The sequence below is a fragment of the Hyperolius riggenbachi genome, chromosome 3, assembly GCF_040937935.1.
Source record: "Hyperolius riggenbachi isolate aHypRig1 chromosome 3, aHypRig1.pri, whole genome shotgun sequence".
NCBI lineage: Eukaryota > Metazoa > Chordata > Amphibia > Anura > Hyperoliidae > Hyperolius > Hyperolius riggenbachi.
Window position 1 is genome coordinate 9,156,441 of NC_090648.1, and position 144,179 is coordinate 9,300,619.

The following is a 144,179-nucleotide window of genomic DNA, read 5'->3' on the forward strand; positions in this document are numbered from 1 at the left end:
TTTGTGCGCGCAAAAGTCCGCTAACGGCACTTCACGTGCTAACTGTTTAGCACAACCGTGCTAAACAGTTTGCACCGCTTTGTGAATCAGGCTCATAGGCTTGCTTGACTTACCAAGAGTGAAAAGGAATAGTTTGCATATTTAGTAGCGGTGCATTGTGGGTAACCACAAATGTTCACTTATAGCTGAATTATTGCAGATTTCCTTCTGTTTTAAGAAGCCAAATTACACCAAGCTTTGATTTTTTTTAGTAGAAGGTCTTTTTGGTTCCTTTTATCCCCCTATACATTCCGAGTGGTTTGGGTCACCCTGAGCTGCTTGGTTACTCTGTTGTACTGGTCCAAGCCCCATCTCATACTGCCATATCAATCTCTGCTATGTACTGATGAGGACCAAAAGTCTGAAACAGGCTGTCACATGTGGGTTTGATATAGCTGTGTAAAATTTAAAGCTATAAGCTTGCTATACATCAGTGGTTCTGGATGCTTGCTTGGATTACTAAGGTTGAAAAGGGATAATTTGCATATTTAAAAATGTTCACTTATAGCTGAATTATTGCAGATTTCCTTCTGTTTTAAAAAGGCAAATTACACCAATACAGTGTGTGGCATTGCAGGAAGTGACAACAGTGGATCGCCCGCTGGAACACGGAAGAGGTGAGGCATCCCCGCCCGCTGCCTCTTACTAATAGTGGCGGCTGCTACTGTGCTTAAGCAGGAGGGGAGCGCACATGGGGGACACAGGTGAGGCAGGGGGGGTTCCTGCTGAGCTTAAGCTGCAGGGAGAATGCACATGGGGGACCCAGGTGTGGGAGGGGGGTCCTGCTGAGCTTAAGCAGGAGGGGGAGCGCACATGGGGGACCCAGGTGAGGGAGCGTGGTCCTGCTGAGCTTAAGCAGGAGGGGGAGCGCACATGGGGGACCCAGGTGAGGGAGGGGGGGTTCCTGCTGAGCTTAAGCTGGAGGGGGAGCACACATGGGGGACCCAGTTGAGGGGGGGGGGGGTCCGACTCCCCTCCCCACCACTGTGCCCAATACCCCCTTCCTGCCCTCTACCCCCTTATGCGGCGTATGCTACGCTGCGGGTCGGCTAGTTCTATATAATAGAGCAAGTGCCTCAACCTTCAAGCAAGAAGAAGTAGCGTGCCGCCCCCAGGGCCGGTCCAAGCAAGAAGAAGAAGTAGTGTCATATCAAACCAAGGGCAAAGCGGGATAATTTGCATATTGAGTAGCAGTGCATTGTGGGTAACCACAAATGTTCACTTATAGCTGAATTATTGTAGATTTGCTTCTGTTTTAAGAAGGCAAATTACAGCAAGCTTTGCTTTTTTTAGTAGGAGGTCTTTTTGGTCTCTTTTATCCCCCTATACATTCTTAGTAGTTTGGGTCACCCTGAGCTGCTTGGTTACTCTGTTGTACTGGTCCAAGCCCAATCCCACACAGCCGTATCAATCACTGCCATGTGCTGATGAGGACCAAATGGCTGAAATAGGCTGTCACATGTGGGTTTGATATGACTGTGTAAAACTTAAAGCTATAGACTTGCTTAGCTTACCAAGGGTGAAAAGCAATAATTTGCATATTTAGTAGCGGTGCATTGAGGGTAATCACAAATGTTCACTTATAGCTGAATTTTTGCATATTTTCTTCTGTTTTACAAAGGCAAATTACACCAAGCTTTGATTTTTTTTTAGTAGAAGGTCTTTTTGGTCCTTTTCATTCACCTATACATTCCGAGTGGTTTGGGTCACCCTGAGCTGCTTGGTTACTCTGTTGTACTGGTCCAAGCCCTATCTCATACAGCCGTTTCAATCCCTGCCATTTACAGATGAGGACCAAAAGTCTAAAACAGGCTGTCACATGTGGGTTTGATATGGCTGTGTAAAATGTAAAGCTATAGGCTTGCAATACACCAGTGGTTCTGGATGCTTGCTTGGCTTACTAAGAGTGAAAGGGAATTATTTGCATATTTAGTAGCAGTGCATTGTGGGTAACCACAAATGTTCACTTATAGCTGAATTATTGCAGATTTCCTTCTGTTATAGGAAGGCAAATTAAACCAAGCTTTGCTTTTTTTAGTAGGAGGTCTTTTTGGTCCCTTTTATCCCCCTATACATTCCAAGTGGTTTGGGTCACCCTGAGCTGCTTGGTTACTCTGTTGTACTGGTCCAAGCACTATCTCATACAAACATATCAATCCTTGCCATGTACTAATGAGGATCAAAAGTCTGAAACAGGCTGTCTACGTGTGGGTTTGATATGACTGTGTAAAATTAAAGCTATAGGCTTGCTTGGCTTACCAAGGGGAAAAGGGGTAAATTGCATATTTAGTAGCAGTGCATTGTGGGTAACCACAAATGTTCACTTATAGCTGAATTATTGCAGATTTCCTTCTGTTTTAAAAAGGCAAATTACACCAATACAGTGTGCGGCAGTGGTGCTCAAATACCCCTTTTTAAAATTCGAGTTTGGTCGAATTCGAATAGTAAATTATTCGAGGTCATTCGAATATTCGAGTCGAATAATTTTTACTATTCGATTCGACCTCGGACTTCGAGCTCACTATTCGAGTCGGTATTCGAGCTAACTATTCGAGCTGACTATTCGAATTGGCCTTAAATAGCTTCCAACACTTGTTTTGAGGGTGAATGATGCAAGAAACCTCTTTTTTTCCAAGTAACAACAGCAAGTGATTATGTGGGGATGTTCCTTTAAAAAAAAATGTGGAAAGAGAAGTTGTGTCCTTAATTTTGTTCAGTAGTGTTTCTCCTCCTCCTCCTCCTCCTCCTCCTCCTCCTCCTCCTCCTCCTCCTCCTCCTCCTCCTCCTCCTCCTCCTCCTCCTCCTCCTCCTCCTCCTCCTCCTCCTCCTCCTCCTCCTCCTCCTCCTCCTCCTCCTCCTTCCTCCTTCCTCCTTCCTCCTTCCTCCTTCCTCCTTCCTCCTTCCTCCTTCCTCCTTCCTCCTTCCTCCTTCCTCCTTCCTCCTTCCTCCTTCCTCCTCCTTCCTCCTCCTCCTTCTTCCTCCTCCTCCTCCTTTTCAATATAGTCTTATTCTTCTTCACGTATTTCTCTTTTCAATTTTTTTTTAAAGAAATGCATCTATTTTTGAGCGTAACAAATAGCTGGTGGACGCACGCATGTTGGAAGCGCCATTGTATGTGCTCCCTGGCAGTGGAAACACAAAGACAGCAGGAGGTAAATTCAGCAGCAGGAGGAGGAGGATGAGTGTGTGGCAGCAGGCAGTCAATGAGGCAGGCAGCTCGCCGTGACATAATAGCCCTGGTACCTAGCGGTGATACCAGGGCTGTAAATAAACACAACAGGAGGTCCCAGACAGCGGTCGTGCAGCCCACATTGTGTCCAATACACAACTGGGACAACACAGTTTTCAACCCGGGCACCTCAGAAAAATTAAACCTTTTTTTTTTTTTTATGGTTTTTTGGTTTTTGGTTTTGCAACCAATATAGCTATTGTTTGACGTAATAGCTGGTGGCAGAGTGGCAGCAGAAGGTAAATCATCTGTGTACCCTGGCAGTGGGAAACACAGACAGACAGCAGCAGCAGGAGGAGGAATGGAGGAGTAGGCGAGCAGCTATTGTTTGACGTAATAGCTGGTGGCAGAGTGGCAGCAGAAGGTAAATCATCTGTGTACCCTGGCAGTGGGAAACACAGACAGACAGCAGCAGCAGCAGCAGGAGGAGGTATGGAGGAGCAGTGTGAGTGTGGCAGCAGGTAGGCAGCGTGACATAATAGCCCTGGTACCTAGCGGTGATACCAGGGCTGTAAATAAACACAACAGGAGGTCCCAGACAGCGGTCGTGCAGCCCACATTGTGTCCAATACACAACTGGGACAACACAGTTTTCAACCCGGGCACCTCAGAAAAATTAAACCTTTTTTTTTTTTTTATGGTTTTTTGGTTTTTGGTTTTGCAACCAATATAGCTATTGTTTGACGTAATAGCTGGTGGCAGAGTGGCAGCAGAAGGTAAATCATCTGTGTACCCTGGCAGTGGGAAACACAGACAGACAGCAGCAGCAGGAGGAGGAATGGAGGAGTAGGCGAGCAGCTATTGTTTGACGTAATAGCTGGTGGCAGAGTGGCAGCAGAAGGTAAATCATCTGTGTACCCTGGCAGTGGGAAACACAGACAGACAGCAGCAGCAGCAGCAGGAGGAGGTATGGAGGAGCAGTGTGAGTGTGGCAGCAGGTAGGCAGCGTGACATAATAGCCCTGGTACCTAGCGGTGATACCAGGGCTGTAAATAAACACAACAGGAGGTCCCAGACAGCGGTCGTGCAGCCCACATTGTGTCCAATACACAACTGGGACAACACAGTTTTCAACCCGGGCACCTCAGAAAAATTAAACCTTTTTTTTTTTTTATGGTTTTTTGGTTTTTGGTTTTGCAACCAATATAGCTATTGTTTGACGTAATAGCTGGTGGCAGAGTGGCAGCAGAAGGTAAATCATCTGTGTACCCTGGCAGTGGGAAACACAGACAGACAGCAGAAGGGCAGTACACAGCAGCCCACTGTAGGTGTAAAATGTGTGGCTGCAGGCGACGTAATAGTCAAAGTGAACCAGGCTGGCTTAGTGAGCAGGAGCCAGGAGGTGGTAAAGGGTGGTAAGGCACATTAACGATGGTTCCGGCAGCCAGTTCCTGTCCCCCTCTCGCCGACAACAGGGGCCAGGAACTCGCCTTCCACCCACGCCTGGTTCATCTTGAGAAACGTCAGTCTGTCCACAGACTTGTGAGACAGACGTGAGCGTTTCTCGGTGACCACGCCACCAGCTGCACTGAAGCAGCGCTCGGACAGCACGCTGGAAGGGGGGCAGGACAGCACTTCCAGGGCGTACTGCGCCAGCTCGCTCCAGATCTCCATGCGCTTGACCCAATACTCCATGGGATCAACAGGGGCATCGCTGTCAAGCCCGCTGTACGACCCCATGTAGTCAGCCACCATGCGGGTCAGGCGCTGGCTGTGACCGGAGGAGGATGCTGCTGCATGCATCTCCTCTCTAGTCACTGCTGCCGGAGCCTCTACAGTCCTGTAGAGCTCGTGGCTGAGAGACAGCAGGTCTGTGGGGCGCTTGCTGCTGCTGGATGCAGGCACCTGCTGCTGCCTCTGTGCTGGCTGCTGGACAGTGGGGGTGGAAGGCTGGGGGAAGGCTTCCTCCAAGCGCTCAACAAGGGCCTGCTGCAAGCTCCTTATTTGTTGCGCTGGGTCTCCTCCTGCAGGCGGCAGGAACTGGCTCAACTTCCCCTTGAGGCGTGGGTCCAACATCATGCTGATCCAGATGTCCTCCCTCTGCTTCATCTGGATCACCCTGGGGTCCCTGCGCAGGCACGTCAGCATGTGCGCTGCCATTGGGAAGAGGCGGGCCACGTCTGCTGGCACATCGACGTCAGTGCTGTCCTCATCCTCCTCCTCTGCCGCCTCATCCTCTCTCCACCCCCGCACCAACTCAGCTGCGCTGTGCTGATCCCCCTCATCAGCAGCCAGGTCAGGGACCTCCACCAAGTCCTCCTCCTCCTCCCCCTCAGAGGTGGACTGCGCAGCTGGTTGCCGCTCCTGCTGGTCCAAGGCTGCCGCTCCCTGTTCCAGCAAAGCATCGAGGGCCCTGTTCAGCAGAGAAACCAGGGGCACCCACTCGCAGACCATAGCATGGTCCCTGCTCACCATGTTTGTGGCCTGCAGGAAGGGAGCCAGCACTAAGCACACCTGCTGCATGTGCCTCCAGTCATCATCGGGGACGATGGACGGGAAGTTGCTGGTCTTGTCCCTTCTCAGAGCTGCGGAAACAGTGGCCAGGGCAAGGTACTGTTTGACAGCGTGCCTCTGTTCAACCAGACGCTCCAACATCGCCAGGGTGGAGTTCCAGCGAGTCGGAACGTCAAGGATCAGCCGATGGCGTGGCAGATCCAGCTCCTTTTGCACGTCTTCCAGGCTCGCACAGGCTGCAGCCGAGCGCCGGAAGTGACGCACAACATTCCTTGCCGTTTCCAGCAGTTCGCCCATCTCCTGGTAGGTGCGCAGGAACTTCTGCACCACCAGGTTCATCACGTGGGCAAGACAGGGGATGTGGGTCAGGTTTCCCCTGTGTATTGCGGCAACCAGATTGGCCCCATTGTCGGCCACCACCTCTCTGACTCTGAGGCCTCTGGGGGTCAGCCAAATCCTCTCCTGCTCCTGGAGTTTGGCCAACACATGGGTTGCCGTCAGCTTGGTCTTCCCAAGGCTGACCAAGTGCAGCAGCGCTTGGCAGTGGCGGGCCTTCACGCTGCTGCTGAGGCGGGGGGTTTGGCCAGGTGTGCCGGAGGATGGCAGAGGATCGGAGGAACCTGCTGCAGTTCCCCTGAGCCTGCGGGGTGGCACCACCCACTGTGTTGCTGCTGCTGCTGTGCCCGCTGCTGCTCTCCCATCCTCACCCCCTTCCACCAAGCTGACCCAGTGGACAGTGAAGGACAGGTAGCGGCCTGTCCCGAAGCGGCTGCTCCAGGAGTCCATGGTGACGTGGACCCTTTCACCAACCGCGTGCTCCAGCCCTCGCTCCACATTGGCCATCACAAAGCGGTGCAGTGCAGGAATGGCCTTGCGGGAGAAAAAGTGTCTGCTGGGGAGCTGCCAGTCTGGGGCTGCGCAAGCAAGCAGCGCACGAATGTCGCTCCCCTCCTGCACGAGCGTGTACGGCAGGAGTTGGGAGCACATGGCCCGTGCCAGCAAGCCGTTCAGCTGCCGCACGCGACGGCTGCTGGGAGGCAGAGCCCTAACCACCCCCTGGAAGGACTCGCTCCAAAGGTTCTGGCGTGGCCTTTTGCTGACACGGGAATCAGCAGACACAGCGGAGGAGGCCACTGAGGACTGGCTGCCAGAACAGGCCTCAGTGTCGGCGGCAGGAGTTGCAGAGGGGGGAGGAGCTGCTGGTGCTGCTGGAGGAGCAGGAGGGCGGGTGGCTGCTGTTGCTGCTGCTGAAGGCTGTGCAGTGATGGGTGTGGTGCCACTGCCAGCACCAGATGCCTTCAGCCTCTGGAACTCCTCATGCTGGTGGAAATGTTTAGCCGCAAGGTGGTTGATGAGCGAGCTGGTGCAGAACTTTAAGGGGTCTGCACCTCTGCTCAACTTCCGCTGACAGTGGTTGCAAGTGGCGTACTTGCTGTACACAGTGGGCATGGTGAAATATCGCCAGATTGGTGACTTAAACATCCCCCTACGGCATGGAAGTGCTGCTGCCTGTCTCCCTGTGGTGGTTGGGGGGGGGGCTTGGGTGCGGCTGGTGGTGGTACTGGCTGATGCTGCTGCTGCTGAGCCTGAGACACCAGCAGGGTGTGGGACGCTGCCAATGCTTGCAATGATGCGCCTCCTTGCAAGGCCCACAAGCGCATCCTCCTCCTCCTCCTCAGAGCTGCTGAGGACGACATCCCCTGGAGGTGGTGGCACCCAGTCTCTGTCTGTCACCGGGTCATCATCATCCTCCCCCTCCTGAAACATGTCCTGCTGGGATGAGGACCCCCCAAACTCCTCTCCTGATGCATGGATGGGCTGCTTGACTGTCGCCACAGTCTTGCTGTCCAATCCCTCATCCCCCAAAGTGCCCATCAGCATCAGCATCTCCTCCTCAAGATCGCCAACAACAGCAGACAATTTACTCATGATGCCTGGGGTCAAAAGACTGCTGAATGACAGGTCGGCGAGTGACGGTGAACTGGCCTCCTCCCCAGACCCTGCTGGGCGGCTGCTGCGAACAGGGGTGGTGGTGGTGGTGAGGGTGGAGGCCTCGGATGCAGAGCTGATGGCGGGCTGCTCATCCTCCGTCATGAGTTGCACCACAGTGTCTGCATCCTTTTCCTCAATGGGACGTTTCCGACCCGGCTGGAGGAAAATGGGAGCAGGTGCTACACGCTGCTGCTGCTGTGTCTCTGCAGCGTGAGTTGCAGATGCTCCTGCTGGGCGGCGCCCAAGGCGTCCACGGCCAGTGGCTATGGGAGGAATGTTAGCCACTGACGCTGCTGCTGCTGCTGCGGAACTGTGCATGGTGGCGCGCCCGCGGCCGCGGCTTGCCACAATGCTGCTCCCTCTCCTCCTGATTCCCTTGCTGCCCTTCCCCTTGCCCAAACCGCGCTGGCTGCCACTTCCAGACATCTTCAATGTTTTGCGCGTATAGACAAAAGTTTTTTAAAAGGGCGGGTGAAAAGTGGGGTACTTTAATGGAGTGGGTTGGTTGGTGAGGTGACTGAGTGAGTGTCCCCTAGTACAGTAAGTAAGTAGTAACAGTCAGGAAGTACAACTAGCAGTTACAATAATCAGTAGTAATCACAAGTAAATTTAGTGTGTGTACACTCAGACAGTGAGTGCCCGCACGCAGGAGCTAGTAGCCTATGAACACAGTGACTGAGTGTCCTAGACTCCTAGTACAGTAAGAGTAAGTAGTAACAGTAAGTAGAACTAACTAATTACAATAATCAATCAGCGATCAGAAGGAAATGGAGTGTGGGTGGTGTGTGTACACTCAGACAGTGAGTGCCCGCACGCAGGAGCTAGTAGCCTATGAACACAGTGACTGAGTGTCCTAGACTCCTAGTACAGTAAGAGTAAGTAGTAACAGTAAGTAGAACTAACTAATTACAATAATCAATCAGCGATCAGAAGGAAATGGAGTGTGGGTGGTGTGTGTACACTCAGACAGTGAGTGACCGCACGCAGGAGCTAGTAGCCTATGAACACACAGTGACTGAGTGTCCTAGACTCCTAGTACAGTAAGAGTAAGTAGTAACAGTAAGTAGAACTAACTAATTACAATAATCAATCAGCGATCAGAAGGAAATGGAGTGTGGGTGGTGTGTGTACACTCAGACAGTGAGTGCCCGCACGCAGGAGCTAGTAGCCTATGAACACAGTGACTGAGTGTCCTAGACTCCTAGTACAGTAAGAGTAAGTAGTAACAGTAAGTAGAACTAACTAATTACAATAATCAATCAGCGATCAGAAGGAAATGGAGTGTGGGTGGTGTGTGTACACTCAGACAGTAAGTGACCGCACGCAGGAGCTAGTAGCCTATGAACACACAGTGACTGAGTGTCCTAGACTCCTAGTACAGTAAGAGTAAGTAGTAACAGTAAGTAGAACTAACTAATTACAATAATCAATCAGCGATCAGAAGGAAATGGAGTGTGGGTGGTGTGTGTACACTCAGACAGTGAGTGACCGCACGCAGGAGCTAGTAGCCTATGAACACACAGTGACTGAGTGTCCTAGACTCCTAGTACAGTAAGAGTAAGTAGTAACAGTAAGTAGAACTAACTAATTACAATAATCAATCAGCGATCAGAAGGAAATGGAGTGTGGGTGGTGTGTGTACACTCAGACAGTGAGTGACCGCACGCAGGAGCTAGTAGCCTATGAACACACAGTGACTGAGTGTCCTAGACTCCTAGTACAGTAAGAGTAAGTAGTAACAGTAAGTAGAACTAACTAATTACAATAATCAATCAGCGATCAGAAGGAAATGGAGTGTGGGTGGTGTGTGTACACTCAGACAGTGAGTGCCCGCACGCAGGAGCTAGTAGCCTATGAACACAGTGACTGAGTGTCCTAGACTCCTAGTACAGTAAGAGTAAGTAGTAACAGTAAGTAGAACTAACTAATTACAATAATCAATCAGCGATCAGAAGGAAATGGAGTGTGGGTGGTGTGTGTACACTCAGACAGTGAGTGACCGCACGCAGGAGCTAGTAGCCTATGAACACAGTGACTGAGTGTCCTAGACTCCTAGTACAGTAAGAGTAAGTAGTAACAGTAAGTAGAACTAACTAATTACAATAATCAATCAGCGATCAGAAGGAAATGGAGTGTGGGTGGTGTGTGTACACTCAGACAGTGAGTGACCGCACGCAGGAGCTAGTAGCCTATGAACACACAGTGACTGAGTGTCCTAGACTCCTAGTACAGTAAGAGTAAGTAGTAACAGTAAGTAGAACTAACTAATTACAATAATCAATCAGCGATCAGAAGGAAATGGAGTGTGGGTGGTGTGTGTACACTCAGACAGTGAGTGCCCGCACGCAGGAGCTAGTAGCCTATGAACACAGTGACTGAGTGTCCTAGACTCCTAGTACAGTAAGAGTAAGTAGTAACAGTAAGTAGAACTAACTAATTACAATAATCAATCAGCGATCAGAAGGAAATGGAGTGTGGGTGGTGTGTGTACACTCAGACAGTGAGTGACCGCACGCAGGAGCTAGTAGCCTATGAACACAGTGACTGAGTGTCCTAGACTCCTAGTACAGTAAGAGTAAGTAGTAACAGTAAGTAGAACTAACTAATTACAATAATCAATCAGCGATCAGAAGGAAATGGAGTGTGGGTGGTGTGTGTACACTCAGACAGTGAGTGACCGCACGCAGGAGCTAGTAGCCTATGAACACACAGTGACTGAGTGTCCTAGACTCCTAGTACAGTAAGAGTAAGTAGTAACAGTAAGTAGAACTAACTAATTACAATAATCAATCAGCGATCAGAAGGAAATGGAGTGTGGGTGGTGTGTGTACACTCAGACAGTGAGTGCCCGCACGCAGGAGCTAGTAGCCTATGAACACAGTGACTGAGTGTCCTAGACTCCTAGTACAGTAAGAGTAAGTAGTAACAGTAAGTAGAACTAACTAATTACAATAATCAATCAGCGATCAGAAGGAAATGGAGTGTGGGTGGTGTGTGTACACTCAGACAGTGAGTGACCGCACGCAGGAGCTAGTAGCCTATGAACACACAGTGACTGAGTGTCCTAGACTCCTAGTACAGTAAGAGTAAGTAGTAACAGTAAGTAGAACTAACTAATTACAATAATCAATCAGCGATCAGAAGGAAATGGAGTGTGGGTGGTGTGTGTACACTCAGACAGTGAGTGACCGCACGCAGGAGCTAGTAGCCTATGAACACAGTGACTGTCTGACTGAGTGTCCTAGACTCCTAGTACAGTAAGAGTAAGTAGTAACAGTAAGTACAACTAACTAACAATAATCTATCAGTAATCAGAAGGAAATAGAGTGTGTGTACACACAGACAGTGAGTGAGTGCACACACGCAGGAGCTAGCTAGTAGCCTATAAACAGTGACAGTCAGTGAGTGTCCTACTCCTAGTACAGTATAACTACAATACTATTAGTAAAGGACAGCAGAAATACTGGTATAGATGAGAGAAATAAACAGAGGACAGCTGCCCACAGAGGCAAGGCCCCCCTGAGGCCTAAACCTGTAAGCTTGCAGCAGCTGCCTGTCTCTAATGTAACACACAAGCTACTAACTAAAATACAATGTCTATCTAACTAACAACAATATAGGTGTATATGGCAGGTGTAGGTGAGCAAAAACGCTAGGTAAATGATCACAATAGAGCACTTGCTAAGCCAAAGCACAAAGGAGCAACTCTCTCTCTGTACAAGTCTCAGGCAAGCATGGAGAAACGGAACATGGCGGCCGCTATTTATAGGGTAGGGGCTGGCCAGGGTCCCCCTCTGTGATTGGCTGCCGTCAGAGGGCCTGGGAGCCCTCTGATTGGCTCTAAGGACATCAATCTGGGCTATGACGCTATTCGAGCTCGGTACCGAGCTCGAATAGCGCTGTTTGCTCGAATAGCTCGAATAGTGATTGGGCTATTCGAGTGTACTCGGATAGCCCATTCGAATAGCTACAGCTATTCGGAGCTCGAATACCGAGCTCGGATAGCTGAAAAAGAGCTCGAATATTCGAGCTACTCGAATATTCGAGCTCTGCTGAGCACCACTAGTGTGCGGCATTGCAGGAAGTGACGACAGTGGAACGCACGATGGAACACGGAAGAGGTGAGTCATCCCCGCCTGCTGCCTCTTACTAATAGTGGTGGCTGCTACTGTGCTTAAGCAGGAGGGGGAGCGCACATGGGGACCAAGGGGGGGGGGGGGGTGTCCAACCCCCCTCCCAGCTGCTGTGCCCTCTACCCTCTTATGTGGCGTATGCTACGCCACGGGTCGGCTAGTAATAATAATAATAATAATAATAGGCTTGAGTACCCCAGGGAAGGGATTACACTTGTTTCTGTGGGATATGTACATTTGTCTACAATTGAATGTAGGCATATATATATACTTGCATGTGTTGGGTGGAAAAATAGTGTGGGTTGTATCTTTTTTGAATAGAAGATGTCTCCTGGGATTGCATTACTTGCATTTTAGCTTCAGCTTTAGATCACATTAGGCATGATTCACAGAGCTTTTTCACCTGTTTTCCTCTGTTTTAACCCTATCTATGTTACATTTTAAGGATCCCAAAAAACAAAAATATAATATAATTAACCTGCCTTTAGCCACGTCACGTTGATAGGCGTGATCCCGGCTGCAGCCCCAGGACCACCAAATGCCAATTGTCGACAAGTCCTGGGCCGAGTTTTTGCAGGAGATTGCGTGTGCCCATACACGTGCATCTCCGCCTGAATGATGGAGAGATCACCGCTAGGAGACTGCTAGATGGCAAAACCGATGTCTATTTACTGTGTACAGCACTGCAATCTATGGCAGCGCTGTACTGGGGACAGCCGTGTGACACAGCAGTTTCCTCTGGAGGCTGGGAAGCAATCCGCTGTTATAGGCTGAACCCTATGACAGCCAATCACGCTGATCGGCTCGTGGGGGGAGGGAGGGTTAGAAAAAAAATATTGTAAAAAAATATAAATATATTTATTAAAAAATAAATAAACATCCTGGGAGCAATCACAGCTCACCAACAGAAAGCTCTGTTGATGGGCGGAAAGGGGGGGGCACTTGTGTGCTGCAATGTGCATCCCTGCATTGAGGCCTTAAAGCTGCAGTGGCCTAATTAGTAAATAAATGGCCTGGTCACTAGGGGGGTTTAAGCCCGTGGTCCTTAAGTGGTTAACCTATTTTGGTTCCTGGACGTAGAAACTACGTCCAGGAACCATGCGCGCTACCGCGCACTCCCGCGGCCGATCGCACGCGTGCACACTCGTTAGCCAGGCAATCAGTGAATCGGGCTATGGTGCCCGATCACTGATTCCTCTCCCCCGCTGAAAAAGCGACAGCTTCTCTCGGAAGCTGCGCCTTTTCTGGCTGTTACCTCCCCCATGCGTCGCTCTAAGCGTGTGTTACGCTTAGAGTGATGTCATGTAAACAAACTCATGGCCGCCATCTTGTGGCCAAAAAGTAATACTACAACTAAAAGTAAAAAAAAATGAAAATCAACACACATTTACACTATAAACCTATTGTTTACCTCCCCCCCTCCCAAAACTACCCAAATAAAATGTTAAATACAAAAAAAAAAACATTACAATAAAAAAAAAAAAACAACATGTAAATATTTACCTAAGGGTCTAAACTTTTTAAATATCAATGTAAAGATGAAATATTTCTATATTTTTTTTATTTTAAACTTGTAAATAGTGATGGATGCAAACGGAAAAAATGCACCTTTATTTCCAAATAAAATATTGTCGCCATACATTGTGATAGGGACATAATTTTAACGGTGTAATAACCGGGACATATGGGCAAATACAATACGTGAGTTTTCATTATGGAGGCATGTATTATTTTAACACTATAATGGCTGAAAACTGAGAAATAATGCATTTTTTTCCGTTTTTTTCTTATTCTTCCTGTTAAAATGCATTTACAGTAAAGTGGCTCTTAGCAAAATGTACCCCCCAAAGAAAGCCTAATTGGTGGTGGAAAAAACAAGATATAAATCAGTTCATTGTGATAAGTAGTGATAAAGTTATAGGCTAATGAATGGGAGGTGAACATTTCTCAAGTGAAAACGACGGAACGCGAATGGGTTAAAGGGACACTTAAGTCAAACAAAAAAAATTAGTTTTACTCACCTAGGGCTTCCAATAGCCCCCTGCAGCTGTCCGGTACCCTCGCCGTCTCCCTCCGATCCTCCTGGCCCTGCCGGCAGCCACTTCCTGTTTCGGTGACAGGAGCTGACAGGCTGGGGACGCGAGTGATTCTTCGCGTTCCCAGACACATTAACACCCTCTATGCTGCTATATGATATATGCTATAGCAGCATAGATGGCGCTATTGTGGCCAGGAACGCGAAGAATCACTCGCGTCCCCAGCCTGTCAGCTCCTGTCACCGAAACAGGAAGTGGCTGCCGGCGGGGCCAGGTGGATCGGAGGGAGACGGCGAGGGCACTGGACAGCTGCAGGGGGCTATTGGAAGCCCTAGGTGAGTAAAACTCATTTTTTTTGTTTGACTTAAGTGTCCCTTTAAGGTAAGAAAAGTAATATTGAAATGAAGTTCATCAGGAACAACTTACTTTGATAATCACACAGACAAACAAGTGACATCGCTCAAGGATGCACCTGAAATGTAAGCCTACAGAGGCAATGCAGAGCCCCTCTGGAACTAAATACATGCCTTGAATACAAAACAGATGCAAATTATGTGCTAATTCTAATCTAAAATTTTGAAAGTGGATGTGAAGCAGTGAATGCAGCTAGCCACAAGTATACTTACATTCAATTTGCACAGTGGGAGACATGGCAGCACTTTCAAACAAAACTTATACCTAAATGATTTATCTGCATTGATGTGCAGAGCTCCAATAACTGGACTACAATACACAACTAGCACTCACTACAGGAAAAGGGGGGTGTTAGTTTCAGTGATAATGTGTGCACAAATTATTACCTAATAGACTTCTCCACGGCGGTGACGTTCCTCCTCGGGAAAAACCTAACACTAATCTAACGATAAACACATAATAATCCTTGTGCTGCTTATCAAATAAATGGCATACACATTTCATAAACTCACAGAAAAACAAGTGACAGCGCTCAAGGATGCACCTGAAATGTAAGCCTACATTGAGTTATTGTTTTATTTGTAAATGTGCTGAAAGATAATGTTTATTAATTAGGTGATAAATAAGTCATTCATGAGAAGTTTTGTGAATAGAGCCCATTACGGCAAAACGCCTGCAATTTTAAAAAGCGTGACCTCCTGCCTAAAGCGGGCCACACACCATACAATACATACTTTGATTTTCCCTTTTTTGAAAAAAAATTATATATTTTTGTAAAAAAAAATATATTTTTTTTTTCAGAGGATTGAGAAATGTAATTAAATTTCCAATTTTTTTTCCAGCTGTGGTAGAAAATTCTGATCACTTTTCAGAACACTGAATGATGTAGGATAGATTGTACATTTCAGGATTTACTGTCCATCAAATGTACAATGTACAGTGTGATGCGAAAGTTTGGGCAGGTAAGTTCAATATATCATATAGGAGACACACACAGTGATATTTAAGAACTGAAATGAAGTTTATTGGATTTACAGAACGTGTGCAATAATTGCTTAAACAAAATTAGGCAGGTGCATAAAGGGACTCCGAGCTCTGTTTAAAAATAAAATTTGAACTTACCTGGGGCTTTCTCCATCCCAGCCCTGGTCGGGACGTCCCACGCCGGCCTCCTGGCTCTTCTCCCGGCGGCTGTCCGCATAGCGCGGACAGGCCGGGCCCCCGGGCGACACTGGCGAGTGTCGGGGCTTCTTCTTCCTTATACGTCACGAATGACGTCACACGCCGGCCGCCGCGCGTCATGACGGCGGCCGGCGTGACAGCACGGCGCATGCGCGGTTTAATCGCGCATGCGCCGTGCTGTCACGCCGGCCGCCGTCATGACGCGCGGCGGCCGGCGTGTGACGTCATTCGTGACGTATAAGGAAGAAGAAGCCCCGACACTCGCCAGTGTCGCCCGGGGGCCCGGCCTGTCCGCGCTATGCGGACAGCCGCCGGAAGAAGAGCCAGGAGGCCGGCGTGGGACGTCCCGACCAGGGCTGGGATGGAGAAAGCCCCAGGTAAGTTCAAATTTTATTTTTAAACAGAGCTCGGAGTCCCTATAAATTTGGGCACCACAAAAAAGAAATGAAATCAATATTTAGTAGATCCTCCTTTTGCAGAAATTACAGCCTCTAAATGCTTTCTGTAGGTTCCAATGAAACAAAAACGACAACACCATTGTGCATACAATTATACGCAATCCAGGTGGGCACAAGCACTGGTCAATTAACAACTACAAGAAAACACCATACTACCAGTATCTGCTGTTCAACCACCTGTTATTTATTTAGAAATATCTCTTTTTTCACAATTAAACATTGCATTTCAAGTTTGCTCAATCATTGAGTATACATATCTGCACAATAATTATTCCTCTTAAAGGGATACTGTAGGGGGGTCGGGGGAAAATGAGCTGAACTTACCCGGGACTTCTAATGGTCCCCCGCAGACATCCTGTGTTGGCGCAGCCACTCCCCAATGCTCCGGCCCCGCCTCCGGTTCACTTCTGGAATTTCTGACTTTAAAGTCAGAAAACCACTGCGCCTGCGTTGCCGTGCCCTCGCTCCCGCTGATGTCACCAGGAGTGTACTGCACAGACACAGACCATACTGGGCCTGCGCTGTGCGCTCTTGATGACATCAGCGGGATCGAGGACACGGCAACGCAGGCGCAGTGGTTTTCTGACTTTAAAGTCTGAAATTCCAGAAGTGAACCGGAGGCAGGGCCGGAGCATTGGGGAGTGGCTGCGCCAACACAGAATGTCTGCGGGGGACCGTTAGAAGCCCCGGGTAAGTTCAACTCATTTTCCCCCGACCCCCTACAGTATCCCTTTAAGGGCCAAACTGTCTCAAACTGTAAATACCTGAAACAACCACGTGCAGTTCAACTAATAATATCTCATCAGAATAATCCTTCTGCCCAATATTGCACAAGAGCAGGTAGGCGCAGTGGAAACAGTAAATTCGGGCGCCTGAGGCTAGTGGACAAATCGTGCGCCGCCATTCACTCCTATAATAAATATCGTTTAATGGGCGCCCGATAGGAAAAAAGGGCGCCGGAGAAAAATAACGTTTTAAAAGCGGCGCCCGGAGACTTAATGTTTTATTACTGTTTCTCATGATTACACATTATTTAATGATTTATACATTTTTAAATTTTATTTTTAAACGAAAAACAGTACAATATTTTTTTGCAAACATTATTTTTAAACGAAAAACAGTACATTTTTTTTTTTTTTTTTTTACATTATTTTTAAACGAAAAAACCAACAGGGGGGTCTTAGGTTTAGGCACCAACAGGGGGGTCTTAGGTTTAGGCACCAACAGGGGGTCTTAGGTTTAGGCACCAAAAGGGGGGTCTTAGGTTTAGGCACCAACAGGGGGGTCTTAGGTTTAGGCACCAACAGGGGGTCTTAGGTTTAGGCACCAACAGGGGGGTCTTAGGTTTAGGCACCAACAGGGGGGTCTTAGGTTTAGGCACTAACTGGGGGGTCTAGGGGTTAGGGGTAGGTACAGGGAGGGTTACTTAGGCACCAACAGGGGGGGTCTTAGGTTTAGGCATCAACAGGGGGGTCTAGGGGTTAGGGGTAGGTACAGGGAGGGTTACTTAGTAAAAAAAATTTTAAACGTTATTATACGTTTCACTATTTAAACGAAAGATTAACGTTTTTACAATTGCCGATTTAATGCACATTATTTAATGATTTATAACTTTAAAAACCATTAATTTTAAACGAAAAACAGTACAATATTTTTTTAAACGTTATCCATGCTTATCGTTAAAAACCCGGCGCCCTTTTTTCCCAGCGCCCCTTTTTAACGTACGCAGGCGCAGTGGCCTTATAATTATAAACTGAATAGTTACTATACTGTGCAACTCACCTGCCCCATGTGCAAGTGGCAGAAGCAACACTGTTGCTTAGTACAGATTCCCCCCGCCTTCCTATGCCGCCCCACACTCACACCACCATGTCCCAAACCATTCAACCTTCATTTGCAAAACAAAGGGTCGTTACCCCAATAACTGAGAAAGCCAAATGTTCATGGGTGGTACTTAAAAAAACTCAAAAAATTGTCATTATTGATAGTCAGCTGCAAAGAACAATAATTAGTTCCACTTTCCAGTGATTGTAAATCAGTTTCCAGCACAAAGCTTTCCTCCTGTGTACAAATAGCAGAGAGTTTGTTGACCTCTTTGTCCCCTCTCCCATATACAGTACTCCAAGGTCATAGGTAGAATTCTTCAGCTCCCCAGCATGACCGCTTCTTTGTGTATATATATATATATATATGCTGACATCTTCAAAATGGCAAAATGTTAACCAGTCCTAATAACACTTATTCCGCTTTAAGCTGAGTCTATATCCAAAAACATGGTCACAATTGCTACTGCTGATTGCTTATTTTCATAGTTACCACTCCTTTCAAACATGAAGTGAATGCACTGTGGAAACAGACAGCTGAAATCTCTCAGACAGCTTTCTGTATCCTTCCCCTAAACCATGAGGGTGAACAATCTTTGTCTTCAGGTCATTTGAGAGTTGTTTTGAGACCCCCATGTTGCTACTCTTCAGAGAAAATTAAAAGAGGAGGTAAACCTGCAATTGACCCCCTTAAATACTCTCTCATAATTGGATTCACCGGTGTATGTAGGTCAGGGGTCACCGAGCTTACCAAGCCAATGTGAGTTCCGATAATTAGTTATAAAGGTTTTGGAACCAATAAATTGACAACAGTGCCCAAATTTATGCACCTGCCTAATTTTATTTAAACAATTATTTTGCACTTTCTGTAAATCCAATAAACTTCATTTCACTTCTCAAATATCACTGTGTGTGTCTCCTATATGAAATATTTAACTGACATTTTTTATCGTAACAACTAAAGATTTATACGGGAAAATCATGATGATTAACAAGGTTACCCAAACTTTCGCACCCCACTGTATTTCATTAGACAGGTTTGGTTGTCTATCTTGTCCTGTATGAATGTCTATACTCATACGCACTCTTTATCTTCCTCCATCCATTTTGGTTGAAGACAGTTGACTTTTGTAGTGTTTGTAAACATGACCGGTGTGTCCATAATTATCCACACCAGGATCCCTGTTACGCATATCTACGCCCCTGTATACTTCATGTGCAGATAAGGGGCGTAGATATGCATACTGTTAACTTACCGCCGTGTTCACCATTGCAGCCCCCTCCATCTGTGATCGGGATATGAGATTAATCTATTCTCAACCTCGATCACTGTGTCTATGTCTAACCTAACAACACTGACCTCAGTCTTACATTTCTGAACACTACAAAACGTTACATATTACAGCAGCAAACCAGATGCAATACATTGCTGTCTGGGACAATGTATCCTTTCATCATTCTGCTGATGTCCACAATTTACAGCACTGTCCAGTATACTTCCCCTTTCTAAATCCCACCAAGCAGTTTTTCTCATCATGGTGGTGGAAGCTGTATGATCTCTGGCCATATGTCCAGATGCCCCTCATTAAAGCTATGGCGAAAGTCTGTGACCAGATTCATACAGAATGAATACAAGGGTGGATTTGCCACTCCAGAAAATTTGTCCCACATTGCCATTGCAAATGAAACCTTCGCCTTTGAAGTTGCCCTGTGGCCAGATCCAGCTAGGGGGAGAGATGTCTGACTTAAAGAGGAGCTGTTAGGTATAAGGTCTCAGAGAAAATAAACACATATATCAGTAGCTAAAGATTGGCTGTACTTACATTACATATGCATTTCACTGTCCACGTTTGGATTTCACAGAATTTGTATATAGTATATGCAGAGATAGATGCTCCTGACAGCTCATGGCAGGCTCCATGTTTTTCTGTCAAATGTGTCGTCATGTCCTGCCTGCTTCCTGATCACAGATAAGCTGGTACTTGAACAACACAGTGTGCAGTGAATATTAATGAGCCATGTGGCTAGGAACAATAGCTGACTCCTGCAGTGTACTCTGCCCTGAGATTTATCAGTGCTACGCGCTGGACTGATTAGAAGCTGCTGCAACGTCTCATTAGCAGCCGAGGGGAGGGCCCCAGAATGCTTTGCAGTTTAGTATGCGGCTTGCGTCCTTATGGGTCTATAACAGCCTTTAAGATAAGCACACATCAAAGGTAACTGAGATTTTTATCTTCACTAATGGCTTTTGGGCTTCCTTCTAAACTGTTTAACACAGGAGAATAGAGGTTTAAATTAGCTTCTGCAGCCTGACAGTTACTCTTTAAAAAGATAAAAATAAATACATATTTTCATTGGACTTCATAACTGGTGTCGTGTAGTGTTGTAGAATGTATGTTTTTTAGGTTAAACACTGGAGTGTTTAAAGAATTCAAACATAATCTGACCATATGATGAAATGTTTAGCTATACACATTTTTCTAAGAAATTGCATAGTTTTGACCAATGTGGTCCATTTTGCAAATAGTCTGAGGTGTTGTGCTACTTGTGTGTTTAATCAATTTAAAAAAACTGTAAAATAAATGAGGAACAGATTTGTTATTGTAGGTACATTTTCTAAGGTTCTTTGTGTTGTGTGCCTTTATACAGTGATGGCACAGAGCACCCAATACACATTTATAAATGAAAATGTATATATTATTATTACATCTAATTTATATCTTTTATTCAATCTTTTTTGTTGTGGTTGTGTCAAAATGGAACATACGTGTGTGGTTCACTGGTTATAAGAGTCTTGTTTTTAATTCAAGTGAAAAAAAAACAAAACAAAACAAAAAAATCATAATTGTTGAATCAAAAATAATTACAAAATGTAATGTGTGTGGCCACCATTAGATTCGGGTGTTTTAGGTTAAACACTGGAGTGTTCAAATGATTCAAACAGAAGCTGGCCACTTGAAACACCCAGAGGTACAGACTAACCAGCAAGCTCATAGTGACCCATTGAGTTCTGGTTCACCATGAGCTTGCTGGGTAGTCCGAAATTCTGGATGTTTCAAGTCCTAGCCCATAGAGCCACATTAATCCATGCCATGCACTGATGAGGATCAACCAATATGAAACAGTCTGAATGCATGTTGGATTATTCTGGCTCTGTACAAAGTAACAAACTGACACATCATTGCATTCCAGCAGATCTGGAGGTGTGGTTCGCTTACAGGGCTCTGCCTCTGACACAGGAGACCAGGGTTCGAATCTCGGCTCTGCCTGTTCAGTAAGCCAGCACCTATTCAGTAGGAGACCTTTGGCAAGTCTCCCTTACACTGCTACTGCCAATAGAGCGCGCCCTAGTGGCTGCTGCTCTGCTCTGGCGCTTTGAGTCCGCAAGGAGAAAAGCGCAATATAAATGTTATTTGTCTTGTCTTACAGGAACAACAAGGGATGATTTGCATTTCCACAGAGAAAGTGTAAAAATAAATTCCCCAACACTATATCAGAATCATGAAACAAAATATATATCAGAATATATATCAAAATATATATCACAATCAGAATCATATTTATTTCGCCAAGTACAACGGGGGTTGTACCCGGAATTAGTTTTGGCACATACAGGGTCGGAGATGGTACAAATACAAACACATGCATGCAATTCAACACATACAATAAGGTACAGTAGTACAAGTAAGCATATGCCTATGTGTATATATTGTACATAACTGGAGTGAAGGACGCGTGGGGAAATCATATATGGCACTAAATATGCATTTATTTTATACTGGTCAGTCAATACATCACCTATCCACCTAGGCCACAGGGCAACATCACAGGCTATGGTTTCATTTGCAAGGCATTGTGGGAAGATTTTTTTTGGAATGACAAATCTACCCTTGCATTGATTCCCTATCACTCTGGTCTCAGACTTCCACCATGGCTTGCATGAGGGGCATCTGGACATATGGCCGGAGGTCATACACCTTCCACCACCATGCTGAGAAACACTCCTCAATGGGATTTAGAATGGGGGAGTACGGTGGAAGTAATTTGACAGTGCTGTAAATTGTGGACATCAGCAGAATGATGAAAGGATACATTGTCCTAGACAGCAATGTATTGCATCTGGTCTCTTTGGTTTGCTGCTGTAATATGTAACGTTTAGTAGTGTGTTCCTCTAGATTGTAAGCCTTTGGGCAGGGTCCTCCTCCTTGTGTTTCCTACCTGTTCATGCACCTCCATTGCCGTACAGCCATCCTATGGATCTGAATGAACTCTTGAGTGAACCTAACTTGCCTAATCTCCATGCTCCCCTCCAGTGACTAAGCATTACCTTGTACTCATACTGTGCTGTGTGATCTCCATGCTCTCCTCCAGTGACTAAGCATTACCTTGTACTCATACTGTGCTGTGTGATCTCCATGCTCCCCTCCAGTGACTAAGCATTACCTTGTACTCATACTGTGCTGTGTGATCTCCATGCTCCCCTCCAGTGACTAAGCATTACCTTGTACTCATACTGTGCTGCGTGATCTCCATGCTCCCCTCCAGTGACTAAGCATTACTGTGTACTCATACTGTGCTGTGTGATCTCCATGCTCCATCCAGTGACTAAGCATTACCTTGTACTCATACTGTGCTGAGTGATCTCCATGCTCCATCCAGTGACTGACTAAGCATTACCTTGTACTCATACTGTGCTGTGTGATCTCCATGCTCCATCCAGTGACTAAGCATTACCTTGTACTCATACTGTGCTGTGGGATCTCCATGCTTCATCCAGTGACTGACTAAGCATTACCTTGTACTCATACTGTGCTGTGTGAACTCCATGCTCCTTCCAATGACTAAGCATTACCTTGTACTCATACTGTGCTGTGTGATCTCCATGCTCCCATCCAGTGACTAAGCATTACCTTGTACTCATACTGTGCTGTGTGATCTCCATGCTCCCATCCAGTGACTAAGCATTACTGTGTACTCATACTGTGCTGTGTGATCTCCATGCTCCCATCCAGTGACTAAGCATTACCTGGTACTCATACTGTGCTGTGTGATCTCCATGCTCCATCCAGTGACTAAGCGTTACCTTGTACTCATACTGTGCTGTGTGATCTCCATGCTCCATCCAGTGACTAAGAATTACCTTGTACTCATACTGTGCTGCGTGATCTCCATGCTCCCATCCAGTGACTAAGCATTACCTTGTACTCATACTGTGCTGTGTAATCTCCATGCCCCATCCAGTGACTAAGCATTACGTTGTAATCATACTGTGCTGTGTGATCTCCACGCTCCCATCCAGTGACTAAGCATTACCTTGTACTCATACTGTGCTGTGTGATCTCCATGCTCCCATCCAGTGACTAAGCATTACCTTGTACTCATACTGTGCTGTGTGATCTCCATGCTCCCATCCAGTGACTAAGCATTACCTTGTACTCATACTGTGCTGTGTGATCTCCATGCTCCCATCCAGTGACTAAGCATTACCTTGTACTCATACTGTGCTGTGTGATCTCCATGCTCCCATCCAGTGACTAAGCATTACCTTGTACTCATACTGTGCTGTGTGATCTCCATGCTCCATCCAGTGACTAAGCATTACCTTGTTCTCATACTGTGCTGCATGATCTCCATGCTCCATCCAGTGACTAAGCATTACCTTGTACTCATACTGTGCTGTGTGATCTCCATGCTCCCCTCCAGTGACTAAGCATTACCTTGTACTCATACTGTGCTGTGTGATCTCCATGCTCCCATCCAGTGACTAAGCATTACCTTGTACTCATACTGTGCTGTATGATCTCCATGCTCCCCTCCAGTGACTAAGCATTACCTTGTACTCATACTGTGCTGTGTGATCTGCATGCTCCATCCAGTGACTAAGCATTACCTTGTACCCATACTGTGCTGTGTGATCTCCATGCTCCCCTCCAGTGACTAAGCATTTCCTTGTACTCATACTGTGCTGTGTGATCTCCATGCTCCCCTCCAGTGACTAAGCATTACCTTGTACTCATACTGTGCTGTGTGATCTCCATGCTCCATCCAGTGACTAAGCATTACCTTGTACTCATACTGTGCTGTGTGATCTCCATGCTGCATCCAGTGACTAAGCATTGCCTTGTACTCATACTGTGCTGTGTGATCTCCATGCTCCATCCAGTGACTAAGCATTACCTTGTACTCATACTGTGCTGTGTGATCTCCATGCTCCCCTCCAGTGACTAAGCATTACCTTGTACTCATACTGTGCTGTGTGATCTCCATGCTCCATCCAGTGACTAAGCATTACCTTGTACTCATACCGTGCTGTGTGATCTCCATGCTCCATCCACTGACTAAGCATTACCTTGTACTCATACTGTGCTGTGTGATCTCCATGCTCCCCTCCAGTGACTAAGCATTACCTTGTACTCATACTGTGCTGTGTGATCTCCATGCTCCATCCAGTGACTAAGCATTACCTTGTACTCATACTGTGCTGTGTGATCTCCATGCTCCATCCAGTGACTAAGCATTGCCTTGTACCCATACTGTGCTGTGTGATCTCCATGCTCCATCCAGTGACTAAGCATTACCTTGTACTCATACTGTGTTGTGTGATCTCCACGCTCCCCTCCAGTGACTAAGCATTACCTTGTACTCATACTGTGCTGTGTGATCTCCATGCTCCCCTCCAGTGACTAAGCATTACCTTGTACTCATACTGTGCTGCGTGATCTCCATGCTCCCTCCAGTGACTAAGCATTACCTGGTACTCATACTGTGCTGTGTGATCTCCATGCTCCCCTCCAGTGAATAAGCATTACCTGGTACTGATACTGTGCTGTGTGATCTCCATGCTCCCCTCCAGTGACTTAGCATTACCTTGTACTCATACTGTGCTGTGTGATCTCCATGCTCCCCTCCAGTGACTAAGCATTACCTTGTACTCATACTGTGCTGTGTGATCTCCATGCTCCATCCAGTGACTAAGCATTACCTTGTACTCATACTGTGCTGTGTGATCTCCATGCTCCCCTCCAGTGACTAAGCATTACCTTGTACTCATACTGTGCTGTGTGATCTCCATGCTCCCCTCCAGTGACTAAGCATTACCTTGTACTCATACTGTGCTGTGTGATCTCCATGCTCCATCCAGTGACTAAGCATTGCCTTGTACTCATACTGTGCTGTGTGATCTCCATGCTCCCCTCCAGTGACTAAGCATTACCTTGTACTCATACTGTGCTGTGTGATCTCCATGCTCCATCCAATGACTAAGCATTACCTTGTACTCATACTGTGCTGTGTGATCTCCATGCTCCCATCCAGTGACTAAGCATTACCTTGTACTCATACTGTGCTGTGTGATCTCCATGCTCCATCCAATGACTAAGCATTACCTTGTACTCATACTGTGCTGTGTGATCTCCATGCTGCATCCAGTGACTAAGCATTACCTTGTACTCATACTGTGCTGTGTGATCTCCATGCTCCATCCAGTGACTAAGCATTACCTTGTACTCATACTGTGCTGTGTGATCTCCATGCTCCCCTCCAGTGACTAAGCATTACCTTGTACTCATACTGTGCTGTGTGATCTCCATGCTCCATCCAGTGACTAAGCATTACCTTGTACTCATACTGTGCTGTGTGATCTCCATGCTCCCCTCCAGTGACTAAGCATTACCTTGTACTCATACTGTGCTGCGTGATCTCCATGCTCCCATCCAGTGACTAAGCATTACCTTGTACTCATACTGTGCTGTGTGATCTCCATGCTCCATCCAGTGACTAAGCATAACCTTGTACTCATACTGTGCTGTGTGCTCTCCATGCTCCCATCCAGTGACTAAGCATTACCTTGTACTCATACTGTGCTGTGTGATCTCCATGCTCCATCCAATGACTAAGCATTACCTTGTACTCATACTGTGCTGTGTGATCTCCATGCTCCCATCCAGTGACTAAGCATTACCTTGTACTCATACTGTGCTGTGTGATCTCAATGCTCCATCCAATGACTAAGCATTACCTTGTACTCATACTGTGGTCTTTCTTGTATTCCTGTATTGTCATATTGCTGTATTCACCAATAAATATTGTCTGTAACCTAAACCAATGTCCAGCGCTGCGTGATATGTTGGTGCTTTATAAAACACTAAATTAATAATAAATAGTGTTCAAAAATGTAAGAATCAGGTCAGTGTTGTATGGACCAAGGTACATTGCACTGGTACATTGAGCCCTGTGGCTCAAACTGTTTCTTCCTCTTCTAAATATTCTTAAGTTACAAACAGCCCTGTAGCCCAAACTGTTTCTTCCTCTTCTAAATACCCTCAAGTTGAAAACAGCTTTGGCCCAAACTGTTTCTTCCTCTTCTAAATATTCTCAGTATACAGTAAATCCAGCCTCATCAATATATTTAAATATCTGCTGGACTTCCTCCGCATCCATTTACAAAACTCTTTGAAACACAGTAAAATATTACATTGTGTAGATCAATATACTGTATGTACTGTAGGCCTGCTATTAATAAAATGGTATGTACAGTCACAAAAGGGGCAATGCCACACTCAGTGAGCAAGACTTACCCCCACATATGCTGCAAGTCTTTCACCCTGTCTGAAGTTTTCTTAAATGGTGCTTTATACAGTTTCATCAGAACTTGATGTTTTTGAAAATATGGGCTACTAGCTGATGACCCGACATTGACCGGGTATGTATTTAGCTGGTGTTGGCTCCATCCACTTTTCCTACCCTAACACGCAAACACTCAATGACCAAGTTTGTGAGCTTTGGGGTCTTTGGCATCAATTTGTATATTCCTATAGAAATCAAACAAATAAGATAGGCTGTTTGTGGCTCCGCCCCTCTCTAGAATTTGAACCTCAGTCAACCAATGACCAACTGTAGCAGGTTTGAGGCATCTGCTATTACCAGTGTAAAAATGGCAGCAATTTAAATATTTCCCTTGAAAATCAACAAATGAATTTTGATTGGCTATTATAGGCTCCACCCACTTCACTGAATATTAATCAGTCATCCAGTGATCATCTGGCCAAAGTTTGAGAGCCCTGCCATGAACAGTGTAAGAATGGCTGCAGTTTATATTTTCCCAGGAAAATTTGTTTTTGGCTCCACCCGCTTTTTGTAACCTGGACACACAGTCACTCAAAGTTTGTGAGCTCTGGCGTCCTTGACATAAATCATTTGTATTTTCCCTGTGAAATGAAACAAATCTGATTGGCTGTGGCTCTGCCCCCTTTTTTGAATTTGAACCCCAGTGACCCAATGACCAACTGTACCAGGTTTGAGGCTTGTGCCATTAACAGTACAAGAATGGCAGCAATTTAAATATTCCCCTTCAAAAACAACAGGTGAATTTAGTTTAGCTTTTCTAGGCTCAACCCACTTTTCTGAATATTAATTCCAGTCACCCAGTAACCAACTGTGCAAAGTTTGAGAACCCTGCCATTAACAGTGAAGAAGGGCTGTAGTTTACATTTTCCCTGGGAAATCTGTTTTTGACTCCACCCAATTTTTGTAACCTTGACACGCAGTCACTCAATGACCAAGTTTTGAGCTTTTGGGTTCCTGGCATCAAAATGGTGTGAATGGAAGCATTTTATCCAGAAAAGAAATCTGATGTTTGTAGCTCGGCCCCTTTAGTGAATTTGAACCCCCGTCACTTAATGACCGTCTGTAGCAGGTTTGAGGCCTCTGCCATTAACAGTGGAAGAATGGCAGCAGTTTCAATATTCCCCTTGAAAATCAATAGGTGAATTTTGATTGGCTGTTGTAGGCTCCATCCACTTTTCTGAATATTAATCACAGCCATCCATTGACCAATTGTGTCAAGTTTGAGAACCTTGCCAATAACAGAATGGTTGAAATCAATCTGATGGGCTGTTTATGGTTTAACCCCCTTTAGTGAATTTGGACCTCAGTCACCCAATGACTGTTTTAGGTTTGAGGCCTAGACCATTAACAGTGTAAGAATGGTAGCAATGTAAATATCCCCCTTGAAAATCAATAGATTTGACCAACTGTGTTAAGTTTGAGAACCCTGCCATTACCAGTGTGAGTGTAAGTATGGCTGCAGTTTATATTTTCCCATGTAAAAAGTTAGTTGTTTTTGGCTCCGCTCACTATTTCTAACCTTGACATACAGTCACTCAATGACCAAATTTATGAGCTTTGGGGTCCTTAGCATCAATAGGTTGAATGAATGAAAGTAGTTTATCCACCAAGGAAATCTGATTGGCGGTTTGTGGCCCCGCCCCTTTAGTGAATTTGGACCCAGTCACCCAGTGACCGACTGTAGTAAGTTTGAAGCCTCTGCCATTAACAGTGTAAGAATGGCAGCAGTTTAAATATTCCCCTTAAAAATCAATAGGTAAAATTTAATTGGCTGCTGTAGGCTCCACCCACTTTCCTGAATCTTAATCTCATTCACCCAGTGATCAAGTGTGCCAAGTTTGAGAACCCTGTGATTAACAACAGTCTAAGAATGGCTGCAGTTTACATTTTCCCATTAAAAATGAATGGCTGAAATTTGATTGGCTGTTTTATGCTCCACCCAATTTTCCTGGATTTGTGACCAATTGTGCCAAGTGTGGGGACTCTGGCTTGATTACTGTGAGAATGGCAGCTTTTTCCATTTTTCCATTGACATGAATGGGGGAAATCTGATTTGCTGTTTGTAGCTCTGCCCAGGTAAGCAGGGGGGACATGAGACCCCCAGAACATATCATCCCAGGTAGTAAGGGATCTGTGTACCAAGTTTTGTTCAAGTTGGTCAAGCCATTTCCGAGTGATCGCGGCACATACATACATACTGTACATACATACACACATACACACAAACATACATACTGTACATACACACACACACATACAAGGGTTGGACAAAATAATGGAAACACCTAGCATTTTGGCATCATAATCTTTGAACATGTTTTAGGCAATCAAAACTTGACATATGGTTTTTTTTTGTTTATTTTTTTTTTGTTATTTGATATGTTTAATTAAAATAATTGCTTTTTACAGATATTGAAACCAAAGGTGGTTATGATTTATAAAGATGGCAGATCTCTAAGACTTCCAAAGAAGCCAAATTGTTGGTGCTCATATGGCAGGCACTACTGTAACAGAAACTGCCCAAATGTTTGGCATTTCAAGAGGTGCTGTCTCAAAAGTAATGACTGCCTTTGAAAGAGAAGGAAAAACGTCCTCAGCAAAGCACAGTTGTGGTCGAAAGTCAAAGTTGTCTGAGAGAGACCATCGGACTCTAAATCGAATTGTTAGAAAAGCTTGCAAGACCACGGCTCCTAAAATCACTGCAGAGCTGAATGAACACCTACTGAACCCAGTTACCACAAAAACTGTTCGTCGGGAGCTGCACAAATCTGGATTCCATGGAAAAACTGCATTAGAAAACCTCTGCTCTCAAAGACAAATATTTCAAAGTGTTTAGAGTGGTGTAGAAACCACCAGAATTTGTCCATCGAGCAGTGAAAAATGAGATTTTCTCTGAAAAATCATCGTTTACCTTATTTCCGACCTCTGGCCAAGTGTACGTTTGGAGACAGCCGAAAGAAGCATTTCATCCAGACTGCCTTCTCCCAACCGTAAAACATGGTGGGGGTTCTGTGATGATCTGGGGTGCTATTTCTTGGAAATCCGCCAGGCCAATGATTTCCCTTCATGGAAGAATTAACAGCCGAGACTGTTTAGGAATTTTGGGCTACCAAGTTCATCCTATGGTTTAAGAACGGTTTCCGGAGGGGAATGCCTTTTTTGAAACAAACAAAAACATATATATTATTTGTATAAAAAATCTGTTTCTTTTTTTTTTCTCATTGAAAAATGTAATCAGATTTCCATTTTTTTTAGAAAATGGAATGATGTAGGATAGGTTGTAAATTCCCAGATTTATTGTCCACAACTGTACTACGCATTTCATTAGACAGATTTGGTTGTCTATCTTGTCTTGTCTTATGTCCTCTTCTCATCCCTCTTCCTCTATCCATTTTTATTGAAGACAGGTGACTTTGGTTAGTGTTTGTAAACCTGACTGGTGTGTGCATAATTATGCACATTTGTGTGTGCACACCTGGTGACTGTGCGTAACCAATTGGTTCATGTAAGTGTTCATTTGAGAGCCTTTGCCTTGATAGTGCAAGGAAGAGTCAATATGATTTATTTCTGAGTCAAATGTATACAAATTTTGTGTAGAGTTTTGCAAAAAGTGTGAAGCTGATAATGTGCTTATAGCTGTAAGGAATTTTGATTTTGTAAATTGTGGGAAAGTTTAATTTTAGAGTGCAGGGCTGTTTCTTGGGCAGTGCCGGCAGGGCGACCGCACTGGGCGCAGACCAGCAAGTAGATGAAGGGGGGCGCAGGCAGAAGGACATTACCGCTAGGGAGGTGGTGACGCGCGGTGCAGCCAAATGGAAGAAGAAAGAAGATTACCAGCGCGATCACCTTCCTTGACTCCTCCTAGGCTGCCTGCATCAGACTTCAAGTCATCATCACGTCACAACCACGTGATGACACCTGATGTCTTGTAGCGGTACTGCAGGTTGTGAGTGCACAGCGCCCATGGAGGAGTCAGCTTTCCAGGCTCTCCTCCCCTGGGTGTTTTCATGCTTCCTCCTGGATGAACGGCTGGTCACTAGTAAGTAGGCAGATCTACTTGTGACCTGTAGCTGTGTTTCTGTTCCTAAAGAGTAAGGGTTCCTGAGTCCACGGGGGTGGGGGGAAGGGGGCGCAATTTTTACACCCTCGCCCTGGGTGCAATTTAGCCTAGAAACTGCCCTGTTAGAGTGTATAAGTAAGTAAAATGAATTGGAAAGGTTGGAGAAATCTGATACATTTTGTCAGCAATTGAATGATGTGTGGAAGGTTGTATGAAAGTAATTCAACCTAATTTTAAGTTTACATTCAATAATAAAGAAATGTTATTTGTCAAAGTGACACATAAGATAAAATGTATTTCTTCACTGTAATAAAGGTGGTGTAGTTGATTAACCACTTGAGGACTACAGTACTACTAAACCTCCCTAAAGACCAGGCCATATTTTGTTAATTGGGCCACTGCAGCTTCAAGTCCAAGCTGCAGGGTCGCACAACTCAGCACATAAGTGATCCCCCCCCGCCCCCCTTTCTCCCCACCAACAGAGCTCTCTGCTGGTGGGGTCTGATCGCCCCCTCAAATGTTTATTTGTTTTTTTATGATTTATTTGTTTATTTTTTAATAAAAATGTCCTGTTTTTTTAAAATATTCATAAATCCCCCCTCCCTCCCTCCCCTGCCAGCCAATCAGTGTGATTAGCTGATCACTCCCGCACTTACAGAGGGGACAGCCGTGTCACACGGCTGTCCCCGGTACAGCGCTGCTGCTGATCGCAGCGCTGTACATGTAATCAAAACGCTGTGTAACAGTCTCCCGAGCGGAGACTGAAGGCGGGGCTGAGCTCCGCCCCCCAAGCAGGAGATGCGCACACAGCCTGCGCATGATCTCCTGCAGTATCCGGCACCAGGACCTGACGCCAAATGGCGTTAGGCGGTCCTGGGGCTGCCGCCACATTCACGCCCATTGGCGTGATGCGGTTGTCAGTTAAAATAAATGAGGAACAGATTTGTTATTGTAGGTAAAATTTCTAAGGTTCTTTGTGTTGTGTGCCTTTATACAGTGATGGCACAGAGCACCCAATACACATTTTTTTAATATATCATTCTAATTTAAATCTGTTATTCAATTGTTTTTGTCGTGTCTTTGTCAAAATCAAACATACGTGTGTGGTACATTGCTTACAAGAGTCTGATTTTTAATTCAAATGAGAAAAAAAAAAAAGATCAAAATTGTTGAATTAAAAAAAAAGAAAAAACAAAGTGTATTGTGTATTGTGTGTGGCCACCATTAGATTAGAGTGTTTTAGTTTAAACACTGGAGTGGTTAAATGATTCACACAGAATCTGGCTATGTGATGACATGTTTAGCTATATGACAGGAAACATTTTTTTTGTAAGAAATTGTATAGTTTTGATTAATATTTTCCATTTTACAAATAACTTGAGGTGTTGTGCCACTTGTGTGCAGTTCTGGGCAAATTGTATGAAGTGTTTTGAAAAACTGAACATCATTGTTAATATTGTGCTTAAGAAATTTGGGGGGGGGGGGGGGGGGGACTGCAATTGTGACATCACATCTCTATTCCAGGAAAGAGGAAGAGGAGGAGTCCTGTACCCCAGGGAGGTCTATAATAATCTGCCCTACTCACTACCACAGGCAGACTGTGGAGGAGATCAGCAAGTCTGGAGGACAGACCAGAGAGGAGAATCCAACCATCCCATCCATCACCAAACAAAGATCAGGTAATACCAACCTGCCAGAGACCAACTGTTCCCTGTGACCAAAGTCTAGGCTCAGGAGATGGATACATTACATATTGAACAGATAGATACAGTGGATAGATAGATAGATGGATAGACAGACAGACAGACAGCCAGCCAGACAGACAGACAGACAGACAGTGAGATAGATAGATAGATAGATAGATAGATAGATAGATAGATAGATAGATAGATAGATAGATAGATAGATAGATAGATAGATAGATAGATAGATAGATAGATAGATAGATAGATAGATAGATAGATAGATAGAGCAGATATATCATATCAAACCTTTTCTCACTCAGGACACAACTAAAATGTTAGTATACTGTATGCTCATATAATATCTTGTTTGGACCATTCTGTGTCATTATTTGCAATAATAATAAATCAGCTTTAAAATGAACTTGAGGTGAAAGGAATATGGAGGCTGACATATTTATTTACCTTTAACCACTAGCTGCGTTATCAGTGGTATGTCTTCGCCCTGCATAAAGACTTTTCCCATTCTAGGGACAAAGATATTCATATCCTAATTCCCCTTGCTTCTTGGCGGTGTTCTAGTACACTGATCAGATAATGGGAACACAGTTCTCATTCATTGATCTAATTTCCCGTGATCAATGACCACCGACATCAATGAGATGCTGTGGCCATAGGCAAAACCAAAGTAACACATACACACGTTACTTCCTGTCAACGTACTAAAAGTATACACAGGAAAATAACGTTATGAGACATCTTGTGGCCAGATAGTAAAATAACACCTGCAAATACTAACCAAAAAGGGGGCGGAGACAAATACAAATTTCAGTGGAAAATGTAAACTGCAGCCATTCTTACACTGTTACTGGCAGGGTTCTCAAACTTTGCACAGTTGGTCATTGGGTGACTGGGATTAATATTCAGAAAGGTGGGAGGAGCCTACAAAAGCCAATCATAATTCACCTAATGATTTTAAAGGGGTATATTTACATTTCTGCCATTCTTGCACTGTTAATGGCACAAGCCTCAAACCTGGTACAGTTGATCATTGGGTGACTGGGGTTCAATTTGAGAAAGGGGGGTGGAGCCACAAACAGCCAATTAGATTTGTTTCATTTCAATGCAAAATATTGATTGCAAACACAGCAAAGCTCACAAACTTGGTAATTGAGTAATTGATCTATTGTGTGTGAGGGTTAGAAAAGTGGGCACAGCCAACACCAGCCAAATACATAAGCGGGCAATGCGGGGTCATCCGTGGGCGGAGACAAATACAAATTTTACTCGGAAAATGTAAACTACAGCCATTCTTACACTATTAATTGTAGGGTTCTCAAACTTTGCACAGTTGGTTACTGGGTGAATGGGATTAATATTCAGAAAAGTGGGTGGAGCCTACTAAAGCCAATCAAAAATTACCTATTGATTTTTCAGGGGAATATTTCATTGCTGCCATTCTTGCACTGTTAATGGTACAAGCCTTAAACCTGGTACAGTTGATAATTGGGTGACTGGGGTTTAAATGGATAATAGGGGGTGGAGCAACAAACAGACAATCTTATTTGTTTCATTTTAATGCAGGTTATGGATGCCAAAAACCGCAAAGCTCACAAACTTGGTACTTGAGTAATTGAGCAATTGTGTGTTAAGGTTAGGAAAAGTGGGCACAGCCAACACCAGCCAAATACATAATCAGGCAATACCGGGTCATCAGTGGGCGGAGACAAATACACATTTCACTGAGAAAATGTAAACTGCAGCCATTCTTACACTGTTAATGGTAGGGTTCTCAAACTTTGCACAATTGGTCACTGGGTGACTGGGATTAATATTCAGAAAAGTGGGTGTAACCTACAAAAGACAATCGGAATTCAACGATTGATTTTCAAGGGGAATATGTAATTGCTGCCATTCTTGCACTGTTAATGGCACAAGCCTTAAACCTGGTACAGTTGATCATTGAGTGACTGGGGTTCAAATTTAGACAAAGGGGTGGAGCCACAAACAGCAAATCAAATTTGTTTAATCTCAATGCAAATTATTAATGCCAAAGACCGCAAAGCTCACAAACTTGATAATTGAGTAATTGATTAATTGTGTGTGAGGGTTATAAAAGTGGGCACAGCCAACACCAGCCAAATACATAAGCGGGCAACACGGGATCAAACGTGGGCGGAGACAAATACAAATTTTACTGGGTAAATGTAAACAGCAGCCATTCTTACACTGTTAATGGCATGGTTCTGCTAATCGAGCCGCCGGATCGCTGCAATATGGCATGGTGTAGATGGGGCTTAAGGCCTGTTTATTTTTTATTTTCTTGCTATTGTAATATTGCAATTATGTGTGTCTAGTCCACACGTTAGCTGTGTTAGCATCTATAGATGTTATTATTACCAGCACAGGACCAATAAAGAGCTAATACTGTTGTTGAGGGAGGGCCCTACTGGTCCAAGGGCCCTGGTGTGGTTGAGGCCTCTGCAAACCCTATTGCTACATCACTGCTTCTAAGAGCTGTTTTTCTTTTTATTGCTATATTCCTTCTTTATACTGCAGTTTTGTGTGTCCAGTGCACATGTTAGCTGTTGGAGAGAGGTCTGCTGATCCTACTAGTGCACCGACCAAAACCTAATAATCCTTCATCACCACTGCTGGCATCTAGTATCCACTATTGCCTTCTGTATGAGGCCTCAGTGCAGAAATAGTGTTTTTTTTTTCTCACTTAACCGTCATTGGAAAACTGCAATCGCCTGCACTTCCGCAAATGTGCGCAGAAGCACAGCGGCCACTACACAACACTACACAAAGATAGCTGCCGAGAGGACTAACATTTATGTCCTGGAGTTGTCAACTAGCAAACACAATGATTTGATCACCTGATGGTATCACTAAAGCTCTTTGTGGTTGATTGCGGTGTGTTAAATTTAACGTTTGGTCTGTCAGTGTGAACTAAGGGGCCCATACACTGGTCGATTTCAGCCATCTGTCGATCAATTGTATCAAATCGATTGATCGGAAATCGATTCTATCAAATCAGCCGATCAATCTTTTTGCTGCCGATTTTAATCAATTTAGATCAATTTGATCTATTTGACTGGATGGAAAATATAGGTCAATCGGCTGCTGGCAGCAGGTCAATGGCCCATAGAGTTGCATTGGGACTAATGGTCCAATAATGCATTTAGATCGATTTCCAATAGATTTCATTCTGAAATCAATTGGAAATCTGTTCCTAGTGTGTGGCACACATCAGACAGATTCCTGTCAGATTCAACCTGAAGAGCATTCGATAGGAATCTATCTGATGGTCGAATCTGCTGAAAATCTATAAGTGTATCTATAAGTGTATGGCCAACTTTACACGACCTTACCGCCATGTACGTTTTAAAGCACTTAATTCTGCCAGTTTAGGATTGTAATGTGATTTCTGCCCTTTAGAGATTAAAATATGACTCTGCTCAACTCCATAATTTTTGGTGGGACTTTTGCCATGGATCCCCCTCCGGCATGTCACAGTCCAGGAGTTAGGCCCCTTGAAAACAACTTTTCCATCACTTTTGTGGCCAGTTCGAGCAGTTTGCCTGTTCAAACTTTTGCTGAAAATTTGCATTTGCGAAACAAAAATGTAATCATCGCTACATCACTAGTGTGCACTGTCCTCCTCTGTCCCTGTGTCTCTCCGCTGTTCCTCTGTGTCTTTACACTGTCCCCCTGCATCTATTCTGTCCCCTTGCACATCTCCACTATCCCCCTCCATGTCTCCATTGTCCCCCGCGTGTCTCCACTATCCCCCTGTCTCATCTGTAGTCTTAGTAGGTGACATATTTACCAGGGCCGGAGTTAACTCCCGCCATGAGCTGCTGAGCAGCCCCGATGCAGGAATGGGGCTCCAGCTTAATAGAACTTGCTTTAGATTCTGTGCAGCCAATCTGGCAGTGGTGCTGCAATGTGGTAGGACATTAGACTATGACTGTGGTAGGATTAGAGATAGCCCAAACTGTTCGCCGGCGGACAGCTCCCAGCGATCATCATCTGTTGGTGATTGCCCCTATAAATTATAATGGATCCAAAACTTGAGCCCTCACCCTAGAGTCAGCAGACACATGGCAGGCTGGCAGCCAATTAGTTATCCCTCCGACCAGCACCGCCCCCCACTTATCATAAAAGCCAGTACAACAGCCATTTTGCAGTCTGTCTGGCTTCTGTGCTAGGCAGATCAGGTGGGAATATGCTGCTGACAGGGATAGTGTTAGTTAGGCCTGTGCTCTCAGTGCAGATTCTTGCTGCTACCACAGTGTACTGAACAGCTTTTAGCCCTTCTTAGCTCTGGTACATTGTTTTTCTTTTTTTTTTCTTTTTTTTCACAGTCAAGTTTTATTGAAGCATTTTTTTGAAGCAAAAAAGTCAACAAATATAAGCTTACAAATAGTTAAAAGATACTACCAGTACAAATTGACATACATTTTGAATATGGAAGACAAAAATAATCTTAGAGATTCAAATGCATATATAATAACAGGGGTCGAGTGGGGCGTGGACGCACGTGGACGGCGTCCACTTACTATTTCCCTACGGTGGAAGCCGTCCACGCTGGCTTGTGTGGAGGGAGCAGCGCAGTGGAAGGAGAGCTGTGAGCAGCGGTGGAGAAGGGGGCCATCTCCCCCCCTTCTCTCACCTCGAGTCTCTCCTTCCCTCGCTCTCCCCTCCACAAGTAATGTGTGCGGGCAGCCGGCAGCGGGCGGGACTTACCTCTCCTCATTCCAGCGCCGGATCTGCGTGCCGCTGCTCTGGTCTGAACCAGACCAGACTTGCGGCATGCCGATCCGGTGTTCCGACGAGGAGGAGAGGTAAGTCCCGCCCGCTGCCGGCTGCCTGCACAAAGCGCACATTACTTGTGGTCGTGGAGTGGAGAGCGAGGGAAGGAGAGCCCCGAGGTGAGAGAAGGGGGGGAGATGGCCCCCTTCTCCACCGCTGCTCACAGCTCTCCGTCTTCTTTGCGCTGCTCCCCTCCTGCTGGGGGGACACCTGGCTACCTATTCTGGTACATATACCCCCTGACTACATATACTGGGGACATATACCCCCTGACTACATATACTGGGCACATATACCCCCTGACTACATATACTGGGGACATATACCCCCTGACTACATATACTGGGGACATATACCCCCTGACTACATATACTGGGAACATATACCCCCTGGCTACATATACTGGGACATATACCCCTGACTACATATACTGGGCACATATACCCCTGGCTACATATACTGGGGCACATATACCCCTGGCTAAATATACATCCCTGGCTACATATACTGGGCACATATACCCCCTGACTACATATACTGAGGACATATACCCCCTGTTTACATATACTGGGCACATATACCCCCTGCCTACATATACTGAGGACATATACCCCCTGATTACATATACTGGGCACATATACCCCCTGACTACATATACTGGGGACATATACCCCCTGACTACATATACTGGGCACGTATACCCCTGCCTACATATACTGGGCACATATACCCCCTGACTACATATACTGAGGACATATACCCCCTGATTACATATACTGGGCACATATACCCCCTGACTACATATACTGGGGACATATACCCCCTGACTACATATACTGGGCACGTATACCCCTGGCTACATATACTGGGCATGTATACCCCTGGCTACATATACTGGGGACATATACCCCTGGCTACATATACTGGGGACATATACCCCTGGATACATATACTAGGCACATATACCTCTGGCTACATATACTGGGGACTACTATACTCATGGCTACTTATACTGGGGACATCTATAGACCTGGCTACCTATGCTGGGGGTACCTATTTTGGGGGAATTGCTGTCATATTATCTGCATTTTTGTGGAATCGCTGTTATGTATTTTGGGGAACAGCTGCCAGATTATGTGTATGTTAGGGGAACGGCTGCTGCCAGATTACGTGTATTTTGGGGAACTGCTGCCAGATTGTGTATGTTTGGGGGACCACTACTGCCAGATTATATGTCCTTTGGGTGTTACGTGTATTTTGGGTGATCCGCTGCCAGGTTTCGCGTATTTTGGGGAACTGCTTCCAAATTATGTGTATGTTGGTGGAACTGCTGCTGCCACATTATCTATTTTGGGGGAACCACTTCCATATTATCTGTATTTTGGAGGAACTTCTACCAGATTATGTGTCTTTTTGGTGAAATGCTGTCAGATTACATCTATTTTGGGGGGATACACTACGGCAGAGCTCAAACTTCCCCGGCAGACCTTTTACATCACTGCTAAGGTCATGTATATTTGGCCCCACCCATGACCACGCCCACAGTATGCTTGACCATGCCCGTGGGTTTTCTAGATGAGTTCACTCACTTCTTTTCCCAGGACTAGACCCCTGTATAATAAGCTATAAATTGCATAAAGTATATGCCAGATCGAGTAGCTAACACCCTCTCATATACTTGGCCTAATAGGCTGAGAGGAGTAGCCACCCCATCTATGGCATGATACAGCTCAGAGCAGTGATCTGTAGATCATCTGAGCTGGACTGAAAACAGAGTGTTACCTGCATAAGTTAGAGTAGTATCAGATATATTGCTTATAGTGAACTTTGTAAGATCTATTGCAATATTAAAGATAATTCACTTCAACCACCGTAAAACCTGGATAACATTAAGCACATAACAAAATCTTCTACAACTATATTACTTGTCTACACTCAAAATTGCTCCAAAAGTTGTTTCCAATGAGGTGGAAGATATTGGATACAAGCCTCCTTGTGCAAAGACTTATTTCTGGTACATTGTTTATCTTGCTATTGTATTGCAGTGTGTCCTGTGCACAAGTAGGCTGTTGGAGAGAGGTCTGCTGGTCCTAGTAGTGCACTGACTCGATAACCCAATAATCCTTTACCACCACTACTGGCACCCCACTACTGCCCTGCATAAGTCCTCACTGGCAGTGCCTGTATTTTGAGGTGATTGATTTACATAGCATAAACATGTCACCTGACCTGCGTGAAATGACAATCAGCTCCTCCCTGGCAGAGTTTTTATTTATTTACTTTTGCAATTTGAAGTTTTATTAAAACATTTTGTAAGAATTTACAGAAAAACAACAATAACATAGTATGATGTTTATCCATATGCAATATGGAATATAACTGAGTTACATATAGGTCAAAGGAGGAAGATGTGACGCTGTCACTTTGAACATAACAGTATAATTATTGAAGGATACTGTATATCCTGGTGTGTAGGTAACGTTTTATCTGGGTGGTTATTTCAAGCCTTCTTCCCAGATTGACCCTACTAGGTACGTTTAGCTGTGGGTGGTTATAGTCTATTTATGTGTGATAATAAGTGGGATCTCATGTTATGGTCTGGGAGTTATTTGATCTGCGCTGACGACAGGGCGTACCATCAAATGTCAGGTAGCGCAGATTTGGAGTGTTTGTCACTTAGGGTTATTTGATTAATAGACCTAGGATGTAGCGGTTGGATTGTAGGGATACATCAGCAGAGCCAGAAGGGCAGATGTTCCCAGGTAAGATAGAATATATGGGGTTATCCCTTGTTTATATATCTCATCTATCTGAACACAGAACATAGTTCAGTGTTTTAAACATTAACGAGAAAGAAAAAAAAAAAAAAAAAGGTAACAGTAGAAAACGGAACATAAGAAAAAAGAGAAGCAAACAAACTCTACCTCTGGTGAGAACAGATATAGTGAACACAAGAGTGGCATATTCTTGAAAGACCTAGGTGTTGGTCATAGGGTGTAGGGATTGTTCATTTATGGAGAATTTATGGAGAATTCAACACCGATTGGAGGGGCGGGTGATTTATTTATTTTTGATATTGTAATATTAAAAAAAAAAGACAGGCAGGGACAGGCCACACTGCAGAGTTCATAGGGGTCGTGCTGCTGTGATTTCCTGTGGCCCTAGTATATTGCCCGGTATTCAGATGTGGCATGTGGCGTACCACATACCTTGAACTCACAAAATGCCACAGAAGCAGCGGGCATACTATGCATGCACTGTCTGGCTGCGCACCACCATGCTCCCATTGCCAGGGGAGTTCTGCGCTACAAAGACAGAAGTGAAGCTCTCTTGGACTGTCCACTTCTTATTAACAGCCAGCTAAGGGTTAACTTTAGACCCCACCCCGTGGGTGGAGGACCAGTTACACATCACATCCCACTCTCGCTATTGGCTGATAGGGGAACGTGATGTGTTGATATTTACGGCGCATGCCCATGGACCTATGCCAAAATTGGAGCTTCTGGTGGCCTTTACCTCTAGAGCTTTGAACTTTAGAGTTTTATTAACAATTTGAGGAATAATGTAGTCAAACCTTGCCAATTGGATCCATATGGGATCTCCGTTCACACAGGAAGTCCCCCTTGTGAGATAAACCTTGTCTGAACAATTATTATGGCCAGATCATGGTCGCTCTCCTAAATATAGTTTTGGGTAAATCTATTACATGCAGAGGAGGTCTGACTGGAAATTTGTGGGGATGGAGCATTAAATAATAGTTTTCTATTGGAATAATAATCATAAAAAAGAGAGTTATTTTCGAAACTCTCCAGAAGATAGGACGCCTGTTCAACTGGAAAAAAAATATTCTGAACACAGACAATGCATTTCACGGTTACTAGCCCGCTTCCTCGGGTCAATACACAGTGTATACATATGCCCATAAATCCTACTAATATAATAAATGGGAAAGTTCGGATGTTTGGATGTTTGTTACTCGATCACGCAGCAAAAACGGCTGCACGGATTTGAATGAAATTTGGCACACACATAGTACATTACCTGGAATAAAGTATAGGATACTTTTTATTCCCATAACCAAAAAGAGACAAATACAAATTTCACTGGAAAATGTAAACTGCAGCCACTCTTACACTGTTACACTGGAGGTGTGTTTAGCTTCTAAGGGTAGAATGGTTAATTTGCATATATTCAGCAGTGATGCACTGGGAGCAGGGCCGGGCCGAGGCATAGGCTGGAGAGGCTCCAGCCTCAGGGCGCAGTGTAGGAGGGGGCGCACAATTCATTCAGCTGTCATTCCTAATTGTGTTTGAAGCAGAAAGAAATAAGAAAAGGGGATACATAGCAGTGACTGCAAGCCAGATAACTAGATATTAAGGTGTTGGGGAGGTTGTGGGCCCTGTGGCACCTCTTAGTGTAATAGCAATGAGTGTGTGACAGCTGGGGTGGGAGGGATGGAGGGGCGCACTTTGGTGTCTCAGCCTTGGGTGCTGGAGGACCTTGTCCCACCTCTGACTGGGAGACATCTCAAGCTCACTCTAACCTGAATTATCACAAATTCTTTCTGTTTTAAGAAAGCAAACTGTTGTTTTTCTTAACATCTTAGTAAGGGGGCTTTTAGGACCATTGTAGTCCCTTACACACTCCAATGAGTTCTGGGTCACCATGAGTTTACTGGTTAGTCTGTACCTCTCGGTGTTACAAGCCCTACTGCATAGAGCCAAATTAATCTATGCCATGCACTGATAAGGATCAAACAATCCAAAACAGTCTGTATGCAAGTTGGATTATTATGGCTCTGTACAATTTAACAAGCTGACACATCATTGCATTCCAGTGGTTCTGGAGGTGTGTTTAACTTCTAAGGGTAACAATGGTTAATTAGCATATTTTCAGCAGTGATGCACTGGGAGACATCTCAAGCTCACTCCAACCTGAATTATTGCAAATTCTTTCTGTTTTAAGAAAGCAAACTTTTGTTTTTTCTTACATTGTTAATGGTAGGGTTCTCAAACTTTGCACAGTTGGTTGTTGGGTGACTAGGGTTATTATTCAGAAAAGTGGTTGGAGCCTATAAAAGCCAATCAAAATTCACCTAATGATTTTCAAGGGGAATATTTACATTTCTGCCATTCTTGCACTGTTAATGGCACAAGCCTCAAACCTGGTATAGTTGATCATTGGGTGACTGGGGTTCAATTTCAGACAGGGGGTGGAGCCACAAATAGCCAATCAGATTTGTTTCATTCCAATGCAAATTGTTGTTGCCAAACACCGCATAGCTCACAAACTTGGTAATGGAGTAATTGATTAACTGTGTGTTAGGGTTAGGAAAGTGGGCACAGCCAACACCAGCCAAATACATAAGCGGGCAATGCCGGGTCATAAGTGGGCGGAGACAAGTACAAATTTTACTGGGAAAATGTAAACAGCAACCATTCTTACACTGTTAATGGTAGGGTTCTCAAACTGTGCACAGTTGGTTACTGGGTGACTGGAGTTAATATTCAGAAAAGTGGGTGGAGCCTACAACAAACAATCAAAAATTACCTATTGATTTTTCAGGGGAATATTTCATTGCTGCCATTCTTGCACTGTTAATGGCACAAGCCTCAAACCTGGTACAGTTGATCATTGCATGACTGGGGTTTAAATTTATATAAGGGGGTGGAGCCCCAAACAGCCAATCTGATTTGTTTCATTTTAATGCAGATTATTGGGTGGCCATTGGGTGATTGGGGTTCAAATTCAGAAAAGGGGTGGAGCCACAGCCAATCAGATTTATTTTATTTCAATGCAAAATATTGATGGCAAAGACCACAAAGCTCACAAACTTGGTCATTAAGTAATTTTGTGTTAGGGTTAGAAAAAGTGGGCGGAGCCAGCACCAGCCAAATACATACCTGGGCAATGCCGAGTCTTCAGTGGGCGGAGACAAACACAAATTTCACTGGGAAAATGTGAACTGCAGCCATACTTACACTATTAATTGTAGGGTTCTAAAACTTTGCACAGTTGGTCACTGGGTGACTGGGATTAATATTCAGAAAAGTGGGTGGAGCCTACAAAAACCAATCACAATTCACCTATTGATTTTCAAGGCAAATATTTAATTGCTGCCATTTTTGCACTGTTAATGGCACAAGCCTCAAACCTGGTACAGTTGATCATTGGGTGACTGGGGTTAAATATTTAGAAAAGGGGTGGGGCCACAAACAGCGAATCAGATGTGTTTCATTTCAATGAAAATTATTCATGCCAAAGACCACAAATCTCACAAACTTGGTCATTGACTATTGACAATTGTGTGTTAGGGTTAGAAAAAGTGGCCACAGCCAACAGCAGCCAAATACATACCCGGGAAACATCAGGACATCAGTGGGTGGAGAAAAATACAAATGTAACTGCCAGAATGTAAACTGCAGCCATTCTTACACTGTCTGTCAATGGCAGGGTTCTTAAATTTTGCACAGTGGGTGACTGGGATTAATATTCAGAAAAGTAGGTGGAGCCTACAAAAGCTAATCAAAATTCACCTATTGATTTTCAAAGGAGTGGAGCTACAGACAATTATTGATGCCAAAGACTGCAAAGCTCACAAACTAGGTCATCATTGAGTAATTGTGTGTTAGGATTAGAAAAAGTGGACAGAGCTAACACTAGCCAATTACATACCCGGGCAACGCCGGGTGACCAGCTAGTATAATATATAACAGGGCTGTCCCCGGGCCACACTCAAATGCCTGGAATTTTTTATTTTCGTGTGTCTGGCCCAATCCTCTGGCAGGTCCACAAATAATTTTATGCTTGGCTCCACCTTTGAACCCAAGACAAAGATGTTCTGCCCCCTCCACCTGAAAAATCCAGTGCTAGACACACCTGCCCACCAAGTTGGACAGTACTGATGTAAAATACGCAATACTTGAAAATAGCACCCATTTCTAATACATCTGCATAGTATAAGTATCACAATGGCCATATGCCTATATTAGAGAATATGAGTCTGTAAGAGTCCTTCCTTGGATGCAAAAGTTTGTTCATTTAGTTCCACAAGCTCATCTATAATCTGAGGAGTTGTCCAACTAGGATGTTGTCCCATTATTTCTGTGTGTGGATAGATCTTTAGTGTAAAAGGTTGTTTACAGCGTAGTGGTGCTCGGAAACCTCTTTTTGGTATCTGGGTTGTTCCAGATCCAGATAGTAAAAAATCTGCATAAATCCAGATATCTGGATTAGAACCGAAATGGCTGTAAATTAACATCAGGAGGTTACAGACAGCGGCCGTGCAGCCCACATTGTGTCCAATGCACAACTGGGACATTACAGTTTTCAACCCAGACATCTCAAAAAAATTAAACAGTTTTTTTTTTTTCAACAAAACACAGCTATTGTAGTGGCGTAAAGTGACAGTGGCAGACTGGCAGCAGAAAATTTGTTCTGTGTGGTGGGCAGAAATCTCTGTTGTAGAGCTGGTGGTGGCCTGCTCATCCACCATCAGCTCCATCACAGGCTCGGCGTCTTTCTCTTCCAATGTGCACCGACGACCCTGCTGGAAAATGGCCGCTACACGCTGCTGCACCTCTGCAGTGTGACTCCCTCTAACAGCTGGGCGCCCAGTGCGTCCACGGGCAGTGGCTAGCAGCAGAATGGACACTGACACAGCAGAACTGCTGACGGTGGTGGCAATGCTGCTCCCTCTCCTCTTGCCCTTGCTTTTCATGCTGCCTCTTCCCCGGTTGCCAGTGCCAGCAGCCATAGTACAACTTTATATTTGTCTAAATGAAGTGGGGTACTTGTGACAGCAGAGTAGCACACACTGACACACTAACTGTCTGTCTATCTGTCACACACTGTAACAGCACTGCAATTAAAGTAAGCTAACTCAATACAAATTAACTATATGTAACTGGTAGTAGTAGACTAACTGTGGTAGTACTAGAAGAAATTCAACTGACAGAGTGACAGAAGCACACACTAACTGTATATCTGTCACACACTGACTGACTCTAACAGCAGCACTGCAGTAACTATCTGAAGTAAATGAAGCTAACACAGTAGTAGTACTCTCTCTAACAACTAACTACACACAATATAAGACTAGTAGTAGTACAGTAATCTAATCCCTAATAACCTACAAACTATACTGTAGCTAAGGCTGGCAGCAGGCCTAGCCTGTGCACACAGCAGGCCATAACCTAGCCTAGCAGCTGCAGCACTGAGTCTGACTGTCACACTGACTAAAATCAAAATACAAGCTAGCTAACTAAAAAACAGCAACATACTGGTGTAGTACAGGTGTTTAGGAGCAAAAACGCAAGGTTTAACTCAGTAATACAGCATTTGCTTAGCCAACAGCACTGGAGATGTCTCTCAGTGAGCAGTCACAAGCAAGGACGAGATTCTCATCATGGCACCTTCCTTATATACTGGAGGGGTTGGCCAGGGTTCCCCTCTGTGATTGGTTGCTAAGGCTTCGGCTGGGAGCCCTCTGATTGGCTCAATGATGTCATGGATGTCATCTTCATGGTTACGCTATCCAGATCCGGGTACCCAAACTAGGTATCTGGTCTGATTTCCGAATACCTAATACGTATCTGAGTTAGCTTGGATAGTGCATTCCGAATTTATCCAGATATCTGGAATCCACATCCAAGTTCGGATACCAGAAAAAAGTTAGGATATCTGGATAGTTTGAGTATCTGGAATCTGGATGAGCATCACTGTACAGTAGTGTTGGGCGAACAGTGTTCGCCACTGTTCGGGTTCTGCAGAACATCACCCTGTTCGGGTGATGTTCGAGTTCGGCCGAACACCTGACGGTGCTCGGCCAAACCGTTCGGCCATATGGCCGAACTAAGAGCGCATGGCCGAACGTTCCCCGAACGTTCGGCTAGCGCTGTGATTGGCCGAACGGGTCACGTGGTTCGGACCCGAACGCGCTCTGATTGGCCGAACTGTCACGTGGTTCGGGTAAATAAATACCCGAACCACGTCATATCTCCGCCATTTGTCTGTGGGTTTAGCTTTGGGTAGGCAGGCAGGGTAGTTCGCGCTCCAGCCACGCTAGCCAGGGTCCCCCCTGTCATTGTGTCACTGCTGGGAACAGTAGTACACCGCTTGCTCAGCCACACTATATAGCATTCTGTTTACTGCCACTCTGTGTACCTCGCTCAGCCACACTATATAGCATTCTGTTTACTGCCACTCTGTGTCTGCTGGGAATAGTAGTACACCGCTTGCTCAGCCACACTATATAGCATTCTGTTTACTGCCACTCTGTGTACCTCGCTCAGCCACACTATATAGCATTCTGTTTACTGCCACTCTGTGTCTGCTGGGAATAGTGGTACACCGCTCGCTCAGCCACACTATATAGCATTCTGTTCACTGTTCTGTGTCTGCTGGGAATAGTGGTACACCGCTCGCTCAGCCACACTATATAGCATTCTGTTTACTGTTCTGTGTCTGCTGGGAATAGTGGTACACCGCTCGCTCATCCACACTATATAGCATTCTGTTCACTGTTCTGTGTCTGCTGGGAATAGTGGTACACCGCTCGCTCAGCCACACTATATAGCATTCTGTTCACTGTTCTGTGTCTGCTGGGAATAGTGGTACACCGCTCGCTCAGCCACACTATATAGCATTCTGTTCACTGTTCTGTGTCTGCTGGGAATAGTGGTACACCGCTCGCTCAGCCACACTATATAGCATTCTGTTTACTGTTCTGTGTCTGCTGGGAATAGTGGTACACCGCTCGCTCAGCCACACTATATAGCATTCTGTTTACTGTTCTGTGTCTGCTGGGAATAGTGGTACACCGCTCGCTCAGCCACACTATATAGCATTCTGTTTACTGTTCTGTGTCTGCTGGGAACAGTAGTACACCGCTCGCTCAGCCAGAGTATATAGCATTGTGTTTACTGCCACTCTGTGTACACCGCTCAGCCAGACTATATACCATTGTTTACTGACACTCTGTGTACACCGCTCAGCCAGACTATATACCATTGTTTACTGACACTCTGTGTACACCGCTCAGCCAGACTATATACCATTGTTTACTGCCACTCTGATTCTGCTGGGAACAGTAGTACACCGCTCGCTCAGCCAGACTATATACCATTGTTTACTGACACTCTGTGTACACCGCTCAGCCAGACTATATACCATTGTTTACTGCCACTCTGATTCTGCTGGGAACAGTAGTACACCGCTCGCTCAGCCAGACTATATACCATTGTTTACTGACACTATATAGCAGACTATATAGCATTGTGTGTACACCGCTCAGCCAGACTATATACCATTGTTTACTGACACTCTGTGTACACCGCTCAGCCAGACTATATACCATTGTTTACTGCCACTCTGATTCTGCTGGGAACAGTAGTACACCGCTCGCTCAGCCAGACTATATACCATTGTTTACTGACACTCTGTGTACACCGCTCAGCCAGACTATATACCATTGTTTACTGCCACTCTGATTCTGCTGGGAACAGTAGTACACCGCTCGCTCAGCCAGACTATATAGCATTGTGTTTACTGCCACTCTGTGTACACCGCTCAGCCACACTATATAGCATTCTGTTTACTGTTCTGTGTCTGCTGGGAACAGTAGTACACCGCTCGCTCAGCCAGAGTATATAGCATTGTGTTTACTGCCACTCTGTGTACACCGCTCAGCCAGACTATATACCATTGTTTACTGACACTCTGTGTACACCGCTCAGCCAGACTATATACCATTGTTTACTGACACTCTGTGTACACCGCTCAGCCAGACTATATACCATTGTTTACTGCCACTCTGATTCTGCTGGGAACAGTAGTACACCGCTCGCTCAGCCAGACTATATACCATTGTTTACTGACACTCTGTGTACACCGCTCAGCCAGACTATATACCATTGTTTACTGCCACTCTGATTCTGCTGGGAACAGTAGTACACCGCTCGCTCAGCCAGACTATATAGCATTGTGTTTACTGCCACTCTGTGTACACCGCTCAGCCACACTATATAGCATTGCGTACTCTGCCAGTCAGTGTGTATATTGCTGGGATCAGTAATACTCCACTCACCGTCAACCACTATATGAGCTCAACATGAGTTCCCCAGAGACCTCCGCTGTGAGCAGCACTCCCAACAACAGCAACAGCCAACGCCCCACGCAAGCTATAACATCCACCCCAGCAGCCAGTGGTCAGCAGCAGCCCTCCCCGGAGGAGAACGTTGTGTCCATCAGTCCGTCGCCAGAGCGATTAATGAGGGCTGCCATTGAGGAGATGATGGGGCCTGATGTGGAGGAGGAGGTCTGGCTCAGGCCAGCATCCCAAGTTAATGTTGAGGACGATGAGGGGTCTGTGTCTGGGGATGTTGGGGTGGCAGAGGTGGTGGGTGGGTCAGACTCAGGAGAAGAGTTGTATGATGAGGATGATGATCGGGACCATCTGTATGTGCCTCAGAGTCCGACCCCGGAAAACATGTTGTATCGTGTGTTTAGGTACTAAAATCTGCGTTCCCTCCCAGTAGTGTTGGGCGAACAGTGTTTGCCACTGTTCGGGTTCTGCAGAACATCACCCTGTTCGGGGTGACTATATAGCAGACTATATAGCATTGTGTTTAATGCCACTCTGTGTACACGGCTCAGCCACACTATATAGCATTGTGTTTACTTCCACTCTGTGTCTGCTGGGAACAGTAGTACACCGCTCACCCGCCACTGTATAGCATTGTGCTCTGTGTCACTGCTGACAATAGTGGTACACCGCTCACCCACCACTGTATAGCATTTCTGTACTGCCACTGTACTGCTGCCAGTCAGCGTGTACTTTAAGGATAAGTGAAATGAGGAAGAAATCCGGTGAAAGAGAGAGGGGCAAGGGAAGAGGTGTTTCCCCTGACGGTTCACGTACAGGCCACAGGGGAGCACCCAAGAAAACCCACTCAATACTGCCCATGTTGTCCAGGACAACAACCCTCACAGATCCAAAAGAACAGGACCAGATAATTACTTGGATGACCTCTCAAGCGTCCAGCAGTGGGTTAAGCAGCACCAGCACATCACGCACGAGGTCCGAGTCCTCAGCCAGTTAAAGTCTGGGCTTTCTTTGAAGACTGCACTGAGGATGTTACCATGGCGATTTGCAAGGTGTGCAAGACCCGCCTGAGCAGGGGGAAAAGTATTAACAACCTCTCCACCACCAGCATGAGCCGCCACATTCTATCCAAACATCCCACTCTGTGGGCAAACGCGGCAGGACAGGGTACCACCAGCAACACTGCCTCCCTTGGGTTCACCAGACTCACCACCAGACCCGCCTCAGCAGCAGCAGTAGCCCAGCCATTGCGTGGTTCACAACATTCACAAACATCAGACGATGCTGACACTGTCACTTTCCGGACTAGTGCTCTTGAGGTCTCCCAGTGTTCATCAAACACAACAACCAACAGCCCTTCGGTGTGCAGCGCTACGGTTGAGTTGTCTGTCTCTGAGATGTTTGAGCACAAGAGGAAATTGCCAGCAAATGACCCCCGGGCCGTGGCAGTAACAGCCAGCCAGCATAGCCAAGCTTCTGGCCTGCGAAATGCTGCCATATCGAGTGGTGGAGACAAACAGCTTCAAGGGCATGATGTCAGTGGCCATCCCACGTTACGTGGTTCCCAGCCGCTACCACTTTGCGCGCTCTGCAGTGCCTGAGTTGCATGAGCACGTGGTCAGCTAAATAACCCGAAGCTTGAAGAATGCCGTTGCCTGCAAGGTTCACCTCACCACTGACACCTGGACGAGTGCGTTCGGCCAGGGTCGATACATCTCCCTTACCGCGCACTGGGTGAACCTTGTGGAGCCTGGCAGCGATTCCTCACCTGCTACGGCGCGGGTGTTGCCCACGCCGCAAACAGCTGGATAACAACAGCAGCACCTACCTCTCTGACTCCTTCTCCTCCAACGCATCTCAAAGCTGTACCTCATCCGGAAATGCTAACCCAGCACCAGCAGCAGTAGGATCGTGGAAGCAGTGCAGCACAGCTGTTGGCATGCGTCAGCAAGCGTTGCTGAAGCTGATCTGCCTTGGGGATAAGCAGCACACAGGGGAGGAAATTTGGAGGGGAATAAAGGAACAGACGGATTTGTGGCTGGCACCGCTGGACCTGAAACCGGGCATGAAGCTAGACACCTGGCACGAACTGGCAATGTACGCAATAGAGGTGCTGGCTTGCCCGGCAGCCAGCGTTATGTCGGAACGCTGTTTCAGTGCTGCCGGAGGCATCATCACAGATCGGCGTATCCGCCTCTCCACAGAAAATGCAGACCGTCTGACTCAAATTAAAATGAATCAATCCTGGATTGGAAACGACTACGCAACACTCCTGGACCCCAACCAAGTAACATGACCGATGAACATCTGGGATGGTTTAGCGTTTCCGGTCCCTGTTTATTGAACCTCTCATCTGTATTACATTTATGACTGCATGGCGGCAAAAAGCATTGCTGCTATATCCGCACGCTTTTTGTCCTCATGCAAGGCCTGGGTTGTTGTGTCTCACAAAGCGTGGCCTTCTCCTCCTGCGCCTCCTCCTGTTCCATCACGTGTGCTGCTGCTGCTGCTGCTGGGTTACCGTTGCCGGTCCCTGTTTATGGAACCTCTTATCTTTATTACATTTATGACTACATGGCGGTACAAAGCATGCTATCCGCACGCTTTTTGTCCTCATGCAAGGCCTGGGTTGTTGTGTCTCACAAAGCGTGGCCTTCTCCTCCTGCGCCTCCTCCTGTTCCATCACGTGTGCTGCTGCTGCTGCTGCTGCTGGGTTAGCGTTGCCGCGTGGTCCCTGTTTATTGAACCTCTTATCTTTATTACATTTATGACTACATGGCGGTACAAAGCATGCTATCCGCACGCTTTTTGTCCTCATGCAAGGCCTGGGTTGTTGTGTCTCACAAAGCGTGGCCTTCTCCTCCTGCGCCTCCTCCTGTTCCATCACGTGTGCTGCTGCTGCTGCTGCTGCTGGGTTACCGTTGCCGGTCCCTGTTTATGGAACCTCTTATCTTTATTACATTTATGACTACATGGCGGTACAAAGCATGCTATCCGCACGCTTTTTGTCCTCATGCAAGGCCTGGGTTGTTGTGTCTCACAAAGCGTGGCCTTCTCCTCCTGCGCCTCCTCCTGTTCCATCACGTGTGCTGCTGCTGGGTTAGCGTTGCCGCGTGGTCCCTGTTTATTGAACCACTTATCTTTATTACATTTATGACTGCATGGTGGTACAAAGCATGCTATCCGCACGCTTCTTGTCCTCATGCAAGGCCTGGGTTGTTGTGTCTCAAAGCGTGGCCTTCTCCTCCTGCGCCACCCTCCTCCTGTTCCATCACGTGTGCTGCTGCTGGGTTAGCATTACCGGTCCCTTTTCCTGGAACCTCTTATATGTATTACATTTATGACTGCATGCCGACAAAAAGCATGTTACCTGTGCAAAGAAAACAGACATTTCCCGCATTTAAAAGACAGTTTTCCCTTTGAAACTTTAAAATCGATTTTCTCAAAAACTATAAGCTCTTTTTGCTAAAAAAATTTTTCCTCTTGTACCCACTCCCAAGGTGCACATACCCTGTAAATTTGGGGTATGTAGCATGTAAGGAGGCTTTACAAACCACAAAAGTTTGGGTCCCCATTGACTTCCATTATGTTCGGAGTTCGGGTCGAACACCCGAACATCGCGGCCATGTTCGGCCTGTTCGGCCCGAACCCGAACATCTAGATGTTCGCCCAACACTACTGTACAGCAGTTTTTTTCTCTGAAACAGTGTAGTTTCTAAGTAGCCATCATCCTTCAGAGTGATTGTTAGATGTGACTTTTTATGGACATTGGGTAGGATGTAAAATGTTGGGGTTTTAGCATGTTTTACCACTTAAGCTCTCAGTCGTTTTCACTTTATGCATCCGAGCAATGTTCACCTCCCATTCATTCGCCTATAACTTTATCACTACTTATCACAATGAACTGATCTATATCTTGTTTTTTCTGCCACCAATTAGGCTTTCTTTGGGGGGTACATTTTGCTAAGAGCTACCTTACTGTAAATGCATTTTGACAGTAAGAATAAGAAAAAAACGGAAACAATTCATTATTTCTACGTTTTCGGCCATTATAGTTTTAAAATAATACATGCCTCCATAATTAAAACCCACGTATTGTAATTGCCCATATGTCATGGTGATTTCACCGTTTAAATTATGTCCCTATCACAATGTATGGCGACAATATTTTATTTGGAAATAAAAGAGCATTTTTCCCGTTTTGCATCCATCACTATTTACAAGCTTATAAAAAAAAAACAAAAAAACATAGAAATATTTCATCTTTACATAGATATTTACATAGATATTTAAATAGTTTAGACCCTTAGGTAAATATTTGTGTTTTTTTTTTGAAATTGTATTTTTTTTTTTTTTTTATTAAACATTTTATGTGGGTATTTTTGGGAGGGGAGGAAGTAAATAGTGTTTTATTTAGGGCAAATTTGTGTAGTGTAATTTTTTTCTTACTTTTAGATGTAGTTTTACTCTTTGGCCACAAGATGGCAACCTCGAGTTTGTTTACATGACGTCACTCTAAGCGTACAATGTACGCTTAGAGGGACATAGTCTCATAAAAAGCGTAGCTTCCGAGAGAAGCTGTCGCTTTTTCAGCGGGGGAGAGGAATCAGTGATCGGGCACCATAGCCCGATACATTGATTCCTGGGCTACCGAATCCGCGGCCGGGAGTGAGCGTGCACGCGCGCGATCGGCCGCGGGAGCGCGCCTGTCCTCCTTGACGTTTTTATACGTCAAGAAGGACAAAGTGGTTAACCTGCAAATATTTACATTCCTTTTTGATGATGAGTGACTCCTTTAGATCCTTAAAGTGGATCCGAGACAAACTTTTGCAGTTTTCATTTTTGTGCCGCTTACATATAGTTTCTGGGGTATTCTTCCCTCCAAATGCTTATTTTTTTTATTACATTAACCCATTCAGGTTCCGTGGTTTTCACGAGAGAAATGTTCACTCCCATTCATTAGCCTATAATTTTATCACTACTTATCACAATGAACTGATCTATATCTTGTTTTTTCCGCCACCAATTAGGCTTTCTTTGGGGGGGGGGGGGGTACATTTTGCTAAGAGCCACTTTACTGTAAACGCATTTTAAGAGGAAGAATAAGAAAAAAATGGAAAAATTCATTATTTCTCAGGTTTCAGCCATTATAGTTTTAAAATAATACATGCCTCCATAATTAAAACTCACGTATTGTATTTGCCCATATGTCTTGGTTATTACACCGTTAAAATTATGTCCCTATCACAATGTATGGCGACAATATTTTATTTGGAAATAAAGGTGCATTTTCTTCCATTTTGCATCTATCACTATTAACAAGTTTAAAATAAAAAAAATATAGAAATATTTCATCTTTACATTGATATTTAAAAAGTTTAGACCCTTAGGTAAATATTTATATGTTTTTTTTTTATTATTGTAATGTTTTTTTTTTTTTTTTATAGTAAACATTTTAATTGGGTAGTTTTGGGAGGGTGGGAGGTAAACAATAGGTTTGTAATGTAAATGTGTGTTGATTTTAATTTTTTTATTTTCAGTTGTAGTATTACTTTTTGGCCACAAGATGGCGGCCATGAGTTTGTTTACATGATGTCACTCTAAGCGTAACACACGCTTAGAGTGACGCATGGGGGAGGTGACAGCCAGAAAAAGCGCAGCTTCCGAGAGAAGCTGTCGGGGGAGAGGAATCAGTGATCGGGCACCATAGCCCGATACACTGATTGCCTGGCTAACGAATCCGCGGCCGGGTGTGCATGTGCACGCGCGCGATCGGCCGCGGGAGTGCGTGGTAGCGCACATGGTTCCTGGATGTAGTTTATACGTCCAGGAACCAAAATAGGTTAATAGATAATACTAATCTAAACTACTGGAGCTGCCCCCAATTCCTCAGTCCCATGTGGCAATTAATCATGGGAGCTGAGCCTGGCGAGGAGGATCCTCTCATTGTCATTTGCCTGCCCCACTGTGCGCTGATTGGTGGAGGCAGGAAGCTGATGGGCGAGGAGGGGGCCATGGGCAGCATGCACTGGCATCTCAGCGGACGGCCGATTCCACTGTAGCTGTCTTTCTCTGCTACACTGACCGCATGTCAGAGTGATCCGCTGAGCCGCTATGACAGGACAGCGGGTCGCCTATCAGCGTGCATACAGGCAGTCTTCCTGTATACACGCTGATAGGCAACCCGCTTTCCTGTCATAGAGGTGCAGTGAGTCGCTCTGACATGCGGTCTGTGTAGCGTAGGGAGAGAGAGAGACAGTTACAGAGGAAGCGTCCGCCGAAGGTAATGGGATCGGCGGCCCCCGGGGGGGGGGGGGGGGAGGCCTGAGGACAACACAGGGGAAAACTATACTCACTATACTGACTGGGGCTAACTTTATTGGGGAGGCAACTATACTAGTAGCTATACTGACTTGGGCAACTATACTGTCTATACTAAGGCCAACTATACTGGGGGCAACTATACTGTATACTCTGCTATAAACTGTTTACACTCATGTTAGTTGCAAGGGAGTGGAGAGGGGATTGGAGTTCACAGGCTGAGGGGTGGAGATACAGAGAACCTTTTTTCCTGTGTGTGTGATGACAAGCAAAACATGGCCGCGCTCATTGTATCACAAGGAGAAATGATCATATACTGTAGATGCAGTTTGCAGCTGTATTTACTTTGTAAACTATCTAAACTTTAGGTACGATATTTAGACAAGTGTCTTGCTATAGTTATTTTTTCATCTTGGATCCGCTTTAAAGTGGGATTGTCACCATAAAAATCAAATTTCAATAGCAACTTGTCTGAGTGTATTAAGTGATAAAGATGTTTATCCTGTTCCTGCATTCCAAACTTTCCAAACTTTTTCTGCTGTTATGGTTTGGAGTTATCACATACCTTAGGAGCACTGGCCCTTAATTTGCCATTTCCAAACAGTTGCACATTGGGGGGTCTTTTATCTATAATATATTCCTCCTCTTCCCTCCTTCTAATGACATAAGACAGTGCACTTCCTGTTATATACCTCAGTGGGAGTGTTTGAAGACTCTGGGAGCAGAAGGAACTCTGACAAGGAGAGATTCTGAGCAGGAGGGATTAGAATAAGCTCTGACCAAGAGAGACTCTGACCAGTAGGAACTCTGACCAGGAGGGCACATGATTATGAGCTACTCTGACTAGGAGGGACACTGACCAGGAGAGACTCTCACCAGTAGGGGCTCTGACCAGGAGGGACTCTCTCTGACCAGTAGGAACTCTGACCAGGAGGGCACATGATTATGAGCTACTCTGACTAGGAGGGACACTGACCAGGAGAGACTCTCACCAGGAGGGACTCTGACCAGGAGAGACTCTCACCAGTAGGGACTCTGACCAGGAGGGACTCTGACCAGTTGTTTGTTTTTCCTTTTTTTATTTTTATAGCTTGAAATTGGACTAGTGAAATGAAACTAGTGCTATGATGGGTAGATATTGCAATTACATTTGTAGTTATCAAATGGGGACAAAAAATACCTCATTGAGAGAGAGAGAGAGAGAGAGAGATATAATGTCACGTCGATCAGAAAATTCCTCCCACTAATAATGTTGTCTTTTATTCAGGATAATGAAGCTGTGTGCGCTGCTACTGCTGATCCTTATCTCGGGGACTCAGGCACAGAGAGGTAAGTGTACAGCCTGCAGGGTACAGGAGATCAGCTCTCTGTATGCCTTACACAGGGGAGTTCCTAGGATCCTAAAAGATCTGGGGCATCTTAGGGCACTGAGGACAACAGTAGAGTGCAGCACTCGAAATGGACCAAAATAAAAAGTAGGCGTGCCTATGATGTGGGTACTGGAAATAGGTGTGGCCATGATGTGGGCGTAGCCAACTGTAATGTAAGGGTAACTCAAAAGGACCCTGAGTTTTTTTCCAAAAGTCACCCTAAAGTTAATTAGACATTTCCCCCCTAAAGCATACATAATAAGGCAGCAGTCATGAAGAATGTATGCAGTTCTGAAAGCAAAAAGAGGTCTAATAACCCACACTAGTAAGACCAAACTAATAAAACAAACTCTACACCACATATAAAATGCAGACACCATTGCCCCAAAATGTTAAAGGCAGAAACTTTTTTTTATATGTTCAGAGTGTGGAAAATAGTTTAAAAAATGATGCATGGTTCCCTCTCCATAGCCTCTTTACCCCTTGTCCCTCATGCAGGCTGGAATAGCCAGAATGTGGAGCCCTGGCTGTGTAGGGCTTCACACCCTAAGCTATAGCAGCCTGTATGGTCAATGGTATAAGGGGCTCCTGGGGGAGGGACGGCCAAGCCTGCCCCTCTCCCCCAGTGCCCTTGTCCAGTCCATGGACAAGGAATGCTTTCAGGGCCAATGACGCCCTGATATGTTCATAAAGGCATCTGAGTATCCCCTTTTAGAGGGAAGCCCTCAGATGCCAGCTCCCTTTACAGGAGAAATGAGTATAGAGGTACAAAGTACCCCTTACCCATTTCCACAAAGGGTAAAATTTTATAAAAACACAACCATGAAAAAAAATCCTTTAATGTTCTTAATTAACAGTGATGAGCAAAAATGCTAATATTCTTTTCATCTTATTTACACGAAAATAAGTACAATTTTTGCTTCAGATTTTCAGTGCTGCTGCGCTTTTACTCCTCACAGACACATCCAGTAATGGTACATGTAGGGGGAGAGAGAAAAGAAGCAAAACATAGGGTGTAACGTATGCTAAATTCACCCTTAGTGTCACACACACACTTCCAGGAATAGTGAATAAGCCCCCAGCCGGGAGAACCACCACCACTTCCTATAGAGTGGCCGCTCACCCTCAGTATTCTTGTAATCAAGCCCAGCTCATGGCAGCCATTGCCCCTGCAATAAACATCCTAGAGCCAATATAAGGATAAAACATAGCGTAATTCCGTTTATTAAAGACAATAATCCCTGCTAACAAATATGCTTACAGTGTAAACACTTGGGTAAGAGCATGTCATATCTTATACTGCACCAGGTCATCAGCGCGTCCACCGGACGAGTGTAGCTGTAAACCTCGCTCCTTCCCCAGTGTGCGTGCATGCGTACGTCCAAGCTCCGCCCTACGCATTTCGTCACTGGGCGTGACTCACAATTGTTCTGTTCTATCATTTGAACCTAATGCAATGGGTTACGATCCTCAGATTGGATGACTATTTAGGTTACCCATTTGGGGATATGGGGGACCATACCAGTATGGATATGTAGTGTTGTGGGATGCTGTTTGCCTTATCAGTGCTGCATGTACGTAGTGGTGCGGATTATTGAGTACTGTTGCATTTTTAGGTTAACCATATTACTCACATTTTATGGTATATAGTGAGGAGTTACCCATCAATGTTCATTTTTTTACTATAGGTCATTTTATACATTCATGTTATTTTATTTTTATTTTTATTTTAATTTTTATATGTGTTTTAAGCTTATGTATAATTGCTAATCTTATTTATGTATGGGGTTATGGGCTGCAATATCCATGCTCTTTATGCGCTTTTTATGCGCGGCAGTGAGGTTCTTTCTATGTTTATAATTGTTGTAACCAGTGTGCGCGACAGGGGGGCGTGCATTATGGTGCTATGAATATTTATGAGGCACATGACGTAACTGAATACTGCCCGTCTATCGGGAGTATATGCGACGTGTGGTGTGGTGTATAAATGTGTGGTGATGGCGTACGTGCGTCCAGACCCTGATGAGTCATGCCCAGTGACAAAACGCGTAGGGCGCAGCTTGGACGTACGCATGCACGCACACTGGGGAAGGAGCGAGGTTTACAGCTACACTCGTCCGGTGGACGCGCTGATGACCTGGCGCAGTATATGATATGACATGCTCTTACCCAAGTGTTTACACTGTAAGCATATTTGTTAGCAGGGATTATTGTCTTTAATAAACGGAATTACGCTATGTTTTATCCTTATATTGGCTCTAGGATGTTTATTGCAGGGGCAATGGCTGCCATGAGCTGGGCTTGATTACAAGAATACTGAGGGTGAGCGGTCTCTCTATAGGAAGTGGTGGTGGTTCTCCCGGCTGGGGGCTTATTCACTATTCCTGGAAGTGTGTGTGTGACACTAAGGGTGAATTAAGCATACGTTACACCCTATGTTTTGCTTCTTTTCTCTCTCCCCCTACATGTACCATTACTGGATGTGTCTGTGAGGAGTAAAAGCGCAGCGGCATTGAAAATCTAAAGTTTGGACTGCCTGTACTGAGGACACTGCTTGCGGCTTGGACACTTAACAAGTACTCTTTGCACAGTTTGCGCAGCGATATCATTGTGTACAATTTTTGCTTCGACAGGCAAAAATTTGCCCAAATATTTTAGCTTTTTTTTCGCCAAATAGCTTCTTACTTTTGCGGTTAATAGCACAGCCCCCTTATAAGCTAGAGTTACTAAATTTGCAGGATATGTTATGGAGAACAGTGGATGCAACGAAAACATTTTAAGAAATACCAAATAGGTTTGGAGAAAATCGATTTTAAAGCTATGATAGGAAATAAAGTATACATTTAAATGTAATGTAGCAACGTAACGGTAGTGTAAATTTACTTATATCATAAGAAAGAGAAGTGAATTTCATGTTGATGTTGCAAACGTTCGCAAACCACCATAGACTTTAACGGGCAAGCAAATTCTAAAGCCTCAAGATACTGTTTCTGGCCACAAAAATGATGAAAAAGTTGTTTCAAGGGGCTTAACACCTGGACTGTGGCATGCCGGAGGGGGGTCCATGGCAAATGTCCCACCAAACATAACGTAATTGACATAGAGTTATGTTTTAATCTCTAATGGGCATATTACATTACATTTCTTTTGTGGAATAAAGTGCTTTAAGATGTCCGGCATGTGTACACCTCGATCAGGTAGTGTAAGTGTTAGTCCTGGTTCACACTGACAGACGAAACACCACATTTACCGGACCGCAAACAACCGCAAAGAGCTTTAGTGGTAACTGTGTATGGACCCCCTGGGAACTCCATGGAAGTGGAAGCTTTGGCCAGGGATTGCTATACAGTCACATTGTGGCTCTATAAAGATACCTTGCAGCGCTGGATGAGTTAAAGCACTTTATTCCACAGATTTAGGAATGTAATGTGATTTCTGCCCTTCAGAGATTAAAACATGACTGCGTCAATTATGAAATTTTTCATGGGTCTTTTGCTATGGATCCGTCTCTGACATGGCACGGTCCGAGTTGAAGGAGGAAGTGCTTGTAGTCACATGACGCAGCTTGGAACGCAGCTTGGGACGTGCCGTGGGATGGATTAAAGAAGATGGCTGCTGGGTAACTTTAATCCCCCCTCACCCCGCTCAGGTGCAGTAATAAGGAGGATGAAATCCGTATGAAACCCATTTGGATTTAATCGGTTTTAATCCGGATATCATATATATATACTAGCTGACGCCCCGGCGTTGCCCGGGTATGTATCTGGCTGGTGTTGGCTGCGCCCACTTTTTCTAACCCTAACACACAATTACTCAATTACTCCATGACCAAGTTTGTGTATCACTGTATACAGCACTTGCTAGGCCAGCAGCACTGGAGCACACACTCTGACTCAATCAAATAACATTTCCGTTGATGTTCTGAACATACAAAATCCCAATAAGCTGCCAACCAATTGTCAAGAACCGCAAGGGCCGATCCTTGATTGGGTTAATCGCTCAGATTTAGAAACTCGGTCTCGCAGTCACTTTGCGCATAGATGCCCCTATGTGGATTCGCAAATCTATGAACTGACTAGCCGAGAGTAGCGTCCTGACTACAAAGGATTCACCACACACATACAATTCAAATGCTTGCCACCACGTGCGAGTTAGCGCACAACTGTAACTATATTAACACACTGAGAACACTGTAACTTAACCCTTAGCTGTTTGCAGGGATCGGCACCAGATCTGTCTATCTGTGCCTGATTCAAGCATACAGGTCGGAGATACAAGATACTATAGAACACAAGGTAATGCTTTCGGAGGAGTAAGTACGATGCAGGAACAGGTCACAAGCGCTAAAACGATTTTTAAACGTTTTAATAACAAAAATACATTACACACATTTATATACACTAACATATAAACATAAAGCTTAAAATAAAAGGGGATAACAGTGAAAAGTTTACTTAACTGAATGCATTCTGTGTGGAATAGAAGCAAATAAAGTCCAGGTCAAATGCAGACATTGATATCACAAGTCCTTATATGGCATGCGTTCAGTCCTCCTTGGAACACATGGATTATTATTATTATTATTATTATTTTTTATTTATATAGCGCCAACATATTCCGCAGCGCTTTACAAAGCACAATAAAACGACAAGGGGAACATAGATACAACTAACAAATATACAGCAGAGTTCCAAGCAGCACAAATATTGTTACAAAAACAGTAAACATTAGGAGGATGACCCTGCCCTTGCGAGCTTACAATCTAATGGGTAGTGGGGGACACACTAGGTAAGGGGGTGGAGGATGGATGAGGCAGTGATTCTTTGCCTCTGATTACATTGTGACAAGTAAATAAAGGGCTATAGAATGTTATAAGCTTGTCTGAAAAGGTGTGTTTTAAGAGTGCGTTTGAAGATGTCCAGGTTTGGAGCATGACGTACAGGCTGTGGAAGAGAGTTCCAGATAAGGGCTGATGCTCGTGTAAAGTCCTGGATGCGAGCATGAGAGGAGGTGATCAGCTTAGAGGCCAGGAGAATTTCTTGGGAGGAGCGAAGGTTGCGGGAGGGACAATATCTTGAGATTAGTGAGGAGATGTATGGAGGAGACAACTCGTGGAGGGCTTTGTATGTTAGAGTCAGGAGTTTGAACTGGATCCTCTGGGTAATGGGTAACCAGTGGAGAGAATGGCACAGTGGGGCTGCATCAGAAGAGCGTGTGGAAAGGTGAATGAGGCGGGCCGCTGCATTTAGAAGGGATTGGAGAGGAGCTAGCCTGTTTTTTGGTAGGCCACAGAGTAGGGTGTTGCAGTAGTCTAGGCGGGAGATGATTAAGGCATGAACAAGCATTTTGGTGGCCTCTTGTGTGAGGAAGGGACGGATACGGAATATATTTTTGAGCTGGAAATAGCAGGTGGTGGTTAATGAGGCAATGTGAGGTTTAAAGGAGAGCTCTGAGTCAAGTATAACCCCCAAGCAGCGGGCCTTAGTGGTTGAGGTTATTGGGGTGTTGTCTACCGTTATGGTTGCAATTGGTGGGGGTGTAGATAGCAATGGTGGAAAAATCACAATTTCCGTTTTAGTCATGTTGAGTTTGAGGAAGCGGGAGGACATGAATGCAGAAACGGCACGTAGACAGTCGGGGACTCTGGATAGTAGTGAGGACAGGTCAGGAGCTGAGAGATAGATTTGGGTGTCATCCGCATAGAGGTGATACTGGAAGCCAAAAGAGTTAATTAGTTGTCCCAGGCCACGGGTGTAGATTGAGAAAAGAAGTGGCCCAAGAACAGAGCCTTGAGGTACACCAACAGACAGTGGGTGTGGAGAGGACTTGGTGTTAGAGAAGGAGACAGTGTAAGAGCGTCCAGAGAGATAAGAGGAGATCCAGGAATGTGCTTGTCCCTTGATTCCTAAAGATGACAGTGTCTGCAGAAGCAGAGCATGATCAACCGTGTCAAAGGCAGAGGAAAGGTCAAGGAGTATTAGAATGGAGAACTGGCCTTTGGATTTAGCTACCAGTAGGTCATTAGCAACTTTCGTGAGAGCAGTTTCAGTGGAATGGTGTGTGCGGAATCCAGATTGAAAGGGGTCAAGTAAGGAGTTGGTAGAGAGAAAGGCAGACAATTCGGAATGGATGTGACGTTCCAGCAGTTTAGAAGCAAAGGGGAGGAGCGAGACAGGACGGTAGTTGGATAGAGAAGTTGGATCAAGAGAGGGTTTTTTGATTAGTGGTGTGATGATAGCTTGTTTGAATAAGGAAGGAAAAGTGCCAGTGGAGATAGAAAGGTTGAATAGAGTTGTTAGAGCGGGATTAAAGGAGGAGGAAAGCTGGGGGATTAGATGAGAGGGAATGGGGTCCAGGGCACAGGTAGTGAGATGCGCTTTGGAGATTAGTGAGGAAAGACACTGATCAGTTAGTGTGGTGAAAGATGTTAGAGTGGGAGACTGGTCTTGTGGAGCGGAGGGGAGGCAGTTAGTGGTGGGTGAGGGTGCAGGCGGACAGAAGGAATTTATAGGTGACGGCTGTGCTGGTAAAAATGGTTGCGCGTTAAAGCTATTACGTATTGCATCAATCTTGCTTGTAAAGTATGATGCAAAGTTGTCGGCTGACAGACATGTGGTAGGGGGAGGAGGTGGGGCACGAAGTAGGGAGTTAAAGGTGTTAAATAATTGTTTTGGGTTGTGAGACTGTGAGGAAATGAGCAAGGAGAAATAAGACTGCTTAGCAGAAGTGAGGGCATCCCTGAGCTCCTGCATAGTTTGTTTATAGTAATTGAAGTCTTCTACAGCAGTGCTTTTTCTCCAGCATCTTTCTTGGATAGAGACAGTTTCTGGTCAGTGGAATTTGGCGAACTGGGAGGGGTCGGTTCTGCCCGAACTTTTATACCATCTGAGTTTTGGGGCCGGCTTATGTGAAAAATAGGTGTGTTTACTCCCTGGTCAGCACTAGGCCTGAAAAAAACTTGCAAAATGAGGGAAACTTCTGCCAAATGGGTTGGAAATAGTGTGTGTGTGTGTGTGGGGGGGGGGGGGGGGGGGCATATACACATAGATCTTAGGCTCAGTACTGGTTTTTTTTTTTTTTACAATAAGCAAGAGTAAAATTCAATAAACTGTGTTTTTTTATGGGCACAACTGTTCCCAGCTGGCACCAAATATGATGGGCACGGTGGCTGCTGTCAGTGCCTGCTGGCAGTGGTGAGGCAGGTGCACTGTGGCTGGCAACAAAAAAGATGGGCACAGTGGCTTCTGGCAGTGGGCTGGCAGCGCCTGCTGGCAGTGGTGAGGCAGGGGCATTGTGGCTGCTGCTGGCAGTGGTGAGGCTGGGGCACTGTGGCTGCTGCTGGCAGTGGTGGTGAGGCTGGGACACTGTGGCTGGCCTGGCTGGCAGTGCAGGCACCTAACCGCTAGCTCTGTCTCCTAACCTACCTACCCCAAGCTAAACCCCAATGCGAATGGCGGAGCCAGCCATGCGTTTGGGTATTTATATACCTGAACCACGTGACCCGCTCGGCCAATCACAGCTATGGTCACAGCCAGCTAGGCTGTGTGACCATAGCTGTGGAAAAAGCATCATTGCCGCTTATTGGCTGCCTGCAAAGGCGAACCAATAAACAAGGGGAGGAGACCGAACAGCGTGGCCGAGCACCATGCGGCTGTGCTCGACCCGAACACGGTAATGTTCGGGGAATAACGAACAGTGCCGAGCACTGTTCGATCAACACTAGTCAACACAGGGGAAGCCCCTACAACAACAACAACAACAAATAACATTTGTAAAGCGCCAGTGGCGTCCCTACCATGGGGCGGCCAGGAGCGCTCCGCTCCGGGTGTCAGCTCAAGGGGGGGTGTCATCAAGGCCTCCCCAGAAGCCTTGATGACACAGGAGGGGAAGCAGCGCTGAAGGAGGGGTGGCAGCGTCGGCGGGGAGGGGGGAAATACCCCCCCACATCTCCCTCACCTGGGTCCCCTCCTTCGGCGCTTCCCCTCCACGGGCGCCGGCAACGGGCACTGACAGGGCGGCTGATAGCCGCCCTCAGTTTACCCGAGCAGGGCTACGGGAAGATGGCCGCCGATGCCCGCACTGGAGACAAAAATAGACGGCAAGATGGCCGCCGACGCCATCTTGCCGTCTATTTTTGTCTCCAGTGTGGGCTTCGGTGGCCATCTTCCCGTAGCCCTGCACTGATGACGCAGCAGGAGACGGCGCGGGACATTCAAGAGGAGCTGCGGAGGCTGCCTGGGACTCGGAAGAGAGGTTTCATCTGCAGGTAAGGTTTTTTTCTTTTACAGGTGCACCGGCCCGGCCACCCACCGCTGCTGCCCACCTACCCACCACTGCTGCCCACCACCTACCCACCACTGCTGCCCACCTACCCACCAGGCTACCCACCACTGCTGCCCACCTACCCACCACTGCTGCCCACCTACCCACCGCTGCTGCCCACCTACCCACCGCTGCTGCCCACCTACCCACCACTGCTGCCCACCACCTACCCACCACTGCTGCCCACCTACCCACCAGGCTACCCACCACTGCTGCCCACCTACCCACCACTGCTGCCCACCTACCCACCACTGCTGCCCACCTACCCACCGCTGCTGCCCACCTACCCACCACTGCTGCCCGCCTACCCACCAGGCTACCCACCACTGCTGCCCACCTACCCACCACTGCTGCCCACCTACCCACCGCTGCTGCCCACCTACCCACCACTGCTGCCCACCTACCCACCACTGCTGCCCACCTACCCACCAGGCTACCCACCACTGCTGCCCACCTACCCACCGCTGCTGCCCACCTACCCACCAGGCTACCCAGCAGGCTACCCACCGCTGCTGCCCACCTGCCCACCGCTGCTGCCCACCGCTGCTGCCCACCTACCCACCACTGCTAGCAGGCTACCCACCACTGCTGCCCACCACCTACCCACCGCTGCTGCCCACCTACCCACCGCTGCTGCCCACCTACCCACCACTGCTGCCTACCTACCCACCAGGCTACCCAGCAGGCTACCTACCACTGCTGCCCACCTACCCACCGCTGCTGCCCACCTACCCACCGCTGCTGCCCACCTACCCACCACTGCTGTCCACCTACCCACCGCTGCTGCCCACCTACCCACCAGGCTACCCACCACTGCTGCCCACCTACCCACCACTGCTGCCCACCTACCCACCAGGCTACCCAGCAGGCTGCCCACCTACCCACCAGGCTACCCACCACTGCTGCCCACCTACCCACCACTGCTGCCCACCTACCCACCACTGCTACCCAGCAGGCTGCCCACCTACCCACCAGGCTACCCAGCAGGCTGCCCACCTACCCACCACTGCTGCCCACCTACCCACCACTGCTACCCAGCAGGCTGCCCACCTACCCACCAGGCTACCCAGCAGGCTGGCCACCTACCCACCACTGCTGCCCCCCTACCCACCATGCTACCCACCTACCCACCACTGCTGCCCACCTACCCACCAGGCTACCCAGCAGGCTACCCACCACTGCTGCCCCCCTACCCACCACTGCTACCCAGCAGGCTGCCCACCTACCCACTAGGCAATCAGGCTGCTCACCCTTCACCACCTACCCACCAGGCTATCAGCTTGCCAACACTCAAATCTGCTACCGATATTGTGTATTTTGTGGTCAGATCTGCTACCGACATTGTGTATTTTGTGGTCAGTTTAACTACCGTCATTATGTATTTTGTGGTCAGTTTAACTACCGTCGTGTATTTTGTGGTCAGTTTAACTACCGTCATTGTGTATTTTGTGGTCAGTTTAACTACTGATATTGTGTATTTTGTGGTGAAATCTGGTGCTGACATTGTGTATGTTCTGGTCAAATCTACCGCAAGATTGAATGATTTTTTTCTGGTCAAATCTGCCGACATGATTGAATGTATTTTCTTGTGAAATCTGCTCACATAACGTGTAATGTCTGGTGAAATGTTCTCGCATTACGTGTATTTTATGTTGAAAGCTTCTGACATTTTGTGTATTTTCTGGAGAAAAGCTGCGCAATGATGTGAATTTTCTGGAATTTTCGCACGCCGCAGGTGGTGTACCGTGTGTGGGGGGGGGGGGTGTCTTTCAATACCTAGCACCGGGTGTCAAATGCCCTAGGTACGCCACTGTAAAGCGCTTTTCTCCCGTGGGACTCAAAGCGCATAAGCATGGCTCAGACCATCGTGGTACAGAGGAAGAATTTTATAAGTCCGGAAATGCCAGGCTAAACAGGTGGCTTTTCAGTCTGGATTTGAATAGCTCCAGGGATGGTGCTGTCTTTACTGGGTGTGACAGGGAGTTTCAAAGAGTAGGGGCAGCATGACAGAAGCCTCTATCTCCAGATTTTTTGAGGTGCACTCTGGGAGTGACCAAGTTTATAGAACTTGCTGATCTGAGGTTGTGAGAGGTGTGGTGCAGCTTCAGCAAATCCTTCATGTATCCAGGGCCCAGATTGTGCAGGGATTTGAATGTCAGCAGTCCAATCTTGAAGAGTATTCTCCATTCTACTGGTAGCCAGTACAGTGAGCATTCTGTGGCAGCAGCATTCTGCACTAATTGCAGGCGACGCAGGTCCTTTTTGGGGAGGCCAGCATGAAAGGCATTGCAGTAGTCCAGCCGCGATGTGATGAAGGCGTGGACTAGGGTTGGAAGATCCTCTGGGGAAATCAGATGTTTAATCTTTGCAATGTTCTTCAGATGAAAGTAGGAAGATTTAACTACCGATGAAATTTGGTTTCTGAACCTCAATTCCCCATCGATTAGCACACCAAGGCTGCGCACAAGGTTGGAGCTGTTTATGTCTGAATTCCCAATCCTGATTGGTGTTGCTTTAGGACAGAGCTGTTTTGATGGCGAGTGCTGGCTTTGTACAAACAGGACCTCAGTTTTGTCAGCATTCAGTTTCAACCAGTTATCATTCATCCATGCCTGTAGCTCAGCTAAGCAAGAGTTTATTTTTGGGGTAGGGTCTGTTCCACCAGGTTTGAAGGACAGGTATAGCTGTGTGTCATCGGTGTAGCAGTGGTACGTCAGGCCATGACGTTGGATAAGTGTACCGAGTGGTAACATGTAGATTGCAAACAGCAGAGGGGATAGGATTGATCCTTGTGGCACTCCGAATTGTAGAGGTGCAGGTTTGGACATTATAGGTCCTAGGGATACTCTCTGTGATCTGAACCACTGGAAGACTGATCCACTGATGCCACAGTACTCCTGCAGTCTGTTAAGCAGGATTTCATGGTCAACTGTATCAAAAGCTGCTGAGAGATCCAACAGGATTAGGATGGAACATTCCCCTCTGTCCCTTGCCATGAGCAGGTCGTTGCAGACTTGGATGAGGGCTGTTTCACAGCTGTGGTGTTTCTTAAAGCCAGATTGTAGAGGGTCCAGGATGTTGTTTACTGACAGCCTGGTTTCAAGTTGCCGATAGACAGCCTTTTCAATAACTTTACCTAAGAAAGGGAGGTTGGAGACAGGTCTGTAGCTGCTCATTGCTTCTGGATCCATGGAAGGTTTTTTAAGAAGGGGCTTGATGATTCCTTCTTTTAAAGAGGTAGGAAACCTCCCTGCTTGCAGAGAGCAATTTACTATTTTGTGAAATGCTGGACCAAGCAGGTCAGGGCATTTCAGCATATGTTTAGTTGGTCCAGGGTCCAGGTCGCAGGTTGTCTGGCGGAGGCGACGGAGGATGTCTGAGATCTCTTCCTCACTAATACTTTTGAAGTCAGTCCAGGGTGTTAGGTTGTTTTTGCAGCTATTTCCAGGAGTTGCATTAGTCTTGGGTGCTGAGGACTGAATGAGAGACCGAATAGAAGATACTTTGTCAGCAAAATAGCAAGCAAATTTCTTGCATAGCTCCTTTGAGGGAGTTAAAGTAGGGTTTCGACAGGATGGGTTACATAGTCTATCAACTGTGCAGAATAGTTGGGCTGGTCTGTTGGCGGCCTTTGCGATCTCCTGTGATAGGTAGGAGGATTTTTTCTTGGTGATCGCATTTTGGTAGCTTTCCCGGTGATAGACAAGGGTGTGTTTATCTTTTGAATTCTGAGATTTTCGCCACTTCCTTTCTAGTCTGCGCACTTCTTTCTTTATGTCCTTTAGTGAGCTGTCAAACCACCGTGCATGGTGAAGTGGTGTAGATCGTTTGATGCGAACTGGAGCGAGGGCGTCATAGGCAGATGACACTGCATGGTTGTATATCAGGACCATGGAGTCTGGGTCTGCGCAATGATTGGTTAATGCGTCGAATTTGAGGATATTCTGAACGTGCTGGGGTGAGACATCTTTCAGTGAACGGTATTTTATGAGTTCTTTCCCTCTGTGTTTTATCGCTGGTGCTGTCAGAGAGAAGTGGATGGTGTGGTGGTCTGACCATACCACTGGGTTTATGTCCATGTGTGATATTAAAGCTTCTCCAAGCCTCTAGGTCACAAGCAGAAAGTACAGAACTTTTTAATAGTCTTTGCAATTCCTCTCCGGACTGCCTTACCAAGGATCTGTGGACAGATTTGGAACCAGCCAGCGATGCTTTATCGAATGACACCAAATAGCAGTAAGGTAACATGCGCGCTCAGTGAACGCCAAATAACTCAGTTTCCATAGCCGCGAGACTACTATAAATTGGATGAGCTATTAGGCTGATTTTTAGGACTCGGAAAATATAGTTGTCTTCCGTCTGTGATGACCCCATCTTGAATTATTAATAAAGGAAGTCTTCTATTGTCTATCCACAGTTTTGAGAGGGAAAATCTGAGAACTTTGAGAGGAAACCAAAAGGACTGATCTTTATCTGCTGAAGCTACTCCACAGCCAGCATTTGGTCATAGCACCTAAGTGTGAATAGCTAGGAGGAGGTGGAGGGGTGATGGGTCTGCTCTTAAGTCAGAGTGGAGGAAAAAAAAAGACATCTGCTGTACATTTAAAATAGAACTGACATTGCTTTGCAGAACGATACGGAATCGATAATCGTCTCGACTTCCGTATCATTCATGACAGTGAGTGTTGAACCTGGGGATCTCCTCGTGGGGATCAACGTGGAAAGTTTGTACACGTCGATTCCCTATGAGGTAGGACTGGCCGCCTTGGAGTTCTTCTTGGGAGACTCATGCCCTAATACCCCCGTGCATAATGAGTTTGTACAAAAAGTGGATCAGCGCATCACCAGGCCGCCTCCGAATGGCCTACAATCAGAGGTGCGCTGAACCCCCCCAGAAACTGCAAACGCACCTTGAACCCAAACAAAAGCTCTGCATATACACCAAAAGCAAGGCTGCTAAGTGGGAGCAGCTGACCAAAAATGAATTAAATTAGTACATGTAACGATCGGTGGGCGCAGAGAGTATCCGATTACCGGTGATCTGCAGTATCACCGGAAATACAGATATATACCAGATTATAAGTGATCTGCAGTCTCACCGATAATCCGATATACAAACTAACCTCTGTTCGCCTGAGTAGAGTGTAGTGTTAGGTGTAACAGTAATACTTAGAGGACTAGGCCTCAGTGCAGCAAGCAGTACTGCACAGATTCCTTCCGCAGACCTGAGCTCTCCAAGACAGGAAGAGTCAGACTGACAGTAGGAAGGACAGACTGGAAGTAACCTTCAGGAGGAAGGATTACTAACAGAGCGAGGAACCGCCTCTAACAGTAAGGTCGGTTCTCGAGGTCGGACAAGCCAGGTCGTACAAACACGGACAGATAAAGTACAAGATCAGGAGGCAAAGGCGGAGTCAAAGTACAGGCAGGGTTCAGCAACGGGGTATCAGATATATCGGGGTACAAAATCAGGAGGCAGAAGCAGAGTCAAGGAACGAGCCGGGGTTCGGCAACAGAGTATCAGAAATATCGAGGTACAAGATCAGAGTTCAGGAGGATAGTCAAGGCAGGCAAAAGTCACAACAGATAATCACAATCAAACTAGTACTTTAGCTATCAATAATCTAGCTAAGTGTAGGATTACAGCTCCAGCTGGTCCCGGCACACTTGCGGATCTGACTACGGATCTGGGTGCTCCCACATGTGTGATCGCACGCCAGACAAAGAGCAAGTGAACAACCAGCAGTATATATACTCTAGGACCTTTCCAGGACCTCCCTAATTGCTGGTCCAATGAGAGCAGTGGAATTTGTCAGCTGACCCAGCTGGTCAGCCGACACCCTTCTAACTGCTATTTAAACTTTGCCTCTGTGCTCGCGCGCGTGTAAGTCTGAATCTTGGTGGACTATCAGTCCCAGCCGCACCAGTACTGTCATGCAATGTATCTAGTGCGGGGGCCGCCTCTGATGCGGATTCCGCCCTTACCAATGCGGATTCCGCCGTTACCAATGCGGTTTCCGCCGCTCTGCCTATGCGGCATGCGGCGGTTTTTCCGCGTTGTGACGCCATGCTGGACGCGGAGACAGCCGCCTCACCTCGAGAGACGGCGGCCTTTCCGCGTTTCTTCACAGTACATAGCAAAGAAATGAACAGCGCTACTTAAAAACAGATAAGTGCCTATCTGCAAGAGAGTGCAAGCCCCACTTGTGGGATAAAATACACACCTAGCATACACATGACCTGTCTACCACTGGAGGATGTTGGTTTCCGGTAACAGCTTGCATGCAACTTGTTAAGTACTCGTCCCTCCCACTGCAGAGATGTCATCCTCCTATGGGAGGGGACCTAACACTAACTAAATCTTAACCTATGCATATGCATAGCCTGGGCGCGCTACCAAGTAAAATCGAAAATTGCGCAAAAGGTGGATCAGCACATCACCAGGCCGCCTCCGAATGGCCTCCAATCAGAGGTGCGCTGAGCCCCCCCAGAAGCTGCAAATGCAACTTGAACCCAAACAGAATCTCTGCATATACACCAAAAGCAAGACTGCTAAGTGGGAGCAGCTGACCAAAAATGAATTAAATTAGTACATGGCAAAGAAATGAACAGCGCTACTTAAAAACAGATACAGGTAAGTGCCTATCTGCAAGAGAGTGCAAGCCCCATTCGTGGGATAAAATACATACCTAGCATAAACATGACCTGTCTACCACTGGAGGATGTTGGTTTCCTGTAACAGCTTGCATGCGACTTGTTAAATACTCGTCCCTCCCACTGTGGAGAAGTCATCCTCACATGGGAGGGGACCTAACACTGACTAAATCCTAACCTGGGGCTTGCACTCTCTTGCAGGTAGGCACTTATCTGTTTTTAAGTAGCGCTGTTCGTTTCTTTGCCATGTAATAATGAGTTTGTAGTCAGAGCTATGAGGTTCGTACTTGAGCAGAACTGATTTTGTTTGAGGATACCCATTATAGGCAGGTGCACGTCATGTCCATGGGCGTGGCATGCACACCTGCCTATGCCTGTTTGTTTACACCAAGGCCAATGGAAACGCCACAATGTGTATTCAAGACCGGCGTTTCACAAGTTTGTGGGGGTGTGGCTTTGGTATATAGATGATGTGCTGGTGGTGTGGAGGGGGAGTGAAAATGAGCTGGAACATTTTATGGACAGCTCAATAAAAACCAGAGGAGTATCTACCTCACATATACATACAGCTGAGACTGCATACATACATACAGCAGAGATTTCGTTTTTCGATCTGCTGATCAAAAAGGAGGGGCGGGGATTGCGGACTACTACATTCCACAAACCCACCACTGGAAACCCTCCTTCATGCCACCAGGCACCACCCGAAACACTGAAAGGATGGGATTTTGATGGGACAGTTCTTGCGTATACACAGAAACTGTTCTAGGGAAACGGATTTCACTGCGGAAGCATCTGCTATGTATGCGAGATTCCGTGAGTGTGGCTACAGACACGAGATGTTGTCCTCAAGTGCGGACAAAGTAAGTGAGATTCCTCGCAGTGACCTCCTGAAAAATAGTCAGCAAAAGTGATCTAACAATGATAACATTAGATGTATTTCCTCATTTAATGCAAATTGGCATAAAAACACTCAGGTTTTTTGCCAACATTGGTCAGTGCTTACTGTGGACCCTTGGATTGGGCCTTTGGTCGGGGTGAGACCACTTATGGTGGCCCAGTGGGCACCAAATCTAAGGGACCAGTTAGTCCATTCTGACTTAATTCCAAAACAAAATTGGTTAGAGTAGGATACTGAATGGGATGCATAGATGTGGCGGAGGTTCTGCTTACAGCTTCGTGGATATGAGTAGCACGTTTAGAGCTCCACAACAGGAAAAGGTGTGGGAGATAAGGAGCTTTATCAACTGCAACTCCGAATGGACTGTATATATGATTCAATGACCTTGTCCAATGATTTATGTGGGGATGACAACTCGCTAATTGAAGACCGGTATCTTGGAGCATTTAAGTAATATAACGTGTGGACAAAAACCCAATGGAGAGTATTGTAGTTCCCTGGATGAACATTTTTTTTATCAAACATGATGGATCCACAAGGGGATTTAAATTTAAAGGAATTTACAAACTGACAAAAAATAGAAGAGGGGGTGATAGAGAGAGGGTATTACTGCAGCAGGAGTGCAGATGGATATATACTCTGGACTCTATGAGCCCTAATGGGCATAATCAGGAACTGGACTATACACCTTTTCTTTGAGGATAAGAATGTGGAGGTGAGAGAGGAGGAAGTAGGGATGAGACTGAGGAAGTGATTGTGCATGGAGATGTAAAGGGGTTCAGTTACCTGCACAAAGTGGGGGAACGACAAGAAAGCAAAATATCATAATGAAAGATGAAGTAAATTGTATGTGACGTGAGTGCCATATTTTAGAGATATATGGGATATATAAGCATTGCACGTTAAATTCTGCTCGAACTCTTCTAAAGTTGTGTGTGAAACCCCTTTGAGAAACTCAAAAATGCAAATGAATTTTTGTTTGCCGCTGCAAATCTATATGTTACACTTCATACTTTGTGCCATAACACAATTTGATCTGGCCCTTACTTCCAAGTAAGATGTCCTTGATTAATGTAAAGTTGAATAGGCTTGCATGGACATTCTGTTGGCCGGCCCCGTGTTGCAATACCAGGTTGCTATGGAGATGTGGGCGGACTTGAGCCACTCAGACTCCATCACATCGGGAACTGTATATGAAGTGCGCCCTCCGCCCCGTCAATCATCCTGACGAAGCTCGCGGTGGGCGGGCACAACGCATCGATGGGTGGGGCTACATCCCGATCTGTGCGAGCGCACATTGATGCTGCGCAGTGGTATGGACACGTGGATTCCTGTATAGCTACCGCCAGGGGAGGACTGGCCCAGGGGGACGGGGGGCAATTGCCCCCCGGGCCACCCGAATCTTAAGTAATTAGGGCCGGCCGCTGCTATACGCAGCGGCCGCAGACACACCACAGGTGACAGGTTCGCAGTGGGGATCGCAACCTCGCGCGATATTTCCCGGCAAGTTGAAGTATCCAATCAGAGAAGGGGCTGAGGTTGCCGGCCGTGGTGTGCCCTTGTGCGTGGCCGCGCCTGCGGTGGATGTGAGCGGCACAAGGACACAAATAGCTTAGGTCCTCTCCGGCCCGGTGGGTTGACCCTGTTTGACTCAGCCCCCCGCCTGGAGCCATTGCCGCCCGCAACGTGCTGCTGTGCCTGCGGTGTCATCGGACTGAGCTGTCTCACTCTTCAGCTTTCTGTGCTGGGGGGGCTGGGGGCCTGGAGTGGCTGGCTGGCTGTCCTGGCTGGAGGAGTCGGACACTCTGGGGGCTGGGAGTCGGAGATGCCACCTATAGCTACTTGCTGCTGTGGAGGAGGAGGAGGTGTAGGACTAAGGAGACAGGAGGATAGAGGAGGTCGGGTCCAGGTTGCCAGAGGAGAAGGTGGTTTTTATAAATTTTGTTTCTGTACTTCTTCTCCCTTCTTGTCACTGACTTACACACACTTTGCTGCCTGCCTGCTACTGCTGTCAAATTCAATTCTTTGCCCAGGCCAGTGCCCTCTGAGTTTTTTTTTGTGTGATAATCATCCCCATTCTGACCCTGGCCTGAGGGGAAACGTTTTTTCTTCTTGTGGTGTGATTGGCGGCACGGGACGGGGGAGGCAGGCAGTTAGGCACTGTTAAACAGGTAGTTGGAGGGGGGGGGGGTAGGTGTCAGACAAGTAGTTTGTATGGTGGGTGGGCAGGAGTGGGGTTAGGCATTACCAGGTAGGTAGGTTTGTGTGTGTGTGGGGGGGGGGGGGTTGTTTAAAGGAGTTATCAGGCATTTTTTATGAAATAAGTGCTACTTACCCGGGGCTTCCTCCAGCCCCACGCTCCGAGCATGTCCCTCGCCGCAGCTCTGCAGTCAGCCATTCGCTGCCGCTGCCTCCCAGTCCCCGGCGATGGCACCAGTCTGACCTGGATGTCGGCCTGTACTGCGCCTGTGCGAGCAGCACTGTCAATCACCGCCACGTGGACCGGAGTGTACTGCACAGGCGCAGTAGTTCTGCGTCTGCACAGTACGCTCTGGTCCATGTGGCGGTGATTGACAGTGCCGCTCGCACAGGCGCAGTCGGCCTGACGTCATGGCCGGGGGCTGGGAGGCAGCGGCAGCGAACAGCTGACTGCAGAGCTGCGGCAAGGGACATGCTGAAAGCTTGGGGCTGGACGAGCCCTGGGTAAGTAGCACTTATTTTCATAAAAAAACAAAAAAAAGCCTGATAACTCCTTTAAGGTTAGGCATCAGACACAGACAGGTAGATTGTGCGGAGAAATGGGGTTAGGCATCAGGTACATAGTGTGTGTGTGTGTGTGTGTGTGTGTGTGTGTGTGTGTGTGTGTGTGTGTGTGTGTGTGTGTGTGTGTGTGTGTGTGTGTGTGTGTGTGTGTGTGTGTGTGTGTGTGTGTGTGTGTGTGTGTGTGTGTGTGTGTGTGTGTGTGTGTGTGTGTGTGTGTGTGTGTGTGTGTCTGGGGCTGTTAGTCATCACAATTTGAAGATTTGCACACAAGAAAGATATGGCTTTGGGCTGGGGATGCCGTGAAACGGGCCTCTAGTTTGTGTTGTCCCCCCAGTCCAAAAGGTCCCAGTCCTCCCCTGGCTACCGCTCCGCGCTGGACTGGCTGGCTTGGCCACTTGGGTTGAGCGGTATAGCAGTAGGGATGCTCAGTCGGATTCCACGGAAATGCAATTTCCGAAATTCCGATCGGAAATTGCATTTCCGCATCGGAATGCGGAAATCGGTAATGCAAGTGCATCGCGGAAATTTTCGCCGGAAATCGCGGAAATTCCGCCCGAATTTAACATCGATTTTCTCAAAAACTATAAGGTCTTTTTGAAAACTTTTTTTTTGCATTTTGTTCACAAGATTCAGTTTAATAAACCCTGAAAATGTGGTGTTTCTAGGGGGCATTGCTATTAACCGCTAAATTCGGCAGATTTTTACTGTAAGGTAAAATGCAGAAAATCTGCATCTGCCTATTTTCTGCATTTTACATTACAGTAAAAATCTGCCGACTTTAGCGGTTAATAACAAAGCCCCCTTAAGTCCTAAAAACACCATTTTCAGGGTTTATTAAACAGAATCTTCTGAACAAGGTGCAAAAAAAAGTTTTCAAAAAGACCTTATAGTTTTTGAGAAAATCGATGTTAAAGTCGGGTGGAATTTCCGCGATTTTCGGCGGAAATTCCGCATTGGAATGCGGAAATTGGTAGCGGAAAGCGGAATCGGTAATTGGCAATGGCGGAATGCGGATTTACCGCGGAATCGGAAATTGGCATTCCGACCATCCCTATAAAATAGCAGCAAACAGGAGACAACTTAGCGAGGAGCAAGGCTTAGATGGGTTCCAATGACTGGACATCAGATTGGTGAGAATTCCAGCAGTACTGCGGACATTCTGCCATACTAACTGCCTGCTTACCCGGCTACTAGTAACCTTGCTATATTCTATGGCCCACCTGCTTTGCCAGCGTTACATGCTTTGATCCCCAGCAATAACATCCCTCTGTTCCTTTCCTACATTATTGAAGAAAATGCTAGAATGGTACCGGTACCAAGTGTGGGTGAGGTGTGAGTGAGGCACTGGGGGTTATGCATGTGTGTGCTCCACAGGGTTTTTAAGTGTTTTTAGGGTGGAAGGGTTCAATTTTGTACAAGTTCAATTTTTTTATACCAATAAAGGTAATATAGCTTTTGAATATCCCCAGAGCAGTCACAAGATTTTTTGGTTTTGTGTACCACCATTGAGGTGCCATAGTCTTCTGTGCTGCCGCAGAGTGCTGCTTAGTCCTCCTGCTGCTGCCTCTGATGTTGTATTTAACAACAGCAGTCTGTGTACCCATGCCAGGGTCCACGGATGCTACAATTTTTTTTCCTGATTTATCATGCTGTGGTACCACCAGTGAGGTGCCACAGTCTTCTGTTCTGCCATATAGTGCTGCTTAGTCCTCCTGCTGCTGCCTCTGATCTGATGTCATATTTAACTACAGCGGTCTGTTTTCCCACCGACACGATCCACAGACAACTCTGCTGCCATGTAATTCATTGCTATCTCTGCAAAAGCAACAAACAATTGCAAAAACCTCTCTGGGTGTTTTTGTGGTGTCATCCACTCATCCTCCTCCAGTGGTACCACCACTGCCAGGTGCCATTGGGACTCTTCACCTGCCTGCATGGTTGTAGTTTTCTAGGGCCTCTGTGATTGCTCAAAGTGTATTTCCATATTTAAAACCAATGATATCACCAATTATTAGCAGTGTTTAGAGTGTTAATTTAAAGCGGACCCAAACCAAACATTTTTTAATTCAAAATATTTAGTTTCACCAATTTGACACATACAAATATAAATAAACACTCCTTCAAGCCTATGAGCATTTCAGTGCATGCTTTTCCCTCTTCTCTTTTCATAACTAGGGTTATACAGGTGTCAGCCATTACTTCTGAGCTTAGTAGGAGATTTTAGATCATGGGTGTGTTTGTCATCAGCTACCCTCCCTCACAGGGGCGTCGTCTATGTGAAATCTCACACAAGCTGAGATCACCTCCCCTGTGACATCATCAGTAGCAGCCTGTGTTTTGTTTTTGTTTTTTTATCTCCTCCACCAGTCTGCTGGATTCTGTCCCGGCAATATGAAAGTAAGGGAGGGTTTCCTCCAATAAATGTAAAATAATTTATATTTGTCATCATACAGCTGAAAAAGGCGGCTATTTATTATTATAATTTAGAAAATAGATTTTATTTCAGAAATCTTGTATTTTTAATTCGGGTCCACTTTAACTTTAAAATCGATTTTCTCAAAAACTAAAAGTTCTTTTTGATTTTTTTTTGCTTTAAATTGTAGCCACTCCTCACCTTTATAATCCATGCAATTTTGGGGCTTGTAGCATATATGGGTTATTTGCTATTAATGTTAAAGGTAAACCCATGATTACAGATTCTAATGGTAATCACAGCTAAAATCCGACTCTAATTCGGAAGTCCATTTCAAATCCGGGCCACAATCACAGCTTATCCAGATTTTGAGGCTGCTGTGGCCGGATTCACTCGAATCCGTGATCGGGGGTATCTGAGCATCGATACCTGGAAGTCCGTCGGCATCCCTGCATCATCATTGAGGAGTCACTTCTGTACTCGGGGGAGGGGGGGGGGTAGCAGTGAGTAGTTATTCCTGTTACACTAAGCCTCTGATGGAGATGGAGGAAAAGGGTAAGAGGCAGGGAGAGATTGCAGGGCACAGCAGGAGGGAAACTGCAAGGCGTGTCTTCACCTGGGGTCAGCCAGACAACCATTCCAGTCACTTCTGGCACTACTAGACCAGCTCACCGAGTGTCTTTAGTGTGGGGATGTTTCTATGTGGTCGCTGCTGACAAAACTGGCACCATCTGCATTCTGTTTCAAGAGAAACTTAGCCGAGGGAAGAGTAACACACGTGTAGGAACAACTACACTGAGAAGGCTCCCAAAGTCCCATCACAAGGCCCTCTAGCCATTAAGACAAGAAGCACTGAAGGCACAAGCAAGCCACCTTATGTTCCACCTTCTGCCTCCACCTCTCTCTCATCCCCAATTGTCCTCGACTCCACCTTCCAGCATACCTGGTTCATGGAGGCTACATGGGACTGCCCAATCTCTTCCCAATCCCTGAGAGAGCCTAGGAGTTGGAGATACCTTCTATAGATTGTATTGCACTATAACGTTCTGTGACATCTGTGAGCTCACAGCTTGTATCCTCTGTTGTACAGATTGTCTGTCCATTGATCTTCAGAAGATTCAGGCATCTGTGAAGACCCTGGAAACGTTCATCCTTGACGGAAAGAGTAAGTTTGTGTTACCTCTGGACAGCGACATTTACCTACAGACTGATACCAGCAGCCCAGAGACACAATTCTAAAAAACTATACTTCCACAACTGACCAAAAGGACCTTGTTCACCAACCTATTAATACACTGTAGGTGTTAATGAATGTGTGAAAACTAGCCAATATGTTTCTATTGGACACTGTACAGCTCACATTAACCACTTCACCATTGAGGGGTTTTTCCAGTAATGGACCAGAACAATTTTTATATTTTATAGCTCCTCTCTTTCATTCACCATTAAGTTCATCACTACTTATCACTTTCTTTAAGTGGTACATTTTGCTAAAAATTAGTTTACTCTAAGTGCATTTTAATTGGAATAATAAGAATAAAATTGAAAAAAAAATATTATTTCTCAGTTTTCAGCCATTATAGTTTTAAAATAAAAAGTGTTGCTGTTAATAAACCCACACATTTGACCCACATATTTTCAAGTGACAGGCAGCCTATTGGACCAATCAAAGTGCGGGGATCTCTTCCTACAAAGTCACTGGACCTGATAGCGCCCAGAGTGGGACAATTGGAGCAGCTGTTAGTTTTGGGGGGAGCACAAGTAAGTTAGTAGTGCTACAGCAGCAGTAACGTGCCTACTTTGAAAATGTTGCTTGCACTGCCACACTAAGCTTCTTGTGAATCAACTCCTAACTGTGAGCCAGATGTAGCCATCAAAAGAGCCACATCTGGCCCCCAAGCCACAGGTTCCCTACCCCATCCTAAAACATATGCATCTACTTCTCCCGTGCAAGGGGATACCAAACACTAATGCCTTGGTCATATTATTAGAGAACTGGGGGCTCAAAATCAACTGCATTTTGCATTTTTATGGACTGAAAATTGAAAGCAGAATGTTTAGCACCATACTTTATTTATAGCAGTGCAGAAGGACCAATTCCTCAGATTATCCTCCAAAATGACCCCATCTAGAAAACTAGACCCCCCAATGTATTCAACAAGGGGTATAATTAGAGATTTGACCCTCTAATCTTTTTTCAATTTTGATTGGAAAAATTGGGTAAAATGTAAAAATTCATTTTTTGGGGGCACCTAATCTGAAAGCACATAGGGCTTGATTCACTAACCGGCACTAAGCCTTATCACTTAGGGCTTGATTTACTATGCGGTGCTAACCTACTTAGCACGTCTAAAGTCTTTAGGCATGCTAACCAGGGTGCTAAGTAGGTTAGCACCGGTTTTCTCAATCAGATCGCGCGCTAAGTACCACGTGCAAAGTTTTGCGCACGCAAAGTCCTATGCGCGTGCTAAGTCCCATAGGCTTTAGTGGGCACTTCGCGCGGAGCGCCCTGCGCTCTGTGCAGTCCGCGCGCAAAACTTTGCATGCGGTACTTTGCACACGATCACTACTTCTCACATTTAAACCAAGTTTAGACGTGCTAAGGGCCAGTGCTAAAGTTACCACCGTTTTGTAAATCGAGCCCTTAGTGAGCAAAAACTACAGTGCTAACCTTATCTGAGGTTAGTGTGCCTTATCTGAGGTTAGTGTGCCTTATCTGAGGTTAGTGTGCCTTATCTGAACTTAGTGCCCCTTAAGTAGCTTTATGCACTCTAAAAGATGCACAAAGCTACATCGCGCACTGCACTGATCACACACTGTGACAATCACATTGCACCCGCCATACTGTACATGATGCGACCTTAAGGACGCTGTGCGAGGTGCAGTGCGCAATGTAGCTTTGTGCATCTTTTAGTGTGCACAAAGCTACTTAAGGGGCACTAAGTTCAGATAAAGCACACTAACTCAGATAAGGCACACTAACCTCAGACAAGGCACACTAACTCAGATAAGGCACACTAACCTCAGATAAGGCACACTAACTCAGATAAGGCACACTAACCTCAGATAAGGCACACTACCTCAGATAAGGCACACTAACTCAGATAAGGCACACTAACCTCAGATAAGGCACACTAACTCAGATAAGGCACACTAACCTCAGATAAGGCACACTAACCTCCGATAAGGCACACTAACCTCAGATAAGGCACACTGTCACTAACCTCAAATAAGGCACACTAACTCAGATAAGGCACACTAACTCAGATAAGGCACACTAACCTCAGATAAGGCACACTAACCTCAGATAAGGCACACTAACCTCAGATAAGGCACACTAACTCAGATAAGGCACACTAACCTCAGATAAGGCACACTAACCTCAGATAAGGCACACTAACCTCAGATAAGGCACACTAACCTCAAATAAGGCACACTAACTCAGATAAGGCACACTAACCTCAGATAAGGCACACTAACCTCAGATAAGGCACACTAACTCAGATAAGGCACACTAACCTCAGATAAGGCACACTAACCTCAGATAAGGCACACTAATCTCAGATAAGGCACACTTACCTCAGATAAGGCACACTAACCTCAGATAAGGCACAGTAACCTCAGATAAGGCACACTAACCTCGGATAAGGCACACTAACTCAGATAAGGCACACTAACCTCAGATAAGGCACACTAACCTCAGATAAGGCACACTAACTCAGATAAGGCACACTAACCTCAGATAAGGCACACTAACTCAGATAAGGCACACTAACCTCAGATAAGGCACACTAACCTCAGATAAGGCACACTAACCTCAGATAAGGCACACTAACTCAGATAAGGTACACTAACCTCATATAAGGCACACTAACCTCAGATAAGGCACACTAACTCAGATAAGGCACACTAACATCAGATAAGGCACACTAACCGGCTTAGCACCGGAAAACTCTTTTTTACTCCGGCGCTAACACTTTGCGCCGGTTAGTGAATCAAGCCCATAGTGTACACACGCTGTTATATAAAACCCCTTGCCAAATACATTTGGGGGTCTAGTTTTGTAGATGGGGTCATTTTGGGGATATCCAGTGGCCTTGGTCTCCCTGCACCACTAGAAATGAAGTATAGTGCAAAAATTCTGCTTCGGATTTTCAGTCTATGGAAATGCACTCAGTCGATTGTGGACCCCCCAGTTTTGTAACAATGCGACTGAGCTATTGGCATTTGGTATCTGATCAGAGAGAAATCTGTTGCCTACCCATACACCACAGGCCGATTCCCAATTAATGTTGTGCTGAAATCAATGCAGAATCAGCTGCCTCGCTGTCCCAACGCTGCCACCAATGGTCAGTGTGCCCCTCCCTCCCTTCCAGGTACTCAGTGCAATATACATTACCTTTCTGCGCATGCCGCTTATCTGCAGCTGGGGCCGGGATCCCTCCTTCATTCATACATGTGCCCCATGTGGTTACTGGCATGCATTTGGGCATGTGTGTGACATCACATGCATGCCCATGTTACTCCAGCAACCACGTGGGCCACGTACATGGATGTAGGATGAATCCCAGAGCAAGCGGCGGATGTAGACAGGTAATGTATGGGGCATTGGATGAGGGACACATTGAGCATTAGGGGGGACAGCTTTTGGGGTTTTTTGTCGCTCTTCCCCGATATCGCTTGCCATTTCCGCCACGCACCAGACAGGCCACGAAGGCCCGACATCTTGCAGCACGTCCAACCAATTTATGTAACCATGGTTGCTCGGATAGCTGTGATCATAAGTACGAGTTATCATGAGCATGACTCCGCCCACTTCCAAATTGAGTCATGATCACGAGTAGAAAGGGATATTGTTGCTCGGATACCCCCGATCATGGATTCGAGTAAATCCAGCCACAGCAAGATCGAAATCCGGATAGGCTGTGATCCGGATTTGAAATGGAATTCCTAATACGAGTCGGATTTTAGCCGTGATTTGCCTGTAGAATCCGTGATCACGCCCGTGATTATGGATTAGACTTTAATGTTAATAATAAAGCCCCCATACATGCTACAATCACCAAAACTGCATGTATTATAAAAGTGAGATGTGGCTACAACTTTAAAATTTTTTTAAAAAGAACTTTAAGTTTTTGAGAAAATCAATTTTAAAGTTAATTATCACTTCAAATGTGGTTATTAATAAAAGTAATAACTGTTTTTAAACACGGAAATACACTTTAAGCAATCACAGAGTCCCTAGCAAACTACAACCATGAAGGCAGGTGATGAGTCCCAATGGCACCTGGCGGTGGTACCACTGGAGGAGGATGGGTGAACATTCTCCATCAATAGCAAAGAAAAACATGGGCACCAGTAAAATGCACACCTCTGTGTTTATTGTTGCTTTCAGCAAATATTTCCAGAAGATATGACAATGAAACACAATACTTCACCCCATCCAGGTGCACCCAGCATAGAGACCCATTGGTCGACAATTGTTTCGCATCAAAGATGCATTCTCAAGGGTGAGTGGACGACACCACAAAAACACCAAAAACACCCAGAGAGGTGTTTTTTTCTTCAGTGACAGCAATGACATGGCAGCAGAATTGTCCGTGGACCCTGGCGGTGGGAACACAGACTTTAGTAGTGAAATACAACTTAAATACAGCGGAAGCAGGAGGACTATGCATGCAACACAGAAGACCATGGCACCCCACTGGTGGTACAACAGCATGATAATGCTGCTCAAAAATGACAGCATCCATAGACCCTAGTGGTGGGAACACAGACTGCAGTAGGGAAATGCTGCAGTAGGAAGAGCGGCATGTGTCAGCAGCAGCAGCAGCAGCAGCATATGAGGCCATGGGACATGGCGGGTGGCACCACAGCAAAAAATTAAATGAACCAGGCCAATTAGGAGTAGCTTGTAAGTTGCATTGGAAAGGCAGGCATTATTAAAATTCCCAGGCAGCCACTTCATGTCAACAGCAGGGGCCAGGAACTCACCTTCCACCCAAGCCTGGTTAATTTTCAGGAAGTTGAGTTTGTCCACAGAGTTGTTGGACAGGCGAGAGCGCTTCTCGGTGACTATGCCACCGGCCGCACTGAAGCATCTCTCAGAGAGGACACTGGAAGGGGGCAGGACAAGACTTCCAGGGCGTACTGGGCAAGCTCCCTTCAGATGTACAGTCTCTTGACCCAGTACTCCAAGGGGTTCACAGGGCTGTCTGTGTCAAACATGCTGAATGACCCCATGTAGTCAGACACCATGCTGGTCAGTCACTGCTGCTGGTTGGAGAAGGATGCTGTGTTTGACACCTCTGCTCTGGGAAGCTCCACTGCATACAGGCTCTTCGTTAGGCTCAGCAGGTCTCCGGGGTGCTGACTGCTGCTGCTGCTGGTTACCGCAGGCACCTGTTGCTGGGTTGGCAAAACAGCAACAGCGGGGGTGGAAGGCTGGGGGAATGCTTCCTGCAGTCTGTGCACAAGGGCCTCCTGCAACACCCTTGTGTGGCGCTTGGTGGTGGATAGCAACATGAACTGTCCCAGCTTCCCCTTCAGACGTGGGTCCAGCATCAAGGTGATCCAGATGTCCTCCCTTTCACGCATCTGGATCACCCGGGAGTCCCTGCGAAGGCAGTGCAACATGTGCACAGACATGGGTAAAAGGCAGGCATTGGCAGGCTGACACATCTTCATCATTATCCCCCGAGAGGGCATATCTGTCCTCGTTTTCCTGCACTCTGCTGCTTCCCCTCAGCATCCAGTTTAGGGACCTCCAACTCCTCCTCCACTGTCTGTAAGTCGTCATCCTTCTCTTCCTGTGAGGTGGACTGTGCTGCCAACTGCTCCTGATCCAGCTGGGTCAGGGCTGCCTCCCCCTCTGCCATCAGATCACACAGCGCCCTGTCCAGCAGGCTAACCAGAGGCACCCACTCACAGACAGATGCCCGCTCCCGGCTCACCATTGTGGTTCTCTGCAGGAAGGGAGCCAAGACCAGGCACACTTGCTGCATCTGTGTCCACTGAACTGCGGAGATCAGCTGCAGGTTGGTGATGCTATAGACATTTGCCTCACAGATGTACCTGTGTAGAGCTGTCCTGTGGTGCCACTGCTGCTCCAACATCGCCAGGGTTGAGTTTCAGTGAGTTGGGACATCTATGATCAGGCATTGTGATGGCGGGCCCTCGTGCTGCTGCAGGTCGGCCAGGGTTGCAGAGGCAGTGGCGGAGTAGCAGAAATGGTGCACCAGCTTCCGCGCAGCTTCCAGCAGCTGGTCCATCCCCGGGTAGATGTTCAGGAAGCACTGCACCACCAAATTGAGGATGTGGGCCAAGCAATGGATGTGTTTGAGGTGTCCCATGTGCAGTGTGGCTACGAGGTTGGCCCCATTATCGGTAGCCATGTAACCGACTTTGAGGCCTCTGGGGGTCAGCCACCTCTGCTCATGCTACCTGAAGGCTGCCAGTTTGTCCTCCCCCAGGCTGACCAATTTCAGCAGCACTTGGCAGTGGCGAGACTTTGTGCTGCTAACAAAACTCTTTGCGTGTTAACACGTCGCAATGCACGCATTGTGCCACGTTAACACGTGAAGAGCTTTTTTAGTGCGTGCATGTAAACTTGTGCGCACGTAAAACTTCACACGAGTAACATTGCATGCTACATGCATTAGCACGGCTTTGTGAACCAAGCCCTATGTGTGTGGGAACAGACAGAATGTAACAGGGAGCTTTATTTATTGATTTTTTTTTTTAAACAGCCAGAAAAGAAAAAAAATTCACAAATACTGAATACAATAATAGAGCACAAAATTGATTGAACACGTGCCTGCCTGCACTACACACAGCAAAGTAACTGCACGCTGGCACAGTACAATGTCACTGACTACACTGAGTTACCACAACTAACTTAAGTTGATCACTGGCAGGCTAACCAGGGGCTAAAAGATCTGGGGCAGTTTGGGGCAATTCAGCTGAAGAATGGGTGTGTGTGGCCATGCACCAGAATTTGGGTGTGGCCATTGGGTGGAGGCCAAACTTACATGAAATTAACAATGATTTTCGTTAATGCAGAAAAAAATCAAATGCGGCGTATCACATAAATAGGCAGTGTCAATTAAACATATGGGGCATGCTAGGTGCTGTGTTGCCATGCTGGGCACTGTGGTGTCTCTATGGGGCATGCTGGAAGCTGTGGTGCCTGGAGCCTCCATAGGGAGCATGCATTGTGTGTGTCCTCACTGTCCCCCATCCCCCTGACCTCCCCAGCAGCGTAGCACAGCAGGAGGAACTACTCATCTCCTCCATCCGCTCTCCAAGTCTGAAGCTGGCAATTCTCCCCCTAGCATCTGAAAAAGAGGCGCTAGGAGCTCTAGCATCTGATTTATTCTTAGACACTGGTGGAGAAGCCCAGAAGAGAAGATGTCTGCAGAATTTGGAGACCAAGCGGCCAGAGGTGAGAACTGCAGCCTGCTACCTGAGGGACATCATGGGCACCCCAGAATAGACCCGGGGCACGTGCCACTAATATTTGGGGCTAGCAACAACCCTGCTGGTCTCCCTGTGGTTTCTTTAGAGCAGGGGTACCCAACCCCTAGGCCGCAGCCCACTACCGGGCCGCAGACTGTGCTGAGCTTGGCCGTGCCATTTGACTTCACAGTGCAGAGAGTAGCATCACTGAAGTTTGCAGGTATATAGAGAAGCAGAGCCATCTGCAGCCATTGTTACTGCTGCCACCTAGTGTCTGTAATTTGTAATGCAGCATGTTCTGTATGTACAGACATTGGGTGGCAGCAGAGAGGATGACTGGGATGTCCTGGCCTCTTGTCAGCCACAAAGTTCAGTCTGTACGCAGGTGAGCAGCTGGTGCTGGAACTAGTGTGGGAAGAAGAATGGAAGGCTTAGGGAAGGGGATGAGAGAGGTGAGTGTGGGGAGGAGGGAAGGGTAAAGTGAGTGTGGGGAGGAGGGAAGGGTAAAGTGAGTGTGGGGAGGAGGGAAGGGTAAAGTGAGTGTGGGGAGGAGGGAAGGGTAAAGTGAGTGTGGGGAGGAGGGAAGGGTAAAGTGAGTGTGGGGAGGAGGGAAGGGTAAAGTGAGTGTGGGGAGGAGAGAAGTGTAAAGTGAGTGTGGGGAGGAGGGAAGGGTAAAGTGAGTGTGGGGGGCAGGGAAGGGTAAAGTGAGTGTGGGGGGCAGGGAAGGGTAAAGTGAGTGTGGGGAGCAGGGAAGGGTAAAGTGAGTGTGGGGGGCAGGGAAGGGTAAAGTGAGTGTGGGGGGCAGGGAAGGGTAAAGTGAGTGTGGGGAGGAGAGAAGGGTAAAGTGAGTGTGGGGAGGAGGGAAGGGTAAAGTGAGTGTGGGGAGGAGGGAAGGGTAAAGTGAGTGTGGGGAGGAGGGAAGGGTAAAGTGAAAGTGGGGAGGAGGGAAGTGTAAAGTGAGTGTGGGGAGGAGAGAAGGGTAAAGTGAGTGTGGGGAGGAGGGAAGGGAAAAGTGAGTGTGGGGAGGAGGGAAGGGTAAAGTGAGTGTGGGGAGGAGGGAAGGGTAAAATTAGTGTGGGGAGGAGGGAAGGGTAAAGTGAGTGTGAGGAGGAGAGAAGGGTAAAGTGAGTGTGGGGAGGAGGGAAGGGTAAAGTGAGTGTGGGGAGGAGGGAAGGGTAAAGTGAGTGTGGGGAGGAGGGAAGGGTAAAGTGAGTGTGGGGAGGAGGGAAGGGTAAAGTGAGTGTGAGGAGGAGAGAAGGGTAAAGTGAGTGTGGGGAGGAGAGGAGGGTAAAGTGAGTGTGGGGAGGAGGGAAGGGTAAAGTGAGTGTGGGGAGGAGGGAAGGGTAAAATGAGTGTGGGGAGGAGAGGAGGGTAAAGTGAGTGTGGGGAGGAGGGAAGGGTAAAGTGAGTGTGGGGAGGAGGGAAGGGTAAAATGAGTGTGGGGAGGAGAGGAGGGTAAAGTGAGTGTGGGGAGGAGGGAAGGGTAAAGTGAGTGTGGGGAGGAGGGAAGGGTAAAGTGAGTGTGAGGAGGAGAGAAGGGTAAAGTGTGTGTGGGGAGGAGGGAAGGGTAAAGTGAGTGTGGGGAGGAGGGAAGGGTAAAATGAGTGTGGGGAGGAGAGGAGGGTAAAGTGAGTGTGGGGAGGAGGGAAGGGTAAAGTGAGTGTGGGGAGGAGGGAAGGGTAAAGTGAGTGTGAGGAGGAGAGAAGGGTAAAGTGAGTGTGGGGAGGAGGGAAGGGTAAAGTGTGTGTGGGGAGGAGAGGAGGGTAAAGTGAGTGTGGGGAGGAGGGAAGGGTAAAGTGAGTGTGGGGAGGAGAGAAGGGTAAAGTGAGTGTGGGGAGGAGGGAAGGGTTAAGTGAGTGTGGGGAGGAGGGAAGGGTAAAGTGAGTGTGGGGAGGAGGGAAGGGTAAAGTGAGTGTAGGGAGGAGAGAAGGGTAAAGTGAGTGTGGGGAGGAGAGGAGGGTAAAGTGAGTGTGGGGAGGAGAGGAGGGTAAAGTGAGTGTGGGGAGGAGGGAAGGGTAAAGTGAGTGTGGGGAGGAGGGAAGGGTAAAGTGAGTGTGGGGAGGAGGGAAGGGTAAAGTGAGTGTGGGGAGGAGAGAAGGGTAAAGTGAGTGTGGGGGGCAGGGAAGGGTAAAGTGAGTGTGGGGAGGAGGGAAGGGTAAAGTGAGTGTGGGGAGGAGGGAAGGGTAAAGTGAGTGTGGGGAGGAGGGAAGGGTAAAGTGAGTGTGGGGGGCAGTGAAGGGTAAAGTGAGTGTGGGGAGCAGAGAAGGGTAAAGTGAGTGTGGGGAGGAGGGAAGGGTAAAGTGAGTGTGGGGAGGAGGGAAGGGTAAAGTGAGTGTGGGGAGGAGGGAAGGGTAAAGTGAGTGTGGGGGGCAGGGAAGGGTAAAGTGAGTGTGGGGAGGAGAGGAGGGTAAAGTGAGTGTGGGGAGGAGGGAAGGGTAAAGTGAGTGTGGGGAGGAGGGTAGGGTAAAGTGAGTGTGGGGAGGAGGGAAGGGTAAAGTGAGTGTGGGGAGCAGAGAAGGGTAAAGTGAGTGTGGGGAGGAGAGAAGGGTAAAGTGAGTGTGGGGAGGAGGGAAGGGTAAAGTGAGTGTGGGGAGGAGGGAAGGGTAAAGTGAGTGTGGGGAGGAGAGAAGGGTAAAGTGAGTGTGGGGAGGAGGGAAGGGTAAAGTGAGTGTGGGGAGGAGGGAAGGGTAAAGTGAGTGTGGGGAGGAGGGAAGGGTAAAGTGAGTGTGGGGAGGAGGGAAGGATAAAGTGAGTGTGGGGAGCAGGGAAGGGTAAAGTGAGTGTGGGGGGCAGGGAAGGGTAAAGTGAGTGTGAGGAGGAGGGAAGGGTAAAGTGAGTGTGGGGAGCAGAGAAGGGTAAAGTGAGTGTGGGGGGCAGGGAAGGGTAAAGTGAGTGTGGGGAGCAGGGGAGGGTAAAGTGAGTGTGGGGAGCAGGGAAGGGTAAAGTGAGTGTGGGGGGCAGGGAAGGGTAAAGTGAGTGTGGGGGGCAGGGAAGGGTAAAGTGAGTGTGGGGGGCAGGGAAGGGTAAAGTGAGTGTGGGGAGCAGGGAAGGGTAAAGTGAGTGTGGGGAGGAGGGAAGGGTAAAGTGAGTGTGGGGAGGAGGGAAGGGTAAAGTGAGTGTGGGGGGCAGGGAAGGGTAAAGTGAGTGTGGGGGGCAGGGAAGGGTAAAGTGAGTGTGGGGAGCAGGGAAGGGTAAAGTGAGTGTGGGGAGCAGGGAAGGGTAAAGTGAGTGTGGGGGGCAGGGAAGGGTAAAGTGAGTGTGGGGAGCAGAGAAGGGTAAAGTGAGTGTGGGGAGCAGAGAAGGGTAAAGTGAGTGTGGGGGGCAGGGAAGGGTAAAGTGAGTGTGGGGGGCAGGGAAGGGTAAAGTGAGTGTGGGGAGGAGGGAAGGGTAAAGTGAGTGTGGGGAGGAGGGAAGGGTAAAGTGAGTGTGGGGAGGAGGGAAGGGTAAAGTGAGTGTAGGGAGGAGAGAAGGGTAAAGTGAGTGTGGGGAGGAGAGGAGGGTAAAGTGAGTGTGGGGAGGAGAGGAGGGTAAAGTGAGTGTGGGGAGGAGGGAAGGGTAAAGTGAGTGTGGGGAGGAGGGAAGGGTAAAGTGAGTGTGGGGAGGAGGGAAGGGTAAAGTGAGTGTGGGGAGGAGAGAAGGGTAAAGTGAGTGTGGGGGGCAGGGAAGGGTAAAGTGAGTGTGGGGGGCAGGGAAGGGTAAAGTGAGTGTGGGGAGGAGGGAAGGGTAAAGTGAGTGTGGGGAGGAGGGAAGGGTAAAGTGAGTGTGGGGGGCAGGGAAGGGTAAAGTGAGTGTGGGGAGCAGAGAAGGGTAAAGTGAGTGTGGTGAGGAGGGAAGGGTAAAGTGAGTGTGGGGAGGAGGGAAGGGTAAAGTGAGTGTGGGGAGGAGGGAAGGGTAAAGTGAGTGTGGGGGGCAGGGAAGGGTAAAGTGAGTGTGGGGAGGAGAGGAGGGTAAAGTGAGTGTGGGGAGGAGGGAAGGGTAAAGTGAGTGTGGGGAGGAGGGTAGGGTAAAGTGAGTGTGGGGAGGAGGGAAGGGTAAAGTGAGTGTGGGGAGCAGAGAAGGGTAAAGTGAGTGTGGGGAGGAGAGAAGGGTAAAGTGAGTGTGGGGAGGAGGGAAGGGTAAAGTGAGTGTGGGGAGGAGGGAAGGGTAAAGTGAGTGTGGGGAGGAGAGAAGGGTAAAGTGAGTGTGGGGAGGAGGGAAGGGTAAAGTGAGTGTGGGGAGGAGGGAAGGGTAAAGTGAGTGTGGGGAGGAGGGAAGGGTAAAGTGAGTGTGGGGAGGAGGGAAGGATAAAGTGAGTGTGGGGAGCAGGGAAGGGTAAAGTGAGTGTGGGGGGCAGGGAAGGGTAAAGTGAGTGTGAGGAGGAGGGAAGGGTAAAGTGAGTGTGGGGAGCAGAGAAGGGTAAAGTGAGTGTGGGGGGCAGGGAAGGGTAAAGTGAGTGTGGGGAGCAGGGAAGGGTAAAGTGAGTGTGGGGGACAGGGAAGGGTAAAGTGAGTGTGGGGAGCAGAGAAGGGTAAAGTGAGTGTGGGGAGGAGAGGAGGGTAAAGTGAGTGTGGGGAGGAGGGAAGGGTAAAGTGAGTGTGGGGGGCAGGGAAGGGTAAAGTGAGTGTGGGAGGCAGGGAAGGGTAAAGTGAGTGTGGGGGGCAGGGAAGGGTAAAGTGAGTGTGGGGGGCAGGGAAGGGTAAAGTGAGTGTGGGGGGCAGGGAAGGGTAAAGTGAGTGTGGGGAGCAGGGAAGGGTAAAGTGAGTGTGGGGAGGAGGGAAGGGTAAAGTGAGTGTGGGGAGGAGGGAAGGGTAAAGTGAGTGTGGGGGGCAGGGAAGGGTAAAGTGAGTGTGGGGGCAGGGAAGGGTAAAGTGAGTGTGGGGAGGAGGGAAGGGTAAAGTGAGTGTGGGGAGGAGGGAAGGGTAAAGTGAGTGTGGGGAGCAGGGAAGGGTAAAGTGAGTGTGGGGAGCAGGGAAGGGTAAAGTGAGTGTGGGGGACAGGGAAGGGTAAAGTGAGTGTGGGGAGCAGAGAAGGGTAAAGTGAGTGTGGGGAGGAGAGGAGGGTAAAGTGAGTGTGGGGAGGAGGGAAGGGTAAAGTGAGTGTGGGGGGCAGGGAAGGGTAAAGTGAGTGTGGGAGGCAGGGAAGGGTAAAGTGAGTGTGGGGAGGAGAGGAGGGTAAAGTGAGTGTGGGGAGGAGGGAAGGGTAAAGTGAGTGTGGGGAGGAGGGAAGGGTAAAGTGAGTGTGGGGAGCAGGGAAGGGTAAAGTGAGTGTGGGGGGCAGGGAAGGGTAAAGTGAGTGTGAGGAGGAGGGAAGGGTAAAGTGAGTGTGGGGAGCAGAGAAGGGTAAAGTGAGTGTGGGGAGCAGGGAAGGGTAAAGTGAGTGTGGGGAGCAGGGAAGGGTAAAGTGAGTGTGGGGGGCAGGGAAGGGTAAAGTGAGTGTGGGGGGCAGGGAAGGGTAAAGTGAGTGTGGGGGGCAGGGAAGGGTAAAGTGAGTGTGGGGAGCAGGGAAGGGTAAAGTGAGTGTGGGGGGCAGGGAAGGGTAAAGTGAGTGTGGGAGGCAGGGAAGGGTAAAGTGAGTGTGGGGAGGAGAGGAGGGTAAAGTGAGTGTGGGGAGGAGGGAAGGGTAAAGTGAGTGTGGGGAGGAGGGAAGGGTAAAGTGAGTGTGGGGAGCAGGGAAGAGTAAAGTGAGTGTGGGGGGCAGGGAAGGGTAAAGTGAGTGTGAGGAGGAGGGAAGGGTAAAGTGAGTGTGGGGAGCAGAGAAGGGTAAAGTGAGTGTGGGGAGCAGGGAAGGGTAAAGTGAGTGTGGGGAGCAGGGAAGGGTAAAGTGAGTGTGGGGGGCAGGGAAGGGTAAAGTGAGTGTGGGGGGCAGGGAAGGGTAAAGTGAGTGTGGGGGGCAGGGAAGGGTAAAGTGAGTGTGGGGAGCAGGGAAGGGTAAAGTGAGTGTGGGGAGGAGGGAAGGGTAAAGTGAGTGTGGGGAGGAGGGAAGGGTAAAGTGAGTGTGGGGGGCAGGGAAGGGTAAAGTGAGTGTGGGGGGCAGGGAAGGGTAAAGTGAGTGTGGGGAGCAGGGAAGGGTAAAGTGAGTGTGGGGGGCAGGGAAGGGTAAAGTGAGTGTGGGGAGCAGGGAAGGGTAAAGTGAGTGTGGGGAGCAGGGAAGGGTAAAGTGAGTGTGGGGGGCAGGGAAGGGTAAAGTGAGTGTGGGGGGCAGGGAAGGGTAAAGTGAGTGTGGGGAGCAGGGAAGGGTAAAGTGAGTGTGGGGAGCAGGGAAGGGTAAAGTGAGTGTGGGGGGCATGGAAGGGTAAAGTGAGTGTGGGGAGCAGAGAAGGGTAAAGTGAGTGTGGGGAGCAGAGAAGGGTAAAGTGAGTGTGGGGGGCAGGGAAGGGTAAAGTGAGTGTGGGGGGCAGGGAAGGGTAAAGTGAGTGTGGGGAGGAGGGAAGGGTAAAGTGAGTGTGGGGAGGAGGGAAGGGTAAAGTGAGTGTGGGGAGGAGGGAAGGGTAAAGTGAGTGTAGGGAGGAGAGAAGGGTAAAGTGAGTGTGGGGAGGAGAGGAGGGTAAAGTGAGTGTGGGGAGGAGAGGAGGGTAAAGTGAGTGTGGGGAGGAGGGAAGGGTAAAGTGAGTGTGGGGAGGAGGGAAGGGTAAAGTGAGTGTGGGGAGGAGGGAAGGGTAAAGTGAGTGTGGGGAGGAGAGAAGGGTAAAGTGAGTGTGGGGGGCAGGGAAGGGTAAAGTGAGTGTGGGGGGCAGGGAAGGGTAAAGTGAGTGTGGGGAGGAGGGAAGGGTAAAGTGAGTGTGGGGAGGAGGGAAGGGTAAAGTGAGTGTGGGGGGCAGGGAAGGGTAAAGTGAGTGTGGGGAGCAGAGAAGGGTAAAGTGAGTGTGGGGAGGAGGGAAGGGTAAAGTGAGTGTGGGGAGGAGGGAAGGGTAAAGTGAGTGTGGGGAGGAGGGAAGGGTAAAGTGAGTGTGGGGGGCAGGGAAGGGTAAAGTGAGTGTGGGGAGGAGAGGAGGGTAAAGTTAGTGTGGGGAGGAGGGAAGGGTAAAGTGAGTGTGGGGAGGAGGGTAGGGTAAAGTGAGTGTGGGGAGGAGGGAAGGGTAAAGTGAGTGTGGGGAGCAGAGAAGGGTAAAGTGAGTGTGGGGAGGAGAGAAGGGTAAAGTGAGTGTGGGGAGGAGGGAAGGGTAAAGTGAGTGTGGGGAGGAGGGAAGGGTAAAGTGAGTGTGGGGAGGAGAGAAGGGTAAAGTGAGTGTGGGGAGGAGGGAAGGGTAAAGTGAGTGTGGGGAGGAGGGAAGGGTAAAGTGAGTGTGGGGAGGAGGGAAGGGTAAAGTGAGTGTGGGGAGGAGGGAAGGATAAAGTGAGTGTGGGGAGCAGGGAAGGGTAAAGTGAGTGTGGGGGGCAGGGAAGGGTAAAGTGAGTGTGAGGAGGAGGGAAGGGTAAAGTGAGTGTGGGGAGCAGAGAAGGGTAAAGTGAGTGTGGGGGGCAGGGAAGGGTAAAGTGAGTGTGGGGAGCAGGGAAGGGTAAAGTGAGTGTGGGGGACAGGGAAGGGTAAAGTGAGTGTGGGGAGCAGAGAAGGGTAAAGTGAGTGTGGGAAGGAGAGGAGGGTAAAGTGAGTGTGGGGAGGAGGGAAGGGTAAAGTGAGTGTGGGGGGCAGGGAAGGGTAAAGTGAGTGTGGGAGGCAGGGAAGGGTAAAGTGAGTGTGGGGGGCAGGGAAGGGTAAAGTGAGTGTGGGGGGCAGGGAAGGGTAAAGTGAGTGTGGGGGGCAGGGAAGGGTAAAGTGAGTGTGGGGAGCAGGGAAGGGTAAAGTGAGTGTGGGGAGGAGGGAAGGGTAAAGTGAGTGTGGGGAGGAGGGAAGGGTAAAGTGAGTGTGGGGGGCAGGGAAGGGTAAAGTGAGTGTGGGGGGCAGGGAAGGGTAAAGTGAGTGTGGGGAGGAGGGAAGGGTAAAGTGAGTGTGGGGAGGAGGGAAGGGTAAAGTGAGTGTGGGGAGCAGGGAAGGGTAAAGTGAGTGTGGGGAGCAGGGAAGGGTAAAGTGAGTGTGGGGGACAGGGAAGGGTAAAGTGAGTGTGGGGAGCAGAGAAGGGTAAAGTGAGTGTGGGGAGGAGAGGAGGGTAAAGTGAGTGTGGGGAGGAGGGAAGGGTAAAGTGAGTGTGGGGGGCAGGGAAGGGTAAAGTGAGTGTGGGAGGCAGGGAAGGGTAAAGTGAGTGTGGGGAGGAGAGGAGGGTAAAGTGAGTGTGGGGAGGAGGGAAGGGTAAAGTGAGTGTGGGGAGGAGGGAAGGGTAAAGTGAGTGTGGGGAGCAGGGAAGGGTAAAGTGAGTGTGGGGGGCAGGGAAGGGTAAAGTGAGTGTGAGGAGGAGGGAAGGGTAAAGTGAGTGTGGGGAGCAGGGAAGGGTAAAGTGAGTGTGGGGAGCAGGGAAGGGTAAAGTGAGTGTGGGGAGCAGGGAAGGGTAAAGTGAGTGTGGGGGGCAGGGAAGGGTAAAGTGAGTGTGGGGGGCAGGGAAGGGTAAAGTGAGTGTGGGGGGCAGGGAAGGGTAAAGTGAGTGTGGGGAGCAGGGAAGGGTAAAGTGAGTGTGGGGGGCAGGGAAGGGTAAAGTGAGTGTGGGAGGCAGGGAAGGGTAAAGTGAGTGTGGGGAGGAGAGGAGGGTAAAGTGAGTGTGGGGAGGAGGGAAGGGTAAAGTGAGTGTGGGGAGGAGGGAAGGGTAAAGTGAGTGTGGGGAGCAGGGAAGGGTAAAGTGAGTGTGGGGGGCAGGGAAGGGTAAAGTGAGTGTGAGGAGGAGGGAAGGGTAAAGTGAGTGTGGGGAGCAGAGAAGGGTAAAGTGAGTGTGGGGAGCAGGGAAGGGTAAAGTGAGTGTGGGGAGCAGGGAAGGGTAAAGTGAGTGTGGGGGGCAGGGAAGGGTAAAGTGAGTGTGGGGGGCAGGGAAGGGTAAAGTGAGTGTGGGGGGCAGGGAAGGGTAAAGTGAGTGTGGGGAGCAGGGAAGGGTAAAGTGAGTGTGGGGAGGAGGGAAGGGTAAAGTGAGTGTGGGGGGCAGGGAAGGGTAAAGTGAGTGTGGGGGGCAGGGAAGGGTAAAGTGAGTGTGGGGAGCAGGGAAGGGTAAAGTGAGTGTGGGGGGCAGGGAAGGGTAAAGTGAGTGTGGGGAGCAGGGAAGGGTAAAGTGAGTGTGGGGAGCAGGGAAGGGTAAAGTGAGTGTGGGGGGCAGGGAAGGGTAAAGTGAGTGTGGGGAGCAGAGAAGGGTAAAGTGAGTGTGGGGAGCAGAGAAGGGTAAAGTGAGTGTGGGGAGGAGGGAAGGGTAAAGTGAGTGTGGGGGGCAGGGAAGGGTAAAGTGAGTGTGGGGAGGAGAGGAGGGTAAAGTGAGTGTGGGGAGAAGGGAAGGGTAAAGTGAGTGTGGGGAGGAGGGAAGGGTAAAGTGAGTGTGGGGAGGAGGGAAGGGTAAAGTGAGTGTGGGGAGGAGGGAAGGGTAAAGTGAGTGTGGGGAGGAGGGAAGGGTAAAGTGAGTGTGGGGAGGAGGGAAGGGTAAAGTGAGTGTGGGGAGGAGGGAAGGGTAAAGTGAGTGTGGGGAGGAGGGAAGGGTAAAGTGAGTGTGGGGAGGAGAGGAGGGTAAAGTGAGTGTGGGGAGGAGAGGAGGGTAAAGTGAGTGTGGGGAGGAGAGGAGGGTAAAGTGAGTGTGGGGAGGAGGGAAGGGTAAAGTGAGTGTGGGGAGGAGAGGAGGGTAAAGTGAGTGTGGGGAGGAGAGGGGAAGGAAGGGTAAAAGTGAGAGAAGGCAGATGAGGGTAGGACATGACTGTGCTAGTAGATAGGGAAGCCCCGGCAGTACCCCTTTTGTTTTTAACACCTGTCACATGAGCTACCTTGTGCTGGTGGGTTATGTAGCAACCCCAGTGTGGTGCAGAGGCATCTTTCCCAAAGTGAAAAAAGAGAGAGACGGCAAACAGCTGGCTGCAAAAAAAGTTGCTGTGTATTAGCGAACAAGAACACTACATGTTACGGATTAAAACATCCTTCATTGTCGGACGGCAAGAGAACGGGGGAATTTGCTTGTTGGTGTATGCTTTTTCTGTCTTTGTTTGCCGGATATTTTTTTTTTTTTTTCATTATAATGTTTTTATTGAGAGTTTAAAGATAGCACACATACATAAACCATAACATAAGTTGTACAAGAGCTGAGGTTAATACACTAGGCAGGTTATTCTGAACCATTTACCCTGCAAGACATATGTAGAAGCATACCTTTGGGAAATCATTATCAGATAAGGAAAAGACATGCAAGGTAGAAAACCTCAGATTTCCATCATAGGATTACTCCTGGGGACAATTAACTAGGCCACAATGGGCTTGTGCCACGAGTAATATATATACGAATATCACCCATCGAAAGCAGAGGGCGAGGGCCCCACGTGGGTGAAAAGCTCCTTATTCTTCTTCTTACTGAAGTGAGATCTTCATAGCTGTTGATTACTTTAATTGCCGGGTGGACCTCATATTTTGCCAGGGCTGTCAAACAAGAGGGCCCTAGGCTTATGACCATAACAGTATTAATATCAATAGATATAACCAGAACTGAAAAACAAACTAACAGGGGTGGGGGGTGAGCAGGGAGGGGGGGGGGAAGGGGACGGTGAACAGGCCTTACCTAGGTCAATAACTCTAGCACCTTCTTATTCTGTGTCCGAGTAAGAATAGAAGCTTTTTAATATTAGTACTCAGGATACTGTAACCAGGTTTCCGGTAGGGGGGGTATGAGAGGGGATCCCACGGTTCTACTCCTGATCTTATTTTCTAATGTTAGATTCCGGTAAACTAAAGCTAGCAGTTTGGGCATTGTAATTTGATCTGCTGTCTTCCAGTTGGAAAAAATAAGAGACTGTGTTGCTAGGATGATATGACAAATCTGGGGTTGTAGATTTTTGTGAAGAGTATTTAGTCCCACTAATAGTAGAGCAAGTTGTGGGGAGATCTTAAAGTTTCTAAGCAAAAAATGTTTAATCAGCCCTTCAACTTGGTGCCAAAATTGATTAATTAAAGGACATTGCCATGTCATGTGGAGAAATGTGCCTATCTCAGAGGAGCAATGCCAGCAATTATGAGAGGCATTGGGTGTGAATAGGGATAGTTTCCTCGGGGTATAATGCCATTTAAAGATAAGTTTGCGTGACATCTCCCAATGTGAGTTGCACCTGGAATATTTAAGAATCAGGGAGTTGGCAGTAATAAGTTGCGGGATTGTGATATCCAGCTGTAGGTCATAGGCCCATGTGGGGGCGTATTTTTTGATTGGTAAGATGGGGTTTCTGATAAGTTCCTCATACCACACTGATATACCCCCCACAAAAATGCCTTTGTAGTTTAGCATTGTTAGGATTTGTCTAGGTAGTTGAGGAGGAGCAATGTGTTTGGATCTGATTAGTGATGCTACTCTGTTATAATTGAATAGCTACGAGTCGGGCAATTTGAAAGAGGACTGTAGGTCTTTGAAGGGTTTCATGTTGTTCCCCCTATACAAATCATTTATGTAGTTAATGTTGGCGGAGTACCATGCCGAGAGGTTAAGATCAGGAGTGAACTGCTGTAGGACTGACAGGTGTATCAAGGGACCATGGGTGTTAGCGGAGTCTGGAGGATGTTTGATGAAATATTCCCAAGCTAGTAATGTGGATTGTATGGAGGGGTATTGAGATTGGGGAGGAGAAGCACCAAGAACCATGCCGAGGAGTACGTTTCTTAGTGGGGAGCCTAGGGAGTGTCTCTCCAGGCTCACCCACAGTTTAGGCGAGTTGGGATCCCACCAATGCTTAGTCATCTCTAGAGTTGCTGCTCGATAATATAGGGAGATGTTCGGGAGGCCCAAGCCTCCGGCTTTTTTTGGGAGAACCATTACTTCATAGGGGACTCTGGCCTTTTTGCCGTTCCAGACAAAATGGTTAACAGTACGTTTGAGATCTAAGAGAAATGAGTTGCGTAGTGGAATTTGAATGGTTCTGAAGTGATATAATATTTTTGGAAGGATGAGCATCTTAAAGGCTGCTATGCGCCCAGACCAAGACATCCAAAATTTAGATATATCCGTACATTCAATTTTAATAGCTGATAGAAGGGGAATGAAATTGCTTTTAAATAGATCACTTGAGTTCTTACACAGCTGTATACCTAAGTACGGGACATTTCCACTGGCCCATGTGAAATGGAATTTTTCACTGATTCTTGACATCACAGGGGGGGACAGGTTCAGACCCATTAAAAGCGATTTGTGATGGTTTAACTTATAATAGGAGGCATCTGCAAATGCTTTGAGCTCGCCGGTGAGATGTTGGAGAGAAGTCTCAGGGTTAGAGAGTATTAAGGCCACGTCATCTGCGAACATACTAATGACGTGATGGGTGTCGCCTATATAAATTCTTGAAATATCAGGGTTAGAACGTATTTTTTGGGCAATAGTTTCCATAAGGAGCACAAAGATGATGGGGGATAAGGGGCATCCCTGGCGTGTGCCATTGGAAGTTTTAAAGGATTCTGAAATGAACCCTGCTGCATTCACCTTCGCAGAAGGGGAGGAATACAAGGCCATAATAGCTGTTAAAATCTCGCCAGCGAACCCAAATTTGATTAGAGTTTCCCTCAAGAATTGCCAGTGAACTCTGTCGAATGCCTTCTCCGCGTCCAAAGTTAGGATCGCTGAAGGCATTCGACAGAGCTCAACATGTTTTAGTAAGTCTAACATACGCCTCGTGCCGTCCGAAGCCTGTCTCCCCCTCGTAAAGCCCACCTGGTCATATGATAGTAGGTTAGGGGTACAATGCATTAACCTGTTGGCTATGATTTTTGCATACAATTTTGTGTCGATATTGAGCAACGAGATTGGTCTGAAGTTGGCAGGACTGGTCTGGTCTTTTCCCGGTTTGGGGATCACTGTGATAATTGCTTCTAGGTACTCAGTAGGTATCGGGGTTCCCGTGGTAAAATCATTAAAGAGCTTGCGGAGGTGGGGTGTTAGGGAGCCGGCAAAGGTTATGAGATACTCATTTGAATAGCCATCCGGTCCAGGGGCTTTGTTTTTTTTTTATTTTTTTATAGTCTCTAATATCTCTTTTTCGGTGATGGGGCAGTTTAAGGAATTAAGCTGGGTGGGAGAGAGTTGAGGCAGCTTGATTTTTTCTAAAAAGGCTCTTATTATTTCTGAGGTGGGTTGGGAAGTTTCAGGGTCGTTTTTTAGGTTGTACAGTTGTGCGTAGTAGTTACTGAATAGATCAGCTATTTGTTTTGGGTTAGAGATTTTTTGATTTGTTTTGGGGTCAATCATTAAGTGTATTTTAGATTTAGCCTGCCGATGACGTAGCATCCTGGCTAAAAATTTGCCCGCTTTATTACTTTGTGAGTATGTTAGGAGTTTAGCTTTCTGAAGGGAGTAATCGTATTGGTAAAGTAGGATAGATTTAAGAGCTTCTCTTAAAGAGAAAAGTGAGGCAGTCAGCTCCTGGGTGGGGGATTGTTTATGGAGTGCCTCTTTTTGTTTAATATCTTCTAGAAGCGCATTGTATGTTTTATTTCTTTCTCTTTTTAGGATCGCACCTCTTCTTATGAGTAGCCCCCTAATATATGCCTTATGGGCAGACCAGACCGTAGTCATGCCAACATCAGAGGTGAGGTTGTTTTCAAAAAAACCTTTTATTTCATGGTCTAGCTCTGCTGAGAAGGCCTCATTATTTAGCAGAGAGCTGTTTAGTCTCCAGAAAAAAGGTTTATGATTGGAGGGCCCAAGCTTGAATGTGAGGTCCACTGGTGCGTGGTCCGACCAACTTTTGATGCCTATACCTGCTGAAACCACATCTTGTAGAAGTATTTTATCCACTAAGAACATGTCTATCCTTGAGTGTGATCTGTGTACTGCAGAAAAAAAAATAGGAGTAATCCCTCTCAGAGCCATGAAGAATCCTGCATTGCAAAGGGAGAAACAGAGGTGTGTGCATCTAACCAGTTTCACCTGACTTATATACTTGCTGCCTCAAGTCTATTGACTCATTCAAATTTGAAATTTAACTGACTCTCGTCTAATTAAAATGGCAAAGCGTTGCAAACTGCAATCGCCTACCAGATTATGCAGGATCTAAGACTAACTCCCTGACCTTCCTGCAGGAGTTGGCCCACGCAAATACTTGCATCTCAACAGGGGCGCCTCGTGTAGGCCTCCTTGTACCCCCAGGAAATGAAGGGCAGCGCAAACGCCCCCACAAAGCATCCACTGCCCGGGAGCGCCGCAACTGCCCCCCACAGGAAGGGGGGGGGGGGAGAACGCATGAACGGCATACTCCCCAGACACGGCCTACGCCCGGAGAGAACCATCCACGCTGCCCCCCCAAAGGATAGATGCCCTAACCTTGCGAATATTGCTTACCTGTGGTGCATATGCGCATCCTGGGAGCAAACACACCAAAAAGGGGCGAGGGGGGGAAGGGGGGACACAGACACACCCCCGGTGCAACACTACTGCCGGGGGACCCATCCGCGCCCCCCCCCTAGAATCCTCCATGGATCAAAAAGCTCATTCCATCTAGCTTGTTTATCAATGAGCGTTAAGTGTTTGGTATCTGAGCGGGAAGAGTCTAGGTATGAAAGGCAGGCGTTGAAGTCTCCGCCTATTAGAAGGCGACCTTGCTTTACTACGTTAATGCGGTTGCACAACCGTTGTAGGAACGATTTTTGTCCTTGATTAGGACTGTAAATGGAGACTAGTGTAAATAGCTGCTCATCTATATGTCCCACAAATATAATGTACCTTCCCTGTGGGTCTATGGTAACATTAATTGGAGAGATTTTCAAGTCCCGGTGGAAGTCCATGAGTACACCTCTCTTTTTTTTTGTAAACGAGCTAAAGTAGATGGTGGGGTACAGAGGATTTGCGCATCGGGGGGAATCTATTTGTAGCAAATGAGTCTCTTGGGCCAAAACTATTTGTGGAGCGTTAGATCTGATCTCTTTCCAGAAAATGTGTCTCTTATAGGGAGAATTCAGACCCCGCACATTTAGTGACATTACCTTGATAGACATTGAATTAGGTTATCTTGCAGCACATAGTATCAAACATTAACAGGGTATATGGATCCTGGGATATCCTTATAGCTATATAAGAATATGAGTATATATCAGTGGGGTCGGACAGGTAAAGGAGGGTCCTGTTCAGGAAGGGGAACACGGGAGAAAACACATATATGAACAAGCTGTAATAGTAACTTGATTCTATCACAAAACATAACACTGGGTGCGGCAAAGTTCCAGTGACCGCAACCCCGAAGTAGGGGCCAATACTGAACCATCATTGCTATAAGAAATAAGAGTAAAAGCACGTTAGCAATGGTGGAGATTAAGCGGAGAGGCTAGTGGCCTCGGGTAGCCATCAGCGGTTGCTTTGTTTATGCCAGTCTGCAGAGATTTTGGAGGAGCCAGGTGGTACCGCTGGTCTTGCGATGTCAGGTACCTGGAGTTGTAATTGTTTAAATAGCTTAGTGCCGTGTTCCGAGGAAGTAATCACATAGTTCCTGTTTTTATAGGAAAAGATAAGTTTGGTGGGGAAGCCCCATTTATAGGGGATCTGGATAGCTTGTAATGCTTTTGTGAATGGCTGGAGAGCTCTCCTCAGTTGCAGGGTAGATGCTGATAAGTCTGAGTATAGGTGGATGTTTGTATATGGATCCGGGAGCGCCCCCGCCTTCCGAGTTGCCAGCATGAGTTCATCTTTTGTAGTGTAAAAGAGAAAACGTGCAATGACATCGCGTGGGATTGTATCCGGTAAGTGTGCTGGTTTGGGCAGGCGGTGGGCTCTGTCAATTGTAAGTTCAATATCTGATGCTTTGGGGAGGACAGATTTGACTAGGCTTTTCAGATAGGGAGAAAGTTCTCCTTGAGAAACTCGCTCAGGGATTCCTCTAAATTTGAGATTATTTCTCCTGCTTCTGTCTTCCATGTCAGCAGACTTGGATTTCAGCCAGGCGATATCAGTAGCTTGAGTCTCTGAGGTGTCCACCATTAAATTGTGTTCTCTGGTTAGATCAGTAATCCTGTCCTCAACCCTATGCACCCTTTCACCCAGGGAGGAAATATCCAGTGTCATTTTTGCAGTAAGCTGTGAAATATCAGCTAGCAGTGATGACTTGAATGTCAGCAGGATATCTTTGATATACAATTGTGTGGCTGTTGACTCTGAGGCAGGGAAGGCCTCAAATGGATACTGGGCTGGAGTCTGTTTATTCCCCCCCCCCCCCCCGTGGAGGGAGCCCCTGGCCTACCTGCTCGTTGTCTGAGGTCTCCGAGCCTCTCCGTGTCCTTGATTTGGCTGGGCTCTGGAAGGGGGAAGCTGAGTCCGGAGAGGAGGCAGGAGTGGCGCTGCTTTGCTGCTGTTCCGGGTGTGACTCGTCCGCGCACGAGCTCTGCTGCGCTGTTGTGGACGGGTCGGCGCCATCTTGGATCTGCGGGTCTGATCTCGGAGGGAAGAAGTCCGTCAGTTTCTGTGGCTTCTGACCGGACTTCTTCCGTTTTTTGGACATGTCCAGGTCCATGGCTGCTTCCTCCATCGCTGGTGGGTTTCTTAGCGTGCAGTGGCAAATGCTTTGGGCCGCTTTAGGCTTGGCGAGGACGGAGCGCTCTTAGCCTGCTTCCGTCTTGTTCTCCGCGCAAACCACGCCCCCCCGGAGAATTTTTTTTAAAGGTGTACCAGGCCCATTCCCACCAGGGGAAAAAAGCTTACTGTTTCCACATCAGAAAAACAGACATGTGCACAGATCCCATGTTTTTTTTATAGGATCCATGCAAATTTGTCTGTGCTATTCTAGTTGAGCAATCTGATTGTGACCACCAGTTTGTAAAAAATGGAGGACACAGCAGGAAACACCATCTACACCAATGACCAAATATTTTTGCTTTAAAAATTTTAGCTTTAGTGTTGCCCACTATTTTTAACAAACTAGTTGACCTGACCAGATGGCTGCCTCTGAGAATAGATGATGCCTGTTCTCACTTGTTTACTTTGCAGCTCTACTCATCCATCTTCTGTGTTTTCGGTCATCTTAGGTCATCCACATTGCTGCTACGCCACTCAGCTCCGCTGCACGATATACTATTCTATTATATAGATCAGAATCTGAGCAGAAGTAGGTTCCCATTGGTTTGGGAAAAACCAATGAGAATCCTGCTTAGCAACAGGGAGGATTCTTATTAGTTCACTGGGTGTTGGACCAAGGAGGATACTCCATGTTATAAGGCAGGATTCTCAGTGCAATCCAATGGTAGTGGTGCTCATCCGGATTTTGGATATCCGAACTACTGGGATAGCCGAACTTTTTACCGCTATCCAACCCCGGATCCGGAGTCCGGATATCTGCGGAAATCCGGATAGTTATCCGCGGATAGCATGCGGTATCCGAAACGGTATGCAGATATCCGGGCGGATATCCGAATCCGAATACTGTTACCATGGAGATGACTCAAATAACGTTTTTAAGCCAATCAGAGGGCTCCCAGAAGTCCCAGCCTAAGCCCTAGCAACCAATCACAGCAGGGAACCCTGGCCAGCCCCTCCTGTATATAAGGAGGGGGACCTTGATTAGAAAGCTTGTCCTTGCTGTGTGACTGTCACTGAGAGATACTACAGTGCTGTTTGGCTAAGCAAGTGCTGTATACAGTGATAAACCTAAACGTTTTGAGTGCTAAACACCTTTACTACACTATTGTTCTATTGTTTGTTATGTAGCTAGCTTGTTTCATTGTGTGATTTCAGTCAATGAGTGACAGTCAGAAGAGGTGCTGCAGCAGGACCAGTGTCTGTGTGTGCTGTCACTATGCACAGAGCAGGACTGCTGTTATAGGTTAGGGAATAGGATTACTGTACTATTGTGTAGTTAGTACTGCTAGACTTAGAGTAGTACTGTGTTATCTTACTACAGATTACTGCAGTAGTGCCTGCTGTGCTGAGCTGTCAGTGTGACAGATTATAGACAGCGTGCACTTGTGTCTTCTTATATACTGTCTGTCACCCCGTGCTGATTTGATTTAAAGTCTAACCCCGATTTTAATAAAGTACAAGTACCCAACATCATTACGTATAAGTTGTACTATGTCTGCTGGCACTGGCAGCCGCGGGAGGGGCAGCAAGGCCAAGAGGACAGGGAGCAACATTGCAACCACCCTCAGAAGGTCTGCCGCATCAGTGTCGATCCCAGTGGGCAGCCTACCCTCAGTCAACGAGCTTTTCACTCCAGGAGCCGCGATCGAACTCAGGGCTGTTAGCCGCAAGGAGTATGAGGAGAATATTCTGGGCACATTGGGTTTTGAGTAGGGGGGTATGATGTTGATGATGAGATGAAGGACCGTGACTACTATCCACAGGATGGGGATGTCAGCTCTGACTCTGAGGAGGAGGATGTGTCGGTAGGTTTGGCACAAAGGATCAGCATTGCAGACAGTGGCCGTGGAATGCAGGACTCATAGCCTTCTGCTGCTACAACCAGCCGCACCACTCAACCCCCAACTGCCACAGGGAGAAAAGCAGCAGCATCCAGTGTTGCTCGGATACCTCATTATCCTATTCGAGTTTGTTCGAATTCGGATAGTAAACTATCCGAATTCACTCGAAGTTCAATATCCGAGTTAATCGAATATCCGATTCGACCTTGGATATCCGACGTCACTATCCGAGTCTGTATTCGAGTAAAATATTCGATCTGGCCTTAAATAGCTTGTAAAACTTGTATTGGAGGTCAATGATGCATGAAACCACCTTTTTTATGAAGAAAAACATCAAGTGATTATGTGGTGATGTAGTAGTTATAAAAAAGGTATCAAAAATAGTAAATTAACTTCATGAAAAGTGTTTGCATGAGAAGGTGTGTCCAAAATGGTTGTAAGTTGGAAGTCTTCATTTACGTCGTCTTCATCTTCTTCTTCTTCTATATCTTCTTCTTCTTCTTCTTCTATATCTTCTTCTTCTTCTTCTTCTATATCTTCTTCTTCTTCTTCTTCTATATCTTCTTCTTCTATATCTTCTTCTTTTTCTTCTACTTCTTCTTCTTCTTCTTCTTCTTCTTCTATATCTTCTTCTTCTTCTTCTATATCTTCTTCTTCTTCTTCTTCTATATCTTCTTCTTCTTCTTCTTCTTCTATATCTTCTTCTTTTTCTTCTTCTTCTATATCTTCTTCTTTTTCTTCTACTTCTTCTTCTTCTTCATCTTCTTCTTCTTCTTCTATATCTTCTTCTTTTTCTTCTACTTCTTCTTCTTCTTCTATATCTTCTTCTACTCGAATCTTCTTCATCTTGTACTTCTTGTATCTTCTTCAATTATCTTTTTCTCCTTCTCCTCCTTCTTCGTCTTCTATATCTTTTTCTTCTTCTTCTTCGTCTTCTCTATCTTTTTCTTCTTCTTCTTCTCTATCTTCTTCTTCTTCTCTATCTTCTTCTTCTTCTTCTCATCTATCTTCCTCTTCTTCTCTATCATTATATTATGTGTCTTGGTTTTCCTTTCTTTTGTAATATTTTTTTTACTTCATTTGTTGAAATATTTTATTGTAATAACACCATAGTTACCGTACTTTTCGCCGTATAAGACGCACTTTTTCTCCCCAAAAAATGGGGTGAAAAAGTCCCTGCGTCTTATACGGCAAAGGCAGGGAATCCCCGACTTCCGAACGCCCGCCGATACGAACCGCGACCCGCCGTCATCGGGGATTCCCTGCCTGTGTGTCCCGCTGTGGCAATCTAATCCCCCCGCCGCCAGCTGTCTGCCTCCACCTGTGTGGTCGGGTCCCCCGAGTGTGCAGCGCCAGCTAATCTCCCCACTGCGGCCATCTTATCTCCCCGCTGCGGCCATCTAATGTCCCCTCTGCGGCCATCTAATGTCCCCGCTGCTTGCCTCTACCCCCTCCTGTGTGGTCCCCCCCGTGTGAGCAGCGGAGCGCCGGCAGCAGCTTACCTCTTCCATGTTGCCCGCGGTGAATGAAGACATCCGGCTTCTGTGGGCGGCTTCCTCTAGTGCCGGCTTGTAATGACGCGTCATTACAAGCCGGCGCTAGAGGAAGCCGCCCACAGAAGCCGGATGTCTTCATTCGCCGCGGGCAACATAGAAGAGGTAAGCTGCTGCCGGCGCTCCGCTGCTCACACGGGGGGGGGCGGGGGGGACCACACAGGAGGGCAGTAAAGGCAGGCAGCGGGGGGATTAGATGGCCACAGCGGGTACGTGGGGGTGATAGCAGGCACTGGGGGCAGACACATGGGGGTGACAGCAGGCACTCTGGGCAGACACATGGGGGTGACAGCAGGACCCTGGGGGCAGACATGGGGGTGACAGCAGGACCCTGGGGGCAGACACATGAGGGTGACAGCAGGACCCTAGGGGCAGACACATGGGGGTGACAGTAGGACCCTGGGGGCAGACACATGGGGTGACAACAGGCACTGGGGCAGACACATGGGGGTGACAGTAGGACCCTGGGGGCAGACACATGGGGGTGACAGCAGGCACTGGGGGCAGACACATGGGGGTGACAGCAGGCACTGGGGGCAGACACATGGGGTTGACAGCAGGACACTGGGGGCAAACAGCAGGACACTGGGGGGTGACAGCAGGACACTGGGGGGTGACAGCAGGACACTTGGGGGTGACAGCAGGACACTTGGGGTTGACAGCAGGACACTTGGGGGTGACAGCAGGACACTTGGGGGTGACATTGGGACACATGAGGACACCATTTGGGGGAGGTCATGTACAAGATGCTCCTGAAATATGGATGCACCAGGTTAAGGTTTTTTTTTTTCCCTGGTTTTTGCCCTCTAAACCTAGGTGCGTCTTATATTCCGGAGCGTCTTATACGGCGAAAAATACGGTATATTTGTGTTGATGGCATAATAGGTAGGTAGTGGCACATTGCAATCCACAGCGCCTTTTTCTGTGTACCCTGGCGGTGGTAAAACACAGACATCAGCTGGAGGAGGAAGTAGTTGCAGGCTTGCAGCTATTTGTAGTGTGTGTGGTAATAGTCGGTCGGTACTCGGTGGGAGAGTGGGTGGGCAGGTGGCAGCAGAAAATAGTTCTTCTTCTGTTCTCCCTGGCAGTGGTAGCAGCACACAGCAGAAGCTCAATGCAGCTACAGGAGGAGGAGGAGTGTGTGTCAGGCAGTATGATGTGACTGACATAATAGGCCCTGGTACCTAGCGGTGGTACCAGGGCCGTAAATGAACATCATGAGGTTCCAGACAGCGGTCGTGAAGCCCTCATTGTGTCCAATGCACATTTGGGACAGCACAGTTTTCAACCCGGACACCTCTAAAATAATTTAAAAAATGTTTTTTTCAAAATAAATAATGCAGGACAGGCAGCTATTTTTGAGCGTAATAGCTGTTGGCGCATGGGCAGCAGCACCTTGTAATGTGTTTCCTGGAAGTGGAGACACAGACAGTAGGAGGAAATATAACAGCAGGCAGCATGAGGAGGATGAGTGTGTGTGACAGACTGGCATTTGGCAGCAGGTAGCAGGAGGGCAGGCAGCGAGACATAATAGGCCCTGGTTCCTAGCGGTGGTTCCAGGGCCGTAAATACACAGCATGAGGTTCCAGACAGCGGTTGTGAAGCCCACATTGTGTCCAATACACAATTGGGGCAGCACAGTTTTCAACCCGGACACCTCTAAAATAATTTAATTTTTTTTTTCAAAATAAATAATGCAGGGCAGGCAGATATTTTTGAGCGTAATAGCTGTTGGCGCATGGGCAGCAGCACCTTGTAATGTGTTCCCTGGCAGTGGAGAGACACAGACAGCAGGAAGAAATACAGCAGCAGCAGGAGTAATGTGTGTGCGCCACTTCATGTCCCCCTCTCGCCGACAACAGGGGCCAGGAATTCGCCTTCCACCCAAGCCTGGTTCATTTTGAGAAACGTCAGTCTGTCCACAGACTTGTGAGACAGACGATATCGCTTCTCAGTGACAACTCCACCGGCTGCACTGAAGCAATGCTCTGACAGTACGCTGGAAGGGGGGCAGGAGAGCACTTCCAGGGCGTACTGTGCAAGCCCGCTCCAGATCGGCAGGTGCTTGACCCAATACTCCATGGGATCAACAGGGGCCACGCTGTCAAGCCCGCTGAAGGACCCCATGTAGTCAGCTACCATGTGGGTCAAGCGCTGCCTGTGACTGGAGAAGGATGCTGCTGCAGGCACCTCCTCTCTAGTCCTTGGCAGCTCTACACTCATGTAGAGCTCTTGGGCCAGAGACAGCAGGTCTGTGGTGCGCGTGCGCTTGCTGCTGGTGGATGCAGGCACCTTCTGCTGCCTCTGTGCTGGCTGGACAGTGGGGGTGGATGTCTGAGGGAAGGCTTCCTCCAAGCGCTCAACAAGGGACAGCTGCAAATCCCTCATTTGTTGCGCACGGTCTCCTCCTGCAGGCAAGAACTGGCTGAGCTTCCCCTTCAGACATGGGTCCAGCATCATGCAGATCCAGATGTCCTCCCTCTGCTTCATCTGGAACACCCTTGGGTCCTTGCGCAGGCACCTCAGCATGTGCACTGCCATTGGGAAGAGTCTGGCCATGTCTGCTGGCACATCATCGGCAGCCCCAGAGCCGACAGTGCTGTCCTCCTCTTCCTCTGCCTCCTCCACCTCATCCTCTCTCCACCCCCACACCAGTCCAGCTGCGCTCTGCTGCTCCCCTTCATCAGCAGCAAGGTCAGGGACCTCCACCAACTCCAAGCCCTCCTCCTCAGAGGTGGTCTGTGAAGCTGCCTGCAGCTCCTGCTGGTCCAAGGCTGCCGCTCCCTCTTCCAGCAGTGCATACAGGGCCCTGTCCAGCACACACACCAAGGGGACCCACTCGCACACCATTGCATGGTCCCTGCTTACCATGTTGTTGGCCTGCAGGAAGGGTGCCAGGACTGAGCACACCTGCTGCATGTGCCCCCAGTCCTCCGTGGAGATGATGGACGGGAGGTTGGTGGCGGCACGCCCAGTTGCAGTGATGGAGGCAACTGTGGCTCGTGCAAGGTACTGGCTGACAGCCTGCCTCTGTTCAGCCAGACACTCCAACATCACCAGGGTGGAGTTCCAGCAAGTTGGAACATTGATCATGAGCCGGTGCTGTGGCAGGTGCAGCTCCATCTGCACCTCTTCCCGGCTCGCTGCGGCTGCAGGCGAGAGCCGGAAATGACGCACAACCTTCCTTGCCACCTCAAGGAGTCGGTCCATCCCCTGGTAGGTCCGCAGGAACTTTTGGACTACCAGGTTCAGGACATGCGCCAGGCAGGGGATGTGGGTCAGGTCTCCCCTGCTGATTGCAGCAACCAGGTTTGCCCCATTGTCGGACACCACCTCTCTGACTCTGAGGCCTCTGGGGGTCAGCTAATTCCTCTCCTGCTCTCGGAGTTTGGCCAGGACATGGTTCGCCGTCAGTTTGGTCTTCCCCAGGCTAACCAATTCCAGCAGCGCTTGGCAGTGGCGGGGCTTCACGCTGCTGCTGAGGCGGGGGGTTTGGGGTGGTGTGCCGGAGGATGGAAGCGGATCAGAGGAACCTGCTGCAATTCTGCTGACCCTGCATGGTGGCACCACCCACTGCGTTGTTGGTGCTGCTGCTGCTCTGACAGTGCCTGATGCTGCTCCCCCATCCTCACCCCCTTAAACCAAGCTGACCCAATGCGCGGTGAAGGACAGATAGCGGCCTGTCCCAAACCGGCTGCTCCACGAGTCCATGGTGACGTGGACCCGTTGACCCACTGCATGCTCCAGCCCTCTCCCGACATTGGCTTTTACAGAGCGGTGAAGTGCAGGGATGGCCGTGCGTGCAAAAAATGTCGGCTGGGGATTGGCCAATCGGGGGCTGCACACATCAGGAGTGCACGCATGTCGCACCCCTCCTGCACAAGGGAGTAAGGCAGGAGTTGGGAGCACATGGCCTGTGCCAGCAAGCCGTTCAGCTGATGCACACGACGGCTGCTGGGAAGCAGAACCCTGACCACCCCCTGGAAGGTGTCGCTGAGCAGAGTCTGGCGAGGCCTTTTGCTGGCACGGGAATCAGTGGAGGGAGCAGAGGAGGCCACTGAGGACTGGCTGCCAGAACAGGCCTCAGTATCGGCGGCAGGAGTTGCAGAGGGAGGAGAATCAGTGTGTTTCTGACGCACTCCTGCTGGTGCTGCTGGAGGAGGTGGAGGAGGGCGGGTGGCTGCTGCCGATGGCTTCGCAGTGGTGGCGGGTCTGCCACTGCCAGCTTCCTTCAACTTCACGAACTCCTCATGCTCATGAAAGTGTTTCCCTGCAAAATGGTTGGCCAGAGAGGTGGTACCAAACGCAGAGGGCTCCTTCCCTCTGCTAAGCTGCTGGCGGCACTGGTTGCAGGTGGCATACTTGCACTCCACATATGGCAGGGTGAAAAAATTCCATATTGGGGAGGTGAAGTTGCCCCTTCGGCTGGAAGGTGCTGCTGCTGCTGGTCTCCCTGTGGTGGTTGGGGGGGGGGGGTTCTTAGTGCGGCTGGTGGTGGCACTGGCAGAACTCGTCTCCGGATCAGCACGCTGTGTGGCCTGCATACCACGCCCACTTGTGATCCTGCCCATGCCTGCGATGCTGATCCTTCTAGCAAGGCGCACAGACGCATCCTCCTCCTCCTCCTCAGAGCTGATGACATCCCCACTCCCAGGACCTGGCACCCAGTCTCTGTCCTTCACCCTGTCATCATCATCCTCCTCCTCCGCAAACATGTCCTGCTGGGATCCCACAAACTCCCCTTCTGCATGCATGGGCGGATGGACAGTCACCACTGTCTGACTGTCCAAAGCATCATCCCCCAAAGTGCCCATCAGCATTCCTTCCTCCTCCAATTCTGCCGCAACAGCACTCCATAACCCCACTGTGCTTGGGGATAAGAAGGTGCTGAGTGACAGGGTGCTGGTGTTGCCCGCTGGGGCTGGAGTACTGCACTCCTTCTCCTCCCCAGGCAGTGCTGGGCGGCTGCTGCTGCTCTTGCGAACAGGAGTGGTGGCGGGGGTGGAGGACTCGGTTCCAGAGCTAATGGTGGCCTGCTCATCCACCATCAGTTCCACCACAGAGTCTGCGTCCTTCTCCTCAATAGGACGGCTATGACCTGGCGGTGGGAGGAACATTTTCGCCAAACGCTGCTGCTGTGTCTCTGCAGCGTGACTCCCAGCTGTTGGGCGGCCAAGGCGTCCACGGCCAGTGGCTAATGGCGGAATAGCCACTGGTGCAGATGCAGAACTGTGCATGGTGGTGGTGGCGCGGCTGCCACAACCTCCTCTCTTGGTGATGCCCTTGCTGCCTCTGCCACAACCGCGGCTGCCAGTGCCAGACATCGTATATTTTTAATATTATACAAATGAAAAAAAAAAAAAACGTATGTATGTAAAGGCGGGTGGGACAAGTGGGGTACTTTAATGGGGTGGGACTGGTGGTGATGGGTGTGTGAGGTGACGGACAGGTGTACTCTACAGCAGAGATCGGTGTAGCGCTAACGAGAGAGTGCGCAGTGCGCACACAAAGACCCTAGCTGACGCTGACTGACGGTGTCCCTATACACAGACTACAGTACAAGTCAGCAAATACACAATAGAAGTAATAGAAAAAAATAGGACGGGTGTAGCACTAACGAGAGGGTGCGGACAGCGCAAACGTGCACTGCGCACACAAAGACTCTAGCTGACGCTGACTGACGTGTCCCTATACACAGACTACAGTACAATTCAGTGAATACACAATAGAAGTAATATAAACAATAGGACAGGTGTAGCACTAACAAGAGGGTGCGGACAGCGCAGACGTACACTGCGCACACAAAGACCCTAGGTAACGCAGTGACGGACGGTCCCTATACACAGACTAGAGTACACTACAGTACTAACTAAACAATAGAAGAATCTAGCTAAATAATAGAACAGGTGTGACTATATTACAGAGAGCAGATACAGGACAGGTATAGCAGTAAAGCTGGGCCTTGCTAACTACAAAATAGTACACATCTATCTAACACAGAAGTAGTACAGGAGTAGGACAGGTGAGAGCACAGGTAACTAGAGACTAGAGCACAGAGCAGGGCAGGCTGCCTTGCTTAGGCACAGGGCCTAGCTGCTGGCTGCAGCTGCAGCAGGCAGCTGCAGCAGTGACAGTCTCCCTCCCTAGTCCCTAATCACACAAACTAAACTGCCTAAAATACAATCTATCTACAATACAAAGCAATACAGTTGAATATCAAGTGTTGGAGTGTAAAAACGCTTGGTTTAGAACAATATAAATGCACTTGCACACAGACAAAATGCACTGGAGCAGTCACTCAGTACAATCAGTCAGTAAGTCGCAAGCAGGACGAGTGAGGCAAGATGGTGTCCGCTATTTATAGAGGGGGGCTTGGCCAGGCTCCCCCTCTGTGATTGGCTGCAGTCAGAGGGCTGGGAGCCCTCTGATTCGCTTGTGAGGACTCGAGGTGACGTCAGACGTGACGCTATCCGAGCTGGTGACGCTATCCGAGCTCGGATAGCTAGGTTATCTCCGGATATCTGCTTGCTATCCGAGTGCGCTCGGATAGCACAGCCCGGATAGCTAATACTATTCGAGCTCGGTATTCGAGCTCGAATAGTGAAAAAAGAGCTAGGATATCCGAGTACCTCGGATATCCTAGCTCAGATGAGCACCACTGGCAGCATCCCATTCAGGCCACAGGGGAATCTTCACCACCCCAATCTGGTGGTTTTTCACTCTGCCCTTATTGGACAGCAAGTTTGCATATGCAATGTGTGCAAACTACAGATGAGCAGAGGTTGTGACCATTACAAGTATGGCACCTCTAGCTTCATCACCCATCTGGACAAAAAACATGTTGAGCATGAGGAGTTCAAGAGGCTGAAGCAAGCTGGCGCTGGCTCCCACCGCCAAGGTGCCACAGGCCACTGCTGCTGATGCCACCACCTATATTCAACCCAAAACACAATTGTGGTGTCATTTTTTGGAGGTGTCTGGGCTGAAAACTGTGGTGTCCCAGTTGTGCGGTTGGACTTTGGACACAATGTGGGCTGCAGGACTGCTGTCTGGAACCTAGTCCTGATGTTAATTGACGGCTATATATATATATATATATATATATATATTGTATCTTAACTCCCCACATAATCAATTAGTGTTTCTCTTTAATAAAACGTGATGATACATGCATCATTTACCCTAAAAAAAAACGTTTTAAAAGCAATTTAAAGGCCACTTCCGGTTTTCTATGTGGATATCGAATAGGTTGAATATCCGCAGATAATCCGTTTGGATATGCGCATGAACGCAGATATCAGAACGTTCAGATTTGGATCTCCGATTCAGATTCGGATATCTGGATATCCAGATCTGAATCAATTCAGATTTTAAAAAGGGTTATCCGAGCAAACCTGTCCAATGGTAGCCAGCTTCTGCCGGGAGTCTGATTTTTATACCAGCCAAGTGTCCCATGCAGTGGAGCCCACCAACAGTGACTGCAGCACAATCAAAATTTTGCTTTGGGGCATCATAATTTCCAGCTATGCCCCTGATTATTATTATTATGATTTCTGTGTAATTTTTGCTGTTGCCGGCTCTCTCCTGTGAGCTCCTCACATACCGGTAATAAGCTGGACTGAATGAATCATTCTTTCTCTAAGCACTGACCACAGCACAATGATGGATAGATGTAGTGAATGGAGGATCTTCTCAGCTATTGGAAACTGCTATAACTATCCATGTTCCTGCAGAGCTCAGGGCATGCTGTGTTTCCTCTGATAGGGGAATGACTTTATTTGGAGAAACTTAAACTAGTCAGATATGTAATGACATCCAGCACTGTTTTCTGTGTGTTGAGACGTTATTTGCTGATTAGTGTGCAGAAGACAACTCATTAACCCTCTCTCTCCCCCCCCCCCCCCCGCGCCTCCCTCTCTCTCCCCCCATCTCTAGAAGATAATAGTTTATTGTGCAGTTCGGGCTGGACCAACTTTGGACTCAGCTGCTACTATCTGTCTGCATCAAACACTAAATCCTGGAATGATGCAAAGAGAGACTGCGAGGGAAGGGCGGCTCATCTGGTGGTCATCAACAGCGACGGAGAGATGGTGAGAATGACAAGGCTCATGTATGATGTAACTCTGTCACCTCTCTTTTTCAGCAGGACATTAAGTTAAAACCAATAAAAAGAATCAAGTATGCGCTTCTGATAATGGTTGCAAGTAGTGGTGCTCGGATACCCCTGATCACGGATTCAAGTAAATCCAGCCACGGTAGTCCCAAAATCCGGATAGGCCATGATTGTGACCCGGATTTGAAACTGACTCACAAATTTGACTCAGATTTTAGCTGGGATTACCATTAAAATCCGTGTTCATGGATCGTGATACGGATTTACCTTTAACCCCATACATGCTACAATCCCCAAAATTGCATGGATTATCAAGGTGACCAGTGTCTACAACTTAAAAAAAAATTTTTTTTCAAAAAGACCTTATATTTTTTGAAAAAATCAAATTGAAAGATTTAAATGAAAAAAGTATCTGTAATTAAAAAAACGCAAAAACCCGCCAAATTTAGCGCTTAATAGCAAAGCCCCCTTAAATGGTGGAGACACCAAATTTGCCAGATATGTTAAGAAGAACAGTGGGAGCAAGAGGATTTTTTTTTTCAAAAATACCTTATAGTTTTTGAGAAAATCGATTTTAAAATTTCAAAGGAAAAAAGTATACATTTAAATGTGGTAAATGACAGTTAATGAAACAAAACCTGCCAACTTTAGCGGTTAATAGCAAAGCCCCCTTACATGCTGGAAACTGAGAATTTGCAGGATATGTTAAAAGTAACAGACGGGAAAAATTAAGTTTCCTATTTTCTTAAACTTTTTTTTCTATATGTTCAGAGGGTGTGAAATAAAAAAAAATGACGTGGGGATCCCCCTACCGAGCATATTTAACCCCTTTTCTCCCATGCAGGCTGGAATAGCTAGAATGCCACCATCACCCCCCCCCCCCCCCCAGGGAGTCATTGCCCCACCTCCTTCTGGGGCACCGGAGGTGGGAAAAAGCCCCTTGTCCATGGATTGGACAGGGCTACATGGGGGGGAGGGGAAGGCTTGGCCACCCCTCCCCCCGGAGCCCCCCCATACCATGGACCATGCGGGCTGGTATAGCTCGGGGTGCAAAGCCCCAATCAAAAGGGGTTCCTCATTCTGGCTATCCCAGTCTGCATGGGAGACAAGGGGTTACATATCAAGGTAAGCAGAGGCACAAAAAGGATAAAAATCAGATACAAATTTTAAAACATGGAAGTGGCGGAGGAGGATCCTTACCCACTCCAAAGGACATGACAAAGGAACATGTTAAGGGTTAACACAAAATGTATTTATACACCACAGAAGGTTTGCAACGCATTTCACAGGCATAACCCTGCTTCATCAGGCAGTAAGGAAAGGAGTATACAGCTAAAGCCATCTGAGTCTAAGAAGAGGCGCTCTTCTTAGACTTGGGGAAAAAAAAACTCTGCTATCAGCTACAAAAGACAGACCCCAAACCATTTGTCTTCTGCTAGAACTACACATACAATTGGAATTGTACCGTTAATCACAATCGGTGCAGAAAACCGATTGTGATTGCATTTTTTCTCGGCTCATCCTTGACACACTGTATACAGCCCACAGTCACACCATCATTAGCAGTACATAGTGTAACGATGGGTGTCAGCACGCAGAGAGAATCTGATTATTGGTGATCTGCAGTATCACCAAGAATGCGGATATATACCTGATTATTGATGATCTGCAGAATCACCGATAATACAGATATATTGCTAACCTCTGGACACCTAAGGTATGTGAGTGTTTGGTGTAACAGTAATACTTTGAAGCATGCACCTGCTGAGCAGGTGAACAGAAGCAGCCTGGAATACTGCTCTTGAGGCACAGGAACCTTCCAGCAGCCTGAGACTCTCCAAGGGGTGGAGTCAGGCTGGAGACAGGAAGGACCAGAGAGTGAGTGACACCTGGAGGTGGATGTCACTATCAGATCTGGAGACTATCTCTTAAACGGAGAGATAGCTCTCGAGGTCGGGCACGCCTGGTCGGCAACACACTGACAGACAAAGTACAAAGACAGAAGGCTGATTCGGTATCCAAGGCAAGCAGGGTCTGGCAACGGAATATCAGATATGCGAGGTACCGAATCAGAGATCAGAGGGATAGTCAGGAAAGCAGAAAGTCATAACAGATATCAACAATGCCTATTCTGGGTTTGAGGTCCTTGGTCTCTACACCCCTGAACTAGTCTGATGAATAATAAATGATAACACACGTTCCCTAGTCTGGTGTGAGGTCCGTGGTCTCTACACCCTGGAACTAGTCTGATGTATAACAAAATGATAACACAAGTTCCCTAGTCTTGGGTGTGAGGTCCGTGGTCTCTACACCCTGGAACTAGTCTGACGTATAACAGATGATAATGCAAGTTCCCTAGTCTGGGTGTGAGGTCCGTGGTCTCTACACCCTGGAACTAGTCTGAAGTATAACAGATGATAATGCAAGTTCCCTAGTCTGGGTGTGAGGTACGTGGTCTCTACACCCTGGAACTAGTCTAAGCATAAACAGAATAACAATACAAGTAATCTGGCTCAGTGTGAATTCCCAGGTCCACCTGGTTCAAACACACTGTTGGATCTGACTAAGGTCTGAGTGCTTCCACGTAGTGATCGCAACAGCAGACAACTTGAGACTGGCCAGCAGTAACTATATATGGAGTAGTGCTCTCCGGCACCACCCCTGATTGATCAACCAATAGTATCCTGCTCTGGAGTCAGCTGATCGGCGTGATCAGCTGACCTCACCTTGCCCAGTATAAGAGTTCTGCCTCTCAGCGCGCGCGCGTGTATTCCTAAGCCTGTGTGCACTAACAGACCCAGCCACACCAGACACACGCTGCCGCATGCAAACCGCCGCGCTGGACGCGGAACCAGCCGCCTTACTGTTACATGCGGCGGCTTTTCCGCATTCTGCCCTGTTACCAGACGCACGCCACCGCGTGCAAACCGCCGCATTGGACGCGGAAACAGCCGCCTCCTCAGCAGCACACGTTCTCTCACACATAGCTTCCAACGTGTCTATTTGAAAAGGGCGCCTGGAAAAAAGGGTGCCTGGTGTAGCCCATATGCCAACTTCGGCTACAAAGGGCATCTGGTGTAGCCCATATATGCCAAATTTGGCTACAAAGGGAGCCTGGTATAGCCCATTATGCTAAATTTGGCTACAAAGGGCCGAAAAAGCTAGTTTTAGATTATAAAAAGGATGCTGTTATAGGCAAAATTTGTTACTGTTACTGAGCACTGCTAGAACATTACAATACTGCCTTTGAAGGTATACACATATCTCACTACAGCGATTCCGTCGCTTTGAAAATTCCACCGTATTTTTGCGGAATTCCGGATTCCGGTGGAAAAATTAAAATAATCACAAATAGAACCTTGTTTATGCTATATGGTAGCCCATAGACCCTATTGACTGTTCCTTTAGTCCTTTTCCCCCTCCTTCCTCCCTTGCTTTCTCTGAGGGAGGAGGGTCTCGTCTTCCAGGGAATTGTAGGATTTCAAAAGCCAGCTTACATACCTTGGCCGGGAATTGAACCCAGGTCTAGTGCTCGATAGGTAGCTCACTTCACCACTATACCACCATGGATGCTCATCCAGATTTCGGGTAACTCGGGTATCCGACCATTTTTATCCTATTCGGCCGGATCCGGATTCCAGATAGTTGGGCAGATATCCGGATAGCTATCTGCAGATAGTTTCACCACCGAACCGGATATCCGCGGATTTTTCCCAGATATCTGAACCCGGATTACAGGTTCAATAGCAAAAAGCACCACCACCACTCTCTCACTCTCTCACTGGGATTTTTCTTGCAGGGATTTGTAGTATGTCAAAAGCAAGCTCACTTGCCCAGGAATCAAACCTAGGTCCCCTGCTTGCAGGGCAGCTATGCTCACCACTATACCAACAACCACACACAAAGCAAAGGCCAGCACTTTGAAGTCTGGAAGATTCCAGGGCAAGGGAGGGAAGGATGAAAAGCTAGGTGGCCATGCAACCATTCCTGCTAACCTAAAGCTTACTTAAAGACAGTCATATGAGACACATGCCGGGTTCAGGGCTGTGTGGTGAGTGATCATATAGACAGTCATACGAGACACATGCTGGGTGCAGGGCTGTGTGGTGAGTCAACACATTGGCTTAAGACTTTACCAAATCCAGTGCTCCAATATGGGGAAGCTTCTCTGTTTTCTGTGTTGTTGTTTTTTTTTACATTCTACAAATCCTTGGAAGACAAGATCCTCCTCCTCCTCCAGGAGGTAAGGAAGCTGTTGTGGGGTGCTATTTAAGGAATAATAATCAGCCAGAAGCAAGCTAACAAGCCTAACTAAGCTTTCCCTAGCAGAATCTGTCAGCAGCTGTCCCTTCACTAATTACTGTAGGCAGACGAGTGAGTGTAATGACCGGCGCTCGCTGCCTTTTATAAGGGGGGGGGTGGGGCTCCAGGAGTGAGTGTAGTCTGATTGGTGACAATGTGCCTGGTGACTGTGATGTAGAGGGTCAAAGTTGACCCTAATGGAGCATTATGGGGGCGAACCGAACTTCTGCAAAAGTTCGCCTTATATGGCGAACGTGAACCACCCAAAGTTTGCCTGGAATCGTTTGCGGGCGAACCGATCAGCCCATCTCTACTACCTATTTATTATAATTATTATTGTATTTATAAAGCGCCAACATATTACGCAGCGCTGCACAATAGATAAATGGGTTAACATACAAGGTAGGACATACAGGAAACTCACAACAAAACAAGATCATGCAAAATTTTTGATAACAGTATAGTGTCGTAGGTCAAAATAGAGACTGTTCTAGTCTGCAAGAGGGGTGATTGACGGTAATATTGCATATACAAGCTGGATACATTAGGCAGTAGGGCCCTGCCAGAGGCTTACAATCTAAAGGGTGGGGGTGGAGACAATAGGTGCATCTGTTGAGAGGGTGTCTAACGATGTATTATGGTACCTACACTAGGGCAGCTGTACTACCTACACTGTGGCAGCTGTACTACCTACACTGGGGCAGCTGTACTACCTACACTGTGGCAGCTGTACTACCTACACTGGGGCAGCTGTACTACCTACACTGGGGCAGCTGTACTACCTACACTGGGGCAGCTGTACTACCTACACTGGGGCAGCTGTACTAGCTACACTGGCGCAGCTGGACTACCTACACTGGGGCAGCTACACTACCTACACTGGGGAAGCTGTACTACCTACACTGTGGAAGCTGTACTACCTTTACTGGGGCAGCTGTGCTACCTACACTGGGACATCTGTACTACCTACACTGGGACATCTGTACTACCTACACTGGGGCAGCTGTACTACCTACACTGGGGCAGCTGTACTACCTACACTGTGGAAGCTGTACTACCTTTACTGGGGCAGCTGTGCTACCTACACTGGGACATCTGTACTACCTACACTGGGACATCTGTACTACCTACACTGGGACATCTGTACTACCTACACTGGGGCAGCTGTACTACCTACACTGGGGCAGCTGTACTACCTACACTGGGGCAGCTGTACTACCTACATTGGGGCAGCTGTACTACCTACACTGGGGCAGCTGTACTACCTACACTGGGGCAGCTGTACTACCTACACTGGGGCAGCTGTACTACCTACACTGGGGCAGCTGTACTAGCTACACTGGTGCAGCTGGACTACCTACACTGTGGCAGCTACACTACCTACACTGGGGAAGCTGTACTACCTACACTGTGGAAGCTGTACTACCTTTACTGGGGCAGCTGTGCTACCTACACTGGGACATCTGTACTACCTACACTGGGACATCTGTACTACTGTAACAGCAGGTCTATGTGGTAAGGAACGCAGACAAAAAAAACAGTTCACCAGAACAGTAATGCTTTAATATGGAATAGAAAGTGAAAGTGAAACAGTTTCACTGCACCAATAAGTATTTATGTGCAATGATCAAAAATAACAGTGCAATATGGCAAAATAGTTGAAAATAACTTCTAGATGCAAATAGTTTTGCTAGAGAAGCTAAAGCTACAAAAGTAAGCTGCAAAATACTGACTCACTAATCCACTGACTGTGCTAGATTAACAAAACACAGATTTACTCCTAAATCTGGGCAGTTCAAGAGTGGAGATGAATCTCCCAGGTACTTGCGTTTGTGATACAGTCACTGGGGCTGCAGACTCTGGACTGGCTGCTACTTTCTCCCTGAGGCACACAGCTTCCACACAGTTCTCTGCAGCTCTAGGAGTCTCCAGGCAGGCCTGATGTCTGGAGTTCCACCCCACTTTGTAGACAGCACTTGGATGAGCTGCCAAGCAGGAATCAGGAGTTGAGGTCTTCAGTAATGCTGCCCCCTGTCCTGTCCAGAAGCCGAGAGCACGCTTCTTAGCTGGGAAGTGCAGCCTGGCTGGAGGAGTGTAACATGCCTCAACTCCCACTCTCTCATCAGCCTGTGCACTTCTGGACACTTGGGGATGGGAGAAGGAAGCTTTTATCTCCTCAGGAGTTGTTCCCACCCCTCTCTGCTTTCTTAAAGGAGTCTGACCCCTCCATCTTAAGGAGGTGCTTCCTTCCAGAGTACAAGCTCTTCTCCATTCTGGAATCACTCTGCTACATTCCACCCCACTGCGTAGTGGTGTCCTCAGCACTATATTAGAGGCTTGTGCTTGTACTTTTTCACACTCAATGAGTCTCTGGGGTGGCTTCCCAGAGTTTGCCCGTTGGGAATGGCGGCTGGCTGGCCTTGGGGCTTGGTGAACCGATGTCGGCTGTCGTGTGTCTCCTGACAAGGACTGGCCACTGTCATGTGTTGTTGGTTGGTAAACCTCTTGAAGTGGTAACAGCTCTACAGGACCAGGCTCAGGAGTAATAGGTTCCCTTGCAGTCGTAGCTGGTGGCAGATTTTCTGTAGTTGCCCTTGGATAGGCAGGAATCAAAGGTAACCACTCACATGGTTTCAAAGGACCCCTCTGGTGAGCAGGTAAACCAGCTCCCTGCTGATGCAGTATCTCAATAGTCTCTCCTCCACTCTCTAACACCTGTGGCCCAGAATAGCGTTTTAGCAACTTCCGGTGAAGACGTCTGGGTCTATCTTGGGTACCTTCCCGACGCACATCATACACAGGCAGCTGCTTTGACGGCTGTCGCACCACCACATAAGGATCTTGTTCCCACCGGGTCTGCAACTTCCCATACTGATGAGCCCCTTTCCTTCGAACAAGAACTCTCTCCCCTTGCTGCAATACATCCACTTCAGGGTGGCCTTCTTCATGCCACCTTCTGCTTTTTACAAATGACTGTACTTCCTGCAGCCGTCTTCTCAGCTCTCGAATCCATGTAGGAGGAGTATACCCAGGAGAGTCAATTGGTGGCGATGCCCATAGATCCAAAGGACCCCCTCTGGTTCGACCAAACAGTACATGGTATGGAGAGCGACCAGTAGCAGCATGCACCGTATGATTATAACGCCACACTAACTCAGCCAAGTATAAAGGCCATCTTCGCTTCTTTTCACGTTCCAGTCCGCGTAACATCTGCAAAATAGTCCGATTAAATCTCTCACAGGCTCCATTGCCTTGAGGATGGTAGGGGGTGGTGCGAGACTTTTGGATCCCTGCCAAGCTACATAGCTCTCGCATAGTTTCCCCTTCAAAGCAAGCTCCCTGGTCTGAATGAATTCGCTGCGGGCAACCATAAGGTAGGCAAAATTGTTTCCAGAGAGCTTGGGCAGCAGTGCGAGCAGTCTGGTCTCTTGCAGGAACCACCACGGCAAACTTAGAGAAGTGATCAACCATTACTAATGCATGGTTGTACCCCTCTTCAGACATATCCAGTGTCAGATAGTCCACTGTTAATACTTCTAATGGCTCTGAAGTATGCCATTGCATTGATGGCACATTTGTCTCTCCGCCTTTCACACTGGCACACACGGGACAGCGCCGACAAACTTGTTCCATGATGGCATCCATGCCCACACAAAAGCAGTATCTTCGCAGCCAGCTAGTAGATTTCTCTGTCCCCCAATGTCCAGAATCTTGGTGGATTCTCTCAGACACAGGGACACTTCCTGCACGGGACAGTACAACTTGCCAGGTAAGATCCGGTTCTGGGGCTAGTCGAACCTTTCGGTACAGAATTCCATCTCTTAACTCGTAATGGGCCCAATCTCGCAGCAGTCGGATACTCTCAGCCGGCCACTTGCAGCGGTCCTTCAACTCAGGCAGTTTACAGGTTTTCACAGCTTCTATCAGTGGTTTCAGGATGGGATCATTATTCTGTAGGCTCTGCCAGTCAAAAGCTCCCAAAGTGGTGGTGACCATATGTTGTCCAAAAACTTTACTACAAGTTTTCACTTGTAATCTGGTGAGGTCTGGAATTTCCACTTCCTCCACTTCGGTATCCTCATCTCTATTTGGACCCCTGCTGGGAAACCTGGAGAGTGCATCAGCATGGTTGTTGTTCTTGCCTGGACTATAGTGGATGGTAAAGTTGTATTTGGAGAGTCTGGCAGCCCAACGCTGTTCCAGGGCCCCAAGTTTTGCAGTTTGTAGATGGACCAGTGGGTTGTTATCTGTCCAGACCTCAAAGGGAGAACCTAGCAAGTACTCACTGAACTTCTCTGTCACTGCCCAGACCAGAGCTAACAATTCTAACTTAAATGAGCTATAGTTAGCTGGGTTTTTCTCAGTGTCCTGCAAACTTCTGCTAGCATAGGCTATCACCCGTTCCCTCCCTCCTTGTACCTGTGACAATACAGCCCCCAACCCATGTATACTGGCATCTGTCTGTAGCCTAAAGGGCAGGGAAAAGTCTGCAAAAGCTAACACAGGGGCTGTAGTGAGCTGTCTCTTCAAAAATTCAAAGGCCTCTTGCTGTGCGGATCCCCAATCCACCTTGGTGGAACATTTAAGTCCTGCACCCTTAAGAAGCTGACTTATTGGTGCAGCATGTTGAGCAAACCCAGGAATAAATCGCCTGTAATACCCAGCCAGCCCAAGAAAAGCCCGTACCTCAGTCACAGTTTTGGGGGGAGGCCAGGCCTCTACAGCCTCAACTTCTCCAGGGTTTGGCTGAACCCCTTCTTTAGAAACAACATGTCCCAGAAATGCAATGGTCTCTTTCAGAAGGTGGCATTTCCTTGGTTTCAGCTTAAGTCCATAATCTCTAAGTCGAGTTAAGACCCGATCCAACTGCTGCAAGTGATCCTCAAAGGTAGCAGAAAAGATTATAACATCATCGAGGTAGACCAGGAGGTGTTCAAGGTTCATGTCTCCCAGACAATGTTCCATGGCTCGCTGGAAGGTGGCAGGAGCATTGGACAACCCAAAAGGCATCCTGCGAAACTGGTAGAGTCCCATGGGTGTTACAAAAGCAGTCTTGGGTCTGTCTTTTTCAGCCACTGGAATCTGCCAATATCCACTGGCTAAGTCCAGAGTAGAAAAATATTGGGCCTTTCCTAATGCTGACAAGGATTCTTCTATCCGTGGGAGGGGGTAGGCATCCCGAACCGTCACTGCATTAAGCCGTCTGTAATCCACGCAGAAACGCAGGGAGCCGTCCTTCTTCTTCACCAGGACAATAGGAGCAGCCCAGGGGCTTTTGCTTTCTTCAATCACCCCCTGTTCTAGCATCTGTCCAACCATCTGTTTGACCTCTTGGTAGAGATGGGGTGGTATGCTCCGGAACCTCTCCCGTATAGGTGGAACTTCGTGAGTCACAATCTCATGTTCAACACCTTGGGCATACCCCAAGTCATGGTCGCCTTGAGAAAATACTTGCGCATGTCGATCCAACATTCGCACCAGAGCAGCCATCTCCTTGGGTGTCAGGGTTTCAGTCGGCACCTGTACTTGCTGTAGAATGGTGGCTCCATCCCATAAGGGTTGATTCAGACGTTCCTTCATAATCACGTTCACCCGGGCCTGGTACTGTGCTCCTCTCCTCCTTTTCAGTTTGATGTCAGTCGAAAAACTGGCAGCCACTGGGGTAGCAAGGTGCAATTCAGCAAGGGTAGATCCACTGGGTATTTGTACTGGCTCTGCTCTGATGTTCCTCACTCGCACTAGGACTCTTCCTCCCCGAACCACAGCAACTGTGCGGGCTACACAAACTGTTTGTCCCTCAGGTAAAGGTTCAATTATAACAGTTAGTCCATCCAAGGCTAGTCTGGTCCCTATAGGCAGGTCTAATACCTTCTCATGACGTGCAGGTAACTCCAAGGTGGCCTTAGAATCTACTTTCACCACTCCAATTGCATTGACCTCCTTTTGGGCCTCCTTTTCCCTCCCATTTTGTTTTCTGAGGGCCCTCAGTAATTGTCCCCCTTCCTTAGTGGTTGAGGTTGTATCATCTGTCTTTAAAACATCTTGGATGATATTCATCCCCAGAATGGCTAAGGTGTTCTGAGACAACCGCTGTTTGGATATGATCACCCCTTTGTTTCTCAGTTCACGACCCCATAGTTTCACATCCATCCAGGTGATTCCTGCCACTGGCATAGGAAGGTCATTGGCAGCTGTGATTGTTACCCAAGGGGCCTGGGAGTCTGTCCTCCGGCCAGGAAACAGGGCGCGGTAGAACCCTTCATTCATAATGGTGACTTGTGAGCCAGTATCCAGTAGGCACTCTACCTCCTTCCCATCAAAAAGAACCTTCACTATAGGGGTTCCGCCAATTAACCTAGTCTTCTCTCTTTCAGATGGAGCCTGTTCAATAGGACTCCCAGCCATGCGACTCCTCACAGCTGGGCACTCTAGTTTAACGGGTCCCCATTTTGTTTCTTCCTGGGACAATTTCTTGAATAATGACCCTCTTGATTGCAGTTCCAGCATTTTTGAGATTGTCTGCCCCCTCCACGCCTTGCTGGTAGGGCCTCACTCCGGTTCTTCTGACACTCTAATTGTAAAAGGGACATCTGTTCCTGTAGCTGGTTCATGGAAGCTGCCATCTTTCTGACCACCTCCCCTAAAGGTTCTACGGAATCGGGGTTGACATTCCCGCAGGTAGTTCGCGCCCCAACACTCTCTCTTGACTCCACCCATGGCTTTGGTGATGACTCTGAATCTTCTTCCCCTTGAAGAGCAGTGGCAATGCTGAGTAACTCTGAGAACGGCATATCATTGTTACTGGCAAGCTTCTCCCGCAGTTTGCCTTTCACTCTCCATGACCGAAGTCCCTGGAGGAACTGCTCCTTTAACCATACGTTCGGCTCTTGCCACACAGGTCGCCCTGGGGTCTCTTTTCTTTTTGCAACTGCCATAATGTCTTGCAGTGCATTAGCAAACTGCAGCAGTGACTCCTCCTCCCCTTGCCTCCGGTTCATAAACTGCCTTTGTAATTCATGCAAAGATTGCTGGGCACTAAAGATCCGCCCCAGATATACCAGTATCTTTTCCACTGAGTCTATTTCCTCTGGAGGAAGATACAGCACTGCTTGCCGGGCCTCTCCTTCCAAGGCACACAGTGCCACTTCTGGTTGCTGAACTGCTGGCACTACATGTGATCGAATAAGGCTTTTAAGCCGCTCTGCCCAGTCTGTAAAATCTGATTCTGCACCCACAAACTTCGGCAGATATTGTGCTGCAACTGCTGCAGGCAGTGTCATAAGTGGTAATGCACCAGGAGCAGAGGCGCCTCCTGCCGGCCCTGCGACATTCCTGCTTTCCTGTGTGTCTGGTTCCATGTCTTACCACCCTGCTCGCAGCGCCAAAAATGTAACAGCAGGTCTATGTGGTAAGGAACGCAGACAAAAAAAACAGTTCACCAGAACAGTAATGCTTTAATATGGAATAGAAAGTGAAAGTGAAACAGTTTCACTGCACCAATAAGTATTTATGTGCAATGATCAAAAATAACAGTGCAATATGGCAAAATAGTTGAAAATAACTTCTAGATGCAAATAGTTTTGCTAGAGAAGCTAAAGCTACAAAAGTAAGCTGCAAAATACTGACTCACTAATCCACTGACTGTGCTAGATTAACAAAACACAGATTTACTCCTAAATCTGGGCAGTTCAAGAGTGGAGATGAATCTCCCAGGTACTTGCGTTTGTGATACAGTCACTGGGGCTGCAGACTCTGGACTTGTTGCTGCTTTCTCCCTGAGGCACACAGCTTCCACACAGTTCTCTGCAGCTCTAGGAGTCTCCAGGCAGGCCTGATGTCTGGAGTTCCACCCCACTTTGTAGACAGCACTTGGATGAGCTGCCAAGCAGGAATCAGGAGTTGAGGTCTTCAGTAATGCTGCCCCCTGTCCTGTCCAGAAGCCGAGAGCACGCTTCTTAGCTGGGAAGTGCAGCCTGGCTGGAGGAGTGTAACATGCCTCAACTCCCACTCTCTCATCAGCCTGTGCACTTCTGGACACTTGGGGATGGGAGAAGGAAGCTTTTATCTCCTCAGGAGTTGTTCCCACCCCTCTCTGCTTTCTTAAAGGAGTCTGACCCCTCCATCTTAAGGAGGTGCTTCCTTCCAGAGTACAAGCTCTTCTCCATTCTGGAATCACTCTGCTACACTACCTACACTGGGGCAGCTGTACTACCTACACTGGGGCAGCTGTACTACCTACACTGGGGCAGCTGTACTACCTACACTGTGGAAGCTGTACTACCTACACTGGGGCAGCTGTACTACCTACACTGTGGAAGTTGTACTACCTTTACTGGGGCAGCTGTGCTACCTACACTGGGACATCTGTACTACCTACACTGGGACATCTGTACTACCTACACTGGGACATCTGTACTACCTACACTGGGGCAGCTGTACTACCTACACTGGGGCAGCTGTACTACCTACACTGGGGCAGCTGTACTACCTACATTGGGGCAGCTGTACTACCTACACTGGGGCAGCTGTACTAGCTACACTGGGGCAGCTGTACTACCTACACTGTGGCAGCTACACTACCTACACTGGGGAAGCTGTACTACCTACACTGGGGAAGCTGTACTACCTTTACTGGGGCAGCTGTGCTACCTACACTGGGGCAGCTACACTACCTACACTGGGGAAGCTGTGCTACCTACACTGGGACATCTGTACTACCTACACTGGGACAGCTGTACTACCTACACTGGAGCAGCTGTACTACCTACACTGGGGCAGCTGTACTAGCTACACTGGGGCAGCTGTACTACCTACACTGGGGCAGCTGTACTACCTACACTGGGGCAGCTGTACTACCTACACTGTGGCAGCTACACTACCTACACTGGGGAAGCTGTACTACCTTTACTGGGGCAGCTGTGCTACCTACACTGGGACATCTGTACTACCTACACTGGAACATCTGTACTACCTACACTGGGACATCTTTACTACCTACACTGGGGCAGCTGTACTACCTACACTGGGCCAGCTGTACTACCTACATTGGGGCAGCTGTACTACCTACATTGGGGCAGCTGTACTACCTACACTGGGGCAGCTGTACTACCTACACTGGGGCAGCTGTACTAGCTACACTGGGGCAGCTGTACTATCTACACTGTGGCAGCTACACTACCTACACTGGGGAAGCTGTACTACCTACACTGTGGAAGTTGTACTGCCTTTACTGGGGCAGCTGTGCTACCTACACTGGGGCAGCTGTGCTACCTACACTGGGAAAGCTGTACTACCTACACTGTGGAAGCTGTACTACCTTTACTGGGGCAGTTGTGCTACCTACACTGGGGCAGCTGTACTACCTACACTGGGGCAGCTGTACTGCCTATACTGTGGAAGTTGTACTACCTACACTGGGGCAGCTGTACTACCTACACTGGGGCAGCTGTACTACCTACACTGTGGCAGCTGTACTACCTACACTGTGGCAGCTGTACTACCTTCACTGTGGCAGCTGTACTGCCTACACTGTGGCAACTGTACTACCTGCACTGGGGCAGCTGTACTACCCACACTGGGGCAGCTGTACTACCTACACTGAGGCAGCTGTACTACCTACACTGGGGCAGCTGTACTACCTACACTGGGGCAGCTGTACTACCTACACTGGGACATCTGTACTACCTACACAGGGACATCTGTACTACCTACACAGGGACATCTGTACTACCTACACTGTGGCAGCTGTACTACCTACACTGGGGCAGCTGTACTACCTACACTGGGGCAGCATACTACCTACACTGGGACAGCTATACTACCTACGCTGGGTCAGCGGTACTACCTACACTGGGGTAGCTGTACTACCTACACTGGGGCAGCATACTACCTACGCTGGGGCAGCTGTGCTACCTACACTGGGGCAGCTACACTACCTATGCTGGGCAGCTGTGCTACCTACACTGGGACAGCTGTACTACCTACACTGGGGCAGCTGTACTACCTATTCTGGGGCAGCTGTACTACCTACACTGGGGCAGCTGTACTACCTATGCTGGGGCAGCTATACTACCTACGCTGGGGCAGCTGTACTACCTATGCAGGGGCAGCTATACTACCTATGTTGGGGCAACTATACTACCTATGCTGGGGCAGCTATACTACCTATGCTGGGGCAGTTATACTACCTATGCTGAGGCATCTATAGTAACTATGCTGGGACAGCTATACTACCTATGCTGGGGAACTATATTACCTATAATGGAGCAACTTTATTACCTATACACGCCTACATTCCAGTGTACATACACGCCCCTTTTTGACCACCCCCCCCTGTTTTCGGTCAAGCCGCACGTTCACACACCCCGTAAAAAAAAAATTCTGGAGCCGACACTGGCCTTCATTATTAATCCACAAACATTGTATTCTGTTAATTTGGTCCAATGCAATCTATTTGAGGGAGGCTGAGCTGTGCATCTATGTTTCTCAAAGAAAATTCAGGGGAAAAAAGTAACCCTTGTGAAGTAACCTGAGGTGCCCCCCTTCAACCTACTTAATTATGTGGCTACCGGTAGAGCTGTCATGAACATAGAATTTTCCATTCGCAAACAGCGATCACGAACTTCCCCAAATGTTCGCAAACATGCAGACCACTATAGACTTTAATAGGTAGGAATTTTAAAATCTACAAAGTCTGTTTATGCCCACAAAAGTGACAACAGTCTAACAACATTTGGCATGGATCCCCCTCCGGCATGCTACAGTCCAGGTGACTGTGGCATGCTGGAGGGGGATCCATGCCAAAAGTCTCACCAAAAATTACGGAGTTGATGCAAAGTTGGGTTTTAATCCCTAAAGGGCAGAAATCACAGTACATTCCTACAAATAATGCACTGGAGTGGTTCTGTGCCTGCAACTTAATTTAGCAACAGCAGTAGTGTGCACACAGCTCTGGGTGTCAGTGGGCTGTGGAGTGTCACACACACAAAAAAAAAAACACAGGAGACTGATGTGCTAGCCCTCAAAAGGGCTGTTTGGAGTGCTTTCACAGCAAGTGAGGAACAAGAACACAGGCCTAGCTAATGCTTTCCCTACCTATCTGCAGCAAGTCTGACCCTGCTCTCGCTAACAGTCAGCAGCCAGCAGAGAATAAATCCAATATGGCCACCGCAACTGTTTTTTGATAGGGGGTGGGGGGTCCAGGAGGGGGTGCTAGCTGATTGGCTGCCATGTGTCTGCTGACTGTGAGGTAAGGGGTCAAAGTTTGGCTCCATGATGATGTATAGGGGGCGGGTCGAACACGCCATACGTTCGCAGTTCACAGAGAACGTGAAAAGCAGACATTTGCTGAGAACTATCCACTGGCGAACCGTTCGGGCCATGTCTAGCTGCCAGTGTTGGCTGCACCCACTTTTCTAACCCTAACACACAATTACTCAATTATGCAATGACCTAGTTTGTGAGCTTTGCAGTCTTGGGCATCAATAATTTGCATTGAAAAGAAACAAATCTAATTGGCTGTGGCTCCACCCCCTTTTTCTGAATTTGAACCCCAGTTACCCAATGACCAACTGTACCAGATTTGAGGCTTGAGCCATTAACAGTACAAGAATGGCAGCAATTACATATTCCCCTTGAAAACCAATAGGTGAATTTTCATTGTCTTTTGTACGCTCCACCTATTTTTCTGAACATTAATCCCAGTCACCCAGTGACCAACTGTGCAAAGTTTGAGAAACCTGCCATTAACAGTGTAAGAATGGCTGCAGTTTACATTTTCCCAATTAAATTTGCATTTGTCTCCACCCACTGATGACCCGGCAATGCCCGATTATGTATTTGGCTGGTGTTGGCTGTGCCCACTTTTTCTAACCCTAACACACAATTACCTAATGACCAAGTTTGTGAGCTTTGCGGTCTTTGGCATCAATGATTTGCATTAAAATTAAACAAATCTAATTGGCTGTTTGTGGCTCCACCCCCCTTTCTCAAATTGAACCCCAGTCACCCAATGATCAACTGTACCAGGTTTGAGGCTTGTGCCACTAACAGTGCAAGAATGGCAGCAATGTAAATACTCCCCTTGAAAATCAATAGGTGAATTATGATTGGCTTTTATAGACTCCACCCACCTTTCTGAATATTAATCCCAGTCACCCAATGACCAACTGTGCAAAGTTTGAGAACCCTGCTATTAACAGTGTAAGAATGGCTGCAGTTTACATTTTCCAGTGGAATTTGTATTTGTCTCCGCCCCCTTTTTGGTTATGGGAATAAAAAGTATCCTATACTTTATTCCAGGTAATGTACTATGTGTGTGCCAAATTTCATTCACGTTCGTTCAGCCATTGTTGTGTGATTGAGTAACAAACATCCAAACTTTCACATCCTATATAATAAAACCTAACTGTCCAGGCATCATCCTCTTGTCCCTGTGTCCATGTGTTTGCACTACTGCGCATGTGCAGCACGGACAGACATTGGGAAAGGAGGATGGGGCCAGGGAGTCAGATGGACAGGTAGGCGCACTGACATGTGGCGGCTGTGTGGCAGAGACCTAGAGCCCGTTTTTAAACGGGCTCTAGGTCTACTAGTTTATAATATTAGTAAGATACAATGAAAAGACCCTGCCAGTGGGGAGGAACTAAATCCCTTTGCAGAAGTCTGCAATATATAACACAATTATAAAGCAAAAAGAAGAAAAGCACTTATGATCTTGGGGTGTATTCGGTACATGGAGTCACTAAGAGTGTGTGCCTGTCTGACTGTGATCTGCACCTCAGTATACACTAGACAGTGACTGGACGCAGAGGTCTGTGATATGACACAATCAAAATAGAACTAGAACAGCACTTATGATGATCTTGGGGTGTATTCTGTACATGGAGTCACTAGGAGTGTGCGCCTGTCTGGTATGACAGTGACGTGCCCTTCAGTACACACTGCATTAGACAGTGACTGGGCGCAGAGGTCTGCAGTAAGACACAGTCAAAACAGAACAAGAACAGCAATGTGTTGGTGTATTCTGTACATGGACTCAATAGCAGTGCTGCTCATCCGGATTATGGATATCCGGGTAACCTGGATATCCAACCTTTTTTCAGCTATCCGACTTCTGATCTGGATCCTGGATACCTGTGCAAATCCGGAAGCTATCTGCGGATAGTTGGGCGCATAACCTGGATATCCGCGGATATTAGCGGCTATCCGGATCCGAAATACTGTAACTAAGGAGATGACATCATTGAGGCAATCAGAAGGCTCCCAGCAGAAGCCCTAGCAACCAATCACAGAAGGGAACCTTGGCCAGCCCCACCTGACCTCATTGAGCCAATCAGAGGGCTCCCAGCCTACACCCTGGCACCCTATCACAGAAGGGAACCCTGGCCAGCCCCCCTGTATAATAAGGAGGGCTGACATGATGAGACATATTGTCCTAGCTTGGGAAATGCTCACTGAGAGACATGCTGCAGTGCTGCTGGCCTAGAAAGGGCTGTGTACACAGTGATAAGCTGTTCAGTGATTAACCCCTTCACTATCACTACACTATTGTTAAATTGTTAATTAGCCTGATTTCATTGTGTGACAGACAGTCAGAGTGTGTGTTCCAGTGCTGCTGCAGCTGCTATGTGTCTGTGTGTGTGCTGTGCACAGACCAGGCCAGCTGCTGCCTGCTGGCCAGCTATTAGCCTTAGCTAGCTACAGTTTAGGTTAGGTTAGGGACTAGGGAATATCATTACTGTGTAATTGTGTAGTTAGTACTGTAGTACTGCAGTCAGTGCTAGTAGTTGTTAGAGTAGTAGTACTACTGTGTTAGCTTACTTCAGAACTGCTGTGCTGCTGAGCAGTGCCAGTGTGACAGTTAGTGTCCTCTCCTCTGCTGTCTGACTGTCACTCGGCACGTAGCACTTACCGAGTGCAAAGTGCCACATGCCATGTGCAAACACGTGCAAAGTGCAAAGTGCCACATGCAAACTGCCAAGTGCAAAGTGCCATGTGCAAAGTGCCACGTCACGTGCAAAGTGCAAAGTGCCACGTGCAAAGTGCCACATCACGTGCAAATTGCAAAGTGCCACGTGCAAAGTGCAACGTGCCACGTGCAAAGTGCAAAGTCACATGCAAAGTGCCACGTGGCACTTTGCACTTTGTATGTGACGTCGCACCTTGCACTTTGCACTTCACGTAGCACTTTGCACGTGACCTTGCACTTTGCACTTTTGAACTCTGATATCCGACCCGGATCGGATATCTGGGTATCCGGATCTGGATCCAATCTGGATTTTGAAAAGGGATATCCGAGCAGCACTGCTCACTAGAAGTGTGTGCCTATGTGTGATATGCAGCTCAATATACACTGCACACTGGATGCCCTGGGTGCTCAGTCAGGACACTGTACAAACACAACCTAGGCCCTTTGATGTTCAGTCAGGAGTCATAATTCTGTACAAATACAACCTATGTGTATATATACCAGCCCTGAGAAAGGCCTTTTAATGCTCATTCAGGATGACTCAGGAGAGTCTGAATGCTATACAAACAACCTATACCAGTACTAGTCCTGAAAAGGACTCTTTTTGGCTGCTTAAGACACTGTATAAGCAGCTAGCAAGGCAGTGGTGACACAGAATAGCAGCAACTCTCTCCCTTCTCCCACTAATAACATTTGAGAAATTAGTCCAAGATGGCTGCCATCCTGGTGTTTTTAGGGGGTGGGGGTCCAGGAGGGGGTGCTAGCTGATTGGCTGCCATGTATCTGCTGACTGTGAGGTAAGGGGTCAAAGTTTAGCTCAATGATGATGTATGAGGATAGATTGGATTGAATCCACCATGTATTTACCTGAGGAGGCGTATGCAAATACGTGATCTTTGCGGCGATTCGGCCCACCTCTAGTCCCCGGTCAGCGGCAGTCCTGCCTCTCATACACTGGCTTTCCTATAGTAATGTGCAGTGCAGATGGGAATTAGCTGTATTGCATGGGCAAGGTTAATTTTCTGCTTGCTGAGCCACCCCAGCCCTCTTTCTGCCCGAGGCCCGAGCCTTTGTAGGCTTTGTTTAAATTTGGCCCTGGTGTTCCTCATCAGGGACTTTTTCCTCTTCAGCACAGCAGAGTACATGAAGTGATTATAAATTATGTATATGTCACAAGATAATCATCCTGCTTTTTCTTTTCTAAGAATTTTATGCGTAATTTGTCACGAGGCAAAACCACATGGATCGGCCTGAAGATTCAGGATGGAGCTTGGAAATGGGTAGACGGGACCTCGTATGACTCCTCTCCAAAGTAAGGCACCACTCCCATAATGTCATCTTACTACCACATGTAATGGTATAGGTAGGTACTTCTATGGCTAGAAGGAGCGAGCAGTGAGGCTTGTATAATGGTGCTGCTATTTAAGAATCCACCTCAGTGGCTGTGAAATCTAGGATAAAGACAAGAAGTAGAGCACACTCGGAGACCAGTGATAGGAAAGGCAGGGATGCCTGGAGCAATCTCACCTTAGAAAGTTGCTGGCAAGCTTGTACAGGTTTGTCCAGCGGCTGCACATGTGTCCCTTGGCAGTGTCCAGGTTCTCCTCCGTAGGAAGGCAGGGCTGGAATCCATGGTTGTATCTTTGCAGGTCTCTGCCTAGACTGTGTGGAAGTTCTCCACCATGCCGTCGCACCACAGGCTATGGCAGGTTGCACTAGTGCAAAGTGCTATGCAGTAATGTGGATGTTCAAAACTCCCTGTTGCTCTTTGTGACTATATAAACAGCTCATAGGCAATTGGGAGTAGTGATTAACACTAGTCCACTGACAAGTGTTAAACAATACTCCTAATTGCCTGTGAGCTGTATATATACATCATCCTACCCCTCTCCACATTTAACACACTATCCTCCCCCTTCTCCACATCTAACTCAAACCTCCCCCTTTTCCCCTTCTAAAACTAACCCCTCTCCACATCTAACACTAACCTCTCCCTCTCCGCTCCTAACACTTACCTCTCCTCTCCACATCTAGCATTAACCTCCCCCTTTCTACTCCTAACACTAACCTTCCCCATCTCCAAATCTTACACTAACCCCATCTTCACTCCTAACACTATCCTCCGCACTCTCCACATTTAACACTATCCTCCACACTCTCCACATCTAACACTAACCTCCTCCCCTCCTCCATTCCTAACACTAACCTCCCCCCTTTCCACATCCACCACTAAACTTCCCCCTCTCCACATCTAACACTATCCAGCCTCCTCTCCACTCCCAACACTATCCTGCCCCCTCTCTACTTATAACACGATACCCCCCCCCTTTACCCCTAACATTATTCTCCTCCCTCTCCACATAAAACACTATCTTCCCCCTCTCCAAATCTCACTCTAACCTCCCCCCACTATCCACATCTAACGCTATCCTCCAGCTCTCCTTTCCTAACACTAACCACCCCCTCTCCACATCTAACACTAACCTCCCCATCTCCAAATACCTCCATCCTCCACATCTAACACTAACCTTTCCCTCTCCACTCTTAGCACTATCCTCCCCTCCCCTCTCATCATTTAGCTGTCGGGCAAATTAAGACGTGGTTATGATGATGTCATACAAAGCTGTGACTATGGTATCAAAATAATTTAAGATTCCTTGTAAACAGGAGAATTCCTAAATCATTTGATTTGTGATATATAACTATGCCCACTTTATGAGTTATTTATCAAACAATTCCCATTATATTGGTACAAATAATGGAAGAATTAAAACAAATAAAAATTAAATAATAATGTATTACTATTAATACAAATATATTAATTCAATAAAAGATTGCAAATCAAAGTATTATTCAAATAAAATGCATACAATACTTCCTGGTATAAGCTTAGTTATAAAAGTATCAATTCACAGTTTAATCATCAAATAAGACCCTGCAAACGATAGGCTTGATATAAGACCCTTCAAGCCTGTCTTGTCAGACAATATTGGGCAATAAGCTTAATATAACATTTCAGAGCATACACAATGGCCTTGATTCACTAACTGGCGCTAAGTGTTAGCGCCGGAATGAATAGAAGCTTTTCAAGCGCTAAGCAGCTGCGTGCACTAATTTGCGCGCAAACAGCCTTGCGTGCACAGTGCAGTGTGCCGATAACAGTGCGCGGTGCAACGTTATTTTCGCACCGTTCACGCACTAATCCCCCCCTGGGTGCCCTTAAAAGGTCACACTAGTTGCACCTAAAAGGTCACACCTTTTAGGTGCAGCTAGTGCGACCTTTTAGGGGCACCTGGTGGTGGATTAGTGCGCAAATGGTGCGACGATAATGTCGCACCATGCGCTGTTATTGGCGCACCGCACTGTGCGCACTATTTGCGGTGCTGTATGTGTTGTGTGGGCGCCAACCACCTAGTGCCCTGGTTTGCACCCACAAACAGATAAGGCTCACTAACTGGCTTAACACCGGTTAGTGAATCAAGGCCAATGAATGACATGATGTCAATCGACCATGATAGGGTGTGTCCTCTACACAGTTCAATATGAGACATATGGAAGCAATATGACTGACCTAATTTGCATCTGCAATGCCACATAGCAGTTCATTCTATTTTACTGCAGTCAATTTAACCACAACCATAACATTTACCAAGCATATGGGGTGTGGAATTCCTCCAGGCCTTGGTCAGCCTCCCAAGATATGTGTCTCTCTGTTGAGTGTTACCTCTTGGTTCCTTCCCTTATGGCTTTTTTTTTTCTGTTCATTCCCTTACCATATTTATCCTTGTATCCTTATCTATTCTCAGCACACCTGGATTAGCTTTCCTTCAATCCAAAATGTATAGGCAGAAACTAATTACTGTATATTCCTGCGTATAAGACTACTTTTTAACCCTTGAAAATCTTTTGAAAATTTGGGGGTCGTCTTATACGCCGGGTGTCATTGATGCCGGGTGATATGCCCTATCCTGTTACCGCCTCTCAGATCTCCCTGCTGAGGGAGTGCAATCTATTCTTCCATACCGCTCTGATAAACAGGTAGACAAGGAGAGCTGACCAGTCTACTTAAGGAGAGTTGACCAATGCAATAAGTCAATTGACTATATACTGTTATATACTGGGTAACACATACAGTACAGCACCAGTATCTGTTCATACACAGCACCAGTACATGATTTTTTTATTTTTATTTGATCTGCGTTGGAAGAGGGGTAGTCTTATACTGCGAGTATATCCTAAACTCTATATTTTAACTGGAAAAGTTTGGGGGTCGTCTTATACGCCCAGTCGTCTTATACGCTGGAATATACGGTAGTTAATGAATACCCATTATCATGCATAGTAATTCTAATATACCATGTAATGCTCATTACAACCTGTGATTGTAGTGGTGCTAGTGTTCCATAAATAAGTTCTGAGTATGACAATAAAATATGAGGAAACTTTGTAACTTTCAGCTCAGCATTCCCTTGGGACAACAATAATAAGCTTTTAATCTTTTACCACACAGAATAGGCATAGCTGACCACAACTGGTTACTTCATCTGTTGTTTCTCTTTCTCCGATTTTTGCAATATTTATTTAAGGTTAATAATTGAACCTTAGCAAGATTTGCAAACTTTTAGGAAAGAGAGAGGAAAAAAAAAATCTTAAGAGACATATTCTATTACCCCATAATTTGAATCTTTTTATGAGACACATAATACTGTCTGTTCTTACTATTATTAATAATGAAAAACATATATGTTTTTACATATAGGAGATATGTATATGTGTATTCTGACATATGATCTTGATGGACCACTTCTAATTCATGTTTTCTATTTACATATCAAGGGGTTTAAATATAACATTTGTTTACATATAATATCCTTCATATGATATATGATTCTTCAATAATAAGGACACTCATATAGAAATATGTCTTAGTACATATTCACTAGCTCTGAGTTGTTTTTAACTACCTAACGACCGCGTCACGCCAATGGGTATGACCGCGGCGGCAGCCCCAGGACCGACTAACACTAATTGGGGTCAAGTCCTGGGGCCAGCTACTGCCGCTCGGAGACTGTTAGATGGCTAAACCGCCATCTAGTAACTGTGTACAGCACTGCGATCAGCAGCAGCGCTGTACTGGGGACAGCCGTGTGACACGGCTGTCCCCCGGGGACACAGGAGAGCGATTGGCTCTCATAGGCAGAAGCCTATGACAGCTGATCACCATGATTGGCTAGCTGGGGGGAGGGAGGGGTTTGAATTTATTTAAAAATAAAGAACATAAATATTTACTGTATTTTCTGCTGTATAAGACACACTTTTTCTCCCCAAAAAATGGGGAGAAAAAAGTCCCTGCGCCTTATACGGCAAAGGCAGGGAATCCCCAACTTGCGAACGCCCGCCGATATTAACCGCCGACCCGCCGTCATTGGGGATTCCCTGCCTGTGTCCTCGCTGTGCCTGGCTTCCCCTTGCGTTCCACAGCTGTCCCCATCTAATCACTTCCTGCCTCCCACCATGCGTGCATCTCCCCCGGTGCCCCCCCATGTGTCTCGCTATCCCCATTGTATACATTTCCCCCAGTGGCAGCAGCAACGGCAGCTTACAAAATCCATGCCGCTGCGAGGACTGCAGACACCCGGCTTCTCCATCTGTTTCCTCTACTTTGCGGCTTGTACTGATTGCGTCAAGTAGAGTAAACAGATGGAGAAGCTGCGTGTCTGCACTCCGCAGTCCTCGCAGCGGCATGGTTCTGGTAAGCCACCACTGCTGCTGACACTGGGGGAGATGTATACAATGGGGATAGCGAGACACGCCGGGGGGGGGGAGACCGGGGGAGATGCAGGCATGGCAGGGGGGGGGGGGGCAGGAAGTGATTCGATGGGGACAGCTGTGGCACGCGGGGGGGTGGGGGGCACATAATGACACATGGGAAGACAGGACACATAAGGAGATAGACACATGAGGAGACAGGACACTAGGGAGACGGGACACATGGGGAGACAGGACACATAAGGAGATGGACACATGAGGAGACAGGACACATAAGGGGAAAGGGCACATGGGAAGACAGGACACATGAGGAGACAGGACACATGAGGAGATGGACACATGGGGAGACAGGACACTAGGGAGACAGGACACATGAGGAGATGGACACATGGGGAGACAGGACACTAGGGAGACAGGACACATGAGGAGATGGACACATGGGGAGACAGGACACTAGGGAGACAGGGCACATAAGGAGATGGACACATGAGGAGATGGACACATGAGGAGATGGACACATGGGGAGACAGGACACTAGGGAGACAGGACACATAAGGAGATGGACACATGAGGAGATGGACACATGAGGAGATGGACACATGGGGAGACAGGACACTAGGAAGACAGGACACATAAGGAGATGGACACATGAGGAGATGGACACATGAGGAGATGGACACATGGGGAGACAGGACACATGAGGAGACAGGACACATAAGGAGATAAACACATGTGGAGACAGGACACTAGGGAGACAGGACACATGGGGGAGAAGGCCACATGGGAGACACAGAACACATGGGGAGAAGGCCACATGGGAGACACAGGACACATGGGGAGAAGGCCACATGGGAGACACAGGACACATGGCGAGAAGGCCACATGGGAAACACAGGACACATGGGGAGAAGGCCACATGGGAGACACAGAACACATGGGGAGAAGGCCACATGGGAGACACAGGACACATGAGGAGAAGGCCACATGGGAGACACAGGACACATGGGGAGAAGGCCACATGGGAGACACAGGACACATGGGGGGAAGGCCACATGGGAGACACAGAACACATGGGGAGAAGGCCACATGGGAGACACAGGACACATGAGGAGAAGGCCACATGGGAGACACAGGACACATGGGGGGAAGGCCACATGGGAGACACAGGACACATGGGGAGAAGGCCACATGGGAGACACAGGACACATGGGGGGAAGGCCACATGGGAGACACAGGACACATGGGGGGAAGGCCACATGGGAGACACAGAACACATGGGAGACACAGGACACATGAGGAGAAGGCCACATGGGAGACACAGGACACATGGGGGGAAGGCCACATGGGAGACACAGGACACATGGGGAGAAGGCCACATGGGAGACACAGGACACATGGGGGGAAGGCCACATGGGAGACACAGGACACATGGGGGGAAGGCCACATGGGAGACACAGGACACATGGGGAGAAGGCCACATGGGAGACACAGGACACATGGGGGGAAGGCCACATGGGAGACACAGGACACATGGGGAGAAGGCCACATGGGAGACACAGGACACATGGGGAGAAAGCCACATGGGAGACACAGGACACATGGGGAGAAGGCCACATGGGAGACACAGGACACATGGGGAGAAGGCCACATGGGAGACACAGGACACATGGGGGAAGGCCACATGGGAGACACAGGACACATGGGGAGAAGGCCACATGGGGGAGACAGGACACAGAAGGACATATGAGGAGAAGGGGCAGTCAGGACACATGGAGGAGAAGGGGCACACAGGACACATGGGCAGACACCATTTGGGGGATAACATGTACAAGACGCCTCTGGAATATGGACGCACCAGGTTAAGTATATTTTTTCCCTGGTTTTTGCCCTCTAAACCTGGGTGCGTCTTATATTCTGGAGTGTCTTTTATGGCACAAAATACGGGTATTAAAAAAAACAAAAAACACCTGGGGGCGATCAGACCCCACCAACAGAAAGCTCTGTTGGTGGGGAGAAAAGGGGGGAGGGGGAATCACTTGTGTGCTGTGTTGTGTGGCCCTGCAGCGAGGCCTTAAAGCTGCAGTAGCCCATTTAACAAAAAATGGCCTGGTCACTAGGGAGGTTGAGCACTGTGGTCCTCAAGTGGTTAAAGGGACTCTGAGCAGTGCAGAAACTATGGAAAGATGCATATCATTTTAAAGCTCTCTTTCTCCTCTTTCCAATGATATATAAACTGCCGCCCTACGCCTTTTAGTTTTCGCTATTTTTGCGATTGAAATTGCCGCGGCCGCGATTTCGATCGCGAAATAGAGAAAACTAAAAGGTGTAGGGCGATGATTTAGGGGTCGCCAGAAAGAGGAGAAAGAGAGCTTTAAAATGATATCCATCTTTCCATAGTTACATTGTATTACACAGGGTGACTTTTTCTGCTGAATGGAGCTGCTGACTTTGAGAAAAAGTCGCCCTGTGTAATACAATGTAACTATGGAAAGATGGATATCATTTTAAAGCTCTCTTTCTCCTCTTTCTGGCGACACCTAAATCGTCGCCCTATGCCTTTTAGTTTTCTCTATTTTCGCGATTGAAATCGCGACCGCGGCAATTTCAATCGCAAAAATAGCGAATAGCGAAAACGGCTTATATATCATTGGAAAGAGGAGAAAGAGAGCTTTAAAATGATATGCATCTTTCCATAGTTTCTGCACTGCTCGGAGTCCCTTTAAATTAAGCAGTCTTCAGATTTCAAGCGATACAACAGTAAACTTTGGACACAGTAAACAATGGGCACTGGCCAGGTTTACCAAGGTCTTAACCACTTCGGGACCAGCACCCTCTGCCCCCTTAAGGACCAGAGGGTGCTGGTCCAGTAAACCGCTGCTTCCTGACAAATCGCCGCTAAAATCCGCCGCTCCCGCCGGTCACGCCGCTCTGTCCCCGCTGCAGGCTGCTCTCTCTGCCGTCGCTATGACAGGAGAGCGCTGTGCGCCGATCAGGAGCCGCTTTCATTGGTTCCTGACCCTGTCACTCCATGTAAGCCAATGAAAACGGCTCCTGACCGGCGCACAGTGCTCTGCCATCATAGAGGCAACAGGGCATCACATTGCGGTGGGGGTAGAGCGGACCGAGCGACGGGGGCGCACGGTGAATGGGACGTAGAGTTTACGTCCGGTCAGAACCGCAGTGCCCCCTGCCCGCCGTAGATTTATACTGCGGCGGTCCGCAGGTAGTTAAAGAAACCAAGGCTGCATATACATTTCTTCAGATAATCTGAGCTCAAGGGAACGATATTCTCTAAAAAACACATTGCCTAATTTTCTCAGTCCTGTCTTTCCCTTATTTAACTATCTTGGAATTAAATTGTAATAACAGAGAACAAAATTATCTATTCTTTGTAACCAAACAGTATAATATTCATGCATTTCATCTAAATGGAAGCACACTACTAATGATTATGATAAATCATGAAATCCTATGTTATAAAGGAAATTGATTATATGTTTTGTATTAACCTATAACCTCTATTAATTAATCATTCATTGATTAAAATGTGACATAACACTATCCTTCCCCCTCTCCACATCTAACACTAATCTCCCCTCTCCACTCCTAACACTACCCCCCCCCTCCACATCTAACGCTATGCTCCCCCTCCACTCCTAACACTATCCTCCCCCCTCTCCACATCTAACACTATCCTTCCCCCTCCCCACATCTAACACTATCCTCCTCCCTCTCCACATCTTACACTATCCTTCCCCCTCTCCACATCTAACACTAACCTCCCCCCTCTCCACATCTAACACTAACCTCCCCCTCTCCACATCTTACACTATCCTTCCCCCTCTCCACATCTAACACTAACCTCCCCCCTCTCCACATCTAACACTATCCTTCCCCCTCTCCACATCTAACACTATCCTTCCCCCTCTTAACATCTAAAACTATCCTTCCCCCTCTCCACATCTAACACTATCCTCCCCCCTCTCTTCACATCTAACACTATCCTACTCCTCTCCACATCTAACAGTATCCTCCCCCCTCTTCACATCTAACACTAACATCCCACCTCTCGACTAGAGATGGTCCGAACAGTTTGCTGGCGAATAGTTCCTGGCGAACATTGGCTATTCGCCATTTGCGTTCAACGCAATTTTTTTTTTTATTGTGTTCACATTATTTACATTGAAGTCAATAGCCACCGACTTTAACGGTTAATGGCAAAGCCCCCTTACATGCTAGAAACACCAAATTTGCAGGGTATATGGAGGGGGGCAGTGGGTACAAAACAAAACAAAAATTCAAAAAAACCTTATAGTTTTTGAGAAAATGGATTTTAAACTTTTATATTTTAAACTTTTATAGGAAGTATACATTTAAGTGCGGTAAATGACAGTTATTGTAGCAAACCTAACAGTAGTGTAAATGTAGGCATATCAAAAGAAAGAGCAATGAATTTCATGACGGGCTTTCAATGGGGTCCATACGCAGTGCCTACAGAGCCCCTGGAAACCCCTCCGGAGTCGCAACACTTTGGCCAGGGATCGCTATACAGCCGCAATATGGTTATACAAAGATCCTTGGCAACTTTACCTATTTTTTAAAACTTTTTTTTTATGTTCAGATTGTGGGAAAATAAAAAAATGACATGGGGTCCCCCTCCCTAGCTTCTTTAATACCTTGTCCCCCATGCACGCTGGGATAGCTGGAATGCAGAGCACCAGCTGAGTGGGGCTTCGCACCCTGTGCTATACCAGCAAGCATGGTCCATGATATGGGGGGCCCCGGGGGGGGGGGGGGGGGTTTGGCTTTTCCGAGGATATTGGCATGGGAACATATTTTTAAGGGGCACCGGAGGTGGGGAAGAGCCCTTTTCCATGGATTGGACAAGGGCTCTGGGGAGGAGGGGGAGGCTTGGCCGCCCCTCCCCCCCAGAGCGTCCCCATACCATGGACCATGCGGGCTGGTATAGCTCAGGGTGTGAAGCCTGGGCTCCGCATTCTGGCTATCCCAGTTCTGCGTACGGACCCCCTGGAAACCCCATCAACTACCGTTAGGTTTGCTACATTAACTGTCATTACCACATTTAAATGTATACTTTTTGAATTTGGTGTTTCTAGCATGTAAGGGGGCTTTGTTATCAACCGTTAAAGTTGGCGGCAGTTCGCCTGCCATATAAGTCTATGAATCCCGCTGTTAACAGCCGGTTTGCGGAAATTCCTGTTCGAAATTTGTGAACCCAAAATTTGATGTTCGCTACATTTCTACTCTCCACATCTAACACTACCCCCCGCCACATCTAATACTATCCTTCCCCCCTCCATATCTAACACTATCCTCCACCTCTTCACTCCTAACACTATCATCCCTTCCACTCTCTACTCCTAACAATATCCTCCCCTCCCTCCACTACTAACACTATTCTCCCCCTTTCCGCTCCCAACACTCTCCTTCATCGTCTCCACTCCTAACACTTTCCTTCCTCCTTTCCACTCCCAACACTCTCCTCCCTCCTCTCAACATCTAACACAAACCTCCACATTCTCCACTCCTAACACTAACCTTCCGTCTCTCCATTCTTAATACTATCCTCCTCTCTTTCCACTCCTAACATTATTCTCCCCCTCTTCTCATTTAAAACTATCATCCCCTTTCTCACAATTAACACTATCCTCCCCACTCTAACAATAACCTACCCCCCTCTCGCTCCTAACACTAACCTCGCCCTCTCCACATCTAACACTATCTTCCCCCTCTCACTCCTAACACTATCCTCCCCCTTTCCACATCTAACACTATCCTCCCCCTTCTTCACATATAATACTATACTCACCTTCTCCACAATTAACAGTACACCCCCCAATCTCCACATCTAACACCAAACCTCCCCCCTCTCCACTCCTAAAACTAACCTACCCCCTCTCCACTCCTAACACTAACCTCCCCCTCTCCACATCTAACACTAACCTCCCCTCTCTCCACCCCTAAAACTAACCTAGTCCCTCTCCATTACTAACACTATCCTCCCCCTCTCCACTCCTAACACTATCCTCCCCCCTCACCACATCTAGCGCTATCCTCTCCCATCTCCACATCTAACACTAACCTCCCCTCCTCTCCACATCTAACACTAACCTCTCCCTCTCCACATCTAATACTAACCTCCCCCCTCTCCAAATTTAACACTAACCTTCCCCTCTCCAAATCTAACACTAACCTCCCCCTCTCTACATCTAACACTAACCTCCCACCTCTCCACATCTAACACTAAACTCTCCCTCTCTACATCTAACACTAACCTTCCCCCTCTCCACATCTAACACTAACCTCCCCCCCTCTCCACATCTAACACTATCCTCCCCCCTGTCCACATCTAACACTATCATCTCCCTCTCCACATCTAATACTATCCATCCCCCTCTCCACATCTAACACTCACCTCCCACCTCTCCACATCTAACACTAACCTCCCCCCTCTCCACATCTAACACTATCATCTCCCCCTCTCCACATGTAACACTAACCTCCCCCTCTCCACATCTAACACTAACCCCCCCTCTCCAAATTTAACACTAACCTTCCCCTCTCCAAATCTAACACTAACCTCCTCCTCTCTACATCTAACACTAACCTCTCCCTCTCCACATCTAACACTAACCTCCCCCCCTCTCCACATCTAACACTATCCTCCCCCCTCTCCACATCTAACACTATCATCTCCCTCTCCACATCTAATACTATCCCTCCCCCTCTCCACATCTAACACTCACCTCCCACCTCTCCACATCTAACACTAACCTCCCCCTCTCTACATCTAACAATATCATTCC

The 144,179-nt window shown here is 47.5% G+C and overlaps 1 long non-coding RNA gene across 1 annotated transcript; it reads left to right on the top strand.

Moving 5' to 3' along the window:
• The first annotated feature begins 32,033 nt into the window (after nt 1-32,033).
• On the top strand, nt 32,034-77,954 carry LOC137560847 (uncharacterized). The gene is made up of 3 exons (XR_011029836.1): nt 32,034-32,124; nt 55,638-55,699; nt 77,884-77,954. It is a non-coding gene; the product is annotated as an uncharacterized lncRNA (long non-coding RNA).
• The last annotated feature ends 66,225 nt before the right edge of the window (nt 77,955-144,179 follow it).